We start from the raw sequence: 144,179 nt of genomic DNA, 5'->3' as shown, positions 1-144,179 counted from the left end.
ATATAATAACTAGTGTTTATTGTTTATATTTATTATTATATCATTCATCACCGAATGTTGTAGAACAATATTTTTAATTTTCGAAAATAAAAAAAAAATATAAATATTTGTGCATGAAGCTGAAGAGCCGCATCTTGACATCAAAAGAGCCGCAGGTTGCCGACCCCTGATATAGATCCATAACAGATACTACATTTTGATCTTAGCCAAAAGGCCGAGAAAGTTTTATATATTAATACAGGGGTCTCCAAACTACGGCCGCGGGCCCGATGCGGCCCGCGAGGTCATTTCATCCGGCCCGCGAAGATCTGAATAAATGCTGTTAGAGGTGACTGAGGAACTTTGCAAGGAAAATTCAAAACAATTTGAAAATGTAGCTTTGGGTGCAAATACCATTGCCCGCCGTGTTGCAGACATTGGTAAAAACATCGTGACTCAAATAGCGAAATATGTGAGCAAGCTTCGCGATTTTTCAATTGCAATGGATGAGTCGCTGGACAGTTGTTCCACCTCAACTTCTTGTGTTCATTCGAGTGGGTATAGAAATTGGTCTCTGCTGCAGACATAACTAGTCATTTAAATCTAAAACGGCAAGAGAGGGAAATTTAGTTTCTTTAATTCTTGTCTATACACCCACCTAAAGGCCTTCAGATCCAAACTTGTCATGTATTTGGAACAAGTACAGGCCAACAACTTGACGCACTTTCAGCAGTGCAAGGTCTTTACGGCTGAAGCAAACAATGAATTTCCCACGTCATTTACATATGATCATCAAAGACTTCCTGCTGCAGTTTCAGTAGGTTCTCTGACTTGGATTCAGGCAGAAGAAGTGAGACTGCTTCAAAACCCATTTGAAGCAAATGTGGCCAGTTGCAAAGATGAACTGCACCTGGAGGACATTGAATTGCAAGAAAATGACTTCCTTAGAGACACGTTCAAAGAAGGGAGATTAATTTTCATAATTTTTTGCACTAGGAAGACTTTCCTAATATTAAAAGTTCTGCATCAAAGTACCTTTCAAATTTTGAAACAACATACCTGTGTGAACAAACATTTTCAAGAATGAAATACGTGAAGAACAATTTTAGAGCAAACTTGGACCTCGAGTGTGTTATCAACCCCCGAAAGCGTTTCTTCCAGACTTTTATCTCCGTGGGGGTAGGTTGGGGCGTAGGGGCGTGGAAACTTGAAATTTGTAAATATTTCTATATAAATTATATTTCGTGGGGTGGGGCGGTAGACTCCCTCCCCGAAGAGATGCCTTAAAGCAACTCTGGCCCCCGAACTGATATTTCATTGTTAATGCGGCCCTCGGACTGAAAAGTTTGGAGACCCCTGTATTAATACATTAAATTAGCAGAGATACATAGTTTCGAAAAAGAAATAGACAACATAACCTTGATCAAATAAATGGATCCCAAATAAAAAATGTATGTGACTCACATAGTAATAGTTGTACGTTAAAACATAAATACAATTAAAAGATTTAAAATCTACCAAAAGAACGTAATGAACATTAAATTTTATTAAGAATACATTTTACCTTCTGAAAAATTATTTTTAAAAAGTGATCTTGAAATATTGTGAATCAATCTTTATTTATAACTACTTTTTGCACAAAGTTACTGAGTGATTTCCCTTAAGTATTTAAAATACTATTATGGTATATAATTATCACCGGTCAATATTAGCAAATTATGCAATAATAATTCAAAGGAACTGCATATTAAAATATTACAATAATATTAATACATATTTATTTCAACACCTGCATATTTTAATTTCGTAAATTGCTACGCACACTAGTATTGGAAACATTGCAGTAATACACGAACCATTTCGTTACGAATAACAACTAAACTTAAGCAATAACAGTTATATCAATATAACACGTCTGTATCGATATGCTCAATATTGTGTATTGCGTCTGTCAATATGCAGAGACGCGATTAAGACTTCGTTAAAAAAGTAAACAGATGTTTAACATAGCCAATAGTACCTTTTTTCAATTATCCTAGGCTTTTTTGTAACGCCTTGCAAAATTATCCCCCCCCCCCGCCTCCCAAACATTATCCGTGGAAAATAAACTTCAAATACAGCCAATAGTCCATGGAAAAACATAGTTTAAGCTTTTATCGTTACCCTTAGTTTAAAAGACGGTTCTTGCGATGACTCAAATATAAATCGTTTCTCAAGGTTTTGGCCCTGATTTCCTTAAGCCCCTGAAACGTAGTCGGGTGACTGCTATCGGTACCCTGGCTATAAACAAGGTTTTAGCCCTGATTTCTTTAAGCCCCTGTAGTCGAGTGGTTCCCCTTACCGGCTCTCGCCTTAGAGAAATTGAGAATGGACACAGCTCCATTGTTAGTTCTTGTGATATGTGCATATGACTTCTAATATACAAAGTTGCCATTGATTATGTGCCTCTGTATGTATATTTGCAGGAGATTCTATTCTCGCTCACTTACTACTTCGACATTTTAACATTTTTTAGATGACCACGTCACAAACCGTTTATCTTCAATTTTCTTGTAAGTAATGTTGATAATTACAAAATGATACAAATCTATATATATAATTCTCTTCTGGGAGCCGCTAGAAAACAAGCTGCAAACGCGCCTAGAAAACAAGCTGTAAACGCGCTCCCTACCTCCCCACCCCTACATGGTTTTAGTGAGCTGTGTTCACTCTAAATGTTTACAAGCAGAGCCAACGATTTTAAACGTGGGGGGGGGGGGGGGAGGGGGGAGAGGAAAGTGGGGGGGGGGGGTTATGGTCCTTAACGAGCTACTTATAGTGTTTTAAAGAAATATTTTCAGTGGCAGCGTTGGTACTGTCGAATTCACAAATTTTGAATTACTGAAAAGTAGAAAAAACAACAACGAAATAGCGGCGTATGTTATGCCGCGGGCCGGCTCGTAATATTTAAAACTGTTGCATCAAGGATTATACAACATGATAGAAGTTTGGGTCAAACATGCATAATAATGGCATTCTCTATAATTTTTATGGATAAATGTTAATATTGTTTTTATACAATGTGTCGTACGTTTTATTTCAAAATTGTTTTTTTTAAATGTTTAATAGCATTATAAGAGAAACATTTTACGCCTCAGCTTCCTCCTCTGGCTTGTTGAAGACATAGGTGAGGCAGCATTGACCACAATATTGTCTATCGAAGTGGGATGCCATAAATACACCAGCTCCACATTATTTGTTTGGGAACTCACGTCTAAGGCGAGTTATCTTGCCATTTTCATCAACCTTGTAGAATTTAAGAACTGCAAGCTTGACCTTCTTCTTCTTGTGCTTGTTTTTCTTGGGTGTGGTGTCATTCTTCTTCTTGCGCTTTTTGCCACCACCTCTAAGACGTAGCACCAAATGAAGGGTCGATTCCTTTTGGATGTTATAGTCTGACAATGTTCAGCCTTCTTCAAGCTGCTTACCAGCAAAAATCAATCTCTGCTGATCAGGAGGAATGCCTTCTTTGTCCTGAATCTTGGCTTTAACATTTTCAATGGTATCACTAGGCTCAACCGTGAGGGTGATAGTGTTGCCCGTGAGGGTCTTCTCAAAGATCTGCATTTTGCCACCACTGTGCCTGGTAATTTTTTTTTTTTTTTTTTTTTTTTTTTTTTTTTTTTTGCCTGGTAATAGTATTAAATTAGAACAATCCCGAAAACGAAATCGAGATAGTAACATTGAATCAACTGAAGTTTTGCTATTAAATTCTCTAACTATTAAAATGTCGAAAGTTTACTGTGTAAATATAATGCGTATATTTTTTTTGGTATTTCTATTACTTGTCAAATTGTACAATTTTTTTACAGTTTACAAAAAAAATTGTAAGAAAGTAGGAAAACAAAACTATCTTGTCTTCTTTAAATTTCTTTTACTTTGTTATTCATCGTATATCATGAAAAAAAGTTAAGAATTATGTACCTTACATTTTTTTTAAAATCAAAAAGGGAAGTAACCGTTAAAGATAATATTGAATAACTGAGCGCATTGTTTAGTAAAAACGTATAAATAAATAAATAAATAAAACCAAGATAGTGTTATAAGTGTCAATACATACACGTTCAAATCATGCTGATATCAGTGCGCACGATGTTTAGTAAACGCAATTGTAATGGTTATGATTGTTATTTCGTAGGTGTTGGCCTGTAGGTCTGTAAATAAAGAAAATATCTCTAAACGCTAAACAGACTTGTATAGCTGTTTTAAAATAATGTATACGTATGTAATTTAATAAGGTTGGCTAGTGTTTTTTTTTCAAGATTGTTTTGTGACCCATGACAGTATTTTCACACTCTGATATGAGAAGTGTTTCTTTCAGACTTTTTTCTATGGAGGGGGCACTTGATATTTTCGGGGGGGGGGGGGGGCGGTCCACATTTTTTTGGGGATCGGACACCAGTAAAAATGTATGTTTACTATATAAATTTCATCTCGTTCGGGGGGGGGGGGGCTGGGCCGGGAGCGGTAGGCTTCCGTTGGGGGGCGTCGGCTCCGCTCCCACGAAGAGATGCCTGGAAGAAATTCTGGAAATGAGCACTTATTTAATAGCTTTAGATTACATTTCATATTAATATAATTTTATTTTAGATTTTTTACAATTTTACATACTTCTTGAATGCATTTAGCTATTATAATTTTAAACGGACATATATTTCTCTTTATTTCATTCCTTAGGCTGCATGTCTATGCATACATAAGAAAGCATACATTGAATACCTCTTGGCATTATACACATGTGTTATACAATTTGTATGATTACGATAGTACATTTAAGTACACAAAGTAACAGGCCTACAAAGTGAGAAACTAAGCATTTTATGGAATATCCGATTGAAGCTGACATGACACATCAATTAAAATCTTCAAATGTCCTAATCTACGTTACCTCCGACCTTGGTCAGGTCAATTGACTTAATTTGTTAAGTTTGTGATCAATTACTGGGTAGTGATAATTAATAATTTAATTATTAAATGTTACGACAATGGTTGAAATGTTTTAATCGTTGTAATTTTCAAGCTTCATTTGAAACCGTTGGTTCTCTTCCACTTGCATTCAACGGAAAATCAACTCACTGGTGCGAACTGGCAATAAACAGTGTTCACTTCTATAACTGTATAAAGACATTCACTGATGCAACAGTTGTGTGCAGTTTAATACTAGTTTTAAAATAATGGAGACAATTAATTATAATGTTATACATAAATATTCAGAACAGTATTTAAACCGCATGCATTTAATTTATTTAAAATGTATAGTTAAACTTGTGATCAAACACCCGTTGACAAACCGCCTGTGATCAAAGACCCTCTGCTGAGAAAACACCTGTGGTCAATCCCCCTATGGTCAAAGCTCCGCTGTGGTCAAAACCCCTATGGTCAAACCCCCTATGGTCAAAGCACCGGTGGTCAAAGGTCCGCGCACCAAGCTAATAACTACCAACACTGATCACTGTGATTTTCTCCTTTTATGTTTTAGTTGTAACATACAAAGTTATGTTCTTATACAAAGCCAACAACTACCTAATCTGATCAAAACGATTTGTAATTAAAATGTAACAAAATATGTCATATGTTTTACTTCTGTGGGAAGCACATTTTTCTCGACAACTGTTATTAGCAATAAATTCGAAAAACATCCATTCTTTAAAAAACAACATTCAACATACAATAAAACATAATTCAATCTTCTTGGTGTTGAAAAATTATAGCAGTTGAAAAAAAAATGCTCCATATGGTGGACACAAAACATAATTATGTGATCTACTACATGCCTTCTTTGTAGATATGTTTTCATCTCTACTTTTCATGTTGTATGGAAATTACGTTAAAACTCTCCAGTTTTTCTTCTTTGTTCTTAAATTGTTAGTGTTTGGTAAGAATCGAGCCTTATCTCCCAGAAGGTTTGAACTCGAGACTTCATTTCTGACTCGACCAATCCTTCACTACAATTCAGGATACATGTCAAATGGTTATGTACCATTGAGGCCATTGGCTCCGATATTAGCCTGCTTTTCTTTTTGGATTTGCTTCCATAGCCTTTGTCCACCCAAGAACAAACTACCAGACAGCAGTTGTTTGATTTTGGAGTTGTCTCTCCTAGATCAGGGGTCGGCAACCTTTTGAGACAGAAGAGCCAAAAGTTACAATTTACAAAATTTCAAAGTTTTTAAAGAGCCGCCAACATTTGTATACTATTATTATCATTAATATTAGGATTTGGTATATGTATATATATATATATATATATATATATATATATATATATATTTATTTATATATATATGTATTTATATACATAAACATAAAACAAAGCATGTGGGTGTGTGTGTCTGTTTTTCTTTTATGCCTTACTACACCTTTCATCAGATCGCCATGAAACTTGGGAAAATTGTTGAGAATACTCATAGGGAGGTTTGTGCAATTTGTTTTTTAATTACGCAGGGGCGGCGCCCCAGGGGGGTAAAGGTGCGATTGTTCTCTATATACGGTAAAAAAAAAGTTGTATGCGGTTTGACACAGTTTATCCGAGTGCCAGGAAACTTTGTAGAGTAGATAAAAATATTCCCGAGAAGATTCCTGCGAAAAAAAAATTAAAATTTCTTATGGGCGGCGCCCGGGTGGTGCATTTTTTGTCAATACACGTTTTGGCACCCAGAGCGGCTATATTAGTACGTGGCATCCGTTAATCGGGCGTTCTGCATAGCGGGTAATGGGTACTACTATATTCAGCGGCAAAACTGCAACAGACGCAACCGCCGGCGCTTCGTCCATCTGGCTACCTGGCGAGCACTATAGCGCCTACATTGTTTGTTTTTTTTTAAGGCTGCACACTAGAGTCACGATGGGCAACAATACGTTCATTTTAACAGCGCGATAAGCTATGGGTACAATAGGTTGTTATAGTCGCTCACTAAATTGAATTTGATGCGTCCTCCGACGTCACTGCAGGGTGCGATTTGGCGCCCAGTGCTATCCCGTGAGCACTAAGCGCCTACCTTATTTTTAATGAGCATCCTACAATACGACATTCGATAATTAAACCTAGCTAGGGGCTGCGTGACGCCCCAGCGGTAGTGTTATCGGATTCACGAGAGCGCCACTTACCGTCGGTGAGTGATTAACGGTGATATTACGGTGAGTGATTAACTTACACTCAAGGCTTTCACACAGCACGTCATGGTGGTGGGCGGTAGTGCCCCGATAAATATGATCCAAACACAGGCATTCTTTATATTTAAATAGCTCAGTTTTAGGAAACAAGGAAGTATGTCTACATTGAAATATCGATTCACTAAATATTCTAATAGAATAGCGAGTGTTTACTGTTTATATTTATTATTATATCGTTCATTACTGAGTGTTGCAGACTAATAAATGTGTGTATGATTAGATAGAGGTATGGGTATTAAGCTATATGCAGTGGCGTAGGCAGGGGGCCCCCATAGACCCCTCGGTATATATATATATATATATATATATATATATATATATATATATATATATATATATATATATATATATATATATATATATATATATATATATGTGACCTAGGCTACTCGCAGCGCCAATTGTGACCCTGCTCGCAGCGCCAATTGTGACCTTCCCCGAGTCTATCCTGCCCGACAACGCCAATTGTAACGAGTTGAACCACTCATGCTACACAACATCGACTACAGTAGAACGACTCGAAGATGCAGGTTCGCTATTGATCCTTTTATTACATGAATCAAGAAATGCTTCAATATAACACAATGAATCAACAGAAATGTTTCAATATAATAGTCTGAATCAACTGACCCCCTAACAGTCCTCACTAGGCTTCATATAACTGAATCCACATGTCTAATGTCCTTCTTAACACAATATAACCAACTTGATATGTCACACAGACTGACTGATCTAAAGCGAGCGATGAAGAGGGAAGAGCAGCGAGTTCAGCCGTCTCCTCCTATTTATCCCTTGTATTCGTACTCATCTTCGTACTTGTATTCCTCCGTAATCGATACTTGTACTCGATGTCTCCGACCACTAGTTGCGCAGTTCTAACGTACAGTCCGTGTCATAAACATCTGCATCCTATCAATCAAAGTTGACAGGCCGTCTGAATCCCCTCGTACCGTTTCCCAAAATAGCACGCGTTGGCTTTGAGATTGTTATCAGTCCGATCCAATAAGCCACCTGCTATCGGTTGCGTCAGACTGTAACATTGCGTCTCGGCTTAACGTTCGTTATCAGATTTGTGACTAGTAGCTAGGCCCACCCTAGCTACATCCACCCCTGCCTTTTTTTGTGTGTTTTCAACCACAAACAACGCCTGGCAGGTGCACTCCTCCAAAGTCAATCGCACAATCGTAAAAAAAATTCTATTGTTCCACTCACTGTCCACGACGTTCCATTCGTATACGATTGACAGTTATACCTATTTCACATATCAACTGTGTCTACATCGTCTTCCTGAGACACAAAACAGTTCTAGAATTCACATCCACCCTTCTCGTTTGATGCCTTCACCAGTTCAGTTTTATAGGTTTTTGCACCGTCTGTTCTCATACCAGCGCGACCATGAAAGACTTGATGGTTGCTGACAAAAAATTTCGTCTTCCTTCTGTTCCTCAAACTTCTCCGCGGACCACTTATCTGATGGTCTACTGTCTCTCTGCTTCTGGAAGGAACGGGATCCTCTTTGTTGCCGTTATCCTCCACTTGTATATCGCGGTTGTTCTGTTGATGGTGATATGGTTCCGGGATGGGTATGTGAATTTCCGTTATAGTTTCCGGTTCCCTAATTGTCTTGGATTTCCTTGCGTGTAACTGCTCTTCTTGCCTATTCCAATATTTCTTTAATTGAGCAATATTCGCCCACCGATCCGGTTTGGCGTGATCGATGGGTCTTATCTTAAAGGGGCCACCTGCTACTTTAGGCATCTCCACGACTTGCCATATCTCCTGTCCCCAGAGATCGTGGATTTTGTTTCTGCCTAACGGGTGGCTACGCAGTAATACCCTGTCATTCAGTTTGAGTGGCGGGTCCTTCGTCTGTACCGGCGGTTCCCTTCGCCGTGCTTCATGTTCTAGTCTTTCCTGTACTACCCTGTACATTTCTCTAATTCTTCTCATATGTTCATTCACATATTCCAGTGCGGTGTATGAGCCAGTCATACTCTCCCTTTTTCCTCGGAACAAATCAAGAGGGAGTCGAGCCTCTCGTCCGAACAGCAACATGTGTGGCGAAAAGCCGGTTGTGGCATGGGGTGTGCAGTTGTATAGATATACCAACTCTGGGAGAAAATCAGGCCAACGTTTTTTCTGTTCAGGTTCTAGCGTACGCAGCAAATCATGCATGCTGCGGTTGAACCGTTCACACTGTCCGTTTCCTTTCGGATTAAATGTGGTTGTTCTAGATTTGTTGATCCCGTAGTGGCTGCACAGTTGGTTAATAACTTCTGACTCGAAAGCCCTTCCTTGGTCAGAGTGTAATTGTCTTGGTATGCCATATTTGATGAACCAATGTTCTATTAAGACCTTTGCCACTGTTTTGGCAGTCTGATCTCGCGTGGGCACCGCCACCGTCCATTTGGTGAATACATCAGTCATTACCAACACATGTTCCGTCCCATCCGATGATTGCTCAAACGACGTAAAGTCCATAGCCACAATCTCTAGTGGTTTTGTCGCTAGTAGGTGTCCTGATGGCTGTCTCATTTTGACAACTGGCATGTTCGCATGCTGACACCTCACACAAGCCTCACAATGGCGTTTGACCTCCATTTCCATATTGGGCCAGTAACACCTCCGTCGTAATATTTTGTGCGTCCTGTCCTGACCCTGGTGTCCTGCCCTGTCATGTGCCAACCTTAGCACTTCTTCTCGTAACTGTCCAGGCACCACCACCTGGTGTATTGTCCCATCAATTTGGTCATGAATTCTCCGCATGAGAACACCATCCTCTATACTGAGACGGTCCCACTGACTCAGCATTTTCTTTGTTTCTCGACCAAATTGTTCTCTTTCCCTTCTTCCTGGGAATTTTTGTTCCTGGACGTATTTCAATAGCGGTTGTAAGCCACTATCCGTTCTCTGGGCATCTCTTATCTTTTTGTGATTAAAGCAATTAAAATCACTACTGTCCATATGTCCGGGCTCTGTGGATATGTGCTCCACCCCGGTCTGCCCGTTTTGCATCACTTGTACACCATGAGGGATATCTGTTGACGCTCTGACCTCACATATTCCTGTCAGCGTTTCTTCCTCATCACCCGGTTTCTCGTAAGGATTCCTTGATAAGGCGTCCGCATTGCCATTGTACCGCCCCGGGCGATACTTTATCTCTAGGTCAAAGAGTGCCAATTCTGCTGCCCATCGCTGTTCGATGGATCCCAACTTTGCTGTCTTTAGGTGACTCAAGGGGTTATTGTCAGTGTATACCACACATTTAGCACCTAATAGATAGTCCCTGAATTTTTCAGTCACAGCCCATTTTAATGTCAAAAGTTCTAGTTTCATGGCGCTGTAATTTGTCATGTTCCTCTCTGATCCCTTCAGAGCTCGACTGGCATACGCAATAACCCTGAAACCTTGCTTTTGTTGTTGTGATAGCACAGCTCCCAGACCTTTAGAGCTGGCGTCAATTTCTAACCGAAATGGTTTATCAAAGTCCGCGTATCCCAATATCGGCGCCTCTGTCAAAGCCTTTTTCAAGAGCTTAAACGAGTTCAGGCATTCATCAGTCCATAATTCACCTATCAGTTGTGTTTTACCTTTCTTTTTCTCCTTACTGTGTTTCTTTGTCATTTTGTTTACCAAGTCATGCAATGGTGCGGCAATTTTTGCAAAACCAGGCACAAATTTTCTATAATAGGAAGCAAAGCCCAAGAATGATCTGACCTCTACTGTAGTTGTTGGCTGTTTCCATTCTTTAACAGCTGCAATTTTATCTGGGTCAGTGGCGATGCCATCCGACGAAATCACGTAACCCAAGAAATGTACCGATTTCAGACCGAAGCAGCATTTGTCTGGGTTCAGCTTTACTCCTATCTCCCTAAGACGGAGAAACACTTGTTCTAATCTTTTTAGATGGTCCTCCCAAGTTTTTGAGTAAACTAGAATATCATCCAAATACACCAACATTATTTGAAATAGAAAGTCACTCATAGCACTCTGCATTACTCGCTGGAATGTAGCAGGTGCATTAGTTAGACCAAACGGCATACGGGTCCACTCGTACAGTCCCAGTGGAGAAATAAATGCAGTTTTATGTTGATCGTTGGGGTGCATGGCCACTTGGTGGTAGCCACTAGCCAAATCCAAGGTAGAAAAAAATCTTGCTCCCCCCAACGCATCAAGACATTCATCAATACGAGGCAAGGGGAATGCATCCCTTCTTGTGATATTGTTCAATTTCCGGTAATCACAACACAGTCTTATCTCCCCTGACTTCTTTTTTACCACTACTATCGGTGCCGCATACGGGCTTGTACTGGTTGTAATAATTCCCTTTTTTAGTAGATCATTCAGGTGTGCTTTCACCGCCGAGTAGTGACTCGGTGGTAATCTTCGATAAGGTTGCGCCACCGGCTTGTCTTGTAGTAAGGGTATCTGGTGTTTGATTACTTCCGTGTACCCCAAATCACCCTCATACGAGGCAAATATATCACTGTACTTATTCAGCAATTCATTTAGTTTTGGGTCCTCAGTTTCCGGGAATGTATATGATCGGCCATCCTCTTTCTTCACCTCGGCCGTCACATTGACCGACCTAATTGTTACTTCATTACTGCTGGTATTGCTCAGTTCGATGCACTGTGCCGACCTTAGTACCTCGACGTTCTGTGGTACTCCTACCAGAGTATTAGGCGGTATAAAAATTTCCTCATCCAAAACATTAGCTACCAACCCTTGAACTAGTCCGTTTTCCGCTGATGTGTATGTCCGCAGTAACACGACGCCTGCCCTCAGTGCGGCGCCACATGGTTCTATCATCACATCACCATTCACACTTCTATCACCAATTTGTAATGTGATTGCCTTGACCGTGTTTGCCGGGACTGCTGTCCTTCCTCTGGTCTTGGCAAACCTGGCCATCTTGGATCCCCGACCTGTTGTGGTCGATCCGACAATATTTGTAAGAAATTCTGGCAACTGGCCAAGAATATTCATGCCCAACAGGCAAGGTATATTTGACACATTTGTCTCTAGGTTGTGTTTCGTAACGAACACCCCAACCTGCTTCAACCTATGTCCTGCCACCACGACATCCGCCAGAAAATAACCACAGTATGGAATGGTTAGTCCATTAGCTGCCGTCAGGCGCATGCATGTGTCAGACCTCAACCTATGGTCTTTTCCTTTCATCCATTTGGTGTAAAAATTTTCCGTGATTGTCGTCACCTGGGAGCCTGTATCCACAATTGCCTTCACCGCGATGTCCCCAATCGTAATCACCATTTCGGGACAGACTCCCATCATTTTGCTTCTTGGGCCATAACCTCGCCCCTCTGTAGCCTGGCCCTGCCTTACAGAGGACGACCGTTTCCCTGGCAGTACCGTGCCATATGTCCGGGTTGTGAACAAGACAAACAAATTGGTCGGCCGTCGGCCGTCCATTGGAGTGATGGCTTGGCGGGACGCGGCCGTCCAACCCGTCCCTGTTTTGTCCCGTTCTTTTCCTGATTCTCCGCTGTTGACCTGCTTTCTAACCTCTCCAAACGTTGGTCAACCTTATCTAGGTGGGCCAACAGTTGAGCCATCATGGTCTCCATCGTGTCGGCCCCTGTGGGTGGGGATTGTCTCTGTTCAGGCACAGAGACTTTGTCCACCGAACAGTTCGATTGGTCCTCATCCTCGGACCTGCGGATCGCTGAGTTCCTGACCTGAAGGAAGGTCAACTGCGGGTCTTTGTGGACCTCCTCTTTCAACTCTCTTCTTAGGATCGGGGTTGCCAGCCCCTCGATGAAATGGTCCCTCAGTAGGCGCACATCAATGTCAGGTGTTTTGACCTTTACCGAATCAAAGGCCCTGTTCATCCGGTGTGAGTACTCCATCACACTCTCCGCCAATCTCTGCCTTAAGCCTACGAACCCTGCTAGCAGTTGCGATCCCGACCGTCTCTCCCCAAAGGTCTCCATAATCAGATCCAGCACCTTATCTGGATCTGATTGGATGGTTTTATCGTGGCATTTGACCTCTGCCCTAACCGTCTCTCCTATACTGCCCATCAGCAGTCTTAATCTCTCCTCTGGTGACATGCTTCTCGAGGCCCAGGCCGCTTTGACCTCTTCACTGAACCTGTTGGTTAAAGTTGGATCACCGTCCCCGTAAAATTTGTTAATGTGGGACTCTCTGGGTAGGACCACTATATGGGTCTGCTTCTCGTCCAGAGTAGACATTTTATTCCGTAAGTAAAACAAAAGAGTTCTTTCTTACCGTGTGTATATGAAAAAAATTTTCCTCGATTTTCACAGTTCCTGAATGTCAGAATTCACACACACACTAAACACAGTTATGCACAAGGTTGACTATGGGTGCCTAACTCGGCAAGTCTAGTTGAATTCATCCTGTTCGCAGCGCCAAATGTGACCTAGGCTACTCGCAGCGCCAATTGTGACCCTGCTCGCAGCGCCAATTGTGACCTTCCCCGAGTCTATCCTGCCCGACAACGCCAATTGTAACGAGTTGAACCACTCATGCTACACAACATCGACTACAGTAGAACGACTCGAAGATGCAGGTTCGCTATTGATCCTTTTATTACATGAATCAAGAAATGCTTCAATATAACACAATGAATCAACAGAAATGTTTCAATATAATAGTCTGAATCAACTGACCCCCTAACAGTCCTCACTAGGCTTCATATAACTGAATCCACATGTCTAATGTCCTTCTTAACACAATATAACCAACTTGATATGTCACACAGACTGACTGATCTAAAGCGAGCGATGAAGAGGGAAGAGCAGCGAGTTCAGCCGTCCCCTCCTATTTATCCCTTGTATTCGTACTCATCTTCGTACTTGTATTCCTCCGTAATCGATACTTGTACTCGATGTCTCCGACCACTAGTTGCGCAGTTCTAACGTACAGTCCGTGTCATAAACATCTGCATCCTATCAATCAAAGTTGACAGGCCGTCTGAATCCCCTCGTACCGTTTCCCAAAATAGCACGCGTTGGCTTTGAGATTGTTATCAGTCCGATCCAATAAGCCACCTGCTATCGGTTGCGTCAGACTGTAACATTGCGTCTCGGCTTAAAGTTCGTTATCAGATTTGTGACTAGTAGCTAGGCCCACCCTAGCTACATATATATATATAAAGTATGAGGGGAATGCAAATCGAAAGTTTGAGGGGGAGGGGGGTTGTAAATCAAAAGTTGGAGGGGGGGGGGTGCCAATCGAATGTTTGGGGGGGTGGGGGGTGGAAATCGAAAGTTTGTCCCCGGGTAAAAATTGGAACCCCCCACTCCCTCCCCCTTGAGACGATCCTGGCTACGCCACTGGCTATATGTGACCATTATGCGTGTTTAGTATTTATCAAACAGTTTGGGGTAAGAAAAATCGTACGTGTCTCTATATCACACGAAAGAGCATTTAAAAAAAATTAAAGCTAAAGGGGTTGATAGACAATAGCCTATTGGAAGATCTGATAATTCAGATGTTTCCTAACAGTATATTTCTTAGAAAGTCTATAAATAGCATGTGCTGGAGATTGCCCAAAACCAGGGGTCGGCAACCTTTTCAGGCGAAAGAGCCAAAAGTTACAATTTACAACATTACCTGGTTAATAAAGAGCCACTAACATTTTTATGTCAATAGTATTTTTGTTTAGTATATATATATATATATATATATATATATATATATATATATATATATATATATATATATATATATATATATATATATATATATATATATATATACATATATATATATATATATATATATATATATATATATATATATATATATATATATATATATATATATATATATATATACAGATTTATAACCCATGTGTGGTTTCTTCGTCTTATATGTTGTGATCACACGTAAATACGTGTCCGTATGTTTACAACATGTCATCACCTTTTGTAATCAACACCAGAAAGATTCATGTCGACTTTATTTGTGCAACTCAAAGCCTGTTTTGTTTGTTTATTTTTTACTTTCATAATCATATACATATTTAATCAGCTGCTTGTTGTATCGTTTAGGGAACGTCACGACTTCATATGGTCTGTTCTCAAATTATTTCTCTAACAACAACTTCCTACTCTCCCACGTCACATCCTAACACGCCTAGTAACACACTGAGAATATGTTATTAATATAAAGCGTTCCACAATATACACACTCTCATACCCTTACAATACCTAAGACCACTTTCATAACACTGGCCTACCTATAATAATTCTACCTTACTGACGTTATTCTATCGCTCGCCTGCTTGGATATATAATAACGCACTACATTTTACTTCAAGGTCGGCCACCATCAGCACGGACTTGAGACCCGTGACCCGCACCAGACCCGTGACCCGCACCAGACCCGTGACCCGCACCAGACCCGTGACCCGCACCAGACCCGTAAGAAAATTCTGCATGAACCCAGCCTGGGATGGGGTGTAGAACTGGTCAAATGGAACCGTGAAAAAAAAGTTTTTGTACACCCAACGTAAATAAAATATATACTTTTTTTCTGATACCAAAGTTTGCCGATGATATTCATTTATCGAGATTTTGTACTACACTTAACACAGGCATATCACTAAATGTAATGTCTAACTAAGTGAAAGGAAATAATGTTGATACAATGGGATCAACCATTCTGAAACATAATTAAATAGTATAAAGAAAAACAATAAATGCTAAACATGTGTTGTATAATACTTCGGTGAGATATGTAAGAGTCGTTCAGTACATCTCCTAAGATATATGCTTCACCGTAGTAGTACCTTCACAGTTACGTCAACCCGACGGTCTAGGCGATGTGGTAGAGCGACTAGTAGTACCTACACAGTTACGTCAACCCGACGGTCTAGGCGATGTGGTAGAGCGACTAGTAGTACCTACACAGTTACGTCAACCCGACGGTCTAGGCGATGTGGTAGAGCGACTAGTAGTACCTACACAGTTACGTCAACCCGACGGTCTAGGCGATGAGTTGGAGCAGCTAGTAGTACCTACACAGTTACGTCAACCCGACGGTCTAGGCGATGTGGTGGAGCAACTAGTCCCATCCCCACAACATCCTATCATCCCCTACACTGCACTACACATCAACATCACCCATTGCAATTACTGACACTAAAAGTGACACGTCTAGATTTTCTAGTTTGGTTAAGATATATATTAATTATTTAATAGTACTTTGAAGAGTTATGCCCCATTTAAATATTCTTCAAAAGTAAGGGGTTTAATTTGCAAATGTGATTAGACATGCTCTGATTTATTTTAGATTAATTTAGGAAAAAAAGCTACACAAATTTATTATTTTTTTATTACAAAAATTAGTAAAGTTGCATATGTTTTAGATCAATACTGTTTGTTGAAGCAAAAAGCATATTTTGTATTTGTATACATAAATATAAAACTTACAGAAATATTTTTTATGTTTTGTTGACTAACGACTCTTTACTTTCGATTATATTTCATTTCCTCCATTATTTTATCTAGGCCAGGGGTCGGCAACCTGCGGCTCGCGAGCCGCATGCGGCTCTTTTGGTGTCTAGTTGCGGCTCTTCAGCTCCATGCACACATATTAATCATTTTATTTTCAAAACTCAAAAAAATATTAGTCTGCAACACTCGGTAATAAACGATATAACATAAGATATAAACAATAAACATTCACTATTATATTAGAATATGCAGTTACTCCCTATCTATATGTACTTCCTATTACATTGTCCATTCCAAATTGAACATTCAATTTCACAGTATATATCACAAAGAAACTAAACCAGCTAAGTGTAAAATTGAAAAGAAAACTGAGACTATGTCTTGCTTGAAGAAGTGGTTGTTATCGAAAAAGATACGTTTTTGTTGAATACATGGTGAGCGGTAAATTACTTAATTACGAAAAAATCAGAAAAATTATCGTTATGAAACCGATGCTACTATTCAATTACTTTGGCATTAATATAAACAAAATGAAGGATGTTTTAACTGAGAGATTTGAGCAATTCAAAACAAATGCAAGTACTCTGACGTACATAGTAGATACCCTCAACACAAATTCAAATGAGATTATTTCCTATATTCAAAGCTATTTATTTTAAATTATATATATAGTATGATATTTGTTCAGGATTATATATATATATATATATATATATATATATATATATATATATATCGATGGTCTCGGTCGCAAACCGTCTAACTCTGAAAATGTAAATTTTACAGGAGAGACAAAAAACTGATTATTTCCTTCTCGATCGCTCTAATACAAATTTTTTTTAAAGATATCTCTGAAGAAACTCTCTACCGACTATACTGTAGCGTTTTAAAATGGGTTTTGTTGATATTTCCAAAATTATGGCAGGTTTAAATAGATAGACGGTTTGCTCGGTCTAAAATTCTCGGTGCAAACCGTCTATCTGTGCGCGCGCAGACTTAGCTGTTTTGAACCGAGAATTTCGGTCTCAGCCGCGTTCGTTCGTTTTGTCCAATGAACGTGATTTACTTATGTTTATGTTTTTAAGTTAAAATTAACACTTCATAAAATTTAGATTATAGTTTTGGGCTCATATTTTAATTATTTGAGTTTATTCTACATTATGGGGTCAGTTTAACTTTTAATAGAGATGTTTTAGTATGGCTTTATCGCTTTCGACTGTATTCATTATGTCTGTATTTAGCACTAGACTTGTAAACTGTTGAAGGTTATGCTTTATTTATTACATTTTTCTACTCTCACAGTTTATTTTACTAAATCTGGTGGGTGCTGGGTTTGTAGAATAATAATAGTAAAAACAGAAACCGTATTGTCAGATATATTATGAATGAGACATAACACACTAATCACATTAATACTGACTTAATGTTTACTTATTTTACAAAAATGTAACACGAAAAAATGTGTTTATTTTTAAAATTTATTCTTTGAATAAACGTCACATAAAGAAACATTAAATTGGCAACATATTTTTTAAATCGGGGAAATCATCATAAAAAGGTGTGTTTATCACTTGCTATTAGGTGCTCAAATATAACAGCTTTTATCTTTTTTTCTGCTCTTGTACAACTTGACAGGGGCTACAGATGAGATCATAATCTTACGATCCTAGCTTAGCAATTGCCAGCTATCCGCTATTTCACTTTGAAGTAGACAGTTGCATCAGGCTTGTACTGCAGTGCACGAATATCTGTCGCTTTGAATTCTTGATAGGTCTGACTGGTCTTTCGAGATCGGCTGGTCTCTTGTATGGTAAGGCTGGTCTTTTTGAGAGAGGTTGGTGTCTAATGTCTGTTATGTGAAGCTGGTCTATTGTATGTTACGACTGATTTGTTAAGAAAGCTGCTGTCTTGTATGGTAAGACTGGTGTGTTGAGAGAGGCGGGACTGTTGTAGGATAAGACTAATCTTTAGAGAGAGACTGGTCTGTTGTATGGTAAGACTGGTGTGTTGAGAGAGGCTTGTCTATTGTAGGATAAGACTAATCTTTTGAGAGAGGCTGGTCTCTTGGAGGGTAAAATTGGTCAGTTGAGAGAGATTGGTCTTTTGTATATTACGACTGGTCTGCTGAGAGAGACTGGTCTCTTGTGAGTTACTGGTGCCTTAAAGGGTTAGACAAGTTTGTTGATATATTCTGGTGTCCTGTATGGTAAGATTAATTATTTAAGAGATTTGGTCTTTTGTATGTTACGACTGGTCTGTTGTGAAAGGCAGGTCTGTTGAGAGATGATGGTGCCTTTACGATTTGTCAGTTGACAGATGCTGGTGTCTTGTATGGTAAGACTGGTCTGTTGAGAGAGGATGATATGTCAAGAGAGGCTGGTTTGTTAAGAGAGGCTGGTCTGTTTAGAGAGGCTGGTCTGTTGAGAGAGACTGATATGTTGAGAGAGGCTGATCTGTTAAGAGAGGCTGGTCTGTTGAGAGAGGCTGGTCTGTTATGTGGTAAGACTGGTATGTTGAGAGAGACTGGTCTGTTGAGAGAGGCTGATATTTTGAGAGGCTGGTCTGTTGAGATGCTGGTCTGTTATGTGGTAAGACTGGTGTGTTGAGAGAGGCTGGTCTGTTGAGAGAGGCTGATCTGTTGAGAGAGGCTGGTCTTTTGAGAGAGGCTGGTCTGTTGAGAGAGGCTGGTCTGTTGAGAGAGGCTGGTCTGTTGAGAGAGGCTGGTCTTTTGAGAGAGGCTGGTCTGTTGAGAAAGGCTGGTCTGTTATGTGGTAAGACTGGTATTTTGAGAGAGGCTGGTCTGTTGAGAGAGGCTGATCTGTTGAGAGGCTTGTCTGTTGAGAGAGGCTGGTCTGTTGAGAGAGGCTGGTCTGTTGAGAGAGGCAGGTCTTTTGAGAGAGGCTGGTCTGTTGAGAAAGGCTGGTCTGTTATGTGGTAAGACTGGTATTTTGAGAGAGGCTGGTCTGTTGAGAGAGGCTGATCTGTTGAGAGGCTTGTCTGTTGAGAGAGGCTGGTCAGTTGTGTGGTAAGTCTGGTTTGTTGAGAGAGGCTGGTCTGTTGAGAGAGGCTGATATGTTGAGAGAGGCTGGTATGTTGAGAGAGGCTGGTCTGTTATGTGGTAAGACTGGTCTGTTGAGAGAGGCTGGTCTGTTATGTGGTAAGAATGGTCTGTTTTGAGAGGCTGGTATGCTGAGAGAGGCTGGTATGTTGAGAGAGGCAGGTCTTTTGAGAGAATCTGGTGTGTTGAGATAGCCTTGTCTGTTGAAAAATTAATCATAAAAGCATCTACTAAAGACAACTAACTATGTCGTTGAACATGTACGCCAAACATTTTGTAACCTACCTTATAAACATTTCTTAACACGTATCTAAACCCTCAAGCTAAAGCTAATAGTGAATAAACAATTATTAAATTTATAGCACATTCTTGTGGAAATATAATTCGAATTATATTGTTATGATTGATATTTAGATTCTAGAATGAAGATCTAGTTTCAAAGCATGGTGTTAGCCTAAAAAATGTAAACAAATCAGTTTGGTTATTGAAAATCTGGAAATAGGCTATATTAAACAAATACTATTTGTTTATTATTCTTTAAAATGTTAAAATATAATAGAATAGTTGAACATAATTAATCAAATATCCTTACCTATAAGTACTGTGACTGCTGTGCCTTAAAATTGTGTGATTACGGCGTGCGACTGCGTTCCCTATCAAAAGTGTATTGACAAATATAGCGATGTTCGTTTTGCGCCGAGATTTTTAGCGCTAGAAATAATAGGCGGTTTGTTCAAATGATTATATCTCAATAATCATTCTACAGATTTCTCTAATATTTTCAGGCATTATGGGGAATCATATTGGCTTTTCATTTATGTAAAAAAAAGAAAATCGAATTTTTTTGAGTTAGACGGTTTGCGACCGAGACCATCGATATATAAAATCATAAACAAATATACTATTGACATTAAAATATTAGTGGCTCTTTAAAAACCGGGTAATGTTGTAAATTGTAACTTTTGGCTCCTTAGACTCAAAAGGTTGCCGACCCCTGATCTAGGCCTATACCATTTTCCTTTACTAATAAATGAGGTAAATACACATTTAATAATGTCTGTACAACCCACTTACAAAAAATGTATCTTGAACATTGAAAAGCACATAATAAAGTATCACCACCGTGCACATCTGACCCTAACATTCAAAATGTAGTAAAATAATAATTCAATACGTTATTCCATAATTTGTGTATGTGTACAACACGTATCTATTTAAAACCGTCTTCCATAACTAACTGTATTAGAGATTATCCAACAAGTCGATGTGCTATGTATATGTACCTTGCACTTTAATGTCACCATCTATCATTATACACTATCTGTTAATGCAATTGTGTCCTGTAGAATCCATCACTACCAACAGTACAATCACCACAAAATCCTCTCCACAATATTTATCGTCACGCACCCCACCACTTCGTCCTTCACTATATCACCCACAACATAACCTTTAAACTTTCTAATGGAAATAACTAACTACCCCTCACACCATTACCATCACACACCCACATTACAAACACCATCACATTTACTATTCTTCACTGCATGTACTGGTAACCTAGATTTAAACAATAGTTAAATTTTCTTTTAATGTATCGACACACTAAAACTTAAGCTTCTTAACGTATTTTTGTCTACCGTGTTATGTCGTGTTGAGTCAATCATATTCATAGAAGGTGGCGCATTATGTGTGCCAATATGTTAACATAACCTAGCTTTCTGTCAATTGCATTCATCGGAACATCTACTCACTTTTTGAAGAGGAGATACATAGCGTTCACATCTATGACTACATAAAGACATTCACTGATGTAACTGTTGTGCCATTTACATGTATCCACTGCTGTTATATTTGCCTACTTGTTATCCAGCTAGTCGACATGTACCTGATACATAACTCCTGACCTTAGTTAAACCACATAAGAAGCAACACACCTTTGGCTAACCCTGGGTGAAATTGTGTGATAGTTATTTTATGTGAAACCCAATGTGTTAAAGTGTGTATATTTGTATGTGCACACCATACACCGATGGTCCCCTTATCACTGACATCACTGGTGTTGTGAGGCGAGCGATGAGACTAGCTGACATCTGAGACTAAGTTATACCATTCAATGTTGTATCTGTACAGCACATATCTGTTTACCTCATTAAAATGGAGACAAACAAATAATTACTACACAGCATAGGACGAAACAATTGCTTCCCTTGTTAAAGAAGAAAAAACGTTTTCTTTTGGTAACTAATTTTTCCTGTTTTTATAATTAAGTGCTTGTACTTGATTTGTTTTTATTTTAAATATTTTGTTTAAATAAAAAAAGGTTATGTTTCATTTTTAAAGATAATTTTTAAATTAATATAACGAATGTATGTTTTACATTTCAATGTCTGTATTTCCGATATTACTTTACGTGTTTTTCTTCGATCAAAATTCCCTGTTCAATAACGAGCCTATTTCTAAAAGTGAGAAGACATCAAGAAGATTGGATACACCTGGGGACAGTTGGAGAGACTAGCCCAGGACACCTGGAAAGCTCTTGTCAGCGGCCTATGTTTCCATAAGGCACGACAGGCAAACCTAGCCTAATAACGAGCCTAATGCTGAATCACCCTCTCACTGTGAGGGTGGGGATTTTAAGATGCGCAACGAATGAATCCAATAACACACAGTTCAAGTTCAACTATAATTGTTCTTTATTAAAATGATATATATGTTCAAGTTTCTACCTAACTGATCTACACTGTACTATTTACTTCTACTACTGACTATTCATACCACATGCTACCTACTACTACGCACTCCCATGACCAATCCTAACACTAACTAACTGTTCCGTAGCTCTGCAAATTACAACCGTCTCTAACCACTATCTAACACCTTCTCTACTCCTCGCTAGCTACCTATCAACTGCCGTCCTATCTCTCTACTGCCCCACGCCTCAGTGGTCAGCTGACCGTCCCACTTGACCGGTCAGCCCTGTGCGCCCATTGGCCTCTCTACCCAACCAACTAGGCCTATAGTCTGTTTCTGCTAACCTATATCTGCTAAACATGTCTGACGTAATCTTGCGTCATCACATATCTCCCTCCCTTTCTGTAGCTGACAAATTATATTTGTCAGCGTCTGCTACTAATCTAATACATCAACAACTATCTTACTACTCTATTCTATCCCTAACATCAATCATATAAATCAAATAAAAAATGGGACAGCACAGTTTACAAAAACATAAAATCTTGTCTGTGTTCCTGAAAAAAAATGTCATTGTTTTCGTTCTTGTGTAGGTATTCTGACTTCTGTGGTGTCTCTGCCTGCTAATGTATGTTTCATGGTATGTGTAATTCAATCATGTGTAACTCAGTTTTGGCTAGGTTGTCGTGTACTGGCCTTGAGCTAATCTTAGTAGAATGTGTAACTGGTTGAACGGGCTCTGCGAGCAGTGTAAGTGTATGTTTAAGTGTTATGTAATTGCTGGCGTTCCTCTGTGGTGGGTGGTTTGTGGCGAGTTTTGATGTAAATTCCCGTGAGGCGGGTGTAGGCTTAACTTTCGTTGGTCAATGTGATGACGCAACAATCTCATCTCAACCCTGGTTGAGACGTCCACGTAGAGTGGTTATACGATGAACTGGAGCTGTCTGATGCGGTGGCGAACAATGACGTAACATTCCGACGCTGGGAACTTGGACGATGGGTCTTCTACCCTTTGTATGTGCCGACGTGGGTGTACGTAGCTGGCGGTCTGTTATTCAACCCCAGTGCGGGGGCGAAGCGGTGGCGATGCGTCCGCTGTCTTGACCAGGGCAATTCTCTGTTAAGCAAGGCTGTTCGCTGTCCAGGTAATTCAACGTAATCAGGGCTTCAGGTGGCGGCACTCAATGAAGTGTCTGCTTCATCTCGTCTCATTCTGAATAAGCGTAGTGGGTCTGAAATTGTATTACGAGACCATGAGCAATGGCTTTATGTGACCAATTTAGTGCCCGCGCAGACAAGTATTCAGACAGAGGTACCTTCCATTAAAATAACCTCAATCCCAAATTTAAACGTGCTGAACATTTGTCTGGCGGTACATACAGCATACAAAAATAACATTACAACATAACCAAATAAAAAATCAGTACACTCTAATCTAACAACAATCTGTAAAGCCTAATAAACTCAATAGACGTAAACACTACTAGAGCTTAGAAATAGCTTCACAAAAAGAAGAGACATGTAAGTGTATATAATTAATATCGTGCCATTTCAAATCAACATTTCAACACGTAATCATATAGTGGAGCAGCTCTCACTATATGACTTCTGACAAAAAACTGGCTGGCTTGACTTAATGACTGACTTCACTTATGCCTTCAGTAGCTTGCCTTATTTCACTTTAACTGACTTCAGTAACTTCACTGACTTCAATTTACGACTTATTTCCCATTCACGATTAACTTTACTTCGACGATTTCAACTACTTCCATTTGCCGACTAACTTGACCTAGACGACAGATTTCACTGACTGACTTCAATTCAACTTAAAAGACTTCACTGACTGACTTAAACGTCGACGACTTAAACGTCTTCACTTTGACTTCGACGGCTTAAACGTCTTTCCTTGACTTCGACGATTTCCCTTCTTCACTATGACCTCAACGACTTTAATATAACTTCAAAGACTTTTCTTTGACTGCAACATGACTTCAACTACGTCACTAAAGACACCATGACCTCAACTACGACTTCAACAACTTATTGACTGACTTGACTGACTTCAAATGACTTCTTTGGCTTCAGTTCTGACTTTTACTTCACGCCGATTTCTCGGCGACTTAATTCCTAACATTCTTGATGACCAGTGTGGTATGACCTATGTTCTAGTTGCGTGACAGCGTGTCGGCCAACACGTTTTGTGTGCCGGGGACAGGAACAATGTCAAATTGATAAATCTTGTAAGCTCAGTGCCCAGCGTACCAGTCTTGCGTTTGACAGCTTCTTTGTTTTTAGTGCTTGTAGGGGCGCGTGGTCGATCTGTTAAGTGAAGTGTGCACCGGCCAGGTATCTGGCAAACTTGTTTATGGCCCAGACTATGGCCAGACATTCTTTCTCAATGACTGCGTAGTTTTTCTCAGCTGACGACAATTTTCGGCTAATGTATTGAACTGGGTGGAGTTCATTGTTAAATTCTTGTAACAGACATGCACCTATACCGACCGAAGAGGCATCCGTGCAGAGGATAAAGGGTTGATCTGTATTTGGTAATCTGAGAATAGGTTCCGATGCGAATGCTTGTTTTACTCTGTTTAGTGCTGTTTCACATTTTTCTGTCCACAGTAGTTTCTTATTCTTTTTGTCCGTTTTTGTTAAATTCGTTAGTGGCTCTATGATGGTGGCGAAATTGGGTATAAACTTCCTATAGTAGTTACACAGACCGATCAAGCTACGGACCTCTTTAATTGATGTCGGCACGTTTATGTCAAGTATTTTATTCACTGTAGGTTGGAGTGGCTTTTGTTGACCTTGTGAAATTGAGTGACCTAAAAATTCTATCTCTTCCATTCCGATCTCTATTTTGCTAGGTTTAGCAGTTAGTCCATGCTGCTTTAATATTTCCAGCAGTGTTTCCAGTCCTCTCACATGCTCTTGCCAGGTGTTGTGGAACAGACATATGTCATCTAAGTAGGATATGAGGTCGTCTCGACCTTGTAGTATTTTTCGCATGAGTCTGTTGAAGGTAGCCGGTGCGTTCATTAGCCCGAAACTCATGTACTTCCACTGGAACAAGCCAAATGGTGTTATAAAGGCTGTGAGGTGTCTCACATTTTCTTTTATTGGTATCTGCCAATAACCCCTGGATAAGTCAAGCTTTGTAAAGTATTTAGCCTGTTTAAGTTTAGCAAATAAGTCTTCTGGATTTGGCATTGGTTCTGCGTCTGGTATTGTAATGCTGTTCAGTTGTCTGTAATCAATACACAGTCTAAGGTCGTGGGATTTTTTCTTTACCAATACGATAGGTGCAGCATATGAGGAGTCGGAATGTTCTATTATTCCAGCTTGTAATAATTCTTGGATTTGGTTTTGTACGTTTTCTCTGTGATGTATGGGAATGTTGTATGCGGGCATTTTGGTTGCTCTAAGTGAAGTCAACTTAATATCATGGACGATTGTATCTGTTTTACCAGGTTGTGGGGATAGTACTTTAAATTTTTCTAATATTTCCTTGATTTCTTTTTCGATTTCTGGCGGCATTCTGCCGATTTTGATATCTTGCCATGTTTCCTTGCTAGTAGGTAATGTGTATATTTTGCCGATCGAGTCTGTGTCATCTTCGTGTAATTCTGCGCAGTTTATTGTTGCCGTTTGTTTAATTTCAAGCTCTTCTGGTCTTAAGGTGTAAGGGCTCAATATATTTGTGTGAAACGTTTTTTTCTTCCCTTTTATTTCGACTTGATAGTCCACATTTGAAATTTTGGCTGTGATTGTGAATGGGCCCTGCCATGCAAGCTGTAATTTGTTGTGCTTAGAAGGTAACAGTATTCTGACCTGTTCCCCTACTGTGAACTGGCGTAGCTTTCTATTCCTGTTCACCCTGTGTCTTGCTATTTCTCCCTTTTCTTGTAGCGCGAGCTTTGCTTCCTGGCATGCATTGATTATTTTTTCTCTAAGATTGACAATGGCTTCATATGTTGTTCTGGTTTCTTGTTCTATGTTCTGTTTGTAGAGAAGTGTCCTAAGTATATCCATGGGGCCTTTGGGGTTGGCGCCGTAGACGAGTTCGAATGGAGAAAATCCAGTAGAAGAATGAGGTATTTCTCGATAGGCGAATAGGATACATGGTAGCATGGTATCCCAGTTTTCTGGGTTGTCTTTAGAGACTTTGTCTAGTAACGATTTAATGGTGCCGTTTAGTCGTTCACACACGCCATTGCTTTGAGGGTGATAGGGCGTCGTGAATGCTTGCTTAATCCCCAGCACACTCGTGAGTTGTCTTGTTAAGTCGGAGGTAAATTGTGTGCCCCGATCTGACAGTATGGTGTCCGGGAACCCGGTTCTTGAGAAGAACGTGAGTAGAGCGCCTGCTATATCCTCAGATGTTATCGTCTTTAGTGGGAAGGCTTCTGGCCAACGTGTTGCAAAGTCGACTATTGTGAGGATGTATCGGTGACCACGTTTTGATGGGGTAGGCAGTGGTCCTATGATATCTATCGCTATTTTTTCGAATGGTCTGTTAGCTAAATCAGTGGTTTGTAATGGGGCTTGGGGTGGTCTAGTGGTATTTCTATTCCTGCATGTCTGACATGACTTCACGTACTGTGAGATGTCTTTGTCCATGCCCGGCCAGTAGAAGGTAGTTTCAATTCTTTGTTTTGTTTTCTTTCTTCCCATGTGTCCTGCAAGTGTAAGGTCGTGTGCATGGTGTAGAATTTGTGCTCTGTATTTCTGTGGGATTACTAATTGGTTTATTTCTTGTCCTTTGCTTTTATATTTTCTTTGAAGCGTGTTATTCTTAATAAAGAAAGAGTGTTCTGATGACCTCGATGTAGTGATTGAGTATTTACCGGCGAGTCTAAATATCTTTTCTAGTGACGGGTCTTCTTGTTGTGCTAGTTGAAATTTTTCTGGTTCCCAAATGTTTTTGGCCTCAGTATTACCCATGGCATTGTTCTGTTGGCCTTCTGCTTGATGACTACTTAGGTCGACGGGTGGTTCATGACTTTTGTTGCTTTCTCTTGCTTTTCTTGCTTGTTCTCTTGTTTCGACCATCTGAATTATTTCCCTTTGTACCCAATCGTCGATTTCCACTCGGGAAATAGTTTCGTTGCTCACTATGTTTCCGATGATCAGATCATATGATCCATTGTCAGTGACCACAGCAATTACGCGACCAGTTAGATATGGGGTTTGAATATTGATCAATGCCGTTTTGTATTCTGCGACTATACCGCCAAATAGTTCCACATTTACATATTGGCCTGTATATTGGCATGTTTTAACGAATTTGGCTTTTACTGCCATTGTCGAACAACCAGTGTCTCGAATTGCGTTTACTATCTGTCCGTTTACTTTGGACTTAAATGTTGGTAACGAGCTTGATGTGTTTAGTAGGTGGATTCTTTCAACTGGTTGGTTATGGTTTTGTGAAGGGTTGTTTCTCTGTGGTCTCTGGTAAGGTTCGTTCCTTGAAGATGAGCGTTGTTGGCTTAGTTGTTCCAAGTATTTCACTCGAGTTTCAACTCTAAATTGTTTCACACCTCTAATATTTCCTAATATCACATCGTATGGCCCGTTTTTAAAAACAGATGCTTCAACTGTTTTACACGCTGAGGGTGTGGCTATGGTGACTATAGCTGTTGGCCAAACATATGTGCTGCCTCTTGAGCTTGTAACGTTAACCTATCTATCAGCTAAATAGAAGGAGAACGTCCCCGGATTCTTTTTTCGGGGTCATATGCAAATGCCTTACGGCCTAAGTGGATGAACACTTAACACAACGACCCACTAGGGCTCGAATTTAATGTCTAGGGGAGCTAGTGATACTGTTGTAATTAACACTCATCCAATCTACATACGACCTTTTAATCAGCGAACTCAGTTGTGGCAGAACACAAAGATGAACTAGATAAAATATTTAATGTATAAAATATCAAGACACAACTTACAAAATGTAGGAAAAATCACTATCACAGATTTCTACACTGTCAAAAGAACAGCCACAGGCCACACAACACTGCTGTAGCTTCAGGAATTACTTAGCGACAAGTAATATTAAACTAGAAGACTAAATCAACTTAAGAAAGCAAGGCACACACAGGTCTTAAGTACTCTCACGTTCAAATGGTCAGAGTCTATAGCCGGACAATATGGACGGCTACCTGAACGAGGTAAAACGGCCCCGTAGACTACCAGGTCAAGAAAAACTGCCTCGTGTTGCGAGTGTGCAGTGCAATTAAAGACTTCTGTGACAGGGGAGGTTATCCTCAACTCATGTCGCCATTGGTTGGGATAATCATCTGATCAGAATCATTCAATCAGATTTTAATGGAAAATTTCTATGTCTCAAACACCTTAATAAGTCAGTGGAAAAACCCCAGGTGTTACACCATCATTCCATATAAGGAATTATATCTAGTTCAAAATAAAAAATGACTCGACCTAAGTAGGTCACATCCCCTCCCTTTTTGGAAGTGACAGATAGGTTCCACAAAAACATACATAAGGAACCAATCTGGCAATGAAATAACAAAAATGTTTTACAAATGTAGGCAATCAAAATCATAATACCAGATGAAAATATCCCTGAACATAAAAGGGAAGTAACTCCAACTTTTACAATTGGTGAAAGGGGAGTAACCCTTCAAAAGGTAATTATACATCAAAATCCCTCAAAAAGGGGAATTACAATTTTTCCATGAGAATATTAAAAGTGGTAAACCCGCCAGGGTAAGACCTTTATTTCTATGACTAGCTACAATATCAATTGAGTCATATGAGACATATTATTATAAAAGATTACATATAATCAAAAACTACCTTTAATTAAGGTTCACCTGAAAATAAACAAAATATTCAACAGGATTGGAATTTTGAAAAAAAATTCAAAACTCACACCACTCATTTTCATGTGAGTGACACTCAAACAAAACCTGTTTATGGTCCTAATGAACCACAAAGCATGTCACATGATCAATGTGTGTAACAAGATTTTACATCCTTGACAAACAATCAGCCACAACATTATCACTACCCTTAATGTGTGAAATTTCCAGATTAAAATTTTGGAAATATAAGCACCATCTCAATATTCTTTGATTTGTCTGTCCTAACTTAGAGGTAAATTTCAGGGGATCATGGTCAGAAAACACTCTGACTGGATTGGTTGAAGAAGAGACATAGACTTCAAAATGTTGTAATGACAAAACCAAAGCTAAAGCCTCTTTTTCAATAGTAGAGTAATTCTTTTGGTTCTCATTTAACTTCCTGGAAAAAAAGGCAATGGGATGGTCAATTCCCATGTTGTCTTCTTGAAATAGGACTGAGCCAATGGCTAAGTTGCTAGCATCAATGGCAAGTTTAAAGGGCTTGCTGAAATTTGGTGCAGCCATAACAGGAGCATTAGATAGAAATGACTTAATGGTTAAAAAAGCTTCTTGACATTTATCTGACCATTCAAACTCAACACCCTTTTTCAATAATGCAGTAAGAGGTTCAGCAATAGCTGAAAAGTTTTGACAGAACCGCCTATAGTAACCAGCCATCCCAAGGAATTTTTTGATATCTTTACAATTTTTGGGAGGAGGTAACCTTACAATAGCATCTACTTCAGCTTCAATGGGCCGAACTTGGTTCGTTCCCACTTGATAACCCAAATAGGTAATTGAAGCTTTACAGAAATCACTTTTATGTAAGTTTACAGTAAAATTAACTTCAGACAATTTTCTAAAAAGGTTAGTCAATTGAACAATATGTTCTTCAAAAGTATTAGAAAATACAACTATATCATCTATGTAGGCCTCACATTGGTCTATGTCAGCAATGACAGAGTTAATGACCCTCTGGAAAGTTTGACCAGCATTTCGCATACCAAAGGGCATACGTTTGTATCTATAAAAACCATTAGGGGTTACAAAAGCAGATATTTCTTTTGCACGGTCAGATAAGGGGATTTGCCAGTATCCTGAAAGTAAATCAATTTTGGAAATTATCTTAGCCTGACCAACTTTATCAATAACGTCTTCTATTCGAGGTAAGGGATAGGAATCAGCTTTGGTGAGCGCATTCACCTTCCTAAAGTCGGTCACAAACCTGAAAGATCCACCGTCTTTCGGGACTAGGAGACATGGGGAACTCCAGTTGCTGAAACTGGGCTCAATGATATCATTCTTGAGCATATAATCAATTTCATCTTTTATCAAAGCAGCTTTTTCCGGGTTAACTCTATAGGGGTGTTGTTTAATGGGTTTTGCGTCACCAACGTCTACATCATGAGGTGGAACCTTCGCTTCTTTGGGGACATCCCCAAAAATAGAGGGAAATGTCTCAAATAACTGAGACAATCTATGGCTTTCCTCTGTGGACAAATGCATAAGGTGGACATTCAAATTATCTAAAAAGGAAGAATTTACCAATTTTGGGGGTTTCAATTTATCATGTATCACATCATCAGAAACATTTGAACATACAGGTAAAGTAATTTTAGCTGTGGAATGAAAATTGTTACAATTATCATAATACTTTTTCAGTGAGTTGACATGATACACTGTCTGTTTCTTTCTTCTGTCGGGCGTATTGACAACATAGTTCAAATCACTTAATTTTGAATGCACAGTAAAGGGTCCACAATATCTCAAGGATAACGCATTGTTCAGATTAGGTACTAGCACAAGAACTTTGTCGCCTGGATTGAATGTTCGTTTACAAGAACTCTTATCATACAGTTCTTTCATTCTCACTTGGGCCTTTCTTAAGTTCTTGTGAGCCATTTCGCACACGGCTTTCAGTCGAACGTGAAAATCGTCGAAGCTTTCCACAGGATGATCGCTGGTACCTGTCCACCGTTCGTGTATCAGCTTCAGGGGGCCACGGACAGAATGTCCAAACACAAGTTGAAAAGGCGAGTAGCCTAAAGAGTCCTGGACACAGTCCCTCGCGGCGAAAATAATCCAAGGAACAGACTCATCCCATTGGGTGTTACTAGTAGCGAATGTTCTTAGCATGGTTTTGAGGGTTTGGTGGAACCTCTCAAGTACGCCTTGAGACTGAGGGTGGTAGGCTGAGCTGGTGATGTGGGTAACGCCTAGCTTGGCTAGTGCTTCCTGAAAGTGGTGACTGGTGAAGTTGCTGCCTTGATCTGTTTGCACGATTCTAGGTAATCCAAAGGTAGTGAAGAACCGGGTCATGGCTCTGACTACAGTCTTTGCCTTAATGTTCCGTAAGGGAATCGCCTCGGGAAAACGGGTACTTGAACACATAAAGGTAAGTAGGTACTCGTTGCCCGCCTTGGTTTTAGGCAAGGGACCTACACAGTCCATGACAATTTTTGAAAAGGGTTCTTCTAATACAGGAATCGGACTCAAAGGGGCCTTAGGAATTGTCTGGTTTGGCTTTCCGGCCAACTGACAGTTCGTGCAACTTCTACAGTAACGCGACACATCTTTTCTCATTTTGGGCCAAAAGAACAGTTCTTTGATCTTCGCCGTCGTTTTAGTGACTCCTGGGTGCGCTGACATTGGATGGTCATGTGCCAGCTTAAGTATTTCATGCCGATAAGGTGGAGGGACCCACAGCTGGTTTTTACCCAACCATGGTTCGGCTGGTGAGGCATTCACTGGTATAGCGCGACGAAAGAAGAGGCCGTTCTCGGAGAAATATTCTCCATCGTCAGATGATAGAGATTTTTCGACCGTTGCTTTGAGTTCCGCGTCGACTTGTTGAGCTTTAATGATGTCTTCCTGAGATATCCTCAGGGGTAAGCCCAAGCTTGTGTTTTCCGGAAGCATAGACTCCAGTTTGGGAGTCGAATTTCTTGACGATGATGGCGGGTGTGGTTCAGACGTTGTGTCAGCCAACTGTTTGGTCTGGCTTCTTGTCACCGCACATGCAGGATACAGTTCATAATCATTATCTGGAACTGTTGACAAAGGGTCTGAAACCGTACAGGGGTATACTTTGCTTCCCGCAAGGTCATTCCCTAGAAGTAGGTGTACTCCTGGGACAGGAATACTATCTATCACACCTAAAATGACCTCACCTTCGACGAGATGATGTCTCAGAGCAAACTTGTGTAAAGGGACGACAGTTGATTTTGTCCCCACTCCCTGGATAATGGAAATATTTCCGGTGTTCGTCTCAGGTGTAATGTCCATTGAACTTTTCAAAAGGAGTGATTGTGACGCTCCTGTGTCTCTTAGGACGGTGATTTTCCGCTGAGACAACGGATCACCTGGTTTGCTAATGATGGCTTCGGCAATAAAAGATGAAAAGTCAACTTTTCTCGATCCCTCGAGATCGGTAGACTCGGAAGAAACTGGATGGTGGCGAGAACAGTCAAAATGTGACTGCACATAATGCGTGGAAATTTGACTACCTTCTTGCGGACACTTAGGGTTAGAGTCCTTTTGAATTCTAGAGTTCATAGTTGAACTGGCTGCTTGAGGGGATAGAGCATAGTGCGCGGAAGTACGCACCACCTCTCTGTTATTCTGAAGACGTTTGTAACAGTCCTTGACAAGATGCCCAGACCTTTTGCAGAACTGGCATACTGCTCGACGATTGAGAGTTGATCTTGGTTTCTCTCTGGACTGTGCTGCCTTCAAATGTTGGCCAACAGGATGATTGCTGCCAAAAAGGGGAAGCACGGGGTTGAGGCGGTTTCCTGACACTGGTGGTTTCTTATGCACCAACATATATGTGTCAGCCGACTCAGCAGCCTTCTGGATGTCAGTTATCTTGTTATCCAGTATGTGTAGTCGTATCTCTTCAGGCAGGGACGATAGGAATTCTTCCCTTAGGATAAGAGACCTGAGTTTCTCAAACTCAGAAACTTCCTCAGAGTGTAGCCACCTTGAGAATATTTTCTCCTTTTCAAAGAGAAATTCCACATATGATTGTGTGGGTAACTTGCGGAGTGTTCGGAATTTTGTCCGATAGGCCTCGGGCGTCAGTGCGTAGGCCTTCAAAATGGCAGTCTTGACCAAACTATAGTTATTTTGAACGTCGTGAGAGAGTGCCTGGTATGTTTTTGCAGCTTTCCCAGTAAGGACAGAGCTCAATAAAGCAGTAATGGAAGTTTCGGGCCATTCACATGTCTTCGCTAAACTCTCGAACGAGTTAAAGAAAACGACCAAATCTGTTTCATCAAATTTAGGAACTAATTTCCCAAATTTGGCAATCACTTGCCCTACCGACAACTTTTTTGGATCTACCAGAGAAGTGACATCACTAACTTGACCAAACTCTAATTCCAACCTCCTCTTATCTAAAGCAATTTTAGCCTCTAACTCCTTTTCTTTTAACAAAAGCTCCCTCTCTTCTAGAGGTTTCTCCTCGCGAAGTAACACATCCGCCAACAAACTTTCATCAAATACACCTTCATTAATGAAATGAACAACAATCTTATCTCTCAACACCTCTGACTTCTGCGTAACAGAATAATCCAATTTCAATTCCTTAACAACACTAACCAAAACTTTTCTACTCAACTTTTCTACATCTTCAACAGTAGGATTAGCCAAAAAAGACTCCATAACTCTAACTTGAAAATCACAACAAGCCTAGATTCTTTAAATTAATACACAGCGTTGGGCCGTGTACTTGACCTCTAAATGTAGGACGTGACACGTCTGCTAATTTGACCTAGATACTCTAGCCTGAGCGCGCGTTGTAAGAACACTGCGCTACTGGATATAAAAACAACTAAATCCAACTAACCTTAATATTCAACTGATATAACCAACAACTGGAACGACAGATTAAATCTCGGCGAGCTCCCACTTTGTAACGTTAACCTATCTATCAGCTAAATAGAAGGAGAACGTCCCCGGATTCTTTTTTCGGGGTCATATGCAAATGCCTTACGGCCTAAGTGGATGAACACTTAACACAACGACCCACTAGGGCTCGAATTTAATGTCTAGGGGAGCTAGTGATACTGTTGTAATTAACACTCATCCAATCTACATACGACCTTTTAATCAGCGAACTCAGTTGTGGCAGAACACAAAGATGAACTAGATAAAATATTTAATGTATAAAATATCAAGACACAACTTACAAAATGTAGGAAAAATCACTATCACAGATTTCTACACTGTCAAAAGAACAGCCACAGGCCACACAACACTGCTGTAGCTTCAGGAATTACTTAGCGACAAGTAATATTAAACTAGAAGACTAAATCAACTTAAGAAAGCAAGGCACACACAGGTCTTAAGTACTCTCACGTTCAAATGGTCAGAGTCTATAGCCGGACAATATGGACGGCTACCTGAACGAGGTAAAACGGCCCCGTAGACTACCAGGTCAAGAAAAACTGCCTCGTGTTGCGAGTGTGCAGTGCAATTAAAGACTTCTGTGACAGGGGAGGTTATCCTCAACTCATGTCGCCATTGGTTGGGATAATCATCTGATCAGAATCATTCAATCAGATTTTAATGGAAAATTTCTATGTCTCAAACACCTTAATAAGTCAGTGGAAAAACCCCAGGTGTTACACCATCATTCCATATAAGGAATTATATCTAGTTCAAAATAAAAAATGACTCGACCTAAGTAGGTCACAAGCTGTGAACACGTTGTGTTCTGCCTGTGTATTGGTGGTGTTGTACGAATGTGTTACGTACTGCCACTGTTGAGCAGTGTGTGTCCCTAATTGCTGTGGCGTATCTGCTATTAATTTTTGACGTAAATGTGTCTGTTCTTTTACTGGCTTCTGTAAACGATGACATAAATGCTATTCTATTAATCTGTCTATATTTTTCTGTTGCGTTGTGCATCTTGTTGGCGTCTATCATAATATCGTATTCTGCAATTTATTTGTTTGTGGCCTGTTCTATTACAATAGTAGCATATGACACTGTGATAGTCTTCTGGTTGACTGTAGTACATGTGTATGTTGTGGTTTCTTGTATTATATTGAACTGAATGAGCTGTATCGCTTTCTTTTGAAAATCTCTCGCTTGTTTCACTGGATGATTCATCTGAATAGTAATATGTTGGTGCATATGCTATCTGGTTGTTTTTATTTGTATCTAAACTTTGCACCATTTCTTGTTTGGCTTGGCGAAGTTCTCTCATTTTTTCTATTTCTTTACGAATTCTTTCTGTTTCTTCTTTAATTCCGGCAATATATGTTTCTGCTTCTCTTTGTTTCTCTGCTAACTCGGCATCTTTCTTTGCATCATATTCTTCTTCATTTAACAAGGAATCTGGATCTCCGGTTACCTTGTAATCTACAATTCTATTGATCAAATCTTCCATAGCATCTGGATCATCTAGAGTTTTTGCGTCAAATTCTTTAACAGTTAATAACCAGTCTCGATTTTCTGTTGTCGTGTATTGTCCAAGCCTAATAATCAATTCATCCAGAATATCTGGATCCTCAATAGTTCTTGAATTGCTTTTCACTTTGACTGTATTCTGAACATTTATATCTAGTAACGAGTTATCAATTCTACCTGACTCTTCTAGGCCTGACTTAAGCTCAGTTTTAGTGCCCTCTTCGTACAATGGAGGCATTTTTAAGGGTAGTGTGGTTGAAGAAACAGATAAGAAAGAGGCAGAAAAACCGCTGGTACCAAATATCCAGCACGAGTCTAAACCCAAACGTTTAAAAAAAATTTTGGAAGGTACTTATCTTTTTGGGCATGTTGACTGTTTCCTTGTGTTGTTAATCCAAACTCGTTCCGGTTGAAGAAACCCGCTGTTGTGTTGAGTTGAAGAAAGCTGTACACCAGTACACTCCGTCATGAGTAAACCGATATACAGTCTTTCCTGTCTTCGACCCGCGCTCCACCAGTTGTGAGGGTGGGGATTTTAAGATGCGCAACGAATGAATCCAATAACACACAGTTCAAGTTCAACTATAATTGTTCTTTATTAAAATGATATATATGTTCAAGTTTCTACCTAACTGATCTACACTGTACTATTTACTTCTACTACTGACTATTCATACCACATGCTACCTACTACTACGCACTCCCATGACCAATCCTAACACTAACTAACTGTTCCGTAGCTCTGCAAATTACAACCGTCTCTAACCACTACCTAACACCTTCTCTACTCCTCGCTAGCTACCTATCAACTGCCGTCCTATCTCTCTACTGCCCCACGCCTCAGTGGTCAGCTGACCGTCCCACGTGACCGGTCAGCCCTGTGCGCCCATTGGCCTCTCTACCCAACCAACTAGGCCTATAGTCTGTTTCTGCTAACCTATATCTGCTAAACATGTCTGACGTAATCTTGCGTCATCACACTCACCCACACATTACTTTTTCGATACCCCCCCTACCCCGCAACCCAGATCTGCATATATTTTTTTTCTGTTAGAAAACGTAGCACACATAACAGTAAACGGTTCAAAAATGCCCCACCATCTACCCAATGTTCATATATATATATATATATATATATATATATATATATATATATATATATATATATATATATATATATATATATATATATATATATATATATGCATATATACGTATGAAGCAATTTAAATAGCTGCCATTGTAAATCTACACGTGGCGTGAAATGACCAACAGTGTAACACAACAATTGAAACATTCGGGACAACGTCTAGGCATGATGAAAAAATATTACAAGTCTAAAACAAAATAAAATAGAACTTAGTGGAAACATTCGATACATCGTCTAGGCATGATGAAGAAATATTACAAGTCTAAAACATAATAAAATAGAACTTAGTATCGTCAACGTGTGTAGCCTGGCAGATCCATATCATCAAACACGTTACGTCATTCATGCTGGTGTCGGTATGGCCATATGTAGTTTTTCTACAAGTGGCTATTAGTCAGAGTAGAAAAATTATATTATAGCAAGGTTTAGAGAGTTGAGCTTTGCCTCTCTAGGTATGTTGTAAAAGTTAAAAAAAAGTTCCCTCCCCATTTGTCCTACAAAATAAAATAAAAAACGCAGTAAAAAAGTCAGCAATACTAGGATAATTAGTTTAAGATTTTATTATTATATAGGTTTTTGCGATGGCTAAAAATTAAACGTTTTCCTTCTAAAAGAATAAAAGCCATTTTCCAAAGCTTTATAAAATTCGATACTTAATCCGTCTGATCCTGGAGCTATATTTAGTTTTAGTCTTACCATCGAATTGGATATTTCATCATATGTAATTGGAGTGTAGATTTGGGTGCACTCATCACGGTCTAGACGTGTTATGCAACTGATGTAGTGTTCTTGTATTTAATAGTCATTGCGTTAGCTGTTTAAAAGGGAATTTAGTAAAGTTACCTTTTCAAACCTGACGGTCTATGGGGCAAGTGAAGTGCAGTTCACTTGTTTCTGTGACCTCGGCATATGAAGAGATAGTGTACCCATCAGAGTTGGGTGAACTCAGGATCGGTCTACTGACTTGAACCCGTCTTCGAACTCGATACGGTTACCCAGTCCAGCTCTCTACCGCTGGACCACTCCGTCCCATAAAAGGGAATTTAATGTGTCTCATTCTAACCAACATATAACTAAGGCTGCTTATAACATGTGTAATATAATTTTTCTTTTTTTCCCAACTTTATATCAGCTCTATTTATTAGCCCAAACCTTGTCAACCCATGTGACCATAACGTGACACGAAACGTTCTCCGCCATTCTTATTAGGTTTCTCATGAGATAACAGTGATCTAATTACCAAACAAAAAAAAAAACAAAAAAAAAATACAAAAAAAACTGATATACAATTTAAATATTAAATTATTCATAACAAATATGTATACTATTTGTAAAGTCACTATTTTTTATCAGCTATTGGAGCATAAAATATGTTTGATTGATTTTATATTTTTTTCTCATTATTGTACACAATTATAAATTATATCCCTAATATATTCATATAATTAAAATGGGAAGTAATCAAAACCATGAAATACTAAACGTTTTTATGTCTTTGCTGTTTACTAGAATAAGCAAAGTGTAACCAATATTTGACCAGATCATGTACATCAAAACGTCCAACACTACACAGTCACCAAGATTAACACCGTAACAACATGTGCTCACCATCGTCACTACAACAGTCCACAGACTAAGACCAATACAACACACCATCATTAATACCAACATACATACAACATTGACACCACAAAACCATATTTTCCCAAACTACCACCATCAACAAATATTCGTGAAACATTATGCAATTTTTATCCGTGAAAACAGCAGGAGTCGAATTAATGATGGCAGACACTTATTGTCGTCTACCATATGCCGGAGAATCCACGAAAATTAACATAAAACATATACTTAACAATTCTGACGTGTACTTTCTTCCACAAGCATTTATCTATGCATTATCATTAGTAGAAAAGGCAAACAGTTACAGCTACTTTGGATAACTTAAATTTAAATAAAGTTTTAGCCCTGGCGGTGAGACAAATCTACTTAAAACTTGCTGATTTTGACCACATAAAAATGATGATAAACACCGAGACAGCATCACAATTGTATTAAAACATTACAGCTTACAGCAGTGTTAATTGATACAAGTAGAATCCCTGGCCCCAGTTATTGTTCAATCTACGGACCATATTTGCTAAGATAGTATATGTGGAACTCGTGGTGCCAAATCATTGCTTGATGTGTGCATACACTAATGTGTTAAATCATATTTTTATTAGTTTTCTTAACACTTTTTTTTGTTTCAATGAAAATTGCATTGCTCTGGTTGCTTCCCATTTTAAAACTTTAATAAACAGGGTGAATAACTTGTAACTATTTACACTAGGGGATTCTACTTTAAAACAATTACATAAACGTTATATGTATATAGTTTATATTAGTGTTAGCTATAAAAAAATAATGCATGTACGATTCGTATCAATGTTTTTAGAAATATGTTTATTTTTAATGTACACATTATTTATTTTTTAATTAGGCAAGCAATAACTTTAATAGATACATAATTCGAAAACTCGAGAACGTTTCATGGAATAATGCTTACTGTCTCTCGTCGTCTAAAGTTACGAAATTGTTTGTATTTCATTTTGCAAAATTAATTAACAAATAGCAACTTTCGAGAACAGGCCAGATTAAGACAAAACGACATAAAGCGATAACAAAAGAAACTGATCAACTACTTATGATTATGGTAGGAAAAAGAGGCTTGAGAAACAAAAAAATATGTCAGATAAAAGAATAAAATTATTGTTTAAATATTATAGTTTGAAATTGCGAAGTAAAGTCGACTTTAAACTTGTTGATTTTGACCACGAAAGATAATGATGCCATATTTAGTAAACACACGGACACGCCTTTACGGGTGGGGGGGGCGGACACAAGTAAAAGTATATGTTTATTATTTAAATTCCATCTCGTTCGGGGGGCGGTATATTTTCTTCAGGGGAGGGGGGTGGGGGAGCTCCGAAAAGATGCCTGGAAGAAACTCTGCATCTGATCTACTGATCTTCTCAAACCATTTGGGAGAGCTGACTAAAAATAGTCAAACACAAATATTACACACATTTTGTTTTTTATCCTAACAAAAACCGGTACAAGCCGGACAGTAACAACTAACAGCACGAGGACTAAACAGGAATCAACGGGACATGGTATCAACAATGAACAACATTCACCCCATCCATTCCATTTTAGCATTTACAACAATATACACAAATATAACCTCAAGGTTTTATTATAACATTCCGGTATATCTCAATACCATGTAAATTAAAGTAAGAAAAATATCGGATGTATGTTAAGACAGGAGTCACATAAGGGTGTGTAATATGCTGTTAGAATGGTTTCATTGACAATGAACCAATACACCAATGAATATACCCCAGAGATTAGCAATGGACAATAGCAAACTAATTTGAAAACATATGCGAGACAAGTTGGATACACAACCGAGAAGAAAACTCATATTGTCCAAACTCTAATTAAAAAAAAAAGATGCTTAAAGTTGGAAAAACGCCAAGATGTGTCTGAAAGCTAGAGCTAGTTAATGTTAAGGTTAGGACATAAATTAGCTTTAATAATAGATTATCGTCCCTGATATCCCAACCATCCTTCACAGAAATGTGATGTGATATGAGAGTGGTAACATATAGCACGGTCGGCAACCTTTTTATACGCAAGAGCCAAAAGTTACAAATTAAAAAAATTCCCAGTTTTTAAATAGCCACAAAATTTTTTATTTCAATATTTGGTATTTGATTAGGATTCGATGAAAGAAGTTGATTTGTTATTTAAAATAAATAGCTTTAAATATAAAATAATATTTATTCATATACAAATTTAAACACGTTTTGCCAGAATAATAACATTAGTAATCAAATTATATTATTCTGGGACTATCAAATTCCACTTTAGAAGCTGTTAATTTTTTTTTTTACGGATATCACCGGCTCAGGGTGTGTCTCCCATTAGCCAGACAGGCCTTAACACGGCAAACACCTACTAACTGGCGTGGATATCGGTTTGAATAACTTGCATTGTTCGCTTCTGTCCTTTGATCTCACCTGGCTTATCTTCCACCCCACTGAACGCAGTCAAAATGAAATTATATAACTATTAATATTTGTCCAAGGAGCTGGAGAGCCGCATCTGGACGTCAATAAAGCCGCTTGCAGCTCGCGAGCCGCAGGTTGCCGACCCCTGGCCAACAGTAATGTGATGTGATATGAGAGTAGTAGCCTACAGAAATGTGATGTGATATGTCAGTGGCAGTCTACAGAAATGTGATGGGATATGTCAGTGGCAGTCTACAGAAATGTGATGTGATATGTCAGTGGCAGTCTACAGAAATGTGATGGGATATGAGAGTGGTAGTCTACAGAAATGTGATATGATATTTCAGTGGTAGTCTACAGAAATGTGATGTGATATGTCAGTGGCAGTCTACAGAAATGTGATGGGATATGAGAGTGGTAGTCTACAGAAATGTGATGTTTAATAATGAGTGTTTTCCTTTGCTAAAACGACCCAATTTTAGTATAAAAACACAGTAGCAGCTACTATAGGTAACTTAAATTTAATTAGCAAACGCAAGGTAGCTGTGTCTTCTTCTTCTTCTTCGTTCTTTATTGTTAGTGTTGGAAGTGATCGAGCCTTATCTGCCAGAGGGTTTGAACTCGAGACTTTTTCGAATTTATCAACCATGTGCTTTTGCCGACTCGACCACGCCTCCATCACAATTAAGGATACGTGTCAACTGGTTATGCGCAATGGAGGCCATTGACTCCGATTTCAGCCTGCTTTTCTTTTTGGATTTGCTTCTATAGCCTTTGTCCAATCAAGAACCAACTCCAAGGCAGCAGTTGCTTGATTTTGGAGTTATCTCTCCTAGAAGAGTGGCTGTCCCCAGCTAACGAGCCTCATCTGCCAGAGGGTAGCTGTTTATCGATATAGGCGTCGCCGGAAGCGATGCATCGTGGGTTTAAGCAGAAACAAAACTAAACCTACTAACTAATCAAAATACGCTTTTTTTTTACAATTTCGGTATGCTAATAGAAGTCACATCATTATTAGGTTAATTTTAAATTTGTAACCTCTGGCTGGGCGAGAGGCTAAGCTTTCGATCGCTGTTACACATGGTGCAGTAATGTAGTATTATACCTCTGGTATCAGCTGTTTCTTAGATTTACTAAGGATACCACCCTAGTTTAATATTATGTTCAATGTCTATACTCTGTCTGATGTCATTCTACGATGTAACACTAGGGGGGGGGGGGTAATGACATGTCTTTGTGTTCTAGCACCATTGGTTTTCCCAGGTTATATACGGTGAGAATGTGTGAATAATTTATGTTTAGTTAACATGTAAAGATATCTTCTAAGATTAGTTCGTCCAAATGACGTTCTTTTTTCACTTAAATCATAAGGTTGCTGTTTTTTTTTAAGATGCCGCCCAGGTCGGTTCCCGCAATGTAAACTTTTTAAAGAGGTTACTTACAGGTTTCTCCTCTTATTTTTTACCTTGATACGTTTTCCTTACAGTTTAAAAAAAACATTATTTGATTTACTTGTATATAGACTATTGCAATCATGGGAATTTTGAAAATTTAAAAAAAAATATATATATAATTAATAATATTTGCGCATGGAACTCCAGAGCCGCATCTTGGCTTCAAAAGAGCCGCAGGCGGCACACTAGCCGCAGGTTGCCCTGTCTTACTCTTTAAAGAACTTTATTTTTTATATACTTGTATATAAACCATTAAAGCACACCGGTTTCATTTATTAAACTAAAATTTTGTTATTGAACAAACTAAATATTTAAACATCGAAGGTTTAACATTTTTAATAGAATAATTAATCTTTTAAAAACCTTCTATTACACGTCAAATCTTACAAAGTAATACAGTTTGCAAAAAAATATGTTAAATAATGTATGACAAAACTGATTTTTTTTCCTTCAATTACTCTTAGATTAATGTTTAGACGGTTATAATAAACAGTTTACCTGGGTTCAATACCTTGTTGCGATTTAATGTTTACAAGGGAAGCAACTGTAAAATATAAAGATTGACTAACTTTGCACATTGTTTGGACTCAACGTCAAACCAAATAAGAAAACCAAGACTTTGGAATAATAAAATAATAATTTTATTCCGTTAAACCCTTTAATAGCATATGAAGGGATTGTGTGGTCAGCACATGTTGTATTGCTTATGTCAGGGACCTATCAAAGCTGATTGGACTCACTAGCTTAAGTCCGGATTCAAACTCGGGACTTTCGTGTTAGTTGTGTACATCTCTCTCTAGCAAAGCCACGCTGTCCCACTAAGTAAAACCACTGATTGCAAAATGTGTAAGAGATTTTATGAACAGCCATATATTAAAGCGATTAAGTCGGTCTGATATATTATTATGTTAGTGCATATATATATGTATATATATATATATATATATATATATATATATATATATATATATATATATATATATATATATATATATATATATATCTTTATATATAATTCTCTTCTGGGAGCCGCTAGAAAACAAGCTGTAAACGCGCTCCCTCCCACCCCCACCCCCACATGTTCTTAGTGAGCTGTGTTCACTCTAAATGTTTACAAACAGAGCCGGGTTTAGTGACGACTATTAAGGGCAGATAATTAGAGTTTGAAACGATTTTAAACGTTGGGTGGGGGGGAAGGGGGGGGGTTATGGTCCTTAACGAGCTACTTATAGTGTTTTAAAGAAATATTTTCAGTGTCAGCGTTTGTACTGTCGAATTCACAAATTATGAATTACTGAAAAGTAGAAATAACAACAACTAAATAGCGGCGTATGTTATGCCGCGGGCCGGCTCGTATATATATATATATATATATTAACACTTGATAATGTCCATGAAAAAGCCGCCTTCTACTTCAAGCCTAGCATAGTTGGATCTCATTCCTCCCGGTATCCGTTCGCGCAAAATCTACAATCCAAATCTACAATCCAATACAACGGATAATATTTAAAGATAATTTCCACATTTCAATGGTGTTTGGTAAAAGCACATTATTTTCTATCTGGTAGATTTCTTCATACTGACAGATAATACAAGAAGCAAACTCTAAATAGTCATGACTAAAGGGGGGGGGGACACAGCTCCCGAAGAAAGTCTACCACTCCCCCCCCGAAACCCTTCAACTGGGTTTGTCGAACCCCGAATGTTGTGTGAGTTTAGTCTCATCGGAGTTCAAGACACACACCCAACTCAAATGATTCACGATCGAATTTGGTCAGTGCAAACGATATAACTGTTAAGAAATGTTCTGTCAATGCGCGCATTATACTTTCGGGTACATTATCTCCAAAAATTTAAGAACCACTTTAGCGCTACGTCTATTGCTATAAATTTGTTCTAAGTTTTATAAACATCTAATCTAACATCAGACAATTAATGAGGGTGATAATACACATTTTCTTTGCTTAAAACAACAAATATTGTTACTTTTATTGTTACTTTTTGCATTATAAAAAAGCAATGTTAGATAACGACGTTATTTCGCGTTTTCGATAACTGTTTTAATAAATTGTAATAGTTTAGACAAGATTTTGGAAAAATATCGATGTTTTAAAAAAATTCAACTGCAATTTTGAGGGGGGGTTGTAGGTTGAGGTGTGACGTCATTTTAGGGGAGGGGGTCTGACTTTTTGTGACGACGTGTGACGGAGGGGAGGTAAAAATCGTCAAAAAAAGCGTGACGTCATTTATGGATGACCCCTTAATTGCTTTCTAGTTTTAACACATAGTGTACACAGTTACAAGTTATATACCTTGTTACAATTTTCTTTTGAAATGAGAAGTAACCAGAATTATGTAATATGTATCGAACCAAAAAAAAATCGTCATCAAAACAATACACATATTCCTCGGGATATTTCTTGGATTCATGAATCCAGCAATCAGTTGTAACGTTTTAATAAAACATGTTGACGCTGTATCGGTGTGTATCGTCATTGTTTATATAGTCTAAACAAGGTTTAAGTAGAGTTGTGTCACCGTTAGGGCTAAAACCGTGTTTAAAGTTAAATTACCGAGAGCAGTTTCAATGGTGTTTTTTTTTCTACTACTACTGAGTCGTTTTAACAAAAGTACTCGTGACTACTAAACAGTAGGTTAACATTTGTAGTTAAATTAAATAAATCATATAAAAATGATTTAAATACACCCCATGAGAAAATACACCCCATACAGATTTTGTATTATTGTACATCTTTTTATCATTCTTTACAGCGGATGACAAAAACATAGTAAAACAAAAGCGAACAATCTAAAAGGCGTAGCGACGCTTCAAATACACTCATTATAAACAAACATGTTCACATTTCTTGTTCGATGAAACTAAACATAACTATTCTCAAGAATGCATAAAGAAATGGTTGAGGAAGAACATTCAGAAAGAAAGACATTGTGTTATAGTAAATATATAGCGTTTCTCACTACCCGATACTAACCAAAACAAAAAAGAAGCTTTTGCCTACATAAGCTTAACATTAAACGACTCATATCGAAAAAATAAATAATCAATCTATTAATGTGTTTGTTTAATTAATTGATTTAGATCTGTAGTACTTAACATGGGCTTCATCGAACCCCAGTGATTTATTAAATGCTGGGTAACATGCATCATGTACATAACATATCGACTAGTTGGGTAACAAGTAGGCAAATATAACAGCAGTGGATACATGTAAATGGCACAACAGTTACATCAGTGAATGTCTTTATGTAGTCGTAGATGTTAACACTTTGTATCCTCTCTTCAAAAAGTGAGTGGATGTTCCGATGAATGCACGTGACCCTATGGTTTCTTTAAGATATTGACACGTGTAATGCGCCACCTTCTATAAAGAGGATAGACTCAACACGACATAAGATGGTAGACAAAAATACGTTAAGAAGCTTTAGTTTTAGTTTATCGTTACATTAAAAGAACATTTAACTATGGTTTAGATATAGGTTACCCGTACATGCATTGTATATTATTATTGCACATACGCGATTTACAGCACAAAAACACCATTCCAAATAACTGCCCGCATTACTTGTATGCCGATTTGAAGATAGACTAGCTGCATAGTATTTTTATGCAATACTCAATAACGGTGTATAGCAATAGACGAAAAGTTATAGCATGAGTAGTGATACGATTCTAGGTGTGGTGAATCGAAAAGTGGTAATTGTGATGGTGTTTGTAATGTGGGTGTGTAGTGTGTGATGGTAATGGTGTGAGGGGTGGTTCGTTTTTTATATAGCCAAGTTAAATGAATATGGTGTGGGTGATGGAGTTAAAGATGAAGTGATTGGATGAGTGACGATTTACAATGTGGAGGGGATTTTGTGGTGATAGTAGCGGATAGTGTATAATTATAGATGTTGACATTCGAGTGCAAGGGACATGTACATACCACATCGACTTGTTGGGTAATCTCTAATACAGTTAGTTATAGAAGACTCTTTTAAACATATATGTGTTGTACATATACACAAAGTATGGAATAACATATGGAATTATTATTTTACTACATCTTTAATGTTTTGGTGAGATGTGCAAGGTTGTGCTACTTTAGTATGTGCTTTTCAATGTTCAAGATGCACATTTTATGAGTGGGTTGTAGGCTACATGCATTATTAAATGTGTATTTACTTTTGTATTTAATAATATAGGAAAAATGGTATAAGCCAAGGGTCGGCAACCTGCTGCACGCGAGCCGCATGCGGCTCTTTTGATGTCAAGATGCGGCTCTCCAGCTCCTTGCACAAATATTAATAGTTATATTATTTCATTTTTAAAACTCGCAGCGAATATTATACTGTAAAGAAACTCAACTTTAAACAGGATAAAAAAAAACCTTCAGTGAACAGTGAGAATAGATGCAGTAGAAAGTATTCGGACAGCTGACAGTCACTTGGATACTAGGCCGTCCCACAATCGTGTTGCGGCCAGCTCCGTGACGTAGTGTTTTAGTTATAAGCTTCCTACTGTTGAGCCGGGTACTGGACGGTGGGGTTCGAGTTTATCATGCGTTCAGTGGGATGGTAGATAAGGCTAGTGAGAACCAAAGGACAGACGCGACAGATGCACGATAAGCAAACCAAGACAGTCGGAGTTTGTCGTGTTGAGGATGACTTTTTTTTAGCGGCGGGTGGGGGGTTGTAGTGTCGAATTCATACATTATCAATCACGCAGAACATAAAACATCGGGTCGGCTTGTTTTAAAACATGTTTTACTTTAAACCGGGAAGCAATGATGTCGTCACTTGCTGTGTAGTAATTGTTCGTTTGTTTCCTTTCGAAGTAAGCAAAGAATGAATGTGACACTTGAGCAATGATACATTTTTTTTACAGCCACAGCTTATTTAGATTGACTTAAAAAACAAACAAATCCGGTAATCTCTAAGACAACAAGACTGTAGAATACGACTGTAAACATATATGTGCTGTACAGATACAACATTGAATGGTATAACGTAGTCTCAGATGTCAGCTGGTCTCATCGCTCGCCTCACAACACCAGTGATGTCAGTGATAAGGGGACCATCGTTGTATTGTGTGCACATACAAATATACACACTTTAACACATTACGTTTCACATACAATAACTATCACACAATTTCACCCAGGGTTATCCAAAATTGTGTAGCAGTTACACATATTAAAATAGTGACCCTATCAAAAGAAACCTGTATTGACGTAAAATTGATTAACAGAAATAAGTCAAGTGAAGGAGATTTATTAGTTTAGATTATGACTTGTCGGGTAAATAGGCAGAAACATGTTGCAAGATGTATAACCTGACCAATGAGAAGTGGGATAATAAGCCATGTGCAGCTGAGCAGGAAGTCTAGTATCAGATCGTTGAGTAGTTGGAGGTTATAATAGCAGGAAGTCTAGTATCAGATCGTTGAGTAGTTGGAGGTTATAGTAGAACAGTTGGATTGTTGGAGTGTATTAGCTTAGTTGAATTTGAATAGGTTTTAAAAAATAGGGTTGTAAAACAATTGCTGATATCCGTTACTGTTAGGTGCACAGTACAATTTAGCGTATATAACACATACATTACAAATGATTAAGTGTGGGCGCTATCCCACTGCGGTCTTGGTTTGTATTTGATGTTTGATGAGTTGATATGGCCGCCTCTCGGCTCATCAATCAAACTTAACCAAATGACTTGGATCCGCGTAATAAATAACATATATTACACTTTGATCTTAGCCGAAAGTCCGAGAAGCAAACTGATTTAATGTATAGATTTGTGAACACAATGTTGTCAATAGGAAAATGTTAAATGTAAAGCAATACATTGATTTAATATATATATATATATATATATATATATATATATATATATATATATATATATATATATATATATATATATATATATATATATATAGGTGATTTAAATATGTCTTATATGAAATGGTGTGTATTAAATTGTTCACTTCGAGAACATTATTGACCACATATATTTAGGAAACCACTTAACAGTGTGTCACTAAATACAGAAGTATCAAATATTTCCTGCACATACTATTTCATCTAGCCAGATAGCATGAATCATGTTCATAACATATTGACTAGCTGGATACCATGTAGGCAAATTTAACAGAAGTGCAGCTATGTAAATGGAACAACAGTTACATCAGTAAATGTCTTTATGTAGTCGTAGATGTGAACACTATTTATCTCCTCTTCAAAAAGTGAGTAGATGTTCCGACATGACATGGTAGACAAAAATACGTTAAGAAGCTTTAGTTTTAGTTTATCGTTACATTAAAAAAGCATTTGACAATGTTTTTGATGTAGGTTACCAGTACAGGCAGTGTATTTTATTATTGCAAATAAGCTATTTACTACATGAAAACACCATTTCTAATAACTGCCCGCATTACTTGTATGACGATTTGGAGATAGACTAGCTGATAAGTATATTTATGCAAAACTTAACACAGGTGTATAGTAATAGACAAACAGCCATAGCATGAGTAGTGATAAGGTTCTAAGTGTGGTATATCGAAGAATGGTAATTGTGATGGTGTTTGTAATGTGGGTGTGTGATGGTAACTATATGAGGTGTGGATAGTTTTTGTATTAGAAAGTTAAAAGGTTATGGTGTTGGTGATAGGCCTATAGTAAAGGATTAAGTAATGGAATGCGTAACGATAAATATTGTGGAGGGGATTTTGTGTAGTGTATACTTATAGATGGTGACATTCGAGTGCAAGGGACATATTCATAACCCATCGACTTATTGGATAATCTCTAATACAGTATAGTTATAGACGACGGTTTTAGACGGGTACGTGTTGTACATATACATACATTATGAAATAACGTATGGAATTATTCCTTTACTATATTTTTAATGTTTTGGTCATTATTTTTAAATTTATTTTTATAGGTAAAAATAGAATAGTAGGCCTAAATGCATTAGTGCAGTTTAAATTGTTGTAAAAAAGTAGAGCGTCGTTAGTCTACAAAACATAAAACGTATTTATTTAAGCTTTATATTTTTGTATACATATATAAAAGATACTTATACTTTCATCAAACGGTATAGACATGCAGTAATTTACTACTTTACTATTTAGTATTAAAAAAAAACCAATGTGTAGCATTTTTTATAAATTACTCTTGAATAAATTTTAAAATAGCCTATCCATTTACAGTTGTGAATTAATCCCCTTACATATGTAGAACATGTACATGGGGCATAACTCTTTAAAGTACTATTACATAATTTTAAAAATATCAAAACCAAACTAGAAAATGTAGACGTGTCATTTTAGTGTCAGTAATTACAATGTGTAATGTTGATGGTGTAGGGCAGTGTTGGGGATGGTGTGATGTTGTGGGGATGACACATCAAAATGGTAATGGAGTAGAAGATGATGTAATGGTTTTAGTAATGACAATATATGTTGTATTTAAGTTTGATTTGACGATGTAAATAATGGAGTGAGTCATGTTAAGCTTGATGGGTTTTATGTGGTAATAGATTGCAGACATATAAGGTTACAAGCGTATTATATAGGACAGTAAAACGGTAGCTTTGTTATGTACAAGATATATTTGTTGTAAAGAGTGTATCGTTCAGACTACACACGCCATTGACAATATTTTGTCCCACGGCGTCCACTGTAACTTTACTGTGTTTATCATGCGACCTGTGAGGACTGTTGCAGATTTACAATGTTGCTATAGCTGTCAGGATGATTATTACTAGAGTTGATGTAAGGTATAGACTATCCTTTAGTAAGGGTGGGCTTGAGAAAAGGTAATCAATAATACTATGGGTAAGACCTAAAAGAAAATATACATTAAGTATTCAGTGTCTTTCATTCTATTCATGTGCACTTACTATCTGCCACAGCCATCATGTTTTTTTTAACCAATCAAAATTTTAATTTTATAAACTCCAACATAGTTGTCACAAAACTGATACATTTACAAAAGTAAAATCAAACAGGTCATTTGAAAAAAAAACATGAATACAATTTAATGTAGATGGAATATAAATTAAGGACACACTAACAATTCAACGTATTAGAACTCTGGGAAGCATCTAAACATGTAATAACAAAACTCATTATTGAAATAGCTAGGAAAATCAGCATTGCAAGAAAGCAACAACAGAAATACTTAGAAACTCAATTAGACACACTAATTATATGCAAAAGCACTCTAGACAAATAGATGAAACTGAGAAAACTAAACATGTTCCATACACATATAAAGGCGCTCTCTTTTTCAAAGAAGGATTAATACTTTAGGGAGTGAATAACCCTAACACAACAATATAATACTCGAGCAAATACACGCCAACAACAAACACATCCACAGCATTAAAAGAAGTGACGGAACGGTGACAACCTACCCCGAAGCCATCAAACAAAGTTGTACTACATGGCGTCAACAACTCTTTGAATCAGACAAAGTTGTACTACATTTTATCAAATACTCCTTGAATCAAACAAAGCTGTACTACATTTTATCAACAACTCTTTGAATCAGACAAAGTTGTACTACATTTTATCAACAACTCTTTGAATCAGAAGAGGTCAATGCTGACACCCGGTGACCCAAAACAAATATTTAAAAATTACCATAAAGGCAGACGACGAGGACCGCAGGAAAACAGACACGCCCATCTCTAAAGAAGACATACTCGAAGCAATCAATGGACTCAAACAAAGTCCCGGGTCCAGATGGCCTGACAAACGAGTTTTATAGAACTTTGGTAACTGACCAAGTCCCTATGTTACAGACAGCTTATAGCGACATGCAAACAAGTAGAGACAGCGTTTATTGCAATGCTGTTCGAAACTCCCCTTGTTCCTGTAACTGTTTTTGATGTGTAAGAATATTAACACAATTAATTTAAGTTCGTATTCTACAGGTCTGGTTAGTCTTAGTAGAACATTATTTCATTTACAGGCTGTAATGTATGGAGCATCGTCACTATCCAGATTTGAATAAAATGTACAGTCACTTAACTAATCAAATAGAAATACATCCTTTCGAACATAAATTATATTATAACACGCTCAATCTTGTTTATAATTAGCTATCCCATGTTATGAAAGTATGTACTATATAATTAATTAAATGTTATTTATTAAAATAAAACTTAAATTTAAAAAAAAATGTAATTTAATCTTAACTAGCCGTCCCGGCCAGGCCCTGCTCTGGCTTCTGTGAAAAACCTTTCTGTTAAAGACCATTACCTGTGTGTTTAGTAATCATCATAAACCCGGCATTGCCCACCCAAACCACAACCAACCAAAACAACAAAACGCAAACATAACGCTAACACAATTACAAATACAAACGAAAACAAAAACCTAACAACAAACCCAACCACAACCACAAACACCAATACAAACACAAAGAAAAAACAAACAAAAAAGCAAACGAAAACAAAAACCTAACAACAAACCCAACCACAAACACCAATACCAACAAAAAAAACAACGAAAAAGCAAACGAAAACAAACCAAATCCAAACGCAAAACCAACCAAAAACACAAATACAAACCCAAACAAAAAAATACAAACAAAAACGAAAAAAGAAAGAACAAAAACGAACCAAATCAAAACGCAACCAATAACGCAAACCCACCTAAACACAAAGAAAACACCAACGCGAACATAAACGCCCGGGGCGGAATCACCTGTTTTAGCTTAATGAACGACTATAGTACCCCAACTTATTCATAGTCTTTTGCACTCACTTAAACGAACGCGCCTGTTTCAATTTAATGAACAATTTTAATACTCCAAGCTTATCCGTAAAATACCTACAACATTTGCACTTGATCAATCCCCGCTAACTATGTAATTATTTTTTTTCCCAACACCAAAACAAAGTAATAAAAAGTAAATTATTCTCCACAAATGCAATGGTTTTATAAAGGGAAGTAATTGTGTTTTCCTAATTTATCAAAGGGAAGTAATTGCTATAGGACTAAATAAAGACATAATTAGAATTTTTGTAAAAGATGATATTTTTTTTAAACTTGTGTTTAATGAACATGCCGACAATTATTACTATAATAAAATTTGAAAAATGAAAATTATTTCCCAACACTTTCAATAGTAATTTTTTAACTCATAAATTTAGACAAATGCGCACGATAATTGTCTAACACTTAAATCCATCCAAGACCAACGACAAACATATGCTTTACATACAGAACTGAGCTTTATATATTAGATTGACAAAACTTTGCATTAAAATTATATTTTTTTTTTCTATTTAAAAATAATTTAAAAAAAGAAAGCGATCATGATGGTTTATGAACCATTCTTTATTTGCAACGCTTTCTTTTGAGCAATGTTACTGGTTTATGTCCCTTAAAAGTTACTGTTACCTACCTGACAAAAAATTTACTCCCTGGTAATTTTGACTAAGTACATCACATAGAGTAGTATTCTACAATTATACAGAGATCAGAGATTTCCCTTCTAGCTGGTGTATTATGAAAAATTGTTTGCACTAGAATAACATCCTTTGTAATTTTCCTATATGAAATTATGTCGTATAGAATCCTACACTAATAACAACACTATCCCCTTTACATTCCATCCACCCCTTTCATTGTCACTCATCCATTACTCCATCATTCACGCTTTCCTTTATACCATCATTTTCAAATATTTTTTAGCAGAAAAGAAACTGGATTTCCATTATTTTACTTTTAAACGATATGATATTAAGGAGAGGTAAGAAGTTCTGCATGATCTTTTCATATCCGTCCGTAAATTGTCGTCACGGACTGCTGCTTTCACGGTTGCGGGGGAGGGGGGGGGGGGTTAAATGGAGGGTAGTGTCGAATTCACTAAGTATGAAGTACTGAAAAGTAGAAAATTAAACAACTAAATAGCGGCGGGTCAGCTCGTTTAATTTAAATAAACTACTCGGTTATATACCATTGTAAGTCAACACAAAAGATGGGAAAGTTAGCAAGTCATCAGTAGGCCTATGTTTCGTAACGGAAAAAAATGGAAGGTTTTGAACAAAACAAAAGAAACGTCTTAGAAATCGGCATCAAATATCACTGTGCGGTAAAATTTTCGCAGATATCTTCGCAATTTACCACCACCCAACGTAAGTATCGGGTTGTGGTAATGTATGAGACAAAATGTCATGTGGCCGACAGTTTTCGCACCCTTTCGCACTTAACCGCCTCGTCATTTCGCGTTTTGCAATTTACCAATGTCCTAACAATTCTCTTGTATTTACTAAGTTAAAAAAATATTACATAAGACTAATAGAATGAGTAGACAAATTATTAGGCAGCTCTTCGCTATTACTCTTAAATTCGGTAATTTTTACTTTTATTTTTAGTAGCCTAAAATTAGATTACTAGTCACTAGATGTCGATTAAACTTAAATTTTGGATATTTCTTAATGCCTACTATATTGTAAGCTATTATTCAGGCTAAATCTAAGTTGTGCAGTTTTAAAACGTAGCCTTACTAAACCTAGCTAATGTTATTTAACTTACATAGTACTGCTAACTACTTGAATAAGCATACACTATCCAACGCTACTAGTATTAGAACTATAAGCTTACTAAAAGACAACTGTAACACTTTATTATATATCATAAATATAATTTACTTTTAAAAAAATATATTTTAAGCCTATAGGCTATTTAATATATAGTTCGAATCCGGGTTCAAGTCAGTAGAACGACATTAAGTCCACTCAGCTCTTATGGGTACCTAACTCACGTTAGGGATATAATGGCGGTTAGGCAAAATGCTGACCATAAAATCTCTTCATATGCCGGGGTCTTTGAAGTAGATGAACTCTACTTGATCTGCCCCATGTGTCTTGGGTACGAACAGGAAATGATGCTGATAATAGTGGTGATTAGTTATTAGATTAATATTCCTCAGCATGTCTGATATAAAGTAGGCTCATTTAGTATTATACAGTGTCTATATGTATAGCTCTCTACTAATACTATAGTCTAGAACAAAAGATCTAGTTGTGACTTTCTTTGTGTTACTATCTCTGCTTGACTTCAATGAGCGAGTAAGGGCAATTTTTTAAAATATTTAAATTGTTAAAACAATTAAAAAATTATTATCAACTGCTTGGCTTATATTCAGTACAAAAATAACAAAAAAATGAGTGTAATTTATTGTTTGAAAACGGCTTTATTTGTTTTTTAATGTACGACTAATAATCATGATATCGCTTGTTAGATTTTTTTAAAGATTTTTTTTTTCGTTTCGTTTTCAGAAGTACACTTTTTTTATAAGCTTGAACATACGGACATATAATTCCGGGAAAATCCAATATTACACTGCAGATAACAAAGTTTGATTAGTGATGTTAAGATAATTTTTATCCACTAAGGTAATACTAACACCAATAATACAGTGATACACATCATTGAATTCAATAGATTACTAAAGTATAAAGTTTAGCAAAATAATGGCCAACCGCCAAAAATCAAAATATAGAGCGTTGTAAGAAATGCAGTATATATAGTAGGCATTACAATTTTGTCTCTAGAGAAGCAGTAAAGAAAAATTACAGAATCTCTGTATTAACTTTCTTTCTTTCTTATACGGAAACCGGCTCAGAAGGTTGACTTCCATCAGCCAGGCAGGCCTCAGTGTAGCAAACTCCGACCACAAGAGTTTCCCACACCTCGGTCGCTACTTCCGTGGGCTCTCACCGGGCTTTCCTTCCCCACCCACCAGACGCGGGACGTCGTCCCACCGCCTGGTACCCAGCTTGATCGTGGGGGGCATTCCGCCAGATCAAAACCCTCTAGCTGTTGTTATCTGCCACTGGCCATTCCGCACCCACTAGGGGGGACATGAGTTTGGTCGGACCAGTGGCATTATTCCGAAGCCCCGTTAAGGCCGCCGCTTAAAGTCAAAAGATCTGGTTGCGGACTTTTGGTTCCCGGCAGTCTTGCACCTCTCTTCCCCCACGCTATTATGCGGGGGACTTGGGAGTCCGACGTACCAGGCTCTTCGGAAGAGCCGAACGCATACAGCAGCTCCACTCGGCCAGATCAAAAACCTCTAGCTGCTGTTGGCTACCACTAGCCATCCCGCACCCACTAGGGGGGTCATGAGCTTGGTCCGACTAGTGGCAAACATCCGAAACCACGTGAAGGCCGCAGCTTAAAGTCAAGACATCTGGTTAGGGTCGAGAGCAAAACCCTTCTTGGTTCCCGGCAGTCTTGCACCTCTCCTCCCCCACGCTATTTAGAGCAAGCAACGGAGATTTGCCAGTCTAGTGCGGACAAATCTCCCGGCTCGCTCATGTAGGGGACTTGGGAGTCCGACGTACCAGGCTCTTCGGAGCCCGTCCTACGGAAGTCCTACAGCGTCTCATTCCGCAGGTCTCGGGCGTACAGATCAAAGATCCCTAGCTACCGCTAGCTCCCTGGGTAAAAACCCGGGTCCCCTTCCGCGACCACCTGGAGGTCGTAGCTTCAGGTCGAAACATCTACCGTAGGGCCATAAAAACCCCTTTCGTTCCCAGTCCCTGTTCATCCACTCCAGCCCACATGGCTGCGGGAGTCCGAGGGCACCAGGCTGCGCGGAATGTATTTATATTAAACGAGCCGACCCGCGGCGTATCATACGCCGCTATTTAGTTGTTTTATTTTTTACTTATCAGTAATTCATAATTTGTGAATTCCACAGTACCGATGCAGCCACTGAAAATATTTGCTTTAAAACACTAACCACCTCCCTTTCCCCCAACCCCAACCCCATTCCCCCCCCCCCCCCCCCCCCCCGTGAAAGCAACCCCCCTCTTAGTTACCTCCTCTAAGTTTAAAATCGTTTCAAACTAAAATATCTGCCCCTAATAGCCGTCACTTAACCCGGAATGTAAACATTTAGAGTGAACCATCGCTCACCAGACCATGTGGGGGGGGGGGGGGGGGGGTGGTAGTGATAGAGAGGAAGAGAGGGGACTGCAAGGCGTGTTTTGCATCTTGTTTTCTAACGTCTCCCAGAAGAGAATTATATATATATATATATAGATAATGTAACATTCCTAATCACCTCAACACCCTGACTTTAATAATCCAAGTAAAAAAAAGTTGTTTTTTTTCTAAACACTATTATATTTCTAGTAATTATTTCTTTGACTTTTTCTAGCCTTAACGAAGCCGGAGGTAATGTTCTACTTATTACACACATGTTATAAAATAATAAATTTTGGTTGAAAAATATGCTTTCTGCAACACTAAATTTGAACCATTTGGAACCAGCTTTTAAAGTCTATTGGTGCGGTTAGGTACATCCAAAACGATAAATTAACCACGTGCTTGGTTGTACGATTACGATAAATGGCATGAATTGAATAATTGCATGCAATAGGGTTTATTTAAAAGAAAAGAAATGTTGAAATGCCGTCATAATCTTTTTCGGCGCTATAAGTGTAGGAACAGTTAGGACAATCAGATTAATCGCCTAATTCACTTTACCCTGACGTTGTTAAATCTGCTTACACCAAAACACACAGCCCGCAGTATGACGCTAGCCCTACAACCCGCTGAAATAGATCATACAATACATTCATCTCCTAACAGAAGACAGAACAAGCCAACAATGATCGCTTTATTTCAGTTATCTAAAGTAATCAATTGGTGTTTCTATACAAATCCTGTTCTCGACCCATTTTATCAGCAAACGTTATACACACAATGACAGATAATCATACAGTATGTACTAGGTATTAAGCATGTGTTTGTACTTTAGGGTTAGTTTTAGGCCGAGCATTTCTAATAGAATATCATTAAAAAAATTATGCTAACAATAAAAGCTTTAACTATTAATCCTAGTACTACTTACTGTTTGTGGTTGGGTTTTTTTTGTGTGTTGTAAGTGGGGTAAGGGCATTAAAAAAAAAAATAAAAAAAAAATCGGCGTTTAATAATTATAACTGGAAGTAGTGGCTATGTTAAATCTTCCTTAATTTTCATAAAAAAAGTTTTAATCGCGATTCTGCTCAACACAAGCAACACAGAGTACCTAGGGTTACTTAAAATTACTATTTACTACTAATATTAACCTGCAATAGTTATCCGCCGTGATGGAAACTAAATTAATCAGGGGACATAAACCATTAACATAACATAATAAAATAATTATAAATAAAAAAGCTTTGAATTCCCGACCAACAAATTTTATTATAATTCTGCAAACAGCATAATATAATCCTAAGCTAACTTTTATGTCAATTAAAATTTAAACACTTTTTTTTTTATTTTGTTCATGAGGTATGTTTAAATATTCAACTTTAAATGATATAAAGTGTATAATTTTTAAAATCAGATCTCTTCCTTATTTGGCGATCCATCATTTGGAGTGTTTTGTTCGACAAACTATATTTATTATGTATTATGTACAATTTGCAAAACCTTCGTTTACATTTGATGTTCGAAATTACGTAAAGAATTTGATGTTGATGTACTTGTTTTAAATTGAAAATAAAAGTATGTAAAAAAAAAAAAAAGTATATTTATAATAAACATAACCTACAAGACATGAAATCAGACAACGACGGAAGACTAACCAGTGCTACAATAACAGACAATATATCAACGACAACGATAATTAACATCTACGCTCCGACACGCAAACAAGAACAAAAAACTTTTTATAGAAACCTACATAGGAAAATAAACACAGATTTCAAGGACAAAGACATTATATTATCAGGTGACTTTATAATGGTTTTAGAACAAAAAGACATGACAGGACCCTCACTGACAACGAAACGAAGAATCAAAGCAGACAGAGAACAAATAGAGACATTGACAGACATTATTGGCACGAAACGACTAAAAGACGCCTATACACGGACAAGCTACAGAGACAATGAAGTAACACACCACAATACTACACACTACAGCGCAGCTAGACTTGACAGAATCTACGTACGCGACAACATCAAAGTAGCCAATATTAAACACATTGTACAAACACTAACGTATACAGACCACAAAGCCATTTTAGCACAGTTAGACATCACACCCACAGCTAAAGGGAAACATTCATACTGGAAATTTAACAACACTTTATTAGAACATGACATATACACTATAGAAATTCAAAGCCTTATAGACGAGTACACATTTATGACCCCCGACAAATATATTTTAGAACACTGGGAAGACTTGAAATATAAAATAACAGAGACAACGAAGAAAATCGCGAGACAGATCAATACAGATAGGATACGAACGGAAAAACAATTAGAACGCCTATTAGAAACACTTATTTTAAACAAGGAACAACAAGATAAAATATTTCTTTTTGGATTTGATTCCATTGACTTTACCGACTCGACTACGCCGACCCTTCTGTTCAATCAACAAATACACTACTAACAAAATAAACAATAATGCAATCATTTTCAGAATGCATTACACCCAAAAAGAATTGGGCTTAATAAATATAATAAAATCCACGTTTTTTTTTTGTTAACATCACACAAATCTACAAATCTACTCACAACTTTTGCTTAGAGTACAGATCCATCTCCTAAATCACTTTACCCTGACGTTATTGCATCATTCTAAAACAAAGTACACAGCCAACAGTATGACGCTAGCCCTACAACCTGTTGAAATAGATCTTATAATATATATGTCTACTGACTTAGGACAAAACAAATGAACATTGATCTCTTTATTTACGTTATCCAAAGCAATTAAGTGGGATATCCATACAAATCATATTATCGATCCATTTTATCAGCAAACGTTATACACACAATTACAGGTATTCATAAATTATCTACTATGTAGTTGTTTGTACTTTAGGGTTAGTTTTAGGCCGAGAATTCTAATAGAAATAGAGAAGCAATATATATTTGAGCCATCGAAATCAACTTTTATTTTTTTTAATGTGATATTTAGTTTTGGTCTACATAACATTACAGTTGTTATTTTGTTGTTTCAGTAATGTGTTTGCTTAAAATTGTGTGTGTGTGGGGGGGGGGGGGGGGGGAACTTAAATTGTGTCCACCCTCCCTTCTGCTTTTGCTACTGCCAAACTTTAAGTAACTTGACCATCTAGTAGCAGCTAAAATGTAGGTCTATTTCAAGGAACTTATTCATCATTTTGCAAACTTAAAAGCATGAAAACACACGTCTAAATAAATAATGATAATCGTTTTTTATTGGGTTTGGCGTCACAATGTCAGATGTCACCACAATTTTTCCAGGCATCTCTTCGGGCGGTTGGAGCCCTCTCCCCCTCCTCCCCCTCTGTCGGGTATTTTATCCTGGTGGGGTTACTTGGATCTTTCAAATGTTGTTGCACATACATTTTTCATGACTCCAGATTAAACAAATCTTCTCGGAAGGAAAACTGACACCGAGTAAAGACTAACCAGCGAAACAATATCAGACAACACATCATCAACAACAGTAATAACATCTATGCTCCAACCGGTAAACGGGAGGACGAAAACAATTTATAAAAACTTGTACAAAAAATAAACACAGAGTACACAGACAAAGACATCATTCTGATAGGAGCTTTTTAACATGGTGTTAGGACACAAAGATATGTTAAAACCATCATTAGTGTTACAACGTAGAATGTCAACACACAACAGATGGAAACTATAACAGGCACAACATATGGAAACTATAACAAACACAACAGATGGAAATTATAACAGACACAACAGATGGAAACTATAACAGACACAACATATGGTAACTATAACAGACACAACAGATGGAAACTATAACAGACACAACATATGGTAACTATAACAGACACAACAGATGGAAACTATAACAGACACAACAGATGGAAACTATAACAGACACAACAGTTGGAAACTATAACAGACACAACAGATGGAAACTATAACAGACACAACAGATGGAAACTATAACAGACACAACAGATGGAAACTATAACAGACACAACAGATAGAAACTATAACAGACACAACAGATGGAAACTATAACAGACACAACATATGGAAACTATAACAGACACAACATATGGAAACTATAACAGACACAACAGATGGAAACTATAACAGACACAACAGATGGAAACTATAACAGACACAACAGATGGAAACTATAACAGACACAACAGTTGGAAACTATAACAGACACAACATATGGAAACTATAACAGACACAACAGATGGAAACTATAACAGACACAACAGATGGAAACTATAACAGACACAACAGATGGAAACTATAACAGACACAACATATGGAAACTATAACAGACACAACAGTTGGAAACTATAACAGACACAACAGGTGAAAACTATAACAGACACAACAGTTGGAAACTATAACAGACACAACATATGGAAACTATAACAGACACAACAGATGGAAACTATAACAGACACAACAGTTTGAAACTATAACAGACACAACAGTTGGAAACTATAACAGACAAAATAGATGGAAACTATAACAGACACAACAGATGGAAACTATAACAGACACAACAGGTGAAAAATATAACAGACACAACATATGGAAACTATGACAGACACAATAGATGGAAACTATAACAGACACAACAGATGGAAACTATAACAGACACAACAGGTTAAAACTATAACAGACACAACATATGGAAACTATAACAGACACAACATATGGAAACTATAACAGACACAACAGTTGGAAACTATAACAGACACAACAGATGGAAACTATAACAGACACAATAGATGGAAAATATAACAGACACAACAGATGGAAACTATAACAGACACAACAGTTGGAAACTATAACAAACACAACAGATGGAAACTATAACAGACACAACATATGGAAACTATAACAGACACAACAGTTGGAAACTATAACAGACACAACAGGTGAAAACTATAACAGACACAACAGTTGGAAACTATAACAAACACAACAGGTGGAAACTATAACAGACACAACAGATGGAAACTATAACAGACACAACATATGGAAACTATATCAGACACAACAGATGGAAACTATAACAGACACAACAGCAGGAAACTATAACAGACACAACATATGGAAACTATAACAGACACAACAGTTGGAAACTATAACAAACACAACAGATGGAAACTATAACAGACACAACAAATGGAAACTCTAACAGACACAACAGTTGGAAACTATAACAGACACAACAGTTGGAAACTATAACAGACACAACAGGTGAAAACTATAACAGACACAACAGTTGGAAACTATAACAAACACAACCGGTGGAAACTATAACAGACACAACAGATGGAAACTATAACAGACACAACATATAGAAACTATAACAGACACAACAGTTGGAAACTTTAACAGACACAACAGTTGGAAACTATAACAAACACAACAGATGGAAACTATAACAGACACAACAGATGGAAACTATAACATACACAACATATGGAAACTATAACAGACACAACAGATGGAAACTATAACAGACACAACATATGGTAACTATAACAGACACAACATATGGTAACTATAACAGACACAACAGTTGGAAACTATAACAGACACAACAGGTGAAAACTATAACAGACACAACAGTTGGAAACTATAACAAACACAACAGTTGGAAACTATAACAAACACAACAGATGGAAACTATAACAGACACAACAGATGGAAACTATAACATACACAACATATGGAAACTATAACAGACACAACAGTTGGAAACTATAACAGACACAACAGTTGGAAACTATAACAGACACAACAGATGGAAACTATAACAGACACAACAGTTGGAAACTATAACAGACACAACAGTTGGAAACTATAACAAACACAACAGATGGAAACTATAACAGACACAACAGATGGAAACTATAACAGACACAACAGTTGGAAACTATAACAGACACAACAGGTGAAAACTATAACAGACACAACAGTTGGAAACTATAACAAACACAACAGATGGAAACTATAACAGACACAACAGATGGAAACTATAACAGACACAACAGTTGGAAACTATAACAGACACAACATATGGAAACTATATCAGACACAACAGATGGAAACTATAACAGACACAACAGCAGGAAACTATAACAGACACAACATATGGAAACTATAACAGACACAACAGATGGAAACTATAACAGACACAACAGTTGGAAACTATAACAGACACAACAGTTGGAAACTATAACAAACACAACAGATGGAAACTATAACAGACACAACAGATGGAAACTATAACAGACACAACAGTTGGAAACTATAACAGACACAACAGGTGAAAACTATAACAGACATTCTTAAAACAAACGAGTTAAAGATGCTTACACAAGCATTAACAATAAAGACGTAGTCGTTATACACCACAATGCAACTCACTACAGCAAGATTACATATAGTTTATGTACATGCTAAATCTAGCGTAGCAAGATTACAGAGTGTGTATGTACAAGAGAACACAACAGTAAATGAATTAAAACACATATGTCAACCGCTGACATACACAGACCACAAAGCAATATTAGTACAGTTAGACACGACCCTACCATACAAAATTATAAGAATTGTTGGGTAAATGTTTTTAATGCTGCGGTGTGGCATGGTGCTGTAGTGATTGTGATTGTAGGGTCCCGTAAGGTGATATGATGTTAATTGTGGTGGTGATGTTGTGATGGTGTTAGCCACGTTGCCTGTGATGGTACTTTTCGCAGATATACACTGCATTATATATTTTATAATTAAATGTTTTTTTTTCTTTCTTGTGTGTGTGTAAGGGGGAAGGAGATGTAGACCAGAGTTTATTCCAGGCATCTACCCCCCCCCCCCCGAACGAAATGAAATGTATATAATTTATATAGAAAATATATACTTTTAACAGTGTCCGCTCCCCCCCCCCCCCCGAAAAATTCTACCCTTCCCCCCGGAAATTTCAAGCGCCCACCCCCCTCCCGGAGAAAAAAGTCTGGAAGAAACACTGATGTAGACTTTCCCAGCGGAGATGATTGACATAATATCTTATGTTATATTTGTTACGCCAATTTTGTGTCCATGCTTTATCAAAATAATATATGTTAAGATAAGGCTATTCACTATTTATTTATCTCTACACGAATACGTTATTGATGTTCTCTCTAAAACTGCCGTTCTAAATGCATATCGTGACTCCGTGTTTTGCTAGGAACATTTTATTTTGCAGTGTTTTATTTTCATTAAAAAATATTTAAAAATTATTTTTGGGGGTTATTAGACATTTGTTTTTAATTTTCTTGTGAATGAAGGTGTGCAGTTGATGAAAAAATAATTTTAAAATAAGAATAATTTAAGCAGTGAAAATCTGACAATGTATACAGGTAGTTTTGGCCCTAAGCGCATGGTGGGGTTATTTTCTGGGCCTTGTTTAATTTACAAGAGTTACTTCAATTGATTAAAATTTGTCTTCAACTTTATTGTCAATATGATTTTCTTTTTTTTTTCAATATTATTTTCTTAAAAATTATTAATAAAGCTAGTGATGGTGGACCGATGCCTATTGTTGCTTAATCTGAAGTTTTGCATCTCAACAAAAAAAATATTAACGTACCTAAAGTTTATATTTTAAATAAAGTAGAGAATGATAATTGTAAATTCAATAAGAAGCAAATCATAAAACAAATACAGTTTTGCACAAACTTGTGTTATTATATAGGTAAACAAATCTCGCATTTTTTTCCAACCACAATTACATTTATCTTTAAATTGCATTTGAGAAGAAACACTGCAGATTATATACCTTATATGTTCTTTATGTGAAGATGGGAAGTAACTGTTATTAGTATTATTGAATAGCTGTGTAAATTGCTTAGTAACAACATTAAAAGAAGCTATAAAACTTAGAGGTATAAGTGTTAGAAGTAACTCGTCCAAATCATGCTGATTTCAGGTAGAACAGTTAGAGAGCGCGATCGCATAACAAAAATGCTGCGGAAATGGTGCTGATTGTTATGGTGTTTTACTGCTAGTTAAAAACTATGAAATACACACGGATCGGCCTAGAGTATTTGTTATTTCTATTTGTTTGTGTTATAACATTTGTGTTTTAGTGAGAATCAGTCGGCAAGAGCAGAAAATTGACTTAGTGACATAATGTATGGAAAGTTTGTTGATAGGCATGAATGAGATAGAACGCTTTAACGTTAGTGTAACGGTTTAGATATGCTTTAACGATAAAGTGTGTGCATTGTGTTACTTCCTGCGAATGATTTGTTATAAACAAAGACACGATGTATTACTGCCATTATCAATTGTATAAGCTAGTAAAACGAGAACGCCTTAGGGCAGTAGTTCTTAAACGTTTTGGAGGTTAGATGTACGCATTTGAATCTTTCTTAATAATAGTTATATCGTCTGCAGTGACAAATTTCGATCGTGAATCATTAGAGTTGGGTGTGTCTTAAACTCTGCTGAGACTAACCTCACACAACCTTCAGGGTTCAACAAAACTAGTTTAAGAACTACTGCTCTTTAAATAGTGAAAGGAAGAATGGTAAATTGCAATGGTATTAGTGATGAAGGTGCGTGATGGTAATGAAGTAGGGATTGTTGTGATGGTGACAATGGTACTATTTATTAGTTGATATTCTACCGATCAGAATTACCTAGGGTATTCTATAGGGCTAGTAAGTAGGTCACCAACCAGTTCTACGTCTAAATAAAACCTGCATTAGTCAAATAACTGGTCGGTGACCTACCTACCAGCCATATAGGACAACATAGCAGCCATTGATACATACTGTAAACTGGTAGGTAACACACCCTAGCGCAAGGTAATTTTGTTTTTATTGTGTTCACATATAACTGCACAATTACAAAGCAAATTTTGTTTAATAAAATCATTAAGAACACATCATTTAATCCAAAATATCGAATTGTAAAGCGTTAGACTTGTTAGCAGTTAGCCTATGTGGTGTGGTTAGATAATTAGGGCTGGAGTATATCGATAGATTTGTCGTTGTAACTCACTTCAATGTAATGGTAGATGGTGATGATCATATGGTTGTTGGCGTCAATAATACAACGGACCTTTTTTTTTTTTTTAGATGCATGTAAGAGTGTTTTCGTTCAAGTGTTTGGTTGATGACTGTAGGTGTACCATTCTCAGGTTTCCGACAATTCGCGTCTTGACGTAGTTGGTGAAATTCAATGTGAAGGTGTGTGTGTCTTGATGGTTGTGTGTGTTGTGGTGTGTATGTCTTGATGTGTGTGTGTGTTGTGGTGACGATAAAGGCATATGAGTTGTAGTAGCAAGTGTCAACATCGTATGCTACATGACCACGCCTACCCAGGGACGCTTAAAAAAACCTTGCAGTAACATGCGAGACATGCACTTATAAAATAACAACATAACCCTAGTGAATTAATAAAAGATCAATTTGAAGACTATAACGACTATAACATTGTATATTTATCTTTATCTGTTTAAAGTGGGGGATGGGGAGGGGGAGTAAACGTGAGCTTTTGTTGTGGATCTTTGATAGTATTGTAACTAAGACTTAATATGCTAAATATTCTACATTTAAGGTGTAGTGTGGGCTTATAGCTCATGGGTATGGTGTTTATATGAAACCGTAAGCAAGTTCTACTAGAGAGTTCCGCTCTACGGTTGAAGAAATAATTGGGGAAACATAAATTAAGGGATGTAAATCCGGCGTCTTGCTTTTCACTGCTATTTGATTTGATGACTTCCCTTTGCAGGTATTTAAAATAATCAGGAAAGTAATAATTGCTATACATCACAATAATGCAAGCGATCACTCTACTATAAGCGACGAAAAACGTGGGGCGCCGAAGTAAAAGTTATATTACTATTGATTAGATAATACTATTGACTTTTATTAGGGAGCTTGTAGAGAGTCAACAGTATTAGAAACTGTAAGAAAATCACGGCGCCCCGTTAAAGAAAACGTGGGAAAAAAAGCATTCAATCTACCTATGTATTTTTATATTACGTAAATAAAATGTATAAATACTAGACTATTATAGTATGCAAAGATAATTTTCTAACTTTACATACTCAAACAAATAGCCACTATTTGCGTAGTAACAGATATTTTTCACAAATAATTCATAAATCATTGTTATGAAAAATTATATATATATCAACGCTCAACTCTTTATAGCTGGATACAGCACAAAAAGTAGATGGCAAGTTTACATATATGTTGTTAGTATTCTCGCACATTTGAAAAAATTACAAGGCGTTCTAAAGAAAATTACAATGAGAAGACTTAATGCATATTATGTTTCGCGCGACTATTTACTTCAAGGTCAGAGAGTTTTGAATTGTAATGTAAGTTTATCCTAATCTCCAAATATTAGAAACAATATGTAAACTAATCTATATCAGAAGAACAGTTTTTTTTTCTCTTTTGAAATGTGCCACTCTAATTGATCCTTACATATTTTTAGCACATATGACACATACGCCTACTTCTCTGCACTCTCAGGGGCCATGACAAGACGACACGTTTTGCAAGGACCAACGTTTAGCTTTTTACTTGTTATTTCAATGTGTTGTGGCCTTTACTGTGTGTAAAGATACTGTGTTGTTCTTTATGTGTTAATTTATTAAATCCTTAGTATTTTGTGTAATATGCCTGTCAGACCATTAAACATTGTTTGATTTATATGATTCAGTTGATTTCTTTTCAATGCAGCGAGTTTTATGGTTGTTTTTTTTTCTTGTTTAACTTCTTAAGGGGTCTCAAGTTAAAGATTTATTACAATTACACACGAGGCCAACAAGAATAGCCTCGTAATGCTGAAAAGGAAAACTGTGCAATGTCGCCAAGAAAGTATTTATTTTTTGAACAGGTTTATATACATTGTTTTCTTTATCTCGTTTACCGGTTGGAGCATAGATGTTAATTAGTGTTGTCTGATATTGTTGAGCTGGTTAGTCTTCATTCGGTGTCATTTTCCAGATCATTTACGTATTGGAAATGTTAAGTATATTTGTTATTCTGCATTTTTGTCCTAGGCATTGTGCTGCATTATTAATGTGTTGTGCTTGTTGTATGTCTGAGAAGTTTGTTTCTTGTAGCAGTACAATACCTGTATTTTATTATAGTATTGTGTGTGCTAGGGGCTTATGTTGCCTCCATCTCTACTTATGTGGTGTGTTGTAATGTTGAGCGTCTATTATTTTGCTGTAGGTTGGCGCTTCTAAGAGGTTTGGGAGTTGGGAGATGTATGAGTTAACTTTTTTTTTCTCTTTTTTTTTTTTTGCCTCAGCCATGTAATTTACAGCGTCAGTTGTGTGTCTTCGCTTTAGTATTACAGTTTTCATCACCGGCTTGTGAGGACTAATACAGATTGACGATAGAAATATTTCTTTCTTACTTGTAGCCTACTTTTATTCATTTAAGATGGTTTACTTCTACAAAGATCTAATACAAAATGTCTAAATATTAAAAAAAAAAAAAAAAATTAAAAAAAAAAAAAATTAAAAAAAAAAACCAACCTGAAAATGCAAATGTGTAATTAAATGATGATTCTATAGATTTTGTTCCCTCGGCGTGGTGGGTGAAGGGGGGGGGGGGCGGGATGAAATTTAGGTTTTTAAGTAGAGCTGAAATAAATTTGTGACTACGGAGAATTATAATGATACAAAATTTTAAGCAATTGGAAACTTTTCTTATTACAACGAGACACATAAATCAAACATTCTTCCCTTTCAATTATTTGAGTTTTTTTTTTTTTTTTTTTTTTTTTTTTTATCACATGTTACTTTATTGGTCATGGATTCATACCACAACCTTGCAGATTGCAACATAACCCGAATAGGACATCATGTTAAAATAATGAGGATGAGAAAGCAGGCAATGGTGCATATGTAGGGCAAATATAACAATTGCTTGAACATAATGGCATGATGATATGCGAAGGGTATGAAAATGAAATATATTACAAATGAAAGATGTCTGTCAGAAATCCACAATCCAGAGTCATTTGTTAGTTGTCATAGAAATCTGGATGAAATAATTTATCGAGTCCTTTCTCAGTCAATTTTTATATCACACTTTTACTTTTCCTTTTTGGGTGCAGCTTTCTTTGCAGGCGCTGCTTTCTTTGGAGAGGCTTTCTTTTTGGGTGTTTTGGGCTTTTTAGGTTTAGCCGCAGCTGCTTGTTTAGGTGCCTTGGGTTTCTTAGCGGCAGCCTTCTTGGGAGATTTTGGCTTCTTGGATGCAGCTGGCTTTTTGGCTGCAGGTGCGGCAGCAGGAGCTGCAGCTTTCTTTGCCTTGGGCTTTTTGGCTTTGGCTGGAGATTTAGGCTTGACAGCCTTTGGTTTCTCAGCCTTTTTAGGTGATTTAGCCTTTGGCTTTGCTTCTTCCTTGGCACCAATCTTGAATGAGCCAGATGCACCAACTCCTTTGGACTGCTTCAAGTTTCCATTCTTGGCTCCAGCACGGAGAGCCATCTTCAGGTGGCTGTTGATGGTTTTCTCATCTTTTCCAACGTTGTAGTTTGCCATTATGTATTTAAGGATGGCCTGTCGTGAAGAACCACCTCGCTCTTTCAAGCTTGTGATAGCAGCCTTTATTAATCTCCCGTTTCGGCTTTCGTTGACATTTTCCTTTAAAGTCTTGTCTCGGATTTCGTCGAGTTAGCCGGAAGTAAAATCTAGGTCAATGAGACCTAGCGGCGAGCCAGACTGCACTATTTACGCTAGCCTGGAACGGCTAGTGCCATTTGAATCATTTTTCGGTTCGACATATTTATGCGAATCATTGTTTTCAAACATGACCTTAATAAAATCAAGATATAGATCTCGACTCAACGATGAGCATCTTTATGATTTATTTGAGTTAACAACGATTAAAGGAATATCTGCTGGTTCGTAAACATAGTTTATACTGAAGTTTTGCACCTCAACAAAATACAATATACAATAGTTTAAAGGTTAATATTTTTACATCATGTAATGAATTGGTATTACCTATAGCGCATGTTAAAATATGCACATACATTAATGTTTGATACATATTATTAAAACATATTGGAATGTAATATCATATTTTAATTCAACTACTATCACACTTCTGTTTAAAAGCATTTAGGAAGAAAAGTATGCATTAATTACCTTACTTGTTCTAAATATTTAAATGGGACGTAACTAATAAATGTCAAATTTAATAACTGCGTAAATTGTTTCGTAAAACCTTTAAAAGAAGCTAAAAAAACCGATAGGGTTGTATAGGTGTCATACATTTCAAAATAATCGTTCCATTTTTAGTGTTCAAAAGTTTCAAAATTTTCCTGTTAATTACCAAATACTTTTTTTTCTATGAAAGCCATCACAATTCACTCGTGACAAAAGTTGTATTTATACACGTAGAGCAATTACTGAAAATACGGTGGCGATTGTTTAATAAATAAATAAGTAGTAGAATTTATAGTGTTAAAAACCTTCGCACTGACAAAAACAGCCAAAAGTAACGAAAAATAGGCCACGAAAATGTTATATCTGTGTAAACTGAAAAGCCGATTGTAAGCTTTGGGTGTTTCCGAGATGATGGAAATTAAAATTATCAAATAAAGGAGAAATTCAGCTTTCCAATAATGCTAAATACAATATGATGACGGATATAAAACTTTTCATAGAGAGCGTGTAAGATTGGGAAAAATTGTTTTTTTTTTATTGATAGGGTCATAAAAATGGTAATTTAAAAAACTAAAAATGTGTTTTCTCTTTAAAGTTATTATTATCTTAATACAAACATGGACAAAGTATCCAAAAGTGCAAGAAACCTATCATGTCGAAAAACACAAAATGTTGTGATTTTATTTTGCCGCGCATATTCCCTTACGAGTGCAGGATGCCAATTTCACTGAGTCAAAGTTCAGGTTTATGTCTAGGCTAATTCTCTCAAAGGCTGGCACGACAATGCGGCAGTGTCGTAGTGTTATTTTACGAATGGGCCTTGTTCACCCTACCCCTCACAGAACCCCACTGTCAGTACACTAAGAAAGGACTGTGGACCTTTTTGTAACTTTACATTATTTCTACATTAGAAAAGAAACTAGATTTTATTTTTATTTTTAAAAATTATTTATATAAAGCAAATATTAAAATTCAAGTTTTAATGTTTTTAATCAAGAAAAAGGGCTTTATGTGCCGTGGACCCACTATGCTTTGCTTACGCTAGCTTTACGGTAGATACGCCACTGCAGCAATACACAATCACATGCTCTGATTGGTATCTCTGCAATCAGCATGGTTTGGATGTTTATTTTATGTCACCTATACCACCCTATAGACTTTTTAGCTTCTTTTAAAGGTTTTACGAAACAATTTACGCAGTTATTAAATTAGACATTTATTAGTTACGTCCCACTTATATATTTACAACTAGTAAGGTAATTAATGCATACTTTTCTTTTTTAATGCCTTTAAACATAAATTTGATAGTAGTTTAATTAAAATTTTATATTACATTCCAATTTCATTTAATAATATTTATTAAACATTAACATTTGTGCATATTTTAACATGTATTAAAAGTTATTACAATCATTCATTACGTTATGTAAAAATATTTATATTTATAATATTGTATAGTGTATTTTGTTGAGTTGTAAAACTTCGGTTTAAACTACGTTCCCCTAGCCTTTCATCATTCTATTAATCGTTCTTAACTCATATAATCTCCCCCCCCCTCAACCGGACTGGCGGACATTTCAAGGTAGCGTGCCCTCATTGCCAAGGTATTTACAGGTATGGTTTAGCCCGAGGATCCACTACACAACAATCATATTACATGTATTGTTTAGCCCAAGGATCCACTACACAACAATCATATTACATGTATTGTTTAGCCCAAGGATCCACTACACAAAAATCATATTACATGTATTGTTTAGTCCAAGGATCCACTACACAACAATCATATTACAGGTATTGTTTAGCCCAAGGATCCACTACACAACAATCATATTACATGTATTGTTTAGCCCAAGGATTCACTACACAAAAATCATATTACATGTATTGTTTAGCCCAAGGATCCACTACACAAAAATCATATTACATGTATTGTTTAGCCCAAGGATCCACTACACAAAAATCATATTACATGTATTGTTTAGCCCAAGGATCCACTACACAACAATCTTATTATAGGTATTGTTTAGCCTTACCTGGGCTGTCATGAAAGATTGAGGATTGGATTCTGGGTTTTTAGTAAATGTAGTGCAGATTTAGCATCTGTAACAAAAAATTTCTGTAATATTTGGATATTTGGGGACTCTTTTATGACGTATACATTCTTTGACAACGAATTATGAATGCATACGCCATAACATATAGGATTTATTTCATCTAACTAAAAATGTGAACCTATTGTTTAGGAATGAGATTGTACTTTTGTTAAAACAACTCAATGGTAGTTGAAAAAACACAGTTAAATCCGCTAATGTTTGCGTGAAAATTACAAAAGCATTATCTCCTTTAAATTTATCTGGTATACTGAGTTTAGAATTGCCTCTCCAGAAATTTTTTATAATAGTTTCGCTGTCTGTGTATATATCTATCTATCTATCTATCTTCGATACTCTATAATCTATAACACAGCTCTACTTAAACCTTGTTTAGACTATATAAACAATGACGATACACACCAATACAGCGTCAACATGTTTTATTAAAACGTTACAACTGATTGCTGGATTCATGAATCCAAGATATATCCCGAGGAATATGTGTATTGTTTTGATGACGATTTTTTTTTTGGTTCGATACATATTACATATGTCTGGTAACTTCTCATTTCAAAAGAAAATTGTAACAAGGTATATAACTTGTAACTGTGTAGACTATGTGTTAAAACTAGAAAGCAATTAAGCGGTCATCCATAAATGACGTCACGCTTTTTTTGACGATTTTTACCTCCCCTCCGTCACACGTCGTCACAAAAAGTCAGACCCCCTCCCCTAAAATGACGTCACACCTCAACCTACAACCCCCCTCAAAATTGCAGTTGAATTTTTTTTAAACATCGATATTTTTCCAAACTCTTGTCTAAACTATTACAATGTATTAAAACAGTTATCGAAAACGCGAAATAACGTCTAAAATTCATTATCTAACATTGCTTTTTTATAATGCAAAAATGTAACAATAAAAGTAACAATATTTGTTGTTTTAAGCAAAGAAAATGTGTATTATCACCCTCATTAATTGTCTGATGTTAGATTAGATGTTTATAAAACTTAGAACAAATTTATAGCAATAGACGTAGCGCTAAAGTGGTTCTTACGTTTTTGGAGATAATGTACCCCAAATTATTATTATTCCAAAGACTTGGTTTTCTTATTTCGTTTGAAAATGTACCCAAACAATGTTCACAATTAGTCAATCTATATATTTAACGGTGGCTTCCCTTGTAAACATTTAATCGAAAAAAGGTATTTAACCCATGTGAACTGTTTATTATAACCGTCTAAACATTAATCTAAGAGTAATTGAAGGAAAATAAAATCAGTTTTGTCATACATTATTTAACATTTTTTTCTGCAAACTGTATTACTTTGTAAGATTTGACGTGTAATAGAAGGTTTTTAAAAGATTAATTATTCTATTAAAAATGTTAAACCTTCGATGTTTAAATATTTAGTTTGTTCAATAACAAAATTTTAGTTTAATAAATGTGTGCAACTTGTTTTGATCGTTTATATACAAGTATATAAAAATAAAGTTCTTTAAAGAGTAAGACACGGGCGGCAACCTGCGGCTTGTGTGCCGCCTGCGGCTCTTTTGAAGCCAAGATGCGGCTCTGGAGTTCCATGCGCAAATATTATTAATTATATATATATTTTTTTTTAAATTTTCAAAATTCCCATGATTGCAATAGTCTATATACAAGTAAATAAAATAATGTTTTTTAAATTGTAAGGAAAACGTATCAAGGTAAAAAATAAGAGGAGAAACCTGTAAGTAACCTCTTGAACAAGTTTACATTGCGGGAACCGACCTGGGCGGCATCTTAAAAAAACACGCAACCTTATGATTTAAGTGAAAAAAGATCGTCATTTGGACGAACTAATCTTAGAAGATATCTTTACATGTTAACTAAACATACATTATTCACACATTCTCACCGTACATAACATTGGAAAAACAATGGTGTTAGAACACAAAAACATGTCATTACCCCCCCCCCCCCCTAGTGTTACATCGTAGAATGACATCAGACAGAGTATAGACATTGAACATAATATTAAACTAGAGTGGTATCCTTAGTAAATCTAAGAAACAGCTGATACCAGAGGTATAATACTACATTACTGCGCCATGTGTAACAGCGATCGAAAGCTTAGCCTCTCGCCCAGCCAGAGGTTACACATTTCAAATTAACCAACTAAGGACGTGACCTCTATTAGCATACCGAAATTTGAAAAAAGGCGTATTTTGATTAGTTAGTAGGTTTAGTTTTGTTTCTGCTTAAACCCACGATGCATGGCTTCCGGCGACGCCTATATCGATAAACAGCTACCCTCGGGCAGATGAGGCTCGTTAGCTGGGGACAGCCACTCTTCTATGAGAGACAACTCCAAAATCAAACAACTGCTGCCTGGGAGTTGGTTCTTGGTTGGACAAATGCTATGGAAGCAAATCCAAAAATAAAAGCAGGCTGAAATCGGAGTTAATGGCCTCAATGGCGTATAACCAGTTGACACGTATCCTTAATTGTGATAGAGGCGTGGTCGAGTCGGCAAAAGCACATGGTTGAAAATTCGAAAAAAGTCTCGAGTTCAAACCCTCTGGCAGATAAGGCTCGATCACTCCCAACACTAACAATTAAGAACGAAGAAGAAGAAGAAGACACAGCTACCTTGCGTTTGCTAATTAAATTTAAGTTACCTTTAGCATCTGTAACTGTGTTTTATACTAAAATTGGGTCCTTTTAGCAAAATAAAACACTCATTACTAAACATCACAGTTCTGTAGACTACCACTCTCACATTACATCACATTTCTGTAGGCTACTACTCTGATATCACATCACATTTCTGTAGGCCAGGGGTCGGCAACCTGCGGCTCGCGAGCTGCATGCGGCTCTTTTGACGTCCAGATGCGGCTCTTCAGCTCCTTGGACAAATATTAATAGTTATATAATTTCATTTTTTACTGCGTTCAGTGGGGTGGAAGATAAGCCTGGTGAGATCAAAGGACAGAAGCGAACAATGCAAGTTATTCAAACCGATATACAAGCCAGTTAGAAGACGTTTGCCGTGTTAAGGCCTGCCTGGCTACTGGGAGACACCTCCTGAGCCGGTGATATCTGTAAAGAAAAAAAAATAACAAAAATTAACAGCTTCTACATTAGATTGAGATAGTCCTAGAATATTATTATTTGATTACTAATTTTATTATTCTGGCGAAACGTGTATATGTTTTATATGAATACATATTATTTCATATTTAAAGCTATTAATTTAAAATAACAAATCGTCTTTATTTTCTTAATCCTAATTAAATACCAAATATTGAAATAAAAAGGTTGTGGCTCTTTAAAAACTGTGAATTTTTGTAAATTGTAACTTTTGGCACTTACGTATCAAAAGGTTGCCGACCCCTGCTGTAGGCTACTACTCCCATATCACATCAAATTTCTGTAGACAACCACTCTCATATCACATGTATGTAGTCTATGACTTTCATATGACATGACATTTCCGTAGGCTACCACTCTCATATCATATTTCTGTAGACCACCACTCTCACATCACATCACATTTATGTAGGCTACCACTCTCATATCCCATTTCTGTAGACCACCACTCTCATATCACATTTCTGTAGGCTACCACTCTCATATCACTTCATATTTCTGTGAAGGATGGCTGTGACATCAGGGATGATAATCCATAATTAAAGCTAATTCATGTCCTAACCTTAACATTAACTAGCTCTAGCTTTTAGACACATCTTAGCGTTTCTCCAACTTAAGCATCCTTTTTTTTTTATTAGAGTTTAGATAATATGAGTTTTAGTCTAGATTTTGTATCCAACTTCACTCGCATGTTTTCAAATTATTTTGTTATAATCCATGGTGTCATGTTCCTTGCTTTATCGGATCATTGTCAATGAAACAATTCTAACAGCATATTATACACCCTTATGTGACTCATGTCTTAACTACATCCGATATTTTTTTATTACTTTAATTTACATGGTATTGAGATATACCGGAATGTTCTAATAAAACCTTGAGGTTATATTTGTGTATATTGTTGTAAATCCTGAAAGGGAATGGATGGGGTGAATGTTGTTCATTGTTGATACCATGTCCCGTTGATTTCTGTTCAGTCCTCGTGCTGTTAATTGTTACAGTCAGGTTTGTACCAGTTTTTGTAAGGATATAAAAGGTGTGTAATGTTGCATGTGTTTGCCTAGTTTTAGACAGTTCTCCCACATGGTTAGAGTAGATTAGTCATGTACTGTTAGATAGCCACTGTATCTTAGTTTAAGTACTAGCTATTTTATTTATATTTAGAATAGTCTGTTTTGTGTAGATATGGTAGGCTCTATATATTTATAGTATTTAGCTTTTTCAAAAAATATTGTTTTATCTTGTTGTTCGTCTTATATGTTGTTGTACACAATAGATCACCCGTAAAGGCGTGTCCGTATGTTCACTACATATAACATCATTATCGTTCACGGTCAAAATCAACACGTTTTAAGTCGACTTTACTCCGAAATTTAAAACTATAATATTCGAAAAGATCTTTTTATTATTTGATCTGACATATTCTCCTTTTCTTAAGCTTGTTTTTTCTCCTATAATCATAAGAAGCTGATCAGTTTCTTGTGATATCGCTTTATATCAAGTTTGGTCTTAATTTGGCCTGTTCTCGAGAGTTGCTATTTGTTAATTAATATTGCAAAGTAAAATGAAATAATTTTTTTTTTTTTTTTTTTTTTTTTATTTGTTTGGAAAAATAATTTGGTTAGTTTTGATCAATTCCGCCAGCCGAGCAATTTAAAATGAAAAGTTTTCGAGTTATCGATTTATGTATCTGATAAAGGTATTGCTTCTCTAATTAAAAAAAAATAACTGTACATTAAGAATAAACATATTTCTAAAAATCATTGACAAAAGTCGTAAGAGCATTATTTTTGTAAAATAATACTAATATAAACTATTTGCATACAACGTAATTGTAATTGTTTTAAAGTTGAATCCCCTAGTATGAATAGCTACAGGTTATATACCTTTTCTATTATTGTTTTATGAAATGGGAAGTAACCAGATCAATTCAATTTTCATCGAAAGAAAAAAAAAAAAGTGTCCTCTGAACAAATACAACATTCTTGAACACAGTGATGTATGCACACATTAAGCAATGAGTTGGCCTCAAGAGTTCCACAGATAGTGTCTTAGCAAATATGGTCATTAGATTGAACATTGACAGAGGGCCAGGGATTCTACTTGTATCAATGAACACTGCTGTCAGCTGTAATGTTTTAATACAATTCTGACGCTGTCCCGGTGTTTATCATCATTTTTATGTGGTCAAAATCGGCAAGTTTTAGGTAGATTTGTGTCACTGCCAGGGTCCTAGGTTCTTTGACCGGAGGTGCTTTATTGTCAAAGCCCCGTTATGGTCCCTCTGTGGTCAAACCACCTATGGTCAAACCACCTATGGTTAAACCCCCTATGGTCAAACCCCATATGGGTCAAAGGTCCGCGCACCACCGCCAGGGCTAAAATGTATTTAAATTTAGGTTACCTAAAGTATCTATATACGTGTTTGTCTACTAATATTGAGTTGTTTTAACAAATGTACACACTCATTACTAAAACATATGTTCAGATTTTCAGTTAGATGGACTAAAGAACCTGTATTTTTGCAAATCTAGATCAGTCTTCCCAGCCGCTGACAAACACAGTACAAGAAAATCGAACATGCTGCAGAGATATACAGACGCAAAAACGGCACGCATCAGTAAACAGACATGTTCACATTTGATGAAATGAAACTGAAATATACCCGTTAATGCATAAAGAAATAGGCCCTACTTGTCGAAGAAAGCACACGTCAGAAAAAGTGTATTGTTGCAACACAGGTTAAAAAGTTTAACAACACACTTAACATAAACACTTGATGCATGATATTTTATTGCAAGAAATAATTACACAATCACACTTATCGGATTAGATCGTTCGTTTTTCTTATTTTTATAAAACACGTGTTGGGTGAGAATAAAACAAAGAGAGCACACAACAATGACTTAGTGAAAAGTATGGACAGTTGTTAATAGACAAGAATAAGGCAGGCAGCTTAAGTTTTAGTTTAATGTTTTAGATGTACTATAACGATAAAGTGTGTTTAGGGAATTATTGTGCGCAAACTTTTTCTTATCAGCAAATAAAAGTTGTATTACCGTCCTAATTAGTTGTCTAAAGATAGACTTGTTGCAGAAATGTTTTTTTATAGTTCGTGTAACCCATTTATGGCAAAAGACGAAGAACCAAAGCATGTACCCGAGAAGACACAATAGTAAATAAAAGAACGGTATCAATTGATGGTATTTGTGATGGGGTTTCGTGAAGGTATTGAAGTAGGGATTGGTGTAGTGATACATGCATTGGGTTAAATGATGTTAAAGTTGGTAGAGTTGATGTTGTGTTATTAGGCCTAGATGTAATGGGTTGAATGATGTTAAAGTTGGTAGAGTTGATGTTGTGTTATTAGGCCTAGATGTAATGGGTTGAATGATGTTAAAGTTGGTAGAGTTGATGTTGTGTTATTAGGCCTAGATGTAATGGGTTGAATGATGTTAAAGTTGGTAGAGTTCATGATGTGGTTGTAGGCCTAGATGTAATGGGTTGAATGATGTTTAAGTTGGTAGAGCTTTTTTTTTAAACAGTGTTTAAACAGTGTTCATCTATCTTAGTCTGAATACTAAATATAATGAAACTAAACCATGAACATTACCACAATGATGTGCTTAACTATGCTACGTCATATGTGTCCGTTGTGTTAAATTTATTGATGTTTTGGTAGGGAACTTGTTTAGTTATGGTAGGTATATGGGTTGGAGCACGACAACACACGTTTACCTAACCGAAAATCTCGAGTTCAGTTGACGGGGTCTAGACAGTCGAATGTCTATAACAGACCCAGATCTTAGTGGTAGCTGATGTGAAATGGGTAAGGTACAGCAACTTAGCGTTGTATGCACTCATAGGCCGAATTCATTGTGAACTAGTTGGTAGTAAACAATACTAAACCTAAATATTAGTTTAGTTAAGAAGGGAAAACAAAAATTAAAAGTTGTGTTTGTGTATAGAATTAAAAAAAAATTCTAACAGCAAGCTTTTAAAATGCATACTAAAATAAGAAAAACACATATAATGTTTGTATAGTTTCGTTTTTACAAGCATATTCAATATTGTGCATCAACAACATGTGATGTGTAAAGGAATAACTAAGTACAGTGATGCATTAAAACTTTTTTTTTATTATAGTAATATAAACAAAAAAAATTAAAAACAAATATTTCTTTTTCGACATAATTAAAATGCTATAAGTAAAAGCGTGTATATCTATTTTAAATACTTTGTTACATGAGCTCTTATTATGTACATTGAAGTAACATTGTGGGCTTTTGTACTAGTAGAATATGAACTTTTACAACATGGCTCTTCTACTTTTTACACATTTTGTAAATATAATATTAAAATATACACATTAATATATTGATTGTATTTGTTTCGACCTGAGTCGTGTAATGTTAAGCTTATGTAGGCCACTGCTCCTTTTTCGTTTTGGTTAGTATCGGATAGTGATAAACGATATAGATTTCCAATAATACAGTGTCTTTCTTTCTGACTTGAATTTTCTTCCACACCATTTCTTAACGCATAAATGAGAATATTTATGTATCGTTTCATCAAACTAGAAATGTTAACACGTTTGATTGTTCGCTTTTATTTTACTTTGTTTTTATCATCCGCTAAAGACTGCAAAATATTTACATCGGAACATATATGATTTATTTAATTTAACAAGAAATGTTAATCTAATGTTTAGTAATCAGCGTGTACTTTTGTTAAAACGACTAAATAGTAGTAGAAACTTGTTTTGACTACATAAAACAATGATGATAAACACCGATACAGCGTAAGAATGTTTCATTAAAAAATTACAACTAATTCCTGATTTTATTAATTCAAGTAAATACCCCTGGCCCGCTGTACATGATGTCCCATCTACGGACCATATTTGCTAAGATAACATCTATGAAACTAGTATTGCCAACTCACTACTAAATGATTTGACATATTACTGTGTTGAGGAATATGCGTATTGTTTTGATGACGATTCGTTTCTTTCTTTCGATGAATATTGCATAATTTTGGTAACTTCCCATTAAAAAAAAATACTAACAAGTTATATAACTTATAACTGTGTACACTATGTGTGCTCGTAATATATAATTCTCTTCATGGAGACCATATGTAAGCCCTGCTAGGGGGGGGGGGTACCTAAAATCTATCCACCCTTCCCTAGGCTTATCTAACTAACTACTGTCCGGTCAGTGCAAGCCCGGATAAACCCAGACTGGTTAATAACCTAACCTTAGTCTAAAATAAAAAAACTACTAAAATAAAACAAAAAAACTTAAACAATATAATAAAATTTATTTAACAAAATAATAAATATGGAACCAAAAGTTATTATAAAAGAACCAGAATCTAGATCTAGACAAAATAAAACACTCAAGACATACAAAACAAACAGAACTCAACGAAACAAAACACCCAATTTCGGACCACTGTCCTAGAAAGAGGAAAAATAAGACAAATCAATTTAAAATGTAAAAACCGTTATACACAAGGCAGTAAGCTGACACTAATGTCAGCCTAAACAAGAGGCTCTCATAAATGAAAGTAAAATCTACAATAATCCATGACTAAACCCAGGCCATCGTGCTACCTCGTGGTCTGGATAAAACAAACATTGAGACTTCTCAAAGTCGAAGTGACTAAATAGATCTAGTATATAGTCACTTTGTATACAAAATAAGCAAACAAAAATATGGAAAACATAATAAAACACTATAAAAATAACCCTACGTTACCATACACCACATAAACGTGACACAGAAACTCTTCAACACACAGGCCTCGACATTCCAGCCGAATGTCCCTCCCTGTCGACACACCACATTCACGAACAAAGAAACCAATACTACGAACAAAGAAACCAATGCTACGCACAAGAAAATAGTCCCTAATACAATAATAAGTAACATTCAGGACATAAAGCAAAGTGGAGCAACAATCCAAAACAAAGTTTGCATAAATAATAACATTAAAATATAAACAAGACACAATAACCAGGCTACAAACCATTGTAAAATCAAAATCATATCAGCGCCATAATAGCGGACTACTTAACTAAAAACCACAACAATCCTAAAAGGAACATAAAAAGCGACATTCGCCTTCTTAGTTACAAATAATTATAATAACAGATAAACACACTCCAGCCGCTCACATACACGCCCCTTAAAGCTTGCGGTCACTGCAAGCTAAATAACTTGAAAAAAATCAGCCCACAGGGCACAATCATAATTTTACAAAAACAACTTGAAAAAAATCAGCCCACAGGGCACAATCATAAATGTTACAAAAAACAAAAACTTTGCAAAAAAAAATCAGACGATGTGGCTGTAGCAGCCGGCGGTACAACTTTGACCGGCCTTGGGGAGGGCGGTTGAGCCTTGGGAGGCACATATCTCCTAATCTGTGTGCTGGCCACCCGGCGGGTGCCAGAAGGGCCATCTTTCTTTTTAATGGCGTAACACCCGCCGGTGATCGGAGGTAATTCGACCACGACATAAACTGTCGGGCCGTCCAGGTCTGCTATTTTGCGTCTGCCAAGTGGGGGTTGTCTCAGAAGGACCAGGTCGCCTATGGCCAGTTCAGCTACAGGTGCCTTTTTGACCTGTTTGTCCTTACTTGACTCTGTCTGGGGGCATGCCCCAGCACCACCACCCGGTGCCTTAATTAAGGATGGGTTAGGTGGAACCATTGCCTCTAGTTCCTCAGATTGGTCCACCTTTACACTGGTTATGCTGGCGCGTAGGCAGGATGTTGGGCCTGATACCACTGACGGATCTGGGCGAAAAGGTTGGTCTAATGGCTGTACCACCTTGTCGTCCTTCATTCTGGGGTCTCCTTCCGTCGCCTGAATGGTTGGTACACCCTTGGCATGCACCAGAGTCCTTTCGCGGGGGCGTAGGACCTTGTCCCCTCGCCATACCTTCGGTGTCGCTTGATTCCCTTTGGTCTCACATTTCTTTGCCATATGGCAATGACGGGCGAGGTGACCCCTCTGGTGACAGTTATAGCAGCCCTTTGATTGGACCTCCGTGCGCTTGCGAGGTGCTTGGCGCACATTGGAAAATTTGGGGTCCAGCGTAAAGTGCTTCAGCAGAGCAGCAAGCTGCTCGGTGAGCCTGTTGACTTTGTCCTCCAGCTTGGACCTGAACGAACATTTTTCAATGGGCCTGGCATTTATTGCTGCCACGTAGGCAGGGTCAGCAAGAGGGTCCTCGTCTCCAGACCATCGAATGGCCGCATCACGTATGGCTAGGAAGGGGATCTTGGGGTCCCGGAAAATCAGCTCGTGCAGATGGCGTCTGACTGTGGCCTGGCTCAGGTTTTCCACAAACTGGTCTCGAAGAAACCCTGCATCAGTCTGTGGGACCTGCAGGGCACTCTGCCTCGTAACCAGGGTCTTGAAGGCCCTGTGCAGTCGGTGCGAGTAGGCCCTCACCGACTCGTGTTGGCCCTGTACAACCATCTGAAACTGTGCCATGAGCTGCGGTACTCTCCTCTTCTCGCCGTACACCTCTCTGAGGAGCCTGAGGGTGGCTTCTGGGTCGTGCTGCAGGTCATCACCCCTGCAGCTCAGCTCATCTCTCACCGCTTCCCCCAGGTACTGCCAGAGGAGGTCCTTCCTCTCTTCTACTGAGAGGTTTCCCCTGGCCCTCCAGAGGGACTGGACCTCTTTGATGAACCGGTCCACCTCATAGCCATGGCTGTCCCCATGGAACCTCCGGATTAGGATCTCCCTGGGTGGAACGATGATGATGGTTGGTGCCACCTCCGCCATCTCGTCCGAATTAGGTGTTTTAAACAACAAACGATTCCTACACTAAACAAAAACTAAACACAAATGGTTCCATAAAGGGCCTATCAAGAAACAAAAATTGTATCTAAGCTACACCTAGCCCTATCAAAAAAACAAAAATTTAACTAGACTAAAGCACTGACCCCACTCGTGCTACCAATTTGTAAGCCCTGCTAGGGGGGGGGGGGTACCTAAAATCTATCCACCCTTCCCTAGGCTTATCTAACTAACTACTGTCCGGTCAGTGCAAGCCCGGATAAACCCAGACTGGTTAATAACCTAACCTTAGTCTAAAATAAAAAAACTACTAAAATAAAACAAAAAAACTTAAACAATATAATAAAATTTATTTAACAAAATAATAAATATGGAACCAAAAGTTATTATAAAAGAACCAGAATCTAGATCTAGACAAAATAAAACACTCAAGACATACAAAACAAACAGAACTCAACGAAACAAAACACCCAATTTCGGACCACTGTCCTAGAAAGAGGAAAAATAAGACAAATCAATTTAAAATGTAAAAACCGTTATACACAAGGCAGTAAGCTGACACTAATGTCAGCCTAAACAAGAGGCTCTCATAAATGAAAGTAAAATCTACAATAATCCATGACTAAACCCAGGCCATCGTGCTACCTCGTGGTCTGGATAAAACAAACATTGAGACTTCTCAAAGTCGAAGTGACTAAATAGATCTAGTATATAGTCACTTTGTATACAAAATAAGCAAACAAAAATATGGAAAACATAATAAAACACTATAAAAATAACCCTACGTTACCATACACCACATAAACGTGACACAGAAACTCTTCAACACACAGGCCTCGACATTCCAGCCGAATGTCCCTCCCTGTCGACACACCACATTCACGAACAAAGAAACCAATACTACGAACAAAGAAACCAATGCTACGCACAAGAAAATAGTCCCTAATACAATAATAAGTAACATTCAGGACATAAAGCAAAGTGGAGCAACAATCCAAAACAAAGTTTGCATAAATAATAACATTAAAATATAAACAAGACACAATAACCAGGCTACAAACCATTGTAAAATCAAAATCATATCAGCGCCATAATAGCGGACTACTTAACTAAAAACCACAACAATCCTAAAAGGAACATAAAAAGCGACATTCGCCTTCTTAGTTACAAATAATTATAATAACAGATAAACACACTCCAGCCGCTCACACATAGAAAACACCAAGCTGTAGCAGCCCCAGTGGCGTAGCGAGGTCAGGTGTCACCCGGTGCGGCACTTAATGGTATCACCCCCCAGAGGCATAGGGACCTTTCCCGGGGACAAACTTTCGATTTCCACCCACCCCCTCAAGTTTTCGATTTGCACCCCCCCCCTCAAGTTTTTCTCTATATATTTTGCGATTTTTTACCTTGGTGTCACCCCTTAAATGGTGTCACCTGGTGCGATCCGCACCCCCGCCCCCCCCCCCTGCGCTACGCCTCTGAGCAGCCCCCTCTCTTCTCGTTAGGCATATCACTACAATTACCTCCCCCACCATGGTCTGGTGAGCTGTGGTTTACGCTAAATGTTTACAATCGTAGAGTCGAGTTTAGTGACGGCTATTGGGGCAGATAATTCAGTTTGAAACGATTTTAAACTTAGGTGAGGTAACTAAGATGGGACTGCATTAATGTGTGGGGGGTATCGTTGTTATCGTCCTTAATGACCTACTTATAGTGTTTTAAAGCAAACATTTTCAGTAGAAAATAAAACAATTAAATAGCGGCATATGATACGCCACCGGTCGGCTCGTATATTTTATTTTACAAATGTTTCTAACAATTAGAGATTAACATAAACGAGATTGACTACATGTATGTTTTAGTTGTAGCATACAGTGTAATAAAGTTTGACTTGCAGAGTTCTAAGCAAATGTTCTTTGTCAGCAATGTATTTGCTGCTTTCAAGGTTGGTTTTACATAGAAAGCAGGTGGCTGTTCCGTGTTCTGATTGTGTGTGTTTTCTTCTTTATTTGTCGTTGTTGAAAGAGAGTAGGCGGTAACCGCACACTGCCTTCCTATGTGGGGACTGTATTTTTGCAGATTTTGTTTTACTCTTTTGTTATATTTGGACTGATGTGTTTTGTTATATAATTATGAATCGATATTAACATGTGCTTTTCTAGCATCATGTTTGTGACATTTCTGTGTATAGGATTGGTCTTTTTTTTTTCTTCTTTTTTGTTGTTGTTGTTGTTTGTTGTTTTTATCTTGTTTTTCCAATCCTATAGGATTGGTCTTTGTGTTAAAAAATTAAAGATCTACAGCAGAAGAGACCAATCAAGACCATCAATTGAAAATTTTCTCAACTATACAAACTAAATTTTACCTTATTTAAAGCTTTCCGATTTATGAAAAGGGAACACACATAAGTAAAAGTTGCAAACAATTATAAATTACAACTTACACAGTTTTGCAGACACATTTCAAATGAAAAATGTACACAATTTTGCATATTATTTTTCAATTAATGTTAATTTAATGTGTTAATTATGTCTTGGAACAAAAAGGATGTATTACCTCCCTTAATATGTTTAATTAATGAAAACGGAAAGTAACAATAATTTCGTGAAATCATTAAAATACGGAATATTGTGATGGTGTTAGTCAAATGCGTCGCGAGGCAGAAATAGGGTTTTCCGAAGGTCAGTGATTGATTAATTAAAGTTATAAAGTCTATTAAGTACAGATTGACGATCTCGTAAAGGTAGGGAGGGGGGTGACCCCATTGCAAACTTGCTAACTATAGAGAAAACAATGATACATCCATCTGAATAATTTACAGAGGAAGAAAAGTTTAGTGGAATATTTTTAATACAAGTAAATCAGTGCCCGGGGTGGCTGTGAGACAATGTGAACTTTTGAAAAGTTTAGTGGAATATTTTAAATTTTTTTTTTAAATGAAAAATGGAGATAGTTTATTACAAGACAAGCACTTGCTACAATTTGATATTTCTCTTGCATCACAATCAAACCAGCTGGACCAAGGTGCAGCAACGTAAAAAGTTAACTATGCACAAACGGGCACTTTTGAGTCTTTGTGGTGTGTATAATTTTAATGCAAAATAAAGCTGTACACATTGGACTTGTGCCAGCTTTGAAGTTAGCCCCTGGCACAAAACAATCATGGGTCCTTTACACATTTTCATCTTTGGACGCTTCATCAAAGTTCTCAACAAGCTCTGGGACATCATCATCATCGTCAACATCTGCTGTTGTTTGCTTATTGCTGTCAGCAGCACTAGCTACAGTTGATGTTAATTTTTTCAAGCTGTTTAAACTCTCTGCTCCAAGTTGATTCAAGATACCAGGAAGCATCTCTGCTCTTTGTTTGTTCTCTGCATGACCAGTAATTGCAACGGCATTTGCAGCCAAAGAAGCTTGAACTTTAGGGTTATTAAAATGAATGACTTGTCCATCTTCCTTCATCATATTGACCACCTCAATCCCTGGAATTATGTTTACAGACAACTTTTTTTCAGAGAGAACTGTATCTTCGTATCGTCTGTAGTAGCAGTGCAATAAATAGCCTTCTTTCTTCTGGCTGAACCCTTCCCACCAATACGAACAACATCAGCTTTGGCTTGCAGCGCCTTTAATTTCTCTAGGTTCATTGTTAGTAGCTTAAAATATGTGGGAATATTTCCCACGAGGTATACAATAGTATGGTGGCCGCTGCGGAAAAGGCAGTCATAAATTATATAAATATAGATTTTTTTTATTTTTTTTTTTTACTGTGTACAGAAAGGCATTTTATTTCAAGCATAACTCACTGCATAAATATTACATTGAAATATCATAGATGAAAAATGACTGCACGACTCTCAGTTTGTTTATGAACTTCATGGTAGGTTAACTTGACTCATGCTAACTGCATTTAAACAGTTAGGAAGACATTGCTTTGGAATCTGTTTCCTTTAGTGCTGCTTTAATCTTCTGGACTTTAATGGGATACAAATTATCTTTTGAGTAATAAGATCGTTCTTCTTCATATAATTTGGAAGAAAACATCGCCTGAATAATTGGGTAGTAAACAGCCCCAACTCCAACAGCAGATCCGATTAGGATAAAAATTGATCTAGTCCGTGGCTTGGACCAGAAAATGGTCAATTTTTTATTTAATTTTTCAAAGTAGCAGCTCATTGTTTTTGAATACTGAGTATAGATTCTAGATCTAGTATTATTATATTTTGACTTTTAATTCTCTCAAGGACTAATTCTGGTACAGAGAAGATTATATAAATATAGATAGTTTGTCGAAAAAATCGATGGCAAGTACATAGCGACAATTGAAAGAAACGATCTGATTTTAAAAATTATACACTTTATATCAATTGAAGTTGAATATTTAAACATACCTCAGGAAAAAAAAATAAAAAATGTATTTATATTTTAATTGACATAAAAGTTTGCTTAGGATTATATTATGCTGTTCGCAGAATTATAATAAAATTTGTTGGTCGGGAAATCAAAAGCTTATTTATTTATAATTATTGTATTGTGTTATGTTAATGGTTTATGTCCCCTGATTAATTTAGTTTCTATCACGGCGGATAACTATTGCAGATTAATATTAGTAGTAATAAAATACTTTAAAAAAACTTTTTAAAAAACCACGTTTTTCTTGTGGACTAAAAAGTAGAAAATATTTTTTTCTTCCGACCCTAGGGGAACTACCAATGACTGCTCGTAGATTTTGTGCTTCATCGAGCTGTGCAGGTTCTTGTGATGACTGTTTATACATTTGATGACAAAAAACGTGGGTATGTTCACCATCAAATTTCCCGACCCATCTGCCCGACCCACGTTTTTAAATACATAAAGCTTTAGAGGATTTTTTAGGTACCCATCAGAGTTGGGTGGACTCAGGGACGATCTACTGACTTAAACCCGGATTCGAACTCGAGACTAACGGGTTAGCAGTCCAACTCTCTACCGCTAGACCACTCCGCCACTGATAAAACCTCTTAATTTTGTTTTGATAAATCTGGATTGATAATTTATTTTTGCTTTAGAAATCATGTCCTCAATTTTAGGGTCCTTGGGGTGTAATTTAATTAAGCTAATTTAGGTCTCTAATTGCTAGTTTTTATGATTGTATCTGAAATTGTTAGGCGAATTTCACATGTCTAGAGCAATCAGAAGTGGGCTGATTTTCGTTGTCAACTTTAACAAAAAACCCACAAACAAACAAACGCGAAGCTGAGTTAAGAAAAACGTGTTAAAAAGTAATTTAAAGTAACACTAGGTACTTTGTGTTGCTTGTGTTGAGCAGAAACGCGATCAAAACTTGTTTAAAGAAAATAAGGAAGATTTAACATAGCCACTACTTCCATTTATAATTATTATATGCCGATTTTTTTTTTTTTTAAAATGCCCTTATCCCACTTACAACACACACAAAAAACCCAATCACAAACAGTCAGTAGTGCTAGGATTAATAGTTAAAGCTTTTATTGTTATCATAATTTTTTTAATAAAAGTTGTTTTTTCATGACTCAAGAATACATCGCTTCTCTAATGATATTATATTAAAAATGTTCGGCCTAAAACTAACATTAAAGTACAAACACATGCTTTATACCTAGTAAATCATTTATGACTATCTGTCATTGTGTGTATAACGTTTGCTGATAAAATGGACCGAGAACAGGATTTGTATTGAAACCCCAATTGATTACTTTGGATAACTGAAATAAAGCGATCATAGTTGGCTTGTTCTGTCCTCTGTTAGGAGATGAATGTATTGTATGATCTATTTCAGCGGGTTGTAGGGCTAGCGGCATATTGGTGGTTGTGTGTTTTGGTGTAAGCAGATTTAACAACGTCTGGTTAAAGTGATTTAGGCGATTAATCTGATTGTCCTAACTGTTCCTACACTTATAGTGCCGAAAATGATGATGACGGCATTTTACCATTTCTTTTCTTTTAAATAAACCCTATTGCATGCAATTATTCAATTCACGCCATTTATCGTAATCGTACAAGCAAGCACGTGGTTAATTTATCGTTTTGGATGTACCTAACCGCACCAATAGACTTTAAAAGCTGGTTCCAAATGGTTCAAATTTAGTGTTGCCAGAAAGCATATTTTTCAACCAAAATTTATTATTTTATAACATGTGTGTAATAAGTAGAAAATTACCTCCGGCTTCGTTAAGGCTAGAAAAAGTCAAAGAAATAATTACTAGAAATATAATAGTAGTTTAGAAAAAAACACCTTTTTTTTTACTTGGATTATTAAAGTCATGGTGTTGAGGTGATTAGGAATGTTACATTATCTATACATATAATTCTCTTCTGGGAGACGTTAGAAAACAAGCTGCAAAACACGCCTTGCAGTCCCCTCTCTTCCTCTCTATCACTACCACCCCCCCCCCCCCCCCCCCCCCCCACATGGTCTGGTGAGCGATGGTTCACTCTAAATGTTTACAATCCGGGTTTAGTGACGGCTATTAGGGGCAGATAATTTAGTTTGAAACGATTTTAAACTTAGAGGAGGTAACTAAGAGGGGGGTTGCTTTCACGGGGGGGGGGGGGGGAATGTATAGGGTAGGGGTTGGGGTTGGGGGAAAGGGAGGGGGTTAGTGTTTTAAAGCAAATATTTTCAGTGGCTGCATTGGTACTGTCGAATTCACAAATTATGAATTACTGATAAGTAAAAAATAAAACAACTAAATAGCGGCGTATGATACGCCGCGGGTCGGCTCGTTTAATACAAATACAATACTACGCGATTCACCACATATCACTATTGTGTATTTTTGTCATTGAAAACAATTAATCTGACATTTATTGTTTTACTCTCAATGGACATTCCAGTTTACTTCAATGAGAGGTTGATAAACAAATTTTTATAAAATATTTGCATTGATAACATAAATCTTAACGGCTTTTCAACGGCTTATATTCGATACAAAAAATATATATAAATTAGTGTAAACCATGGTTCCCAAACGGTTTTAATTTTTATAAATGTAACTTTAATTTTATCGCTTCCTATAGCCTACTTTTTTTTTCAAAAATTGAGTACGATGACATAGACTTTTCATGCCTATTTCATACGCGCATGGGCCAAAACCTTAAATATATCTTACACACTGACAACCTGATTTTGGATTATTTGAGTCGGCGGTGTGCCCTTGTCGAACCCCAAGAGCCAGATTTTACAAACCTCTGGGGTTCCATGGAGTCCATGTTAACAACTGCTGATCTAAATCATTGAACTAACACTAAAGATTCTTATCTTATTCATGCCTATTGACAAACGTCCGGATATTATATACTAGGTAAATTAGCTCTGGCCGATTCATACTCACTAAATCACATACATTATCACAAAACAAATACCATAACGCAATATGTATGTATTTCTTAGTTATTAACCAGCACTAAAACATTATGAATCAAATGGTATAGGTAGTTTTATACTTAGAGTCTGGTCAATTGGATGGTCAAACTGTGCTATGGTATAGACAATACGCAATAATTACTAGTGCCATTACAACAGCAGCCATTTGACATCGCATATACTGACTGTTCAACTTAAAAAAAAAAATCAACATAATTTGAACGTGTATCTATTTACACATTATATACCAACGTATATCAATTTTACGTAAATACAGGTTTGTTTTGATAGGCTCAGTGTTTTACAGTGTGTAACTGCTCCACACGTTGGGATAACCCTGGGTGAAATTGTGTGATAGTTTTTGTATGTGAAACGCAATATGTTAAAGTGTGTATATTTGTATGTGCACACCATACAACTTGGTCCCCATATCACTGACATCACTGGTGTTGTGAGGCGAGCGATGAGACTTGCTGACATCTGAGACTACGTTATACCATCCAATGTTGTATCTGTACAGCACATATCTGTTTACAGTCGTCTTCTACAGTCTTGTTTTTTTTAGATTGCCCGATTACATATTTTAAGTCGATCTTATTAATCAGTGGCTGTAAAAAATGTATTTCTCAAGAGTCACATTCCTGCTTTACCTCTTTACATCTATTACAATGGAAACAAACCAATAATCATTACTACACAGCAAAGGAAGATATAATAAAAAAACAACGTTTTATTTGCGGTGCTTAATGTATTGTGTTCTTATAACTAAATAATAACTTGTACTTGCTTTGTGTGTCGACAGAAAAGCTGTGATTATTAGTGTGTGGCATTGTGTTTATGGACGGCTCTTTGTTGCTAAATAGGCGTAGTGCTTGTATGAGTGCAGGGTTGTCAAGTGTAGGGGGTACCCATCTAAGGGTCCCGTTGATTTTGTCGTTTCCATAAGTGAGAAATGCAAGTATATGAACTGTGTGTTTTGATTGTGTTATGCATTGTGGTGACGCCAAAAGCGTTTGAGTAGAATTACCAAGTGTCAGCTCTGCCATAGTTGAGTAGAAGAATTTAATGATTGCTGATGAGATCTCGTATTATATGACCTCGCAGGTTTGGTTGGGCTCTTCAAGTAATGAGTAGGCCCATATTTGCATAGTGGGTGAGGCAGATTTAGATGAATAAATGTCTTGACGCTGTTCTTGTGGTAAATCAAGAGTTACTGTTGTTGACAATGTCTTGACGCTGTTCTTGTGGTAAATCAAGAGTTACTGTTGTTGACAATGTCTTCACTCTGTTCTTGTGGTAAATCAAGAGTTACTGTTGTTGGCAATGTCTTGACGCTGTTCTTGTGGTAAATCAAGAGTTACTGTTGTTGACAATGTCTTGACGCTGTTCTTGTGGTAAATCAAGAGTTACTGTTGTTGACAATGTCTTGACGCTGTTCTTGTGGTTAATCAAGAGTTACTGTTGTTGACAATGTCTTGACACTGTACTTGTGGTAAATCAAGAGTTACTGTTGTTGACTTGTCTGCAAAGGGTGGGACCCAGGATTTCGTTTAGCCACCGGAACCGTAGAAAGGATGGCTCCTCTCACTGGCTCTCAAACAGGAGGGAACAGGAATGGGCACAACCCCATTGTTGAGTTTGGGAATAATTGCATAATCCATTCATAGTAAATAGAGATGGGGACTCAGTTAATCTCGAAGGGAACAGAATATATATATATATATATATATATATATATATATATATATATATATATATATATATATATATATATATATATATATGATGGAAGAGCCAAAAATGATTATTTACAAAATTTACCAGTTTTTAAAGAGCCATAGTTTTGTTTCACTACTTTGGTATTTGATTAGGATTAGGTAAACAAATTTGATTCGTCATTTAAAATTAATAGCTTTCACTATGACATTATATTTATTTATTTATAAACATACACATGTTTCGCCAGAATAATAAACTTCGTAATTAAATAACATATTTATAGGACTAGCCTAATCCATTTTAAAAGCTGGTAACTTTTCTTTTTCTTTCTTTATCGGCATAACCTGTTCAGGATATGTCTGCCGTTAGCCAGGCAGGCCTCAACACGGCAAACTCCAACTAACTGGCTTGGATGTCGGTTTGATTAACGTGTATCGGTCGCTTCTGTCCTTTGGTTTTCACCAGGCTGATCTGCCACCGCACAGGATAGACTCGTACCCCACCGTCCAGTACCCGGCTCAACGGTAGGAAGCGAATAGCTAAAAAACATCGCCACTCTCGTCAAATTAAGGATAGCTGACGGATAGGGAAATAACATTCCAAATTAAACGATATTTGAAAATTTCGGCACGTAGGCAGTGGCAAGTAAGAATCTGTTGCCACGGGCTGTCCACAGCACGGCTTTGGGGCTGGGTTTGGTGCCCAACCGGCTGTCAGCTGTCAGTGTACACTCTACTCCACCTGTTCTCACTGTTCTCTGATGAGTTTTTTTTTTTTTAATTATGTTTAACTTTTGTTTCTTTACAGTATAATTTTTGTTGTGAGTTTTGAAAATGAAATCAATTAAATAGTAATTTCTGTGAAAGGAGCTGGAGTGCCGCATCTTGACATCAAAAGAGCCGCATGCGGCTCGCGAACCGCAGGTTGCCGACCCCTGTCCTAGGCTATACGCCGTATTAGTAAGTTTTGTTATTTGTAAAATGTTTGTGCTTGCTGTATGTAATATACGTTTGTTTCTTGTAGTAGTAAACTATATGTATTATATAATTATAATGTGTGTTGGAGCTTTATATTGCCTCCCGTTCCTCTTATGTTGTTTGTTGTAGTGTTGAGTCGGCTAAGTTTTTGTTGTCGGACTGGGCTTATTAAAGGTTAGGATTAGGGAGTAAAGTTTTATTTGAGCTATACGAATGAGTGTCATGAATTAAACCATGCTGATTTCATGTATACCTGTTATAGCATGCGATTGTGTATTGCCAGTAAAATGATGATAAATGATGTGGTGTAAAACGATAGGTCAATAATGTCTTTAGGTTTGGCGATACACTTGAGTAGGCTAGGCGTATTAAACAACATATACAACCAATTACTGACGTCTTATTGCTAGTTAATAATTACGAATACATATATATTCGGTTTGTGTATTTGGTTTTATTAAAAAAAATATGTTTTTTGGGTGAGACGGAATACATATACATTCGGTTTGTGTATTTGGTTTTGTTAAAAAAAATGTCTGTTGGGTGAGACTGAATACATATATATTCGGTTTGTGTATTTGGTTTTGTTAAAAAAAAAGTCTGTTGGGTGAGACTGGATACATGTAACTTCGGTTTGTGTATTTGGTTTTGTTAAAACAAATGTCTGTTGGGTGAGACTGAATACATATAACTTCGGTTTGTGTATTTGGTTTTGTTAAAACAAATGTCTGTTGGGTGAGACTGAATACATATAACTTCGGTTTGTGTATTTGGTTTTGTTAAAACAAATGTCTGTTGGGTGAGACTGAATACATATATATTCGGTTTGTGTATTTGGTTTTGTTAAAAAAAAAGGTCTGTTGGGTGAGACTGAATACATATATATTCTGTTTGTGTATTTGGTTTTGTTAAAAAAATGTCTGTTGGGTGAGACTGAATCGGCGCGAGCATTAAAATGACTTATTGATCAGACACATGGACAGATTGCTTACACAAAAAAATAATAATACATCATCTCAAAGTATCTAAAATATAACATAGTATACTATAAAGAATATCAGGAACAAAAACAAAACTCAACATTGTCGCAAAGCCCGATACGGAAAAAAAATGTCGAAATAAAATCTTGACTAACAATATATTTTAAATATTACATATTGTGTATTGCTGTGTGTAAAAAAATGAATTTAAACACTTGTAAACATTGTAAAACAAGAAAGAAAAATGTTAATATCTTGTTACACATTACAATTTATAGTTACAACTATGTAATAGGAGAATGTGCTTATATGCTTGTTAATTTTAAGCTATTTTGTCTTGGCTGGCATTTTGAATCAACATCACATTACAAGAATCTTTACTTATCCTAATCGAACATTAATGACGTTGTATGTGTTTCTTGACGTCAACACTGAGGTAGAGGGGGGGGGGGGTGGGGCTGGTCCGAAAAAATCGATTTTTGTGGACGCATGTGGCCTGGGGGGGGGGGGGGGGCGTTCCTCTGGTTTAACCTGAATGTATTCGTAACAAATGATCCATCCAACTTCGTTGTTATTTTCCTTTTTGTAATCGAAACATAAATGCCGATATATTTTGTTTTTAAAACGAAATATATACTTTTAAATAATACATTGTAACAATGGATTGTTTTAAAACAATAGGCCTACTTGTTTATATTGTCGACTTGACTTATACTGTTGCACTTATTCAATGACTGCATTTACGTATGCAAATTAATTATGAATTCGGTATATTTTATTTTTGCAAAAAAAATGTGTTTACTTTAAAACAAAATAACCAATACAAATAACAAATACGATAACCCTTTGTTGTGTCTTTGTAATTATTATCTAATAAACATCATCAACCAACCCTTTTAGTCGTTATCTACATTGAGTCTGAATGTTGTCCCTAAAATCATCATGACTTAAACATGTCATGTATGACGTGTATACCGCCGTCATGTTTTCTAATTTGTTTTGATGTTGTTACACAACAAATGCCAGTACAATACAAAGTTACATCTTGTTCTTGCTTTCAAATCTTTACATTTGAAACGATCAATAGAGATGTTCAATAGTATGTCTATACTTCTAATAAATTGCTTAATTTGTATGTTTCTGCCGACTGTATGCTCTCTTGAAATACGTCGCGAAATATTCCTTTCAGTGCATGTCTGTGTATGTTGCCTGTAAGATTGTGTTGTTCCTAACTGTACTAGTGTTTCTTATATTATCTTATGTGATTCCTTGTTCAGTATGATTGATTCTGAAATATATTATACGTGTTTTTGTGTGCTTGTTCTATCTATGTTTATCGGTTTAGAGTTTAGCAATTTTCTTTGCTGTCACAGTTATAAGGTATTTGTATAATGACAAAGTAAAACAACGCATTCGTCGGGAATTGAATAGGTAAAGTAAAATGTATAGGTAAAGTCCGCTATGATGTCCCTAAATTTTGTAGTGTATCTCTCGTTTTCTAATAAAGGGTAGTTAAACTTAAAATACGCAATGTGTTTTAATGTGGGCATGGCCGGCACTAACTATAAGGCGAACTAGGCGATCGCCTAGGTCACGCCCGTAGGGGGGGGGTGCAAACATGTGAAATCGGAATTTTAAAAAAAGTATCTAATAATTTATACCTTTGATTAGATTACATTAACTATTTACAAAAGCGTAGTGATCTATTTAGGTGCCCCGTACGAACTATCAATTTTGCGCCCCATCTTGAAATTAGACCTATATATAAGTATTCGCGATGGTGAAAACGTGCCCCCACCTCCCATATTTTAAGCACTGTTTCTTCCAGACTTTTTTCTCAGGGAGGGGAGAGGCACAAAATCGGACAATAATAATAATTGTTTTTGCATCTTGATAGACTAGTGCACAGGTTCCCAACCTGGGGGTCGCGACCCCCCTGGGGGTCGCAAAGGGCTTTCTGGGGGGTCGCCAACTGGTATACTAAACCTTAGTAATTTGAAACAAAACATAAATATTTAGAAGAATTTTTGAAATTCGGCTTTACTAACATCACTGGAAAGGGAATAGAGAAGAAGCAAAACGTACTGTACAAAGTTGTGCTCAGTCACGAGTTTATGAAATCTTCAAAACTAAAACGTCATTTGAGACGAGTCATTCGAAACACATCAAAAAAGATATGGAGTTCTTTCGTCGGTATGAAGCTAGGTGCAAACGTCAGAGACTTTTTCACCAAGGAAACACAGCATTAGTGCAAGCATCACATGAAGTCGTGACAGAAAATGCCAAGCAAAAAAAAAAAAACACAATAGGAGAAAATCTCATCAAACTCTGCATGTGGAAGATGACCGTAGATGTTAAATAACACATTATTATTGAAATTAAGCTTTCGCCATTGTTTGCTTTTCAAGTTGATAAATCAACAGACGTGAGTTCGTGTTCGCAGTTGCTGGTCTTTGTCTATATTCATTCAGATGATAGCAAAGAAGAGTTGCTCTTTTGTGAAGATAGCATGGAGAAAATAAATACGTTTTTTTTTAATTGGATAATTAAAATGGGTTAAAACGGCTGCGAGGGTTTGTACGGATGGTGCACCATCTATGTTTAGGTCAAAATCGGGCTTTCAGAAAGCAGAAAAGATTTAGCTCCCTAACCACTGCCCTCACCAATCGCCATCAAGACTCCATTGCTAGTACAAGTCGTAAGTTATATAAAATCTGGAGCCTTCAAAGAACTGAGCAAAGACCTGAATAAAGATCACGAGGTTCTGCTCTTCTACACTACAGTGCGCTTGCTGTCAAACGAGATGTTGTGAATCGTGTTTTTGAATTGAAATCTGAAATCAAATTGTTCTTGGAAATGCAAAGGAAACAAGACCTTTTGGTATACTTAAAACGACATAGAGTGGTTGGAGAGATTATCATACCTAGCAGATATAGTCGAACATCAACATAAGCATAACCTGAAGCTTCAGGGAAAATGAACGAATATTATCACTTTCCATGATAATCTCGGGTCATTTTTATCAAAGCTGCAAAATCGGCGAAGAAAATCAATCATGGAAATATTGTAAATTTGAGAAACTCTGTAGTGTGGTAGATGAATCTAATTGTGAGATAATTAAAATTTTGAAAGAAGAAATTTCTGGGCATCTTGAATCTATTGAAAACGAACTGCAGCGCTATTTCACTGAGTGAAAGAAGAATCTGCATTGACGCATTATCCATTCTCTACTTCCCTTGATGTTGCCAGCATTCACGATGAATTACAAGATGAATTCTTTGATTTGCAGAATGATTCCGCGTAAGGAGAAAAACTGCAGACACAATTTTGGTATAGTATTCACCATTTATATCCAAACGTAAAATTGATTGACTTTTCGAGAATATATTTTGAGCACAATTTTTCGATTAAACACAAAATTAAGATAATGATAAGGACATAGGTTGGCGTTAACAAAAAATACTTTTAAAAAATAAAAAAATAACCGCGAATGTTTAGTGAATAGTATGCAATTTTACTCATGGTATTAAAACAGTTATCAAGAGTAGTTCATATTGAAAGTCTACTAGAAAATCTTATTTTAGTGCTTATTAATTTCCATACTAGTTTCGGCTTTTTATTTCTATGGGGGTCGCGGGTCACTTAATTTTTATAAAAGGGGGTCGCCACTCGAAAAAGGTTGGGAACCACTGGACTAGTGGTTATGCAAACAAAAATATTTTAAAAATCGGTTGTAGCAGTGATTGTTCTACATTACATAACACAAATAGTTGCGTAGAGAAAAAAAAACTACATACGTTGTAGTATGAAAAATAAGCACATTTTTAAACCCACTTCCATGACTTATTCTCTCCTTTAAATAGTCGAATCGGGATGCCGATAAAACTAATTAAAATAGTTTTTTACTAAGCGTAATGAAACTAAAAATGACTAAGCTAAAAAAATGAATTAATTCCAAATTAATAAAAGAAATTAATAAGAAAGAAAGAAAAAGAACAAACGAAAAAAAATGAACGCGAGAAACAATTACACATATCAAGTTTCCATAATTCATAGTCTTTGACCGACTTGCCAAATAAGAAGGAACACTATTCATAATTTCGATGGCGTGGTCTGTTGTCTCATGATGGATATACTTTGCGATGATATGATTTAAATTATAATAAATTAGTGAGACAGTCTTCATATATATATATATATATATATATATATATATATATATATATATATATATATATATATATATATATATATATATATATATATATATATATCCGTTGAATTGGGAGGATTAGTATTTCGAGTGTTTAGTTGTGATTTTTAAAGATAGAGTTAATCTGTTAAACTTGCATTTCTAATCATAGACGTGTGCTTAAAAATGAATGCTACTAAAATATACTAAATGTATGCTACGTAAATATACAGATCTATAAGTAAATATGTATTGATATATTTGTAATATTTTAACAAGAGTTCATTTGAATTACTATTGCGTGTATTGCTAATAACAACCAGCAATATCTATTTGCTATAACAGTAACTTAAATATCAAATATTGTAGAATTAATGAGTATAGTGATTTCAAGCGTTTCATCTCTTTTAAAGTTATTCTTTTCATTTGTGTATTTAAGATATTGTTATTATTAACGTCTCTTAAAATAATTCACATTTAAATTGTGTGCTGATGAGCCTGGATTATACAAATTATCATGTGTATACCATTGCTCATCTAGTATCTCAGACATGTGTATACCATTACTAATCTAGTATCTCAGACATGTGTATTCCCAGCATGGAACCGGTCACAAAAGCACGATTCAGGAGAAACAAAATGTCCATTAAAAATAAATTAATGTGTAATTAGTTATTGTATTTTACATATGTTTCCAAGAAATAGAGATTAACCCATAATCTGTTAGCGTCGCACTTATGGGACGCTTGTAAAAAAAAATTGCTAAAATTCATTAAAAAACTAGTAAAAACACAAACTATGTTTCATTGTATTTGAAAATGGTTTGACTATTGAATTTGTGTGTGTTTGGTGAAAAAAATTAATTTAGAAAAATGTTATAGCGCCGGCTTTGCAGGACTTGTCAAAATGGCGGAAAAAAAGAAAACATGCGCATATGAAAATGCATATCTTCTAAAATATTAACATTTTAAGTGCAAAATACAATTGAAACTTGTAGCAGTACCATATTTCTATCTGATAAAAAATTAAGAGTAACAATTTTTTTTTTTACTACTTCGTTGTATCACGTGTACAATAAGCGTCCCATAAGTGGGACTCTAGCAACAAAAGGCCCCATGTAGCTTGTTACACAAACGTCACATTTATTGGACCCTAATGAGAAACACAGATGCAAATGTTTATATTAAATTGTTATTTATGGTGAAACAATTGTTGACTTTGTTAACTGTCGACTTTAGGGTGTGAAGTAGTATTTATAGATATTTAATTATAACCTTGACCTATATTTACTTATATATTATTGTATAACAAATTGAAATATTGAAAATCATTTTATTTTTAAGTTTTCATAATTTCACTAACTGAAGTATTTGATACCATTGAATATAAACTAATTTAGTATTGCTGTAAACTTACTAGTGCGTGAAATTGAAATGATAACAAACCAGAATAATAACAATGTTCAAGATTTAGGTGAAACGGTTCAGTCATGGGGGTTGGTTAACACTTCATATAAGAGAGCTCATGCTACATATAGCAGAAATGTGAATTAGCTGTGTACAGGTGTCATGCCCCAATAATATTCCCCTCCAAAGGTTCCAGATACCAGGTTTACTGTGTTAACTTTTAAGGGGATTGTTAAATTGGGAGCTGTTCGAAAAGTGAGGTGCATACATGTATGAGAGCCACAAACACTCAATACAGGCCCCCAGAATCGGTTCCGGGCCCTAGAAATAAGATGTCTGATGTCCTAATGTACGCCTGTGAGGGGGGGGGGAATAGCGAGGGTAACAAAAGAGAAGTTCGCTGGACCAGATCGTCTTTTGCAGATTCAATGAGGGCAGAGTTTCTTCCAGGCATCATTTCGGAGGGGGGGGGGTGCGCCGCCTCCGCCCACAGGACAAAACGGAATTTAAATAGAAAACATACTTTTATCAGTGTCCACCCTCCCCCGGAAATTTAAGCCCCCCCCTTGCCAATATCTAGTACGCCCCTGTGAGGGTACAGGTGTTTTGATGATGGTTACCACCAGTTGTGATGGTACGAAATGATCTTTGTTTGAGGTTCTTCTTGTTGCACCAGTTGTGAAGGTGGGAATTTTTAAGAAGGCGGAACGAATGAATCCAATAACACACAGTTCAGTTCCAAATACAAAGTTCTTTATTCATATGTATATAATCATGTTCTACCTAACTAGCTATACTCTCTACTATTTACTTCTGCTACTGACTGTTCATACCACATGCTACCTACTACTACTAACTGTTCACTATACTACTATCCCACGTGACCGGTCAGCCCTGTGCGCCCATTGGCCTCTCTAACCAACCAACTAGGCCTATAGTCTGTTTCTGCTAACCTATATCTGCTAAACATGTCTGACGTAATCTTGCGTCATCACAGCCCCCCAAAAAATCAATTATTTATATTTAATTGTATTACTATTTCGATGAATAATAACAATATTTGTGATAATGAGTGTATATTTAGATTTACCAGTCACAGCTTTACTTATTTCCAAGTGTTATTCACTTTGATGGATGCTAGATTGAAAGAAAACTAGACATTTGGACATAGTTTCTGCATTTTAGACCATGGTATGGCTATCCCAATTGAACATGATCAGTATTTTTAGCTGTTCTAAACAATGAAATCATTGGCCTAACAATACAAAATCAGTATGCAGCTTAATTTTCGCGAGATTAGCCATAATTCGTGATACATGATTTTGTTTTTCAATAAATGTATACGGGGCTGTTCGTTGGTAGCGTCCCATTTATGGAACTTTTTTTTTTTGTTAAATCGATATTTAAAAAAACAAAAAATTGATTTAAAAAAAAAATCTATAGTCATTCCTTTATTCAGTGCCCAAAAGCTAAACCATATCAAAAACTTATAAACATTTGAGACCTTGGGATAATATGGGTTAACATAAACGAATGGCACATGATATAAAGTATATGACCTTAATGTGATACTGGTGGATGACATATTTCATGCGAATCAATTAATATTCCGAATGTTAGTGCATTAAGTCTTCTTATTGTAATTTTGTTTAGAACGCCCAGTGTACCTTTAAGTATTTTAAATGTGTGAGGATATTAACATCTTATATTTAAGAAGGTTTGTGTTAGACTTAGTAGAACATTTTCTCCGTTTTATTTAGCCAGTTATAGAGAGTTGTGTGTTACCTCTCCAGGCATGATTAAAATACATTAATTTATAAAAAAGATAAGATAGTTTTGTGCAAATAAAGACCGTTTGAAGCGTCGATTGTAAGAAACGATCCGTTTATAAAAATTAGGTACTTTATAACATTTAAAGTGGTATATTTAAACCTACCTCAGAAACAAAATTTAAAAAAATGTATTCACATTTTAATTGACATAAAAGTTATGTTAGTATTATATTGCACTCTTTGAAAAATTATAACCTAATTTGTTGTGCGGAAAGCTAAATCCGTCTTCATTAAAATTAATTTTAATGTGTAAGTTTACTGGTTATGTCCCCTCATTGTTTTAGTTTCTACTAGAATACCCGTCATCCGTTGGATAACTGTGGGTTTCGGGGGTCATCCATAAAAAAACATCACGTCTGTCACTCAGAGGCATAGCGACCCTTCCCGGCGCCCGGGGACAAACTTTTCGATTTTAACCCCCCCCCCCCCAAGATTTCGATTTTTAACCCCCCCCCCCCTCAAACTTTTGATGTGCACCCCCCCCCCCCCCTCCCCCACTCAAACTTTCGATTTGCACCCCCCTCAACCTTTCAATTTATTTTTCCAAACCATTTTGGCGCCCCAACATATGTCCCCCCGCCCCCCCTTCCCCCCTCCACCTCCCCTTCCCCCCCCCGCCTCCCCCCTCCCCCCCCCCCGCCTCCCCTCCCGCCCCCCACCCTCCTAGCTACGCTACTGCAGTGTCACTTATGGTCACAAAAAACAGACCCCACATTCAAAAATATGTTTTTTATCTTTTAAAAACACCGAAAACACCGATTTCGGACTATCCCTTCATATACTGACGTCACATGTGACCTACTCAACTCTACTTCACCTGCCCAGTGTTCCGCCAAGTCTCAGACAACATGTTTTTATCGTTTAAAAAACGATTCCAGCCGAGCATGTCTCTGACCACACTATCCTTTCATATGCTTAGGACAAAGAAACAGATGAACTCTACTTCACCTGCCCTGTATCCTGCCAAGTTCAGATAGGCAACTTTATCATTCACATCTAAAAAAAAAATATTGAAAAAAAAATATCATTGACATATTGGTCTAGAACCTGTGCCACCCACATGAGAGCGGGCTACGCTACCAACTTAGCTATTTACTCGTGACGTCACAAATGAATTTTTATACTATATTTTTGAGTCTCCGCGCATAGATCTAGTAGTAGTAACTTTCAAATTAAATTTAATCTTAAATTAGCCAAACAAAGATTTATATAAAATAATTAAGGCCTGAAATAGATTCTAGATGTATTAAGGCCTGAAATAGATTCTAGATGTAGAATTTACATTAAGTCTAGATCTAGAATTTACACTGAGTCTAGTAGTGACCTAGAATCTAGATCTAGGCTAGATCTAGGCTAGATTCATAACTTCCCTTCGACAGCTGATCTTTAGATCTAGAGAAATTTATCGTAAAACTAAATGAAAAAGACAGTTGAAAATTGATATAAGTGTTGGAACGTAATAAATACAGCAAACGGACGTATTGTTTAAGTTATAGCCGGCAGAAAATTAGCTTTGTAACGCGTTAAACTTTTGAATGGGCCACAAAGTCTATGATGAGTCCGCCATTTTTATTGAACCAAAAAGTAAACACATCAAGGGACGTCACTATCCCCACAAAGTTTATTCAAAGTATTAACATTTTTAAAAAAATACGGTTAATTTAACTATGAATAAATCAATAAATTAATTAACGTCTTTAAATAAATTTGTGATTAACAGTCTGTCTGCATTAAAAAATTATTCTCTACCTACATACTATTTTACAGCTCTCCACATAGAGCCGAACATATCAGGATACTTGATCAGGCAAACAAACAAACAAACAAAAAAACAAAAAAATAAATATTCAAACATGTAAACAAACTTGACTTTTAGTAGTATATAGATCACGGCGGATAACTATTGCAGGTTAATATTAGTAGTAAATAGTAGTTTAAAAGTACTCTAGATACTTTGTGTTTCTGCTGTTGAGCAGAAAGGCGATTAAAACTTGTTTAAAGAAAATTAAGGCAAATGTTTAGCATAGCCACTTCGTCCCTTTAAAATTATTCCTCGCCGACTTTTGTAAAATAAAATAAAAATGCCCTTACCCCACTTACCCCAAACAAAAACACCAAGTCAAAAACAGTCAGTAGTACTAGGATTAAAAGTTTAAGCTTTTATTGTTAATCTAAGTTTTTAAATATACATTTATTTTGATGACTCAAAAATATATCGCTTCTCTAATGATTTTCGATTAGAAATCTCGGCCTAAAACTAACCCTAATGTACAAACACATGTTTAATAACTAGTAGATTGTGTATGACTATCTGTCATTGTGTGTATAACGTTTGCTGATAAAATATGTCGAGAACTGGATTTGTATGAATATCCCACTTGATTACTTTGCATAACGGAAATAAAGCGATCATTGTTGGCTTGTTTTGTCCTCAGTAAGTAGACGAATATATTGTATGATCTATTTCAACAGGTTGTAGGGCTAACGTCATTTTGATGGTTGTGTGTTTTAGTTTAAATACATTTAATAACGTCAGGGTAAAGTCATTTAGGAGATTGGTCTGTAGTCTGAGCAAAAGTTGTCAGTAGAATCTACTTAATGATTTATGAATATGTGACCGAAGTATCCAAGAAATGATATTTAGCTTACGGTTTGTTTTATCTTTAAAAAATTTAATTAAATTGTGAAATCCAGAATGATTGCACCCAATATATCAATATTACTTCCTAGACATCTGTGTTAACTTTTTTAAAGAGGGTACTTACAGGTTTCTCCTCTTATTATTTTTACATTCATACGTTTTCCTTACACTTTAAAAAAACATTATTTTATTTACTTGTATATAGACTATTGCAATCCTGGGAAATTTTGAAAAACAAAAATTCAAAACATATATCATCTATATATATAATTCTCTTCTTCGAGCCGTTAGAAAACAAGCTGCAAACGCTCTCCCTACCTCCCCACCCCTACATGGTTTTAGTGAGCTGTGTTCACTCTAAATGTTTACAAGCAGAGCCAACGATTTTAAACGTAGGGGGGGGGGAGGAGGAGGGGGGGAGGGAAGGAAGGGGGGGGTATGGTCCTTAACGAGCTACTTATAGTGTTTTAAAGAAATATTTTCAGTGTCAGCGTTGGTACTGTCGAATTCACAAATTATGAATTATTGAAAATTAGAAACAACTAAATAGCGGCGTATGTTATGCCGCGGGCCGGCTCGTTAATAATATTTGCGCATGGTACTCCAGGCCGCATCTTGACTTCAAAAGAGCTGCAGGCGGCACATAAGCCGCAGGTTGCCGCCCCTGCCTTACACTTTAAAAACATCTTTATTTTTTTATATACTTGTATATATACGATGAAGACTTACGCTGATATTTAACATTTATTAAACTGAATTTTTGTTATTAAACACTGAATATTTAAACATCGAAAGTTTAACATTTTTAATAGAATATAATAAAGCAATCAAGTCGGTCTTGTATATTATTGTGTTAGTGCTTAGATATATTAACAACTGATAATGACCATGGAAAAGCCGTCCTCTACTTCAAGCCTAGCATAGTTGGATCTCATACCTAAACATCTGTGTTACATGTGAAGGGAATTAAACACAAGCATATAAATATATATATATATATATATATATATATATATATATATATATATATATATATATATGTACACTGTTTAACTTTAATATACCGACATGTGGTGCATCATTACATTATTTTTATAAGAAAACTTTGTTGTGTACGTTCAAATATGCTGCTACAATTAGCAAACAATTTTGTAATATAGCAATTTCATCGATGAACGAAATTAAAGTAACATAATACGGTTGTAACATATCACACTGAAGAAAGAAACTAAAGTAACACTTAACGGTTGTACACGTCTCACTGAAAGTAACTGTAGTATTTATTTGTTAATCTATGCTTGTTTTTTTGTGTGTGCGTATGAACGAAAAGCAACTGCAAATAACATGAACCTACTTTTTTAAACATAATGTTTTACATAATGTGTTACCTACGTTAGAAAGAGAAATGTACACATTCATAATTTTAAAAAAAAATAATATAGCATAAAAAAAAATATTAACTACTATTTATATAACAAAAAAGTAGGTAGCGTTTATATGTATTTAATACATTTACTATATTTTATGAAGCGACCCACCAGCCTAGATATTGGTCAGTTAGAAGTAGTGGAACAGTGGCTTGCCAGGTTGGTTCGATGACGGATCACAGACAGAAGCACGGTAGAAAGACAGAGAAATCACGTTAAATAGGAGCTTGTAAATATGACACGTTAGTACAGCTCTCCACAAACTATCATGTTATATGATTCTAATTATAATGAATTAGTTTTCATTATTTTAATACCTAGGACATCAATATGTTACTTGAATATGTATTCAAATGACACCGACATATCTAACACACGCCATCCCAGGTTTGATAAAATGAGAGTTAGCGACATATCTAACACACCGCACCCTAGGCCGGGCTAGATATGTCGCTAACTCTCATTTTATCAAGCCTGGGATGGGGTGTGTTAGATATGTCGCTAATTCTCTCATGGTAGAACATTATTTCCGTTTTATTAAGCCAGATATGGAGAGTTGTGTGTTACCTCTCCAGACATGATTAAAATACATAAATTAAATACATTTATATAGTTTGGTGCAAAGAACAATTTAGGCGGTGATCAGTCGTGAAAAACACTAAAAATTAAGAACGAAGAAGAAGAAGTGAAAGAAACTATATGATTCTAAAAAGAATGTACTTTTTATCCTTTAAAGTTGAAATTTAAACATAACTCATAACAAAAATTCAAAAATGTCTTTAAATTTTAATTGACATAAAACATTGCTAACGATTATATTACACGGTTTGAAGAATTATAACCACATTTGTTGTGCGTGATTTTAAATCCTTCTTTTTTTTTTGTATAACTATTTTATAATGTAAGGTACTGGTTTATGTCCCCTGATTATTTTAGTTTCTATCACGGCGGATAACTATTGCAGGTTATTATTATCATTTCACGAAAAATAGTTTAAAGGTAATCGAAAACACTTTGTGTTTCTTGTGTTGATCAGAAACGCGATTAAAACTTGTTTAAAGAAAAGTAATCATCTTTTTCTTCTTCTTCGTTCTCAATTTTAAGGGTTGGAAGGGATCGAGCCTTATCTGATAGAGGGTTTGAACTCGAGACTTTTTTCGAATGTATCAACCATTAGCTTTAGCAGACTCGACCACGCCTCCATCACACTTAAGGATACGTGTCAACTGGTTATGCGCCATTGAGGCCATTGACTCCGATTTCAGCCTGCTTTTCTTTTTGGATTTGCATCTATAGCCTTTGTCCAATCAAGAACCAACTCCCAGGCAGCAGTTGTTTGATTTTGGAGTTGTCTCTCCTAGAAGAGTGGCTGTCCCCAGCTAGCGAGCCTCATCTGCCCGAGGGTAGCTGTTTATCGATATAGGCGTCGCCGGAAGCGATGCATCGTGGGTTTAAGCAGAAACAAAACCAAACCTACTAACTAATCAAAAGACGCTTTTTTCAAATTTCGGTATGCTAATAGAGGTCACGTCCTTATTGGGTTAATTTTAAATGTGTAACCTCTGGCTGGGCGAGAGGTTAAGCTTTCGATCGCTGTTAAACATGGCGCAGTAATGTAGTATTAAACCTCTGGTATCAAATGTTTCTTAGATGTTCTAAGGATACCACCCTAGTTTAATAATATGTTCAATGTCTATACTCTGTCTGATGTCATTCTACGTTGTAACACTAGGGGGGGGGGGGGGGGTAATGACATGTCTTTGTGTTCTAACACCATTGTTTTTCCAATGTTATATACGGTGAGAATGTGTGAATAAATTATGTTTAGTTAACATGTAAAGATATCTTCTAAGATTAGTTCGTCCAAATTACTCATTAAAAAAAAATATTGAAACAATTGAATCCATGGGATAGTATAGGTGAAGCCATGGCACCTAATATAGACGCTGCTTGTTTCGATCGACTTAGAAGAAAACAAATCATTTCAAACTGCAGAATAGTAGAGCGGGAACAGGAGCAGGAACATATGTAATTAATCACACAATAAAATAGGGGAATAAAATACTACTTTTAACCAACGGAAATTACTCAAACTTTAGCAGAAGACAGAGCATTATATATTGTACTGCTATGTGAAATTTCGTTTAGGTGTCATCCATAAATGACGTCACGCTTTTTTGACGATTTTTCCTCCCCAACTCCCCTCTGTCACACGTCGTCACAAAAAGCCACACCCCCCTCTAAAATGACATCACACCTCAACAGACCCCCCTCAAAATTGCAGTTGAATTTTTTTTTTAAAACATCGATATTTTTATAAAATCGTGTCTGAACTCTGTCAAAATAGAGTATTTTAATCAATTCCTAATACAATTTATTATAACAGTTTTCTAAAACGCGAAATAACGTCTAAAATTCGTTTTTTAACATTGCTTTTTTATACTGCAAAAGTGTGACGTCGCACCATCTGAACCCCCCCCCCCTCCCCCCTTCCCCTCATCACACACCGTCACAAAATTACGGACCCCCCTCCCCCCTACTAGTGTGACGTCATTTATGGACGACCCCTTATCTAACTGATGCAGTAGGCCTACTCAAGATTTAGGCTTTTGAAAAACCAAAAGTAAAAAAAAAGTTCCTCTTACGCTTAAAGGAAATAGCTAGAAAGTTGATACAGAACTACAAATTGGACACAATAATTATATATGAAATGTCATCAACCTAGCCGTAACGGTACTCAAGTTATCGTGTTCGCTGACATACACACATACATACAATCACACGCGAACAGAATTGCAAAACACAGTTTTTCCAACTTGAGTACGCATAAAACGCCGAAATTTTGATAGATGGATTTTGAATTTCTGCCCGATAAAAATAAGTCCCCTAGGGACGGAGTGGTCTATCGGTAGAGAGCTGGACTGCTAACCCGTACGACTCGAGTTCGAATCCGTGATCAATTCAGTATACTGTCACTGAGTTCTACATAGTGCTGACCACACTTATCTCTTTATATGCCGAGGTCACAGAAACAAGTGAACTATACTTCACTTGCCTCATAGACCGTCAAGTTTGAAAGGGAAACTTTACTTACTCCGTATAAAATAGTCAGCTGAGTTCAAACCAAGCTAAGAGCATGGTGTTTTTGTTGACCTATCTTTGTAGTATATATATATATATATATATATATATATATATATATATATATATATATATATATATATATATATATATATGTAACTAGGGTAGGCCTAGCTACTAGTTACAATCTGATGCAACTGATAACGAACGATAAGCCGCGACGCAGTATTACAGTCTGATGCAACTGATAGCAGGTGGCTTATTAAATCGGACTGATAACAATCTCAAAGCCAACGCGTGCTATTTTGGGAAACGGTACGAGGGGATTCAGACGGCCTGTCAACTTTGATTGATAGGATGCAGATGTTTTATTAATCGGGCTGTACGTTAGAACTGCGCAACTAGTAGTCGGAGACATCGAGTACAAATATCGATTACGGAGGAATACAAGTACGAATACGAGTACGAATACAAGGGATAAATAGGAGGGGACGGCTGAACTCGCCCTTTTCCTCTTTCGATCGCTCGCTCTCTTTAGATCAGTCAGTCTGTGTGACATATCAAGTTGGAGATAGAACGGGTTAGCCGTATTGTGTTGAGAAGGACGATAGACATGTGGATTCAGTTATATGAAGCCTAGTGAGGACTGTTAGGGGTCAGTTGATTCAGACTATTATTGTGAAGCATTCCTGTTGATTCATTGTGTTATTTTGAAGCATTTCTTGATTCATGTAATAAAAGGATCAATAGCGAACCTGCATCTTCGAGTATTTCTACTGTAGTCGATGTTGTGTAGAATGAGTGGTTAAACTCGTTACATTTGGCACTAGAGGCAAATAATCTCGTAACATGTGGCGTTGCGAGCAGGGTAACTGTTCGCTCGTTACATATATATATATATATATATATATATATATATATATATATATATATGTATATATATATATATATATATATATATATATATATATATATATATATATATATATATATATATATATATATATATATATATATATATGTATATATATTTATATAAATATATAATTACATTTAATATCAAGGGGATGCATATATGTGTGGGGTGGAGTAGGCAGTTGTCCAATCAGTTGAGATGTGTAACCATTCGTGTAAATCTAAGTATGCCGGATGTGGTATCCCACATGAGAGTTCAAGTTTTGCATGACGTGACAGGACCGCCATCTCACAAAATGATGTCTTATGTTATCTATTTGACTGCCATTTTTGTACGTATTTTGGGCTCGTTTGGACTAGGATTAACGATAATAAATATAACACAATCATTATAAATAACCTTTATCATTTACCTATTATTACCGACAACAACAATAAAAACTATGCAAAGAAAACTAACGAGTCATTCGACTGTGTTGACGTCCATCAACATTCATCCACCCTCTCTCACGTTCACACACATCCACTCACAAGGGGAGACCACTCTCACACGCACTCTCTCACACACTCTCTCACACACGCTCTCCCATACACACACTCTCACACACACCCTCTCACACACATACACTCACTAACACACATATACACTTTTACACACATATTCACACACACTCTCTCTCTCTCTACCTGCACATTCACGTTTTAGACAATCCACGTCACCCTCTCCTTACTGAAAAAACACAATGTCCTCATGTTGCAAAATATAAGGCTCGATTTCTTCCAACACTAAAAATTAAGAACGAAGAAGAAGAAGAAGATGTTGCAAAATGAAAGTCTTATTAAACGCGTTAATAACAAGCTTTTATTAGTCATGTAACTCCATTGTAAATAAAAACATGTAAAGTGCTAACACACAACATTTAAATAATAGGGTATAGTTTATTTTCTACTTTTAGATCATTATTACATACAATCTTGTTATTAAAACGTTTTTTATGAAATTGTTTTTTTTTTTAATTCAGTGTATCTTCTTTAAAGTTTAAATCGATGTTTGTAGTAGTTCTGATAGTAGTTCTGATAGTGTGTTCTCTCTCGTGTAACTTGTTTCGTAGAATATTTTTTGTATAATCATTGGTTTGCTATTATCCGATAGATTTATTTAATACTGATTATTGCCATTTTCTGAAAGTCTTATGGTATCTATTTGACTGCCATTTTCCGGGGAAAAAAAACCCGTTATATCAACAAGCTATTAAATGCTTTGAAATAAGCAAACAAACAGAAATTGCTTTGTTTATTAAAAGCTTTTATTGCTAAAATATGTTTAGTAAAATATTTTGACGCTAAAATATGTAAAATATCTCACGAGCGTCCAACATTTCTATTCTTATTTTGAGGGCATTTAAAAGCTATGAAAGTGGGTTTTTTTTTATTAATTGTTTCATTGTCTACTTTTTAGTGATTAATATTAGGAGAGAGAGAGATAGAGGGAGAGAGAAAGAGAGAGAGAGAGAGAGACAGAGAGAGAGACAGAGAGACAGTGAGAGAGAGAGAGAGAGAGAGAAGTGCGTACATCCAGCCTTTACGAGTAGTGCATTTTTGTTAAGCGTGACCTTGTTGTCTTAAGCTGAATTAGTTTAGTATACTGGATCTGAAATGTTGGGTCGTGGGACTGTCCACACTCAGGCCAAGACACGCGTGTCGTATGTAAGGAGAATTTAGTACTAAAGTATAAATACTGTTTAACTTTAATTTACAGACAATTGGCACAGTTTTACATTATTTTTATAAGATTAGTGTGCGTCATTGGCCAGCGAGGACTAATATTGATTACAATAATGTAATTTATTTCTGACGCGGACTTTCTTCCACAATCATTTCTTTATGCACAAATATAATATTAAGGTTTCATTTAATCAAACTAATAATGTGAACGTGTTTGTTGATTATTGAATGTACGTGTTGCGTCCCTACGTCTCTGCTGGTTGTTCGCTTTTGTTTTCCTATTTTTGTTATCGGATGCAAAGATTGTTATAGATTTTGTTTTAAAATACACGTACTTTATTACGTATACTTTTTACTTTCTCGTATATACGTAGTATAGAGAAAGTATTGTAATCGTGCAAAAAAAAAAAAAATCGAGATTTTTACAAATCTCGACGTTTTACACCTCACTGATACGGAAAAACATAATTTTGCAATCTTGTCCGTATGTCTGTGTGTGTGTGTGTCTGTGTGTCTGTCTGTCCGTGTGTAAACACGATAACTTGAGTACCGTTACAGCTAGGTTGATGAAATTTCATATATAAGTATTTTATCAAAATCGTAGATCCGTATCAACTTTTGAGCGATTTCCGATAACCGGAAGTGGTACTTTTCCTACTTTGAATTTTTTAAAAGCCTATAACTTGAGTACTATTTCAGATAGATAAATGAAATTTCACATGTAAGTAAAAGATCTAATTCTCTACCTTCTGTAAAATTTTGAGTAATTTCCGTTGACTGGAAGTAGTAATTTACGCTACTTCCGATTTCTCAAAAAACTAATGTAAATTTTAAAAGTACTAATAATATTGCGCACTATTATGCGCTTTTTTTATTTGCGTTCACTTGGTGTGCAATTAATTTGTCTACGAGATTTTATTCTATTTTTAAAACTTTAAGTATTAAATATGGATTAAAAATCATGTCTATAGCCCGAGTTCCCATCCCCTGTTATTTTATATAAAAATATTCGAGAAAGTTTAGGGGAGATCACTCCCGGTTTATTTGAACAATGAATCATGTATGCATACAACATAACATCTAGGATTAATTTAATCGAACTAGAAATGTGAACTTATTGTTTAGGAATGAGCGTGTATTGTTAAAACGACTCATTAGTAGTAGAAACAAGACAGTTATTGCTGCTACAGTTTGTGTAAATTTTAGATGAGCGTTATTTCCCTTTAATTTATCAAAGTATATAGAGAGTTGAGAATCACCTCTCCATTTATGGTTCAAATATATCAATATTAAATTAGCAGAGATAAATAGTTTCGAAACAGATAGAGAAACAACATCCGCGATTGAAGGAAAGGATCCCAAATAAAAAATGTATGTAACTCACATTGTAATAGTTGTACGTTAAAACATAAATACAATTAAAAGATTTAAAATCTACCAATAAAACGTAATAAACATTAAATTTTATTAAGAATAAATTTTACCTTCTGAGAAATTATTTTTTAAAAAGTGATCTTGAAATATTATAAATCATTCTTTATTTATAACTACTTTTTGCATAAAGTTACTGAGTTATTTCCCTTGAGTATTTAAAATACTATTATGGTATATAATTATCACCGGTCAATATTAGCAAATTATGCAATAATAATTCAAAGGAACTGCATATTAAAATGTTACAATAATATTAATACATATTTATTTAAACACTTGCATATTTTAATTTCGTAAATTGCAAGGCACACGTCTAGTATTGGAAACATTGCAGTAATACTAGAACCATTTTATTAAGAATAACAACTAAACTTAAGCAATAACAATTCTATTAATATAACACGTATGTATCGATATGCTCAATATTTTGTATTGCGTCTATCAATATGTAGAGACGTGATTAAGACTTCGTTAAAAAAGTAAGCAGATGTTTTACATAGCCAACAGTACCCTTTTTAATTATCCTAGAATTATTTTTTAACGCGTTGCAAAATTAAAAAACAAAAAAAAAAAAAAAAAAAAAAAAAAAAAAAAAAAAAAAAAAACCCTCCCCTCCCAAACATTATCCGTGGAAAATAAACTTCAAAAACAGCCAATAGTCCTTGGAAAAACATAGTTTAAGATTTTATTGTTACTCTTAGTTTAAAAGACGGTTCTTGCGATGACTCAAATATAAATCGTTTCTCTTATAGCTGGCCTAATTAAATGAAAATAATGTTATACCAAGATTAACACAAACAGTAGATGCCTCTCTTAAATATATGATGTTAATATCCTCACACATTTAAAATAGTTACATGTACACTGGGCGTTCGGAACAGAATAACAAAAAGAAGACTTAATGAATTAAGCGATAATGTAAGATTTTTAAATAGATTATCGATGACTTCATTTCTTTGAAAAGGGGGGGGGGGGGTGATCTGACAGGATGTTCTCATGATTTTTCTCTCGGCACTAAATATTTCAGCTATTGACATTTCTAATTGTTTCTCTGTTTGGTCATTTAATAATCTCCAGCTCCGCAATTGTTGTGGCATCTTCAGCTGAGCCATATGTGTATACTCTAATCCGTTAATTGGTGAGGTCTTTTTTTTAATTTTCTTTTTTAATGCGCGTGTTTGTTATTTTCTTTAATTCTTCTAGATCGTAATCATTTTTTTTATTCTATGTCATCTAATAAACCACACATGGTTAACGACAGAGTTTGTTGATGGGGACAAAATTATTGTGACAAAATATATACATAGTAAAATATATCAGTAACATGCAAACCCCACAACAATATGATTATTCTATGTTTATTCTGCCATATTTTATGTCAGTGTATAAATGATAGCGATATATCTTAAAAATAAATAAATTAAAAAACTGTTTTTCATTGTGCCGATTTAAAAGAAAATGCATTGCGTTTTGTTCAAGTTCAATCATGTTTCCGTTTCAAGGGGAACAACCAAATAAGTACAACTTACGACTGGACTTTCAAGTTGCCTCCCATCTTACATTTATAAAAAAACAAACCTATTTTCAACTACGAATTTTGTGAGTTGACTTATGTATATAGAAATATTGTATTGTTGAACACTACTGTTTTAAATTACATTTTCTGGCAGCCCAACCCCGCCCGCTCTCCGAAATCTAAACATATAGAACTTATAAGCCTAATAAAATGCATCAGAAACGTTCACACCCCGACACAAACAGATTCCTCCGTCCAGTGTACAGATCAAAAGTTTAAATCAGGTTACCCATTCGATATACAATGTTTTTAACCAAACATTACAGCACGCAGTGTATCAGTTCAAATAAAAAAAACAATTACCCACAGTAAAGCTATTTCAAAGGGTCGTGACCAGGGCCCAACGGGATAGCAAACCAGTGGCTGGAAAGTGTGGCGTTAAAAGACCACAACCACCAGCCCTCCAGAAACAGATGTTCGAAAGAAAACCCCAAATATTTCAGGTTAACTATGGCAACATTAAATATCCGAGGGGGGGGGGGGGGGCGCTAGGGACAAAACACATTACATAACAACATTATAAATAAACACAATATTGATATCTTACTTTTACTGGAAACTGAATTTGGAACTACAGAAGAAGGAAACACTGCACAGTACTGGTTTCAGTTGCAGATGAACCAGTATACTTTGTACATCAGACAAACACAAAATTAAAAGTACAAACACGGATAAACGGGGGAGGATAGCATGCATCACCTTGAATATTGATACAACATAAATAACATAATCATTCTATATTCCCCTACGCCAGGGGTCGGCAACCTGCGGCTCGCGAGCCGCATGTGGCTCTTTTGATGTCAAAATGCGGCTCTCTAGCCCCTTGCACAAATATTAATAATTATACTTTTTCATTTTCAAAATTAAAAATAAATATTACACTGTAAAGAAACACAACTTTAAACAGGATAAACACACTCATCCGAGAACAGTGAGAATAGTTGCAGTATGAAGTATACGAACAGCCGTTTGGGCACCAGGCCCAGCCCTTACACTTTACAGCAGTCCTATGGACAGCCCAGTGGCAACAATACCATGCTTGCCTCTGCCAAGTGCCGACTTTTTTCGAAATCTTTGAATGGGGGATGTTATTTTATTCAGAATGCATTTCCCTATCGGTCAGTAATCATTAATTTGACCTGAGTGACGTAGTGTTTTAGTTATAAGCTTCCTACGGTCGAGCTGGGTACTGGACGGTGGGGTACGAATTTGCACTGGGGGTGGAATATAAGCCTGTTGAGAACCAAATAACAGAAATGACCGATATCCTACACGGTAATCAAACCGATACCCACGGACAGTTAGGCCTAGTCGGAGTTTGCCGTATTGAGGCCTGCCTGGATAATGGCAGACACCTCCTGAGCCGGTGATACCAGCCCGTAAAGACAGAAAAAGAAGTTAACATCTTCTTGATAAGTGGATTGTGATAGTTCTATAGTTATATTATTTGACAACTAATTTTATTACTCTGGTGAGACGTGTATGTTTTTATATGAATAAATATTGTTTCATATTTAAAGCTATTTATTTTAAATAGCAAATAAAATGTATTTACATAATCCTAATCAAATACCAATATTGAAAAAAGATGTGGCTCTTTAAAAACGTGGACATGTAAATTGTAATTTTTAGCTCTTCCGTCTCAAAAGGTTGCCGATCCCTGGACTACGTGGAGTAGACAGAAAAATAAGAATAAGTGTTTGATAAGAAAAGCAATGTATACAGATATAACCGTTAATAACTATGTTTGATTTTTATGTAAAGATAAATTGTTATTATGCACATCGTTGCAACTTTGTTAGCTTATTTATCGGTAAACAACTAGCCTTGCATATCATGCCTCTTCAAGTTTCAAAACATTTTATTGACATAATATCAAAACATATAATTACTGCTTGATTTCTTTTTGTTCTACCTCACATACAACCTACAACGCCCCTCAAAATTGCAGTTGCATTTTTTTTTAAACATCGATATTTTTCTAAAATCTTGTCTAAACTATTACAGTTTATTAAAACAGTTATCTAAAACTCGAAATTACGTCTAAAATTCGTTTTATAACATTGCTTTTTATAATGCAAATGTGTGACGTCGCAACATCTGAACCCCCCCGTCCCCGTCCCCCTCATCACACATCGGCACAAAATTACGGACCCCCCCCCCTCCCCCTTACGAGTGTGACGTCATTTATGGATGACCCATTAGCCCTCATTGGACATTGTGTTCCCTTCTAAACACAATCAAATCATTCTGCTGGAATATATATGTAACTGCTGAAATGTATTTATATTTCGGACAACTCAGATTATATAAAAATAAATAAAAATAAATATTAGTGCTTATTTGTTTTTCTCAACGTTATTTTTAACGCACTGCACCTTTCATTAACAAAAGTTTCAGTAAACTAGACGAGTTAATAAGTACAAAAACATTTTAATTTCAAACAGTTTAAATTGATGTATCCTTAAAAATAAAAAAAACACATTCGAAAAAAAAAGTTTGGCACATTTATAAAACTTGTTTAAAAGTTTGAAATAAACACAGATAAACTTTGTCGTATTTTTACTACTGAAGTTCACTTTGCTTTTAACGACGATTGTATGTTATTTTCCTTCTGTTTCCTCAATCAATAATTACTTAGCACAGTTTAAAAACTGTTTAACTGATCAATTATTATTTTCGGTAAGTCGCCATTCGGTCAAAAAAAAAAAAAAAACGTAAGTGTGGATACAGTACATAACAGTGTTTCTTCCAGACTTTTTTCTCCGGGGGGGGGGCACTTGAAATTCTCGGGGGGGTAGACTTTCTTCGGGTGGGGGGGGGGGGCGGACACTGTTAAAAGTATATATTTTCTATATAAATTATATAAATTTCATTTCGTTCGGCGGGGTGGTAAAAATTTTTCGGGGGGGGGGGGGGGGGGGTTAAAGACCCCCCCCCCCCGAAGAGATGCCTGGAAGAAACTCTGGTGGATAACAAGAAGAGATATCCACATCAACAACATGCGGGTAGCAAGGACGACAATCACTCTGTCGGACACTCCACTAGTCAGTGATGATTGACATTATATGCTTATTTCCCTTTGATCAGTTTAATTTTGCTGACTTCCTTTACTGACTTAACAAGTAGACGGGTTTAGGTAAGTTTAAAATGTGTAATGACATGTGAAGATAGAAAAATGCAGCCATAACATAGAGTATTTACAAACTGTTGTAATAGTGTGTAACTATAAAAGACTGACTTTGGTCGTCTGCGGGCCCCTAAACGCCCCTCCCCCCCACTGCGTCGTCTGGCGGCACTGTAGTTCCACCCCTGCACACCATCCTCAACATCACCCATGGCAATTACTGACACTAAAGTGACACGTCTAGATTTTCTAGTTTGGTTTAGATATTTTTAATTATTAAATGTACTACAAACAGTTATGCCCCATGTTTTGATTTCATAAATCTAGGGGGATTAATTCATAAATATGATTAGGGACAATATTTCAAGATTTGTTCAAAAGTAGTTTAGAATGAAGCAAAAGATAGTTTATTTTGTTTTATAAAAATTATAGGGTGATAGATTTTTTCAAAACTGTATCTTTTGTTGAAGACATAAGTATTATTTTATATATATACAAAAAAATAAAACTTATAAAAATATATTTTATGTTTTGTTTTCTTGAGACGCTTGACATTCTACTACGAGTCAACATACGCTTGCTTGTGTGATACCATTCGAATAGTAATAAATTTATTTGAACATGGCGACGTCCTTAGGAAACTTATTGCCGAAAATGAGTGTTCTTATAAAAAATTTAAGACCCTGCAATAATTCAATAAAAACATATATTGGCCCACCTTACTGTGTTTTTCAGGTTTCAAGGATGTTACGTTACAGTCCAGTTTTTTTAGACCCAATAACTAATAAAGAAGAACTAAACGAAAAGCTATCAGAAAACGATCAGAGACTCCACTCTAAGCCCCGACAACAGATGTTTCAATTTCACCTTTGTTCTATGATCTTATTGTTTTAAAATTCACAAATGTTATGATGAAAGGAGGAAATAAGGAAAAAGTCAGGGAAGTGATGCGTCGGTTGTTCGAAAACATGAAGCACCTTCAAATTGAGAAATGGCACAAGGCTTCTGAGATAGATAGGAGTCAGATTGAGTGCAATCCTGTAAACATCTTCAAACAAGCTGTTGACAATTGCAAACCACTGCTGATAACTGTTAGGGTTGTCAAAGGTGGAGTAGCGTATAGGGTACCAGTGTGTGCCAAGGACAGCGAAAGTCAGTTTAGGGCTATGAAGTGGATTATTGATAGCTGTAGAGACAAAGAAAGGAGAATCCCAATGGAAGAAAAACTTACTCTTGAAATCATGGATGCTTACAATAATCAGGGTAAGGCAGTGAGAAAGAAGCAAGAACTTCATAAGACTTGTGAGAGTAATCGAGCCTATGCACATTTAAGATAAAGATTGTGATATCAGAGTTGCTGAGTATATAAATTATGTAACACATTACAAGATTATAATTTTTTTAATAGTAAAACCATCTGAGATGCATTATGTAAATAAACCTTAATAGTCTTTTTAAAAAATAAATAAATAATAAATTTATTTAAAAAAAAACTCATTAGAGAGTTCATTTTCAAAAAAGAAAAGACTAGAAATATTAGCCACAAAAACTTAAAACAAAACAAATTAAATGGAGTTTTAGAACTACACGACATTCATACTAAAATGAACACCTTCCGATTAAAACATATGGATAGAATAAGGATAGAACCACATTAGTATTCATTAGCACAATACTACATAGGGTTAAACCTAAAGAGCATTTTGAAATTAATCATCAAAACACCACACTATCGGGGAAATGACATAGTCAGCTTTTATAAAGAAACGCTAGCAACATTCCATGTAAACAAAAGCATTATTGGGGAAGACACAAAAAAATATACGACATCCTAATCAAACAACAAGCGACACCATTATACACGAGAATTAGTTGGGCCAGGGAACACAATATAATAGACATTAAAGATACATTTAGAAACCTACATAATAAACGCATTACACCAAAAGAAAGGGAAGTAGCATACAGACTGATTTTTAATACAACTCAAGTTTCACGAAATACAAAGTCAAATCAAAATGTTAAAACAACATGTCACTTAAACATTGAAAGCTTTATAAATAAAGAAGGATTTAAAAGTTATCACAACAACTTTGGTTATTATTCTTCAAACAGAAAAGTATAAAATTAAGATAACTTTGTGTCGATTAAAATGTAAATACAATTCATGTTTTATCATGGTGTATGTTTAAATATTTAACTTTAAACGATATAAAGTACATGTGTTATTAACTTCGGATCGATTCTTTCAACATATATTTGCGTTCAAACCTTGTAGACCTACTGTGCGCCAATTTTTTTGTGTGCATTTGTGTTAAAATTATGTATATTAATCATGTCTGGAGAGGTAACACACAACTCTCTATAGGGCTGGTAAGTAGGTCACCAACCAGTTCTATGGCTCATGCAGGTTTTATTGAGCTGTCGAACTGGTTGGTGACCTACTAACCAGCCCTATAGCTGGCGAAATTTAATGGAAATAATGTTCTACCAAGACTAACACAAACAGTAGTTGACTATCTTAACGATATGATGTAAATATCCTCACATATTTGAAATAATTACAGGTACACTGGGCGCAATGAACAAAATTACAATAAGAAAACTTAATGCACAAAAAGTCAGAACATGAATTGATTAGCCTGAAATATGGCATTTAACAGTATCACATCAAGGTCATATATATTTATCTTGTGTCATTCGTTTATTTTAATCTCTAATTGTTAGAAATATTTGAAAAATAAAATAACATTTTTTGGTTGTTTTTTTTTTTTAAACTACATAGTATAATTCAAGTGGGAAAAAAAGTAAATTAGACATTCTCTCGTACCCACCCCGGTCATTGATTTACTTATATTGAAAATATTCGACTAAACATTTCTTCCTCTGTAAATTATTCAGATGGATGTATCATTGTTTTCTCTATAGTTAGCAAGTTTGCAATGGGGTCACCCCCCCCCCTCCCTCCCTTTACGAGATCGTCAATCTGTACTTAATAGACTTTTTAACTTTAATTAATCAATCACTGACCTGGTGAAAAACATATTTCTGCCTCGCGACGCATTTGACTTGCACCACCACACCATTCTCTATTTGAATGCATTCACGAAATTATTGTTAATTGTAACAGTTACTTTCCGTTTTTATAATTTAAATACACTAAGGGAGATAATACATCCGTTTGGTTCCAAAACATACTTAAATATTATATTAATATTAATTTAAAAATGATATGCGGATTGTTGTTCATTTTTCATTTAAAATGTTTCTTCAAAACTTTGAAAGTATGATTTACAACTTTTTTATGTAATACTCACTTATTAGTCTTCCCTTTTCACAAAACGGAAAGCTTTAAATAAAGTAACATTCCTTTTGTATAGTTGAGAAAACATCTAATTGCCATTTGCTTAATAGCTAAGAAACTCGGGTTCTTTATTTTCTTTCGAATATCAAATCTGGCCATCGATCGCTGTGGGGTTGCGCCCACACCTCCCTCGAAGTGCACATGCCCTCGAGATGACTCACCCAGCACTTCTATTGGGTGACTTCCAAATGTACTAGTGGCTAATTTTCTATATTTTCAGCGTGACGACACCCACCTAGGAGAAATATTAGGTGGTACATTCCGTCACAAATACCAGCAAAGCAACTTATCATATCTCAAATACTTAGTACTTCCTCATCTACGATACAAAATTAGTTGACTGCCCACAACTTCACGACTACTCTGACGACACCAACCTAGGTGAAATTTTAGATAGCAGGTTCCGTCACAAACACCATCAAATCAATTCAACATCCCTCAAAGATCAACTACTCAAACAACTTCACGAGTACTCAACTCGCATAAAAAACACTCGTCAACAGCCTCACTTCGCCCATTTCAACTACTCAACCAAGCTTTCGGCTACTCGATCACTCTCAATTTTTTCTTTTTAACAATCTTCTACACATCAATACCACGAAAAATAAACTTTCTTCAACAACATTATTTCGCCCACTTCAACTAATTGACTACACAAGAATACCCTACGATACAACTTCACTCTCTCTCAAACTACAACGAACAATAAATCAAAGCAACCTATGGAAAAGGATATCTCAATACAAGGACACCACCTCAACTACCCACTTCAAGCTCTACTCCATACGAACAACTCTACCATCAACGACAAGACACGAGAATCGTCCTTTCCACCATGCAACATCCCTCATTGATACTCTCAAAGTAAAACGACTCTACAAAACTAGCTACTACCAACTAAGAATCAACCACTACCCAACCAAGACTGTAATACACGCAAGAAGCAAGGCCAAAGAACTCCGAGAAGCGATTATGTTTTGTCATGTACTCTGTTATTTTAAAAGAAACCAAGAAACCGGAAGTAAAAACAAGAAGACAGTAGGACACGCAAAATACGACAAGCTCGGATTTAATTGTTTAAATATGCATACAATTTAATGTATGTCTATGCTCATGTAAACCTGCCCTTGATGCCTACCCTTGCTCGATTGGGGAAGCAGCAAGAGAAGTACAATATTAATATATAAATATACATATATATATATATCTATATATATATACATATATATATATATATATATATATATATATATATATATATATATATATATATATATATATATATTTTTTTTTTTTTTTTCGAAAAAATAACACAATGCACAGAGATACTTTTTTTTTCTTTTTTAAGTCTCAGGGTTGTAAATTTTTCTTTTCATCGAGCGCAGCCAGTGTTTGTGTGGTGGCAGTTGCTGATTTTTTTTACTACTTTCATCATGCGACTTATGAAGACCGTCGCAGATTTACAATTTTTAATCAATTCGTGAAACGTTCATTCTTAAATGTACATATTATTTACATAATAAAGAGCAGGCTTTGTAGAGGGGGTGGTGAGGGGGGGGGGGGGGTATTTCCTGGAACATTTGAGCTTTGCTATTTCTGAAAGATAAAAGTTACTAATTGGATAAGATTTAGATATGATAATAAAAGTGGTGGGTTATAGTAAACTTTATATTAGCAAATTTGGCTCCAAAAGTTGGTATGGGCTTCCTAAAAGAGCGAAGAAGTACAATTAGTTATACATGAATTTATACATAATATATTATATACAATACGTGATCATTAGCATTCACACTTTTCATTTGTCTCTATCATCTGCAAACATTCTTCTCTTTTTTTTTTTTAGTTATAATTTTTTAAATTTTTTGTGCTTATAATTTTATTTTATGTTTTATTGTTAGCATAATCAAAATTTTAAAGTATATACATTCAGAACAAATCATTTAATTAATTAAGCTTGTAAGTATAGATAGAGTCATGAAATCAATAACGTTAAACACATTTTACAGTTTAGTAATAATAGTGTAATAACAAGGTAAATAAAAAGTGTATATAACTCCATTTTCCTAACAAGCATAGTATTAATTTGGTTGCCTCCCCTGCCTATTGTATTTTATTTTTACAATTACCAAAATAATAAATAAAATGAGTAATAATTTCATGTTTTAAACATGTGCCAATCCCAAAGTAAGCTTAGTAAAGAAAGAAAAAATGTTGGAAATCGTTAGCAATGATCAGAGCCCATAGTAGTGAAAACAAGATGGCTAAGATTAAAAGTAATATAAATAGTTTAGTAAAATAAAAGTAAGGTATATGACTCAATTTCCCCAACAGATACAGTATTTATTTGGTTGTTTCCCCTTCCAACGATTCACTTTTAGATTATGCTGATATTTTACCAAAATATTACATTAAAAGGAATATTAATTTATGGCTTCCAAAACATGTTAATTATAAAATCAGTTTAGTATAGAAACAAAGCCAAAAAAATTGTTAGCAATAATTAGAATCCATAATAACTGAAAACAAAGTGGTTAAAATTAATATTAATAACGTTAGTTAAAATTAAAGGTGAAAAACTGCAGCCAACCTAAACTCCTTACAATTAATCATGAAAGTTCAAGATATGATCAGTCTCCCTGACTCAAACCTAACTAGTGAAGGAATGAGATGTATAAAAAAAGGGGAGAAAGAGGATATTTCTGAATGTGTTGACTATATTCCAGTGCCTTAAATCATGACTGTGTTGTCTAGTCTTTTCTTAATCACTGCTCTAAATATAGCCTCTAGATCTATATCGTTGTAGGTTTTTAGTTCAAATTTACATTTGTTTCTAGTCCAAACTGTATGTCTAAAAATAGCTATTGCAGTAATTTTATTGTCATCGTCTATTTTGTTTTTAAATTTCTTTATGGAGTTGAGAGTGATTGATTTGTTTAATGCGTCAGTCTTGGTGGTTTCTAGTATTGTCCCTAAAGTTTGTCTTACTGTTAGTAGTGCTGTGCATTCTAAATAAAAATGTTGTTCTGTTTCTTGTACCTGTTGTTTACATATTTGACATGTTATTTTAATGTTCGTGTTAACATTTGTGTTTCTGGAGATCGCTGTATCCTATATCTTTTTTCTTTATGTATGTTGTTATTGTTGTGTAAGTTTCTGAAGGTATCGCTAATATCTACTGTTTTGAATTCTTTAGCCTATTTAATTCGGTTTTGTAATGGTTGTAGTTGTCGCACTACTAATGTATCATACATTTTCTTGTTTTTCTCTCCTATTATGTTATTCTTTTTTATCTTGAATATTTAAAAAACATCCATATAAAAGCTGATTATGTCTATTCCTTCAGAGTGTGGTGTCATGTTATTTGTCTTTAAAATCGTGTTTATTATATGACCTATATAATAATGTGCTAAAGGGTGATTGTGCGGTTCTGTTCTAATTCTATCTAGGAGTTTCAAATCATTGGTATATGTGTTTATGTCGTGCAAACCTATTCCTCCGTTTAATGCATTCTGTATTAGTGTTCGATAATAACATAAAAACATTTTCAATTATTAAATACACAGTAAAAGCCACTATTTATTTTTAAAAAAAAACGTTCTCGACTGATCGAATTATGTATCTAATAAAGGTATTACTTGTTTCGTTATAAAATGAATAACACCAATATGAGAAACGCAAGTTATTAGACTTTTGTCAATCAAGAATGTTTATTTTTTAGTTATGTTTAGCCACTGCATTAGATAATTTAGTGTATGCTTTTATATTATATGAATGTAAGCAATGTACTGAAAACAGTCGGCTTCTGAAGGAATTAGACAGAATCAACGATTAGAATGGTGTCTTGTTTTATTTTCTATGTTCGTCATTTTACTACTTTAATTATCTTATAAGTCTTAATGAGCTTTATAGCCTGTTTTACCCCTTATTCTGCAAAAAATAAATAAATGCTAAATGTATTAAAAATTTAATTTTTACGTTTAAATTTAATTTAATTAAGACCTTAACATATATTTACTTCTATATTATTGTATTACAAAAAATTGAAAATATTGAAAAAAAACTTTTTTTTTCAGAATTACACTAACTTAAGTATTTAATACCATTAAATATAAAATAAATTAGTATTGCTGTAAATTTACTAGTGCGTGATAATAAAATTATAACAAACCAGAATAATAACAAGGAGCCGAACCGCGGCGTATCATTCGCCGCTATTTAGTTGTTTTATTTTCAATTTTTCAGCAATTCCTAATGTGTGAATTCGACAGTACCAATAATTTAAAATGTAAATACAATTCATATTTTTTTCATGTGGTATGTTTAAATATTTAACTTTAAATGATATAAAATACATGTGTTATTAACTTCGGATAGTTTCTTACAACATATACTTGCGTTCAAACTTTGTAGATCTACTGTGCGCCATTTGTTTGTGTATATGTGTTAAATTTATGTATATTAATCATGTCTGGAGAGGTAACACAAGCAGGTTTTATTGATCTGTAGAACTGGTTGGTGACCTACTTACCAGCCCTAAAGCTGGTTAAATCAAAGGGAATTAATGTTCTACCGAGACTAACAAAAACAGTAGTTGACTATCTTAAAGATATGGTGTTAATATTCTAACACATTAAAAATAGATTCAGGTACATTGGGCGTAATGAATACAATTACAATAAGAACACCTAATGCACAAAAAGTCAGAACATGAATTGATTAGCATGAAATATGACATCTAACCGTATCACACCAAGGTCATATATATTTATCTTGTGCCATTCGTTTATTTTAATCTTTAATTGTTAGAAATATTTGAAAAATAAAATAACATTTTTTGGTTGTTTTTTTTTTTTAAACTACATGGTATCATTCAAGTGGGAAAAAAAGTAAATTAGACATTCTCTCGTACCCACGCCGGTCATTGATTTACTTATATTGAAAATATTCGACTAAACATTTCTTCCTTTTTAAATTATTCAGATGGATGTATCATTGTTTTCTCTATAGTTAGCAAGTTTGCAATGGAGTCACCCCCCCCCCCCTCCCTCCCTTTACGAGATCGTCAATCTGTACTTAATAGACTTTTTAACTTTAATTAATCAATCACTGACCTGGGGAAAAGCATATTTCTGCCTCGCGACGCATTTGACTTGCACAACCACAATATTCCTATTTGAATGCATTCACGAAATTATTGTTAATTGTAACAGTTACTTCCCGTATTTATAAATTTAATATACTAAGGGAGATAATACATCTGTTTTGTTCCGAAACATACTTAAACATTATATTAATATTAATTTTAAAATAATATGCGTATTGTTGTATTCTTTTCATTTAAGAAGTGTCTTAAAAGCTTTGTAAATAATGATTTACAACATTTTTTTGTAATTTTCACTTAGTAGTCTTCCCTTTTTATAAATTGGAAAGCTTTAAATAAGGTAACATTCATTTTGTATAGTGGAGAAAACTTCTAATACAAATTAGTTTTTCATTATTAATCCTCGGGTTCTTCATTTTCTTTCGAATATCAAATCTCGCCATCGATCGCTGTGGGTTTGTGCCTACACATCCCTCGACGTGCACCATGCCCTCTAGATCAGTCACCAAGTAGTTGTATTGGGTGGCTTCAAATGTACGAGTGGCTAATTTTCAATTTTCTAGTTTTCAGACTGACCACACCCACCTAGGAGAAATCTTAGGTGGTAGGTTCCGTCACAAACACCTTCAAGTCAATTCGACATCCCTCAAAGATCAACTACTCAAACAACTTCACAAGTACTCAACTCGCATAAAATAAACACTCGTCAACAGCCTCACCTCGCCCATTTCAACTACTTAACCAAGCTTTCGGCTACTCGATCACTCTCAATTTTTTTTCTTTTTAACAATCTTCTACACATCAATACCACGAAAAATAAACTTTCTTCAACAACATTATTTCGCCCACTTCAACTACTTGACTACACAAGAATACCCTACGATACAACTTCACTCTCTCTCAAACTACAACGAACAATAAATCAAAGCAACCTATAATAACTAATGATAATAATAAGATATTTAATATATATATGTATACATATATATATATATACATATATATATATGTATATATATATATATATATATATATATATATATATATATATATATATATATATATATATATATAATATATATATATATATATATATATATATATATATATATATATATATATATATACATATATATATATGTATATATATATATGTATACATATATATATATATATATATATATATATATATATATATATATATATATATATATATATATATGTATATATATGTATTTACATATATATATATATATATATATATATATATATATATTTATATATATATGCATATATATATATATATATATATATATATATATATATATATATATATATATATATATATATATATATATATATATATATATATATATATGTAACTAGGGGAAGTTACCAGAGATATGAGAACGCAGTACAGCGCTGTCAACTTTGACACGACTGATGTAATAACGCAGGTGTTGGCTGATAACGATCAGAAAGCAAAGGCGTAGTATCTTGGGAAGCGATACGAGAAGAACGCAATACGGTCTGTCAACTTTGATGTGACAGGATGCAGATGGCTTATTAAATCGGACTGTACGACAGAAGCGGCGTAATTAACATTCTGATGCAACGATTAGAATCGATTACGATTACGATTATGATAGAACCGAATACGATTACGAATACGAGGGGGATATATAGGAAGGCGACGGCTGAGCTCGCAGGTCTCTCGAGTCTCTCTCGAGGTGTGTGTATCTCTCTCTCGATCAGTCAGTCAGTGTGGCAGTATCAAGTTGGTTATTGAACGGGTTAGCCGTATTGTGTTAAGAAGGACGATAGACATGTGCATTCAGTTATGTGAAGACTAGTGAGGACTGTTGGGGGTCAGTTGATTCAGACTATTATTGTGAAGCATTCCTTTTGATTCATTATATTATTGTGAAGCATTTCTTTGATTCATGTAATAAAAGGATCAATAGCGAACCTGCATCTTCGAGTATCTATACTGTGGTCGATGTTGTGAAGAATGAGTGGTTAGACTCGGTAACATTTGGCGTTGTCGAGCAGAACTCGTTAACATTTGGCACTACAGGCAAATAGCCTCGTTACATTTGGCGCTGCGAGCAGGGTAGCCAGAGACTCGTTACATTTGGCGTTGTCGGCAGGATAGACTCGGGGACTCGTTACATTTGGCGCTGCGAACAGGATGAATTCAACGAGACTTGCCGCGTTAGGCACCCATAGTCAACCTAGTTCATAACTGTGTTTAGTGTGTGTGTGAATTCGGACATACAGGAACAGTGAAAATTGAGGAACGAGGAAAATTTTTTCATACACACACGGTAAGAAAGAACTCTTTTTTTTTACTAGAGGAATAAAATGTCTACTCTGGACGAGAAGCAGACCCATATTGTGGTCCTGCCCAGAGAGTCCCACATTAACAAATTTTACGGGGACGGTGATCCAACTTTAACCAACAGGTTCAGGGAGGAGGTCAAAGCGGCCTGGGCCTCGAGAAACATGTCACCAGAGGAAAGATTAAGACTGCTGATGGGCAGTATAGGAGAGATGGTTAGGGCAGAGGTCAAATGCCACGATAAAACCGTCCAATCAGATCCAGATAAGGTGCTGGATCTAATTATGGAGACCTTTGGGGAGAGACGGTCGGGATCGCAACTGCTAACGGGGTTCGTAGGCTTAAAGCAGAGAATGGCGGAGAGTGTGATGGAGTATTCAAACCGAATAAACAGGGCCTTTGATTCGGTAAAGGGCAAAACACCTGACATTGATGTACGCCTACTGAGGGACCAGTTCATCGAGGGGCTAGCAACCCCGATCTTAAGGAGAGAGTTGAAAGAGGAGGTCCACAAAGACCCGCAGTTGACCTTCCTTCAGGTCAGGAACTCAGCGATCCGCAGGTCCGAGGATGAGGACCAATCGAACTGTTCGGTGGACAAAGTCTCTGTGCCGGAACATAAACCATCCCCACCCACGGGGACCGGCACGGTGGAAACCATGATGGCTCAACTGTTGGCCCACCTGGATAAGGTTAACCAAAGATTGGAGAGGTTGGAAAGCAGGTCAACAGCTGAGAATCAGGAAAAGAACGGGACAAAACAGAGACAGGTTGGACGGCCGCGACCCGCCGGTCCATCACTCCGGTGGACGGCTGACGGTCGACCAATTTGCTTGTCCTGTTCACAACCCGGACATATGGCACGGTACTGTCCGGTGAAACGGTCGTCCTCTGTAAGGCAGGGTCAGGCTACAGAGGGGCGAGGTTATGGCCCAAGAAGCAAAATGATGGGAGTCTGTCCCGAAATGGTGATTACGATTGGGGACATCGCGGTGAAGGCAATTGTGGATACAGGCTCCCAGGTGACGACAACTACGGAAAATTTTTACACCAAATGGATGAAAGGAAAAGACCATAGGTTGAGGTCTGACACATGCATGCGCCTGACGGCAGCTAATGGACTAACCATTCCATACTGTGGTTATTTTCTGGCGGATGTTGTGGTGGCGGGACATAGGTTGAAGCAGGTTGGGGTGTTCGTTACGAAACACAACCTAGAGACAAATGTGTCAAATATACCTTGCCTGTTGGGCATGAATATTCTTGGCCAGTTGCCAGAATTTCTTACAAATATTGTCGGATCGACCACACCAGGTCGGGGATCCAAGTTGGCCAGGTTTGCCAAGACCAGAGGAAGGATATCAGTCCCGGCAAACACGGTCAAGGCAATCACATTACAAATTGGTGATAGAAGCGTGCATGGTGAGGTGATGATATAACCATGTGGCGCCGCACTGAGGGCAGGCGTCGTGTTACTGCGGACATACACATCAGCGGAAAATGGACTAGTTCAAGGATTAGTGGCAAATGTTTTGGATGAGGAAATTTTTATACCGCCTAATACTCTGGTAGGAGTACCACAGAACGTCGAGGTACCAAGGTCGGCACAGTGCATCGAACTGAGCAATACCAGCAGTAATGAAGTAACAATTAGGTCGGTCAATGTGACGGCCGAGGTGAAGAAAGAGGATGGCCGATCATATACATTCCCGGAAACTGAGGACCCAAAACTAAATGAATTGCTGAATAAGTACAGGGATATATTTGCCTCGTACGAGGGTGATTTGGGTTACACGGAAGTAATAAAACACCAGATACCCTTACTACAAGACAAGCCGGTGGCGCAACCTTATCGAAGATTACCACCAAGTCACTACTCTGCGGTGAAAGCACACCTGAACGATCTACTAAAGAAGGGAATTATTACAACCAGCACGAGCCCGTATGCGGCACCGATAGTAGTGGTAAAAAAGAAGTCGGGGGAGATAAGACTGTGTTGTGGTGATTACCGGAAATTGAACAATATCACAAGAAGGGATGCATTCCCCTTGCCTCGTATTGATGAATGTCTTGATGCGTTGGGGGGAGCAAGATTTTTTTCTACCTTAGATTTGGCTAGCGGCTACCACCAAGTGGCCATGCACCCCAACGATCAACATAAGACTGCATTTATTTCTCCACTGGGACTGTACGAGTGGACCCGTATGCCGTTTGGTCTAACTAATGCACCTGCTACATTCCAGCGAGTAATGCAGAGTGCTATGAGTGACTTTCTATTTCAAATAATGTTGGTGTACTTGGATGATATACTAGTTTACTCAAAAACTTGGGAGGACCATCTAGAAAGATTAGAACAAGTGTTTCTCCGTCTTAGGGAGATAGGAGTAAAGCTGAACCCAGACAAATGCTGCTTCGGTCTGAAATCGGTACATTTTTTGGGTTATGTGATTTCGTCGGATGGCATCGCCACTGACCCAGATAAAATTGCAGCGGTTAAAGAATGGAAACAGCCAACAACCACGGTAGAGGTCAGATCATTCTTGGGCTTTGCTTCCTATTATAGAAAATTTGTACCTGGTTTTGCAAAAATTGCCGCACCGTTGCATGACTTGGTAAACAAAATGACAAAGAAACACAGTAAGGAGAAAAAGAAAGGCAAAACACAACTGATAGGTGAATTATGGACTGATGAATGCCTGAACTCGTTTAAGCTCTTGAAAAAGGCTTTGACAGAGACGCCGATATTAGGATACGCGGACTTTGACAAACCATTTCGGCTAGAAATTGACGCCAGCTCTAAAGGTCTGGGAGCTGTGCTATCACAACAACAAAAGCAAGGTTTCAGGGTTATTGCGTATGCCAGTCGAGCTCTGAAGGAATCAGAGAAGAACATGACAAATTACAGCGCCATGAAACTAGAACTTTTGACATTAAAATGGGCTGTGACTGAAAAATTCAGGGACTATCTATTAGGTGCTAAATGTGTGGTATACACTGACAATAACCCCTTGAGTCACCTAAAGACAGCAAAGTTGGGATCCATCGAACAGCGATGGGCAGCAGAATTGGCACTCTTTGACCTGGAGATAAAATATCGCCCGGGGCGGTCCAATGGCAATGCGGACGCTTTATCAAGGAATCCGTACGAGAGACCGGGCGATGAGGAAGAAACGCTGACAGGAATATGTGGGGTCAGAGCGTCAACAGATATCCCTCACGGGGTGCAAGTGATGCAAAACGGACAGACCGGGGTGGAGCACATATCCACAGAGCCCGGACATATGGACATTAGTGATTTTAATTGCCTTAATCACAAAGAGATAAGAGATGCCCAGAGAACGGATAGTGGCTTACAGCCGCTGTTGAAACACGTCCAGGAACAAAAATTCCCAAGAAGAAGGGAAAGAGAACAGTTTGGTCGGGAAACAAAGAAACTACTGAGTCAGTGGGACCGTCTCAGTATAAAGGATGGTGTTCTCATGCGGAGAATTCATGACCAAATTGATGGGACAATACACCAGGTGGTGGTGCCTGGACAATTACGAGAAGAAGTGCTAAGGTTGGCACATGACAGGGCAGGACACCAGGGTCAGGACAGGACGCACAAAATATTACGACGGAGGTGTTACTGGCCCAATATGGAAATGGAGGTCAAACGCCATTGTGAGGCTTGTGTGAGGTGTCAGCATGCGAAAATGCCAGTTGTCAAAATGAGACAGCCATCAGGACACCTACTAGCGACAAAACCACTAGAGATTGTGGCTATGGACTTTACGTCGTTGGAACAATCATCGGATGGGACGGAACATGTGTTGGTAGTGACTGATGTATTCACCAAATGGACTGTGGCGGTGCCCACACGAGATCAGACTGCCAAAACAGTGGCAAAGGTCTTAATAGAACATTGGTTCATCAAATATGGCATACCAAGTCAATTACACTCTGACCAAGGAAGGGCCTTTGAGTCAGAAGTAATTAACCAACTGTGCAGCCACTACGGGATCAACAAATCTAGAACAACCACATTTAATCCGAAAGGAAACGGACAGTGCGAGCGGTTCAACCGCAGCATGCATGATTTGCTGCGTACTCTAGAACCTGAACAGAAAAAACGTTGGCCTGATTTTCTCCCAGAGTTGGTATATCTATACAACTGCACCCCCCATGCCACAACCGGCTTTTCGCCACACATGTTGCTGTTCGGACGGGAGGCTCGACTCCCTCTTGACTTGTTCCTAGGAAAAAAGGAGAGTATGACTGGCTCATACACTGCACTGGAATATGTGAATGAACATATGAGACGAATTAGAGAAATGTACAGGGTAGTACAGGAAAGACTAGAACATGAAGCACGGCGAAGGGAACCGCCGGTACAGACAAAGGACCCGCCACTCAAACTGAACGACAGGGTATTACTGCGTAGCCACCCGTTAGGCAGAAACAAAATCCACGACCTCTGGGGACAGGAGATATGGCAAGTCGTGGAGATGCCTAAAGTAGCAGGTGGCCCCTTTAAGATAAGACCCATCGATCACACCAAACCGGATCGGTGGGCGAATATTGCTCAATTAAAGAAATATTGTCATAGTCAAGAAGAGCAGTTACACACAAGGAAACCCAAGACAACTAGGGAACCGGAAACTATAACGGAAATTCACATACCCATCCCGGAACCATGTCACCATCAACAGAACAACAGCGATACACAAGTGGAGGATAACGGCAACGAAGAGGATCCCGTTCCTCCTAGAAACAGAGAGACAGTAGACCATCAGATAAGTGGTCCGCGGAGAAGTTTGAGAAACAGAAAGAATACGAAATTTTTTGTCAGCAACCATCAATTCTTTCATGGTCGCGCTGGTATGAGAACAGACTGTTCAAAAAGTCATAAAAGTGAACTGGTGAAGGCACCAAACGAAAAAGGTGGATGTGAATTCTAGAACTGTTTTGTGTCTGAGGAAGATGATGTAGACACATTTGATATGTGAAATAGGGATAACGGTCAATCTTATACGAATGTGACGACATTGACAGTGAGTGGAACAATAAATTTTTTTACGGTGGTGCGATTGACTTTGAAGGACTGCACCTGCCAAGCGTTGTTTGTGGTTGATAACACACAAAAAAAGGCAGGGGTGGATGTAACTAGGGGAAGTTACCAGAGATATGAGAACGCAGTACAGCGCTGTCAACTTTGACACGACTGATGTAATAACGCAGGTGTTGGCTGATAACGATCAGAAAGCCAAGGCGTAGTATCTTGGGAAGCGATACGAGAAGAATGCAATACGGTCTGTCAACTTTGATGTGACAGGATGCAGATGGCTTATTAAATCGGACTGTACGACAGAAGCGGCGTAATTAACATTCTGATGCAACGATTAGAATCGATTACGATTACGATTATGATAGAACCGAATACGATTACGAATACGAGGGGGATATATAGGAAGGCGACGGCTGAGCTCGCAGGTCTCTCGAGTCTCTCTCGAGGTGTGTGTATCTCTCTCTCGATCAGTCAGTCAGTGTGGCAGTATCAAGTTGGTTATTGAACGGGTTAGCCGTATTGTGTTAAGAAGGACGATAGACATGTGCATTCAGTTATGTGAAGACTAGTGAGGACTGTTGGGGGTCAGTTGATTCAGACTATTATTGTGAAGCATTCCTTTTGATTCATTATATTATTGTGAAGCATTTCTTTGATTCATGTAATAAAAGGATCAATAGCGAACCTGCATCTTCGAGTATCTATACTGTGGTCGATGTTGTGAAGAATGAGTGGTTAGACTCGGTAACATTTGGCGTTGTCGAGCAGAACTCGTTAACATTTGGCACTACAGGCAAATAGCCTCGTTACATATATATATATATATATATATATATATACAGTAATAAAATAATGAAAGATCAAAGGGGTCTACAACATAAATAACAATACTCAACACCACGTTCCACGTCCACAGCCACACTACAACTGACTGATTCACACCCTAGCACACGTTCTGACACCCGTCACCTGACACACCTCACGTGAACACCACTGCTCCATGTAAACACACTCAACCAAGGGATACAACTATACACCAAAGGGAGGGTACCTGCCGTTCCAGCACACAACACACACACACACAAGCAGGGGACACGTAAGGGACGTAACACTCTCCTGCAATAATGAGGAGGAGGGAGAGTGTTTATTATCTGAGCCATCATTCAAACATTTCATAATCTGGAGACTTAAGAGTTTTTGTTGTCCCTATTTTGTCAAAATTGAATTGGTAGATCTCTAAAAATCAAAACATAAACTCTAATGAAATCTCTCGCCAACTCGGAATCCAGAGCTGACCCTGACCAAACCCAAACACTAAGCCCTTGTAGCAGTAAACTATATGTATTCTATATGTCTAGTATGTGTGCTTGGTGTTTTATATTGCCTTCCCTTCCTCTTAAGTTGAGTGTTGTAGTGTTGAGTTGTCCCATTTTGTACGGCAGGACTGGGCTTCTTAAAGGTTTGTGAGTTGGGGTTTATTTGAGTTATAGGCCGACAGTTGTTAAAAGAACTAAAAATAATGTCAATCTATACCGGGCACTAATCGTTGCTCAAACTGAAGTTTTACTTTATGAAAAGAATACGAAATTAGGTTTCTTTAAGTTTGTAGTTTTAAATATAATAATATAAGCATAAAGTACATTTTAATACATGTCTAATCGTACAACAAATGAAATTTTGATACAAAATATTTTTTAAAAAAACTTTAAGTATCGAGTGCACTGAAATCAACATGATTTGAAAGTGTATCTATTGAAATTTATACCACTGTCTAGGTTTTATAATTATTTCTTTTGAAGTTGTTACTAAGCAATGCTCGCAGTTATTAAATAGTTACTTCCCTTTTAAAACAGCAAAGGTAAATCATCCATACATGTGTTGCTAAATAACGTTTAAACAAAAATGTAAGAGGAGTTGAAAGAAGAAAATATAGTTCTACCAATTTTATTAAAATATGTTTTGTGCAAACTGTATTAGTTTGTAACATTGGACACGTGATAGAAATAACGAAAAATATGCATTATTCTATTTAAAGATTTTTTTTTTATACTTTAATATCCATTTAGGTAAAATAGTAAAACATGAATTTATAAATGTGATTTTGACTATATGCATTTATATTGTTTTGAAACAAATATATAATAAAATAGATTATATTGTAAAACCTTGGACGACACATTGTATAACAACACTATTAACATTTGTCAATTAAACGTTTAAATAATTTCAATATTGTGCACGTTTGACCGAAACTACTATTATACTTGCGTAATATGTTGTATTATTCGAAATGTAACTGTTATAAGCATTATACGTGACTTTAAGACGAATATGTTAGTATCGGGATTGCACGTTACTGATGCATTTTATTCATCTAATAAGCTCTACATTTTTATATTTGGGAGAGGGGGTAGGGGTTTGGCTGGCAGAAAATGCTGGTATAAGAAAATACAAGTCATATCGAAATTATATTATTGCAAAGACTTATTTAGTCGTTTGTAAAAATAGGACAAACACTACTCATCTACAACCATACAGACGCGATAAATTGCAAGTGAAGTTGAAAAACAAAATAAAAATCATTTTATGTGTTTTAATATTATGTAAACAAAATGTGTAGACACTGGAAGTGGCATGTTATGCAAAGCTAATTTTCTACCGAAACATAAGCTAACAAAGTTGCAACAATTTGCATAATAACAGATATTCTTTACAGATATTTCAAAAAAAGTTATAAGAGGTTTTATTAGACTACATTTTTTTTTTACCTATTTTTTGTATCTTACTGTCTACTACACGTAACAAAAAGTCGCTTGAATCTTCTGCTTTAACTAAAATTATTCTAAAATTATGGCACTTAAACAGCTTCATGCTACAGATCTTGTGTGCTCCGTCTTACTTCAAGGGGAATAACCGGTAAAATATTTTGAAAAACAAGTACATGGATTTACCTCCTTTATTATTTTTACATACACAGTAAAATTGAAATATTCCCTTTGTTTTTCGAAGTTAGTATTGTCCGTTATTTTAACATTTAATTGTTAATAAAGCTACATAAATAAAAATAAGCCTTGTAGAGATGCATCCATCTTAGTGTTTGCGCTAGGTGTTGAACTTTGATTGTATGGATGTTGTTAGTGGGGTGGGGGGGGGGGGGGGGGTGAATGGAAGATCTTCCGCCAGTTGTGAGGGTGGGGAAAGGGCAGCAACCACCATATGTGAGAGTGGGGTGATGAAGATAATGAGAATCCAACACACACGTTCAAGTCAAATATAAATTTATTTATTAAAAATGTACACTATCAACTTCCTACCTAACGAGTCTATACTGTACTACTACTACTTCTATCTAACTAATCTATACTTTGTACTTTCTAATACTACTACTAACTACGCACTCCATCTAACTGCACCTCCATGACCAATTCTAACACATTACATTTTAACTCTCTACTAAACTCTACATCTTTACCTAACTCAGACCGCTCTCTTCTATTTATCAACTGTCTATCTAGCTCTACATAATTACGCCCGCTCCCTACTACGACCTATTATCACCTGCCTCCTAACTGCAGATCCACGCTTCAGTGGTCAGCTGACCGTCCCACGTGACCGGTCAGCTCCTGTACTTTCATTGGTCTCTCTAACCCAGGGGTTCCCAACATTTTTTTACTCTAGAGCACATTCTAAAATATCGGTAGGGTGGCGGGCACCACATATTTTAAATCGACAAACTCCTTTCAGAGGCGTAGCGACCCTTCCCGTCACCCGGGGACAAAACTTTCGATTTGCACCCTCACCCTCAAATTTTCGATTTGCAACCCCCCCCCCCCCCTCAAACTTTTGATTTCCATCCCCTTCAACCTTTCAATAATTTTATGACAAAAATTCTGTCTCTGTCGAATAGTGAGAGGTGGGCACATACGACTGGTTCGGCGGGCGCCATGGCGTTGGGAACCCCTGCTCTAACCAATAGCTATAGCCTTTTTCTATTAACTTCTTCCACTTGACCTATCCGACCGAACTAGCGTCATCACAGATGTTTTACTTTGCATAAATGTTGTCTAACCTTGCAGAACTTGTGTGTAGTATGTTGTATTGTGGCGTATGTAAATCTTCCCTGAGTATATGTAGCAGTGCCGCTAATCTTGTATTTGTCTGATGTGGAGAGTATGCTTGTACCTCGGCAGTGATGTAGACCTATGCTGTGTACTGCCTGCGCTGCTCCTAATGTGTTACAGTAGTGTTGGACGTGTTGTGCTGATTTGAAGTTAGTTTCCTGTAATAGTATCATGTCTATCTTGTTTGTATTTATAAATGATGCAGGGGATTTTAACTCCCACGCCTTTTATGAATAAGAGTAAAAAAAAAATTAAAAATTCTTTTTCTAACGAAAACCAAATTTCTTAGTCACACAACATTGATAAAATTAAAGTTATAGACTTGAACAAAATGAAAATTAACCTTTTTAAAGTTTATATGTTTAAACAAAGTAATAAATAAGTATTGTTTTTTTCGATACCGTGTTATATCGTTCAATAATTAAAGTTTTAAATTTTCAGTGTTTTCATCTCTTTAAAATTGCCGCGCGTTGACACATCCTTAGCGTTAATATTGAACGTGCAGGACCCATACGTGGAACAGCAGGTAAACAATAATACAATATTGAGCATGCAGGACCCATACGTAGAACCAGCAGGTAAACAATAATACAGCGAGGCAATGTTAAAGCTGAAGGGATAAAAAAAAAATTAAATTACTTAATATAAATGTAGGTATTTCTTGCAGAAATGACGACTCACGAGAGAATAAAAATATATTGTGTATAGTATGCGAATTATTTAACAGTTAGCACTATGCCCATACGTTTAATTATCCTGGTATAGTTTATTGTAGCCTATATTATTGATGTTATCTCTCACAAAACAATATAAATTTCATATATGATTAATGTCATCTCTCACATAACAATAGCAATGTCATATATGATTGATGTCATTTCTCACAAAACAAAAGAAATGTCATATATGATTGATGTCAGCTCTCACAAAACAATATAAATTCCATATATTTTAATAGCAAAGACTCTCCACTAGAGTATTGAATAGCGTGTTTTACTGTTGGCGAAGAGGATGTTAAAAATGACAAGATATACCCTGACGCTGACTTAAATGCCAGAAATTGTTATAGATGTTTTAGTAATAACATAATTTTAAAAATATAACAAAGGTTACTTGGTTTATCATTATAACAAAAGTATGCACTTTTCCAATCAACAAAGGATCAAATAATATAATATAATTAACAATATCTATATACAATCATAATTCTAGTTTTAGAAAGATCACTAACCGAAAAAAAAAACTACTTCAACAGTAAGAATATGACAATCCTCAATACAAAAAAAGTTGTGATATTTAAGCATATTCATTACCCCATGCAGAATTAAAATGTCCCTCCATTGAATACACATGTACGAAATTAATTTTTGTTTTGTGTATGGAATGAGAATTCCTTTTACATCAAGGTCTTCTTCTTCTATCTAATCTGCACTCTCACCATTAATTTCGTTACCATCAGTTCCCATTGATTAGGAAGGCCATTTGTCATGATGGTGACTTGAATTATTGGTGAGGTTGCTTGAGTGTTGAATATGTCCGGTACTTCATCGTTCGGTAGGTCCATTGTGATGGCTGTAGCTGATACAGGTGGGGACCTTGGTTACATTAAGCCACCCGAACCGAAGTACGGGTGGTTACTTTCACCGGCTCTCGCCTTAGAGTTATATCTAGAATAATTCAGCAACTAACACACGCATAGTAGTTGTTTGCGTCATACAGGTATGTTGATCATAATGTGTGTGCCTTATAATTATATGGACACATGTTAACATTGTTTTTATACAATGTGTCGTCCACGGTATTGTCAATATCACTTTTTAAATTTATATATATATATATATATATATATATATATATATATATATATATATATATATATATATATATATATATATAAACAATTTAATCAAACTGTCATCTTAACAGTTTAAAAAAAAAGTAATTTTTAAATTAAACAAAAAGAATGTTAAAATATATTGAAATTTTTAATATTAAAAAAAAAGAGTAAATAATATATCTGTCATTTCTATTTTGTTTAAAATTGTACAAATGAATAACTGTATGCAAAAAATGTTTGAAAAAATAGGAAAAAACATCGATCGAATCTTCTTTAAAATACTATTTCATAATTGCGTAAACGACATGCGGATTAATTTATGGATTATTTACCTAACATAAATATTTTTTTTTATAAAGGGAGAAACTGTTACATGTAACATTAAAAAAACGCTCTGTGTTGGTGTTTATGTGCTTTCGCCTTTTGCGTAATTTAAATATGTACGCAATTTTTAATACAAGAATAAAATGGTAAACAAAGATTGGTCGATTAAAACATTCAAATAAAAGCAATTTTATAAATCAACATACCGCAAGTTTCGAACCAGGCGAGATATCTACAACCACACTCGCTTAGCGTAACATGACAAGTAGAGGGTTGGAAGCAGGCGTTGGTAAGGGTCGTCTAGAAAGAACGTCATACTCTGATTGTATAGCTTAGGTTTCAATCGTGTGACGACGTGTGACGTTCGGTGTTCAGAAAGTGTGACGACAATTTCGAATTAAAAAAAAAACGTTTTAAAATAAATGTTTGCCATGAACATTACATTTTAACAAACAGTTTGTTTTTTTATAACTGATAATAGCAATGGATTTACATATGCATTGTAAACCATGCGTCGTGAATCGTGTAATCACAACACGGGCCTCTAGCAGGGCTTGAGTTTGTGCTACTATACAGAAAAGGAAATAGCCACCAGTGTGAGGTCTGTGTTAATGTTGAAGTTAGAGTTTAGTGAGGGTTGGGATTGTGTGGACATGACCTAGTCGCAGTCTAGTGTAGGTTTAGGTTAAGTGAAGGTTGTGATTGTATGGACATGTTCTAGGTTGGGTTTAGGTTAAGTGAGGGTTGTGATTGTGTGGTCATGGTCTAGTGTGGGTTTACGTTTAGTGAGGGTTGTGATTGTGTGGATATTGTCTAGGTTGGGTTTAAGTTTATTTAGGGTTATGATTGTGTGGTTATGGTCTAGTGTGGGTTTACGTTTAGTGAGGGTTGTGATTGTGTGGAGATGGTCTAGTCACTGTCTAGTGTGGTATGGGTCTGGGAAAAATTAGTTGTTATTTTACTGTTACGAGATGAACTTGGGTGGTGTGTGGTAATAGGTTTAAGGTTTAAGGTTTAAGTGAGAATGTTGAGATAGGGCTACTCTGCGTGCTGTGTAGAATGAATGGGTAAAAGATTCAAGCGTTTCATCTCTACTCTGGACAGCAACTATATATATAGAATATGTTCCTTGTCGGGTTTGCACTTTACTGATGTATTTTATCAGCTTTGTGTTTTCTATTATTAATTTTTGCAACATCGTGAAGAAGAAAATTTGTATCAATTGAACATCTGGGTTTGACCAGTACTACACCCCATCCCAGTCTAATGCGGGTCACTGGTCTAACGCGGGTCACTGGTCTGGTACGGGTCACTGGTCTGGTGCGGGTCACTGGTCTGACGCGGGTCACTGGTCTGACGCGGGTCACTGGTCTGGTGCGGGTCACTGGTTTGACGCGGGTCACGTGCCTTAAGTCCATCCTGAGAGCCGCTGACCCTCATATACATAAAGTGCACTATTTAAAAACATTATTTCCAACTGTGAATTTAACATAGTGTTATTATTCACGTTTCTTAAAACATTCCGCATTTAAATTGTGTGCTGATGAGCCTGGATTATGCAAATTATCATGTGTATACCATTACTCATATAGTATTTCAGACATGTGTAATCCACGCCTGAAAACAGTCGCGAAAGCACAATTCAGAAGAACAATAAAATGTCCATTAAAAAATGTGTACTTGTATATTTTATTTTACACATGTTTCTAACAATTTGAGATTAACATAAACGAGATTGACTATATTTATGTTTTACTTGTAACATACAATGTTATATGCGTTTGACATGCAGAAAACGCAGAGTTCTAATCAAATATTCTTTATCAATAATGTACTTGCTGCTTTCAAGGTTCGTTTCACTTAGAAAGCAGATGACTGTTTCGTCTTCTGATTTTATGTGTTTTCTTCTTTCTTTGTCGTTGTTGAAAGAGAAAAGGCGGTATCCGCACACTACCTTCCTGTGAGGGGACTATGTTTTGCAGATTTTTTTTTCTTTCTTTTTTTATAATTTAAGTGATGTGTTTTGTTATATAATTATGTATCGATATTTGCATATGATTTCTAGCATCAAGCTTGTGACAATTTGTTAATATGGGATTGATCTTTGTAATTAAAAGAAAATAAACGAAACCCAGTGAGTAGGCAAAGAGAGTGATAGCTTGGAAGTTTTCTCTTCTATAAAAAAAATGCATGTTAACTTTTTTAAAGTTTTTCGATTTGTGAAAAGTCAAGAGTAATACGTAAAGAGTATAAACATTTAAAAATCATAACTTAGAAAGTTTTGCAGACAAATTTCAAACAAAATGAAACAATAATTCGCATATTTCTTTTAAAATAATATTAATATAATGTTTAACTATGTTTCGGAACCAATCTGATGGATTACCTCCCTTAATATGAGTAAATTTCAAAATCGGGAAGTAACTGTTACAAGTAACAATAATTGAGTGAATGCATTAGAATAGGGCAGGGGTCGGCAACCTTTTGAAGCGGAAGAGCCAAAAGTTACAATTTTCAAAATTTCCCTGGTTTTAAAGAGCCACTAACATTTTTTTAAATTTCAAATATTTTTTTTTATTAAGATTATTAGTATTTGTTCAAGGAGCTGGAGAGCCGCATCTTGATATCAAAAGAGCCGCATGCGTCTCGCGAGCCGCAGGTTGCCGACCCCTGGAATAGGAAATATTGTGGTGGTGTAAGTCAAATGCGTCGCGAGGCAGAAACATGCCTTTTCCCAGGTCAGTGATTGATTAATTAAAGTTAAAAAGTCTATAGAGAAAACAATGATGCATCCATCTGAATAATTTACAGAGGAAGAAATGTTTTGTAGAATATTTTCAATATAAATAAATCAATGACCGGGGTGGGTACGAGAGAATGTCTAATTTACTGTAATTTTCTGACCTACAAAGTATGCTAGTTCCTCGGCAGCGTTTTTGCCCTATGCTGCGTACTACCTGTGCTACTCCTCGTGTGTTGCAGTAGTGTTGGGCGTGTTGTAGTGACATGAAATTGGTTCCCTGTAGTAGTATTATGTCTATCTTGTTTTTCTGGCACATTCCTAGTCGTTTGACGAGTCGTCAGTCGATGACCCTCGAGACGCCTGCCCACTGCCGTTGTGGCTCTTCCGGGTCTCATCGCTCTCCTCATCTGAACTCAGTTGAACGATTTCTGTTGTGCATTTTTAGGGACGAGAGTTCTGGCTATGTGCAATCATGTGTTTCCCATTTTTTTCTTTTTTCCCTTCTTATACTTTACTTTCATAAGATGATGTTCTTTGTTCGGTAGTTGGGATGATGTCTGTTGCTGGTCTTTTAGATGGTGGTGGCACAATGGTCGGAGGGCCGACGATGAAGACGGGGTTATCCTCCAGACGAGGCTGGAAGGACGGGTGAGAGAACCCTGAGGCTCCCCCTCCATTCCTCTTTTCTTTCCCCTTGTTTCGCTTGGGATCCTGACACCCCTTCCTTCCTCGTCCCACTGGTCCATTGCTCCTCTGTCTTTGTCCAGTTTGTTCTTTTGTCTCTTTCCATCTTTCTATCCTCCCCCCCCAGTCTTGTATGACTTCATACGTTCCGTCTATGTCCTGATTCCGTCCATGAACCTGTAGTATAACTGATGACACACTCCAGGGAAATGTCGGTCCGTTAAGCAATAGGGGCATACCATTCTCCTGTCCTTGATTTGCTGTATGGTCGTGATTGGCTCATAGTTCTCGTTCTCCAGCTCTATAAAGTGCGGGAGGTTCTTACTCCATCTTTGGGTTTGAGTATTACATTATAGACAGTCCCGTTTTCTTTGTCAATTTTAAAGACCTTCTGTTTGTGTTTGTCGTCGCACAAATGTTTCAGAACATTTTCCACCATTTCTTTAGCGTAGTAGTATGGTATTCCTGGCTACAGGACATTACCCCCACTGGAAATTTCCCCTCCCCTCCCGGACATTCCCCCCCGGTATTTACCCCCTGGAGCAATTACCCCCCCCCCCCTGCCAATTACCCCCCCCCCCCCCGGATATTACCCCCCCCCCCCCTCTCAAGTTAAAATCCTAACTCTAACTAGAATTCTATAACTATATACTGATTACCCTAACCCTAAACCTTAAAAAAAGACCAAAACCTAATCATCCAACTTAGCCTAAAATTTTCCCCCCCCCGGACATTCCCCCCCCGGTATTTACCCCCTGGAGCAATTACCCCCCCCCCCCCCCCCTGCCAATTACCGCCCCCCCCCCGGAATTACCCCCCCCCCCCTCTCAAGTTAAAATCCTAACTCTAACTAGAATTCTATACCTATATACTGCTTACCCTAACCCTAACCCTAAACCTTAAAAAAAAGACCAAAACCTAAGCATCCACCTTAGCCTAAAACTTCACACAAAACCAAAACCAAAGCTAGACACAACCCTAACCCTAAAACTAGCTCTAATCCCAACCCTAGCGCTAACCCTAAGCCTAACCCTAACCCTAGCCCTAAACCTAAACCTAAACCTAAACCTAGCCCTAACCCTAACCCTAACCCTAAAACCTGACCCTAAAATCTAACCCTAACCCTAACCCTAGCCCTAACCCTAACCCTAACCCTAGCCCTAAAACCTAACCCTTACCCTAGCCCTAGCCCTAGCTATAACCCTAACCCTAACCCTAACCCTAACCCTAACCATAGCCCTAGCCCTAGCCCTAGCCCTAACCCTAACCCTAACCCTAACCCTAACCCTAACCCTAACCCTAACCCTAACCCTAACCCTAACCCTAACCCTAACCCTAACCCTAACCCTAACCCTAACCCTAACCCTAACCCTAACCCTAACCCTAACCCTAGCCCTAGCCCTAGCCCTAGCCCTAGCCCTAGCCCTAGCCCTAGCCCTAGCCCTAGCCCTAGCCCTAGCCCTAGCCCTAGCCCTAGCCCTAGCCCTAGACCTAGCCCTAGCCCTAGCCCTAGCCCTAGCCCTAGCCCTAGCCCTAGCCCTAGCCCTAGCCCTAGCCCTAGCCCTAGCCCTAGCCCTAGCCCTAGCCCTAGCCCTAGCCCTAGCCCTAGCCCTAGCCCTAGCACTAGCCCTAGC

At 36.6% G+C, this 144,179-nt stretch overlaps 2 protein-coding genes and 3 pseudogenes across 2 annotated transcripts; 1 reads left to right on the top strand and 4 right to left on the bottom strand.

The window, feature by feature from the left end:
* Window positions 1-61: 61 nt before the first annotated feature.
* On the bottom strand, window positions 62-226 carry LOC131943622 (uncharacterized; annotated as a pseudogene).
* A 2,856-nt stretch (window positions 227-3,082) lies between these two features.
* On the bottom strand, window positions 3,083-3,603 carry LOC131943615 (ubiquitin-ribosomal protein eS31 fusion protein-like; annotated as a pseudogene).
* Window positions 3,604-68,364: 64,761 nt separating this feature from the next.
* Window positions 68,365-68,948, bottom strand: LOC131943594 (histone H1.M6.2-like). The gene has a single exon (XM_059303802.1). It carries the CDS (start codon window positions 68,880-68,882, stop codon window positions 68,433-68,435), a length of 450 nt encoding a protein of 149 aa, XP_059159785.1. The 5' UTR covers window positions 68,883-68,948; the 3' UTR covers window positions 68,365-68,432.
* A 16,547-nt stretch (window positions 68,949-85,495) lies between these two features.
* Window positions 85,496-86,286, bottom strand: LOC131943616 (transcription factor BTF3 homolog 4-like; annotated as a pseudogene).
* A 31,532-nt stretch (window positions 86,287-117,818) lies between these two features.
* LOC131943618 (small ribosomal subunit protein uS7m-like) lies at window positions 117,819-118,435 on the top strand. The gene has a single exon (XM_059303819.1). The coding sequence runs from the start codon at window positions 117,892-117,894 to the stop codon at window positions 118,318-118,320; it is 429 nt and encodes a 142-aa protein (XP_059159802.1). The 5' UTR covers window positions 117,819-117,891; the 3' UTR covers window positions 118,321-118,435.
* Window positions 118,436-144,179: the final 25,744 nt, after the last annotated feature.

The sequence above is a fragment of the Physella acuta genome, unplaced genomic scaffold (assembly GCF_028476545.2).
Source record: "Physella acuta isolate Inbredline_101_S28 unplaced genomic scaffold, ASM2847654v3 ptg000463l, whole genome shotgun sequence".
Lineage (NCBI taxonomy): Eukaryota > Metazoa > Mollusca > Gastropoda > Physidae > Physella > Physella acuta.
The sequence above is the reverse complement of the archived record's forward strand: the minus strand, read 5'-3'. Positions and strand labels throughout refer to the sequence as shown.

Bases quoted from the DNA above. Each gene is read 5' to 3' on its own strand.
- LOC131943618 (XM_059303819.1), top strand. From the start codon at position 117,892: ATGATGAAAGGAGGAAATAAGGAAAAAGTCAGGGAAGTGATGCGTCGG.
- LOC131943594 (XM_059303802.1), bottom strand. From the start codon at position 68,882: ATGGCAAACTACAACGTTGGAAAAGATGAGAAAACCATCAACAGCCAC.